Source organism: Zeugodacus cucurbitae, chromosome 2 (assembly GCF_028554725.1).
Source record: "Zeugodacus cucurbitae isolate PBARC_wt_2022May chromosome 2, idZeuCucr1.2, whole genome shotgun sequence".
NCBI lineage: Eukaryota > Metazoa > Arthropoda > Insecta > Diptera > Tephritidae > Zeugodacus > Zeugodacus cucurbitae.
The window spans coordinates 73458020-73574952 of record NC_071667.1 but is presented as its reverse complement, the minus strand read 5'-3'; the positions used below and the strand labels follow the sequence as shown (position 1 = coordinate 73574952).

General features: G+C 34.9%; 1 protein-coding gene across 1 annotated transcript; it reads left to right on the top strand.

Annotated features, from left to right (window-relative positions):
- The first annotated feature begins 4225 nt into the window (after window positions 1–4225).
- LOC105209117 (uncharacterized) lies at window positions 4226–116580 on the top strand. The gene is made up of 7 exons (XM_054232556.1): window positions 4226–4252; window positions 7924–8449; window positions 55906–56120; window positions 60369–60504; window positions 79902–80035; window positions 114116–114449; window positions 115198–116580. The coding sequence occupies exons 1-7, from the start codon at window positions 4226–4228 to the stop codon at window positions 115713–115715; spliced, it is 1890 nt and encodes a 629-aa protein (XP_054088531.1). The 3' UTR covers window positions 115716–116580.
- The last annotated feature ends 353 nt before the right edge of the window (window positions 116581–116933 follow it).

Below are 116933 nucleotides of genomic sequence, written 5' to 3'. Positions count from 1 at the left end.
TGATGAGACGCTAGCGACTCTATTGAAATGGGGGTGTTACAAGTGGAGTGTGGGCTGAAGAGAAAGGAAGCAAAAACAAAAACAACAAAGCGCACTTGAATAGCAACAAATATAATAGAAGGCAAGTAAAGGAGGCTGACATCAGCGCAACATCATTAAACTCATCCTTGCGCTGTTTTAGACTCCTGTACACATACATACATACATATATATATGTATATAATATATACGAAATAGGATTTCAATGCTTTGCTCCCGTTTCCTACTCCATTTTCAGCGCCTTTGTCTTTGCATGGCATGAAATGAGTTTATGCAAAAGTGGAATGTGGCACGGTCGAAGCGACTCGCGTCCGTTGTAGCTGTGAAAGCGCCGTTAAATTGCTAACTGCTACAAAAGCTGTGGCATGAAATGTAGTCATTAGAAAGACATAGCCCGTTGTTGATCTGTGGGTGTGAGTTGAGTAAGAAAATGCTGCCCAGTGGGTGGTGTCGGTCGCAGCAGCAATACTTTTGTGGGCATTGAAAATAACTTAACTGTACATTTGTAACTTAGTAGGCGGGGTAAATAGGCTTGAGATATGCTCATTCAACTGTGAATGTAAGTAAATTATGTCATCTGAAATACTTCGTGCCAAATGAACTGTAAAAGGATTTTCACGAAATAAATAAAAAAAAAATCTTGAGAGTGCTTTAGGTTTCAAACATTAGTAATAATCGGAAGTGTTATCAAATTTAATTTAATTTAATATTATATAATATAAAGTTTTATTTAATATTAAGCTTTCAGACAGTTCCTTTTCAAACCTAAATTTGCGATGTAATGACGTTGATTGGGGTATAAAGGAAATTGTTTAAAGATAAGATAAGATTATGTCGACAGAGATCTTTACTTGTAACAAGAAATTATTCAAAATTATTCTCGTTGCGATTTTAAATGCATTAAGTGAAGATCAGTTTGCAGATTCATTTGAAAAAATATTCGCTTTATTCTCGCTTTGGCTTCAATGTATGGCCAAGGAAAGAAAATCAGCTATTGATATATCCGATTCCAAACAAAATATGACCAAAACTTAAAGTAGAGTAATATTATAGCCTTTTCCCACCAGCTAAATTAATTTAATACATTAATTATAATTGAAAATCCAGTTTTTCCCCTGGCACTGCCGGCTACGATCACCTATTATACATTTTTATTACATTTCTTGCTATTTCATCAATAACCAGAACCTAATTTCGAGCGTGGACAACTACCGTAAAGTTGTATTACTGTTAATTTAACAATAGACACATCCAAATTTACAGCATGGACAACGACGCACAGATTTGTATTCGATTAAAAATTAATTTTGAAAAACGAGATTTCTAATTTGTATAAATCGATCTATATTATGTCTTTAATCGAGCAAAGGCCGGTTAATTAGTGAATTAACTCATGTGCGAAAGGCACATTCAATTAGTAATATTAGTCAATTAGCAGACGCAATTAAGATGTTATTTAACTTTTAGTGTTTGTTTCTAATCAATAGGGAATTTTTTAACATAGATCCGTCTTCTAGAAGAGGATTTCAATGGGTCAATTAGTAATAAATATGTGTTTTTCTTTTCTATACTTTTTGAATGATTATTTAGTAGTTAACTACTTTATTGTAAGAGAAATTTAGAACAGCTAGCAAAAAAATTGCTGAAGTTTCCTTAATTGGAGAAGAACTTCCTTGTATAGGGTATAAGCAAAGTGTTGTTAATATAGTCTAAACTTAAAAGAAATTCGATTCAATTAAGTCGGATTCTTATACGAATAATTAAACATTTACAGAAAAGAAATTAACAAAATACACTCTCCACTGTAGAAGTTTAGATACTCTGATTTGAATAAAACTGTTAAGAAAACTCTTGGAAATACCAAGATATGTATTAATAAGGTATCAGTTTTCCTTACTGAGTAACATTTAATGTAGTAAAAATAATGAATACGATGACTAGAAAATAAATACAAAATTACTTTTTAGATGAAATATAATAATTCGTATAGTAAACCAATTTTGGATTTATCAAATATTGAATATACATAGCAAAGCATAACTCATTTATGAGTGCAATTTTTCGCACAGCTGTGTAATTCTAGGCACTCCACCTGCATTTACTTCACCCTCCACATGTTTCAAACGCCGATTCACACCCTGCATTCGCGCACACGCCCTCACATCACCCTCAACCATAATTACAGTTATAGCACGTCAACACTTCAACAGCCTGTCGACCCTTACCCTCAGCAACAAACACCTTTTGGCATAGGCCAGGGACTGTAATAACACATTAGCAACTAGGCGGCTACAAAAGCAAACAATAATTATGAAAAGAAAAAAATAACAGTTATACACAACAGAGGGAGTATAATAAAAACAAAATTATAAAATAAAAATAAAATAAACGGAAAACAATCAGCAAATGTCTGACAGAGAATTTCTAAGCATGTTTATTTTGCATTTATTATTGTTGCACAGCGGCGCTCACACCCACTTTGGCGGTGCTATAAAATCCCTGTCGCCCTTCAAGCCTAAAGAGTTAATTTTTTTGCCATTCAAAATGTCAGCTGCTCGTGATTGCTTTCCATTTCGTGCGCTTTTTATTGTTTTCTTCATCCTCAGGCTCCTATTGCTACTGACACCATTCACACCGTTCGCCACACAGCGCTTGTGGCATGCTGTTTACACGCCACACGCGCACACATGTGCGTCCACACGGCGGCAAGCACAACCAAAGTAGCCTGGTTTTATTTAAAATCAACAAATCCACTTCCTTCCTGTGTGACGCAACGCGACAGCAAGGCAAGTTTAAAATTAGCCGCCTACATCGCTGCTGCTGCTGCTGCCACATCATCGACAATAATGACGCCGAGTGGCATGAAGTAGCAATAAATAAACACACTTGCAATGCGATTGTGTTCTTCTCCCTCCCTCCGCGAAACGCGCGGCATGTTTACAACTTTCTGATGGTTGACGACTGCCGGCTGCCGGCTGTGCTGTTGCCGTGGGACTTCCAGTCAACATAAGCGCTGCAACATGTGTTTAGCAACATTGAAATGTTTCGCCTCCATTGTGTTGCACCATGGACTCATATGTATATTTATATATACTATATATAAATTATTTTCACATTAGTGGAAAAGGGTGCAGAGCGATTTGTTAAGAGCGCGTGTTGGAATATTTAAAATTTTATTTGAAAATAATAACATAATCATATATACATAGGAAGGAGTTGACAAATGAAAGCGACAGTAGTTGGTTAGAATGAGTATAGTAACCACTCAGCGAACATTGGTGATAGCCATAGTAACAGTTAGGGCTTTAGGTTGATTGTAGAAGCTTGAAGATTTTAATTTGTTTCTCTCCTAAGACGGCTAAAGGTCATTAAACATGTGACTATAATTCGGTGAGACATAGATTCGAATGCCCTTCGAGGCAAAATACAAAGTCATGGTAGAGGATGGGTTATGTTCATGAATGATCTCATGAAAAAGCAAAATATTCAAATTGAACCTTGCTAACGGGGAAGGGCTAAAGTGGACCTTTTATGATTTTCCTAGGCTAGAAGGCTAGAAGGATCGACCTTTTTAAAGTTTGGAAACGAATGGAGTCGAAAGATGTGTACTGTAGCTTTGGAGATGTCTTAAGGCGTTTAGCAGCTAGTAGTTGAAGCTTCTTTCAGAATCCATCAAATTTCTTTGAATAGGAGATAATAGGACCTGTTCTAGGATATATAAGCTGGTTACCAACTTGAGGTAACTAAAGAATTTTAAAGTCGATGTTTAATGAAAAATCTAGATTAAGATATAATTTCTGGATGTATTTAAGATCCAAACGTGTACATATACGGGATCCTGTTCAATAATCGATACTTACAACAAGTATCCCATATGGTACTATATCATAATTAATATATCATAATCTTCCTTTCCTAAAAATATTCTGCATTCGTTCTCAATTACTCTTAAGTGGAATTCGCGCTCAAATCTCAAAAAATCGTGTGTGTTCGCCTAACACAATGGCTTGGGGTTGATTTGAGCTTAAATGGTTGCTTAAATTGTGTTTGTTTTGCTTGCACTTTTCTAACTCTTCTTTTCGTTCTAAAGAATCTACTATACTTGCGGCGTGTGGCATTTTTTGCAAGTGAGCTCAAGCATACAACCCGGCTCTGTCGAATTCACCGCATTCAGTTGCTTGTCAACATGTTGAGTGTGCGTTACGAGAAGCGGGTGATTTATTCGTGGTTGAGTCATAAACTCGTGTTATATGTGACTGATTTTTATAAGTGTGATATAAAGAATATTACTGATGGATTTTAATTTCGGCAGCGTGAAGACATGTGTATGAACATTTTTGGAATTTTAATTACCAATTACGGAATATTTGCGTGCTATTTATAAGCAAGAAAGCTTCATGTAAAATATCTTTTTAAGGAGCATATGTGTAGTGAAGCAAAAACAAGTGAAAAGTAAAATATTGTGATTCTATGTAGATTCAAAACCCTAGAGACACCTAAATCTATATGACTCACAATAATAAGGTTTGAAAAAAAATATTTCACGTTTTCTCACTGCATTTACATGAGATTTCACTTAGGAAATCTTGTCACTGAAAAAATAGGTTACATAAGCATTTGATACAATTAGGCGCAATGTTGAATAAATTATGTGTTTTAAGGCCTTATCTTCAAATAAAAAGTGTTGCAATTTATATATGAACTTTATATTCTTTTGGAGAAATCTGGTAACTGAAATAGGTCAGTAATCCGAGATATAATTAAGATAATTTGAATATGAGTGCTTAGATAATATTGCCGACAAATTATTTGAAAAAAATTGAATAGTCTATATAAATTTTTCCAATAAAAATGCCTCCGAATTTAAAACCCTATTTCGTCATACAATTTCTGGATCAAATTAAGTAGTCATTCATCTCAAATCGAATTCATTGTCAAAGCAAATATAAATCATTTTCGTTTACGTTCATTGCACCCACATTTTAAGCAAATATTTGCATTCCCATCGATAAAACATAATAAAAACCCAATTATTTCCAAAATATTCATATATGCTTATAATTTACCCAATCTTCTCAATTTTCTCCCTTGTTGTTGGCCAAAGCAATAAAATCTATAATAAACTATTCTCTCCCTTATTTCTAGCGCACTTGCAGTTTGTCACACATCATGAAATTGACGAATAAATGAACCATTGAACCGGCAAATAAGAACCGAAGGGAATACTTTGTTGAAATTTGAGTAGACAATTACTTGTGATGAGAAAATAAAACACCAACAACAGCAACTGGGGGAAAAAGTGCAAAAAAAATCACAGCACTGAGAAAGCATACGAATTGGCAACAAAACAAACAAAATGGCAAAAAGGACCGAAATAATCACAGTTTGCACACAGAAAGCAAATACAAAATAAACTAAAGCAAAAACAAAAAAATAGAAAAAACAAGAAAAAACACATTAAATAGTGCACACAAGCAGCGAAGAGACAACGAACATCTGCTTTCAAATATAAATGAGCAATGCTACGAAAGAGACGGAATTTTATTTTGAAATAGTGAAGGAGTGGCCAGCAATTGACAGCTGAACAGAGTGCAAAATGAGCAGAAACGATTGTTATTGTTGCATTGTGTGTGTGTGTGCATGGAATGTGATGAATCGCACAAGTGCCATTTTTCTAACAAATATTATGAGTGAAGCTTTTTGCAACAAAAACAAAAACAACTTTTTAAGAAGAACAATTGAATAAATAAATAAAAAATTAAGTAAAATAAAATAAAATAAAATAAAATAAAATAAAATAAAATAAAATAAAATAAAATAAAATAAAATAAAATAAAATAAAATAAAATAAAATAAAATAAAATAAAATAAAATAAAATAAAATAAAATAAAATAAAATAAAATAAAATAAAATAAAATAAAATAAAATAAAATAAAATAAAATAAAATAAAATAAAATAAAATAAAATAAAATAAAATAAAATAAAATAAAATAAAATAAAATAAAATAAAATAAAATAAAATAAAATAAAATAAAATAAAATAAAATAAAATAAAATAAAATAAATAAAATAAAATAAAATAAAATAAAATAAAAGATAATATTAAATATTAAAATATTAAATAAAAAATTAAGACAAATTAAAAGAAGAATGAATTGAAAAAAATATGAAAAAAATGAATTAATTAGAATTAGAATTAAACTGACTTAACTTGAATTATTAATATTTAGAAATCATTAAACTAAAATTAACTAAAAATTAAATTATCTAAAATTATCTAGAATTACTGTGAAAATAAATAAAATTTATTGAAAAATATAATAAATATGAAATTAATTGAAATAAATGTGATAACGCTTAACAACCCACAAGCCAATAATAATTCAAAATTAAATTATTGAACAAAAATAAAATAATTGCGTTTAATATTAGACCGCACGAAACGAAAATAAATCAATTTTAAATATACGCTATAAATAAAGATAACTTTCATAGAAAAAAAAATTATACAAAATTAATAAAATTTATCTTTACAGATTTAAACGACGTTCTATGAACTGGAAAATAAACTCAAAAATACCACAATTAAACAGCACATACTTTATATATGTTTACCATATATATTAAGTGAATGTATGTGTGGTGGTGTTGCAGTGAAAATTGAAAGTGTTTTGCGGCAGGAAATTATTAATAATGTGCGCGTTGTGGCCGCAGATTTAAGCTAATTAATTTGTATGCGCTTGCAATAGCTTACAATATACTGCAATTACAACAAAAACATCAACGACAACAACAAAAACAACACAAAGCCAGCATTAGCTGCAGTAACAAATTTTGTAATTACAGCAACAACCACAGCAAAAAATCAACAGCAATTATTAGCAGAAAACCCATAGTAGGGCAACGGATGCAACGCATCTGTCAGCGCACAACGAAGGCTGGGCTGCATTTATTAGTTGCTCACCGCAGAACCATAATCAGCTGCCTGCCATAACGCGAACGCGAACGCGACGACGCAAAGACCACATAATTCAAATAAAACACGCATCCGCCACACAGAATTATCAGCGGCGGAGCAGACAGTGTGCGCAGTGCAACAAATACATGCAACTACATCCGTGTCTGTGTGTGTGTGATCGGCGGAAAGTGCGCAAAGTGAAATTTGTGGCATTTGAATTTCGCAAATTGAATATAACAGCAAAATTGCAGCAGTGTGGCATGCAACAAAAAGTGTTGAACGCGCGCGTGTAAACAGTGTTGTCTTAAATTATTATTTGTGGCAATAGCAATTTAAGATTCCAACCAAAAGGGACCAATAAAGTGAATGAGATTTTTTGCTTGCAGCCGAGTGCCACGTCAAAACAAAAGTGTGTGTATCCGTTCGCGGAGTGTAGTCATCCACAAGAACACACATATACACTGAACTAGAAGTAAAGTAAACAAAAAACTATCTCAACACGTCCGTCGCGTCGCAAACGCAACTTTCGCTCGGTGTATTTGCGCGCGCCGCGTCTCGTTCGCCTGCTGGGCGTCTGTCATAAAATATCAATTTGTGATTTTTCAATTTTGCCGCCGACAGATAAACGCAAACGTGCAGCCACAGGAGGCGCGTCGCGTTGCCCGCAATATCCAGCGAGTGCACTCGATCATTTATTAGCCGCATTAGACGTGCCACACATACTAACTAAGTAAGTGGCGAGGTAAGAAAACTAATAATTCGTCTAGTGAACGCGTGTGGCAAGTGCGAAAAAATAAGCGTATAAAAACAAAAACAACAACAATATATATAAGTTATATACAAACACGTTTGTATTTGCTTTGCGGTGCGTATTTGAACCGCTGCGGTCTGTGGCAACATTGCGGTGAAACGTGCTCGCATTAGCTTAAGCCGCAATTGCCAATACACAAACAAACAACAAGAACATACGTAATAGCATACGTTTACACGCTGCTTAAGCCATTCAATTCATTCAACAACTTGACTTTGCTTGACTCTTGGCCAAGACATACTACCTGGCATCTCTACTTCCTGGTCTCCGCATCTACTTGCTTGCGTCGCTTGATTGAAACGCTTCTTGTGTATTGTGGTGCAGCGAAAACGACGTGCCACCAAGTGTTTGCTTGTAATTTGCGGTCAATGAAATTGCCTCTTAGCCGAGCCCTTGGCGGCTTCATGTCCTCGTCGTCGTCGTACGCCTCCGTTGCGGTTTCCGCGTTATCGCCGTCATCACAGACGCTACACGCCTGCCAGTGTGACGGGCGTGCGGCGAAGATGTCAACGTCGCAGCACACACACGGCAACTGCACGACGCGCAGCCAGCGGCAAGTGCGCTGTGGCAACGGGATTAGCAATTTTACGCAGTGCTTAATTACTTGCGGACTGCTTTTGCTCTTGGCTGCCGGTAATGGTAAGTCCCTTGACATTTTTCCCACTAACTACTTATGTGCGCTTGAAATTTAATGCTTATCGATTTTGTTTCGCAATTCTGCGAAAGCATACTTACTGTTAGTATCTTTCGTAATTAAATACTAGGCGGAAGCCAAGTCTCTTCGTTTTTTATAATTTTAATGTGAATAAGATATATATATAATAGATTTAATTGAAAACAAAGAAAAATTTAAACTTCAATGTGAGCGGTAACGAAGCAGCCTAATTGATTTAATTTGTATTTATTATGTAATATTATAGTGTCTAAAAGTGGTATAAAACTTTAAGACTAGCTAAGGAACTAACTAACTTTGTTGTTGTATTTTTGTGTACATTTTTTTATAAGAGAGCGGCGGTCAAAATTAGCGACCAGAGAATTGGCGAATCGAAGACGGTTATTATATACTAAAATATACTTTATAGGAACTGTTTCAGAATGAAAACGATTTGGATTTTATTATAAACTCCATTAAGTATTTCGGTATTGTTAAAATCCCCACTGTCTTTCTTCCGGATGTGATATGTAGTCTAATTGTGTTTCTCAAAATTACAATGGGTATAGGAGAACCGTGCGCCACATTAATATTAAAACTACTAAAGAACATTTTCGAAACAGTAGTTACAGTAATAGTTCATATCATGTCTTCGAACCGTATACCAAATATAAGGATATCCGTCTTCGCGCTTGACTTTGTAGCGATCGATAAACATATGAGGTATCTTTAGAAAATTTAGTGAGCATATTTTATTGAGCATCATTTGTGTTATTATTGCAGGCTCATGACATTGACCCATCCGTTTCTCTACTCATCATACAATCAAGGATTTTAATAATGTATTCTTTTTTATGATCCTTTTCGAGGTTCCCTACTTTTTTAAAGAAAAAGAAAAATTGATTGGATGATTATTGCCATTCGAAAGAACATTCTTTGATATTTATTTTTTAAATATTATCTCTTTCAAATGTTGGATGCGGCTACGTCTCAGATGAGTCCAATTTCCATTGAGTCCAATTTTCGATGAGTCGTTTCAGCATTTCGACTGGTAACTGGCGAATTGCATGCGTGTTGTTTTTCTGCAGGGCCTGAATCGAAGCAGGATTGTTCGAATAGACTTCAGACTTTACATATACAAACAGGCACAAGTCTAATGGTGTGATATCACACAACCTTGGTGGCCTAAAACGGGAAGTTATCCGCTCACCGAAGTATTCTCTCAATAAATTCATTTATTGATGCGATGTGTGGGAAGTGACGCCGTCTTGTTGAAACCACATGTCGCCAAAATCGCGAGCTTCAATTTCTGGCATCCAATAGTCGGTTATCATGGCGCGATAATGGTCTCTATTGACGATTACATTCTCATCGGCATCATTTTAGAAGACATATGGACCGATGATTCCACCGACCCACAAACCACACCAAACTGTTACTTTTTATATATGAAATGGCAGCTCTTGAATCTCTTCAGGTTGCTTGGTTTTCGTTCCGGAAATGTGACAATTTTGTTTGTTTATTACTCATTGAACCAGAAGTGGGCCTCATCGCTCATCGCGTCGACGGAATTTTTCAAGAGCTCATAGAGTGAAGGGATGTCGCTTGGTAAGGTCGAGCGGCTTCAGATCTTGCACAAGTTGAATTTGCACTATTTATTTATTTAAGATCTCGACTTTAAATTTAAGACGTCGGCGTCAAGTCGTTCAATACGTCAGCGCGAGTTTCTGCGAATCGACTCTCCACGGTCTTCGTGTATACTCTCAGTTCGGCTGCTATGTTTTCGTCACTGCTGGATGTGGTCTGTACAATCGAATATTATACAAAAATAAATGCTGGGTCTCAAGATGGGTGATGGTGTTGGGAATAGTACGCTTAGTAGGCCGATTATGTTGACCATAAGTTGAGCGAAGCGCGTGAATTTTCGTAATAAAGTTTAACTATTTGTAAACGTTGTTCAGGCGTAAGTCTTTTCATGATGAAATCCCAAACAATACTGAACAAAAAAAATAATATGACAACTTGACACAATTTTTGAAAAAGTACCTCTACTTGGATCAACCTATATTTTTTATTTTATATTATCTTGGTAGTAAAAAGATTTCGTGCCGAAAATCAGTGATGATCAATCTGGTTGATGGTGCCGCCATTTTGTAAACAGATTTTTTATTAAATATCAGGAGGAATTTAGAATATTTTCTCCTTGATATGAAAAATTACTGAGAAGCACTGTGTATGAGTAATATATATTCATGCTATTTTATCATTATTTTCTATTTTCTATTTTCTATTTAATATTAATATTACATACTATCTGAACCACAGGGTGAGCGTGCGAAAAGTACACTTAATTATTGTGGCGAACAAATTTGAAATAACACAGTGTTTATGCACAATTAAACTTTACGGTAAATAAAAATTTATTATGAAAATCCACAGAAATTTGGTTACGAATTTAAATGACGCAGCTGTTGCCTTATCATAGTCAAAAGTTCAAACCAAAAATATTTGGTGAATTGAAATTGCTGCAAATGCAACATTAAAACATTGTGGAAAATACAAAAAACAATAACAGCAACAACAACAACATTGCGGCGGTTAGCCGGCTAAATCTGCAATAGAATTTGTGTGAAATTATTTGCTTTGGCAATTGCTGCTGCTGTTGTTGTTGCGAGTATTGCAAATGTTTTATTGTTTTCGTTATTGTTTTTGTTGCTGTTATCATTGCAACAAATAAGCCTCAGTAAATTACGTCCAGTTATGCGTCTACAGCTGCGGCTACTACAACAAAGCATGGAAAGCCGGCGCTCCACAAACGGACACGGACACGAGCGGCGGCAATGGCTCGGGAGGCTCGAGCAGTAAAGCTCGTTGCTGTGGGAAATTAATCACGATTATAATTTAAGCTGAATTATGAGCTAAAGCTGCTAAACAACCAGCCAAGCAAACCGAATAACAACAACAGCAGCAATTCAGCTCAGCTAAGGCATGCCACAGTGCCGCAAGCTAGCCCAACAGCTCATACAACAAAATCAACAAGAACAACGAGCAGCCTTTATCGTTCACCACGAAGTTCTGGCACATCGAATAAACGCCGCTCGAATGCGCATTGCATTGCATTGCGATGGTAGTTTTTGTTGTTGTAGTTGTAGCATCGAAACAAAAATCTGCACAAACACAAACAAATGTTAAAGCAAACACATCAAATGCCAACAAAAACAAAAGTGAAGAACTTTGTTGAATTCACAGTGTTGAACATAGAAAAAAACCAACAGTATATACAGTTATAGTAGCAGCATTTTATAAAAACAAAAGCAATGGTAAAAAAATAAAAAAAATCTCTGCTTGCCACCCCATTCAGTTGGACAGCGGTCTCCGGAGTGTTTCAGAAGTTCCATTTTTAGTTACTTTTTATTTACTAACAGTTTTCGCCCGTTCGCTTGTTTTATCATTTCGAAGTGTGGTTGTATTTGCAAAATGTTGAAGTATTCGTACGGAAATAGAAAAAAACAGGACTACTCTTTGAGTTTTTTATTTAAGTTTTAAACGTTTTTCGAGTTGCTTAAGCTGAACTAGTATACTCGTATTTATCTAAGTGCTTGAGGAGTATCCACTTATATTATAATATTTTATTGGTGATTCTAAAATCGTTCGCTATTCAAAAATATATCCAGACCAAGCTAGAAAACTTTTAAAAAATCTTTTCTATGGAAAAATCTATCGCAAGGGATGAAGTTTCTTGGTTCCATTTCAAGTCAAAATGGTCCGAATTGAATAGTTGGTGGTATATTTGAAGATGTTATTTGAAGCACTAGAAACAAGTCTTAGGACGATTAATATGTGATCCAAGATGGCCGAAAGATATCGCTCAACTAGTCATTATCAAACTAAGAAAGAGTACATTGATCCGATCGTTAGATGAGTTGTTTTGAAAACGCGTGAGAAAGGTTTATGGTTAGACTTTTCATGAAAATTACCATTTGGAAACAAAATTTCATTTCTTCCAACATTGTTAATTAGAATAATGTTTCTTGAAGTGTTTATTGACAATAGGGCAAGATAAGTGAGCTCTTACGGCTCTTGCTTTATCCAATATATAAAATCAGTTTGAAATACTTAGTGAAACTCATTCATTCCTTCTTTCTATTCTTCTCCTGTCATTATCCGAAAGAGAAGAAACCTTACTCAGGGTTACCTCTGAATTTTAATTCTGGGGATTTATAAAGTTGAACCACAGTTTCTCAACAATTTTCGTCAAATTCTGCGATTATCTTAACCCTTAAACGCCTGGCGGTTCGTCCAGAAACCAACCACTATTTTTGTAAATTGTTCATGTACAAATATGTATTTTTAAATTAGGTCAGTCGCCACTTTTGTATGTATGAGCTTTGTAGTCATTTACATTTTGACTTGAGTAAGAGTGCAGCAAAAAAATAATTTAAAAAAAAAACTGTACTTTGAAGTGACTAACAGTCATGACAGTCCAGTGGTTTTAGAAGATCGAGCACAATGGCCACATGTCAATAAAATGTGGATCATTGTAAAAATATATATTTACCATGTATTTCTCTAATGAGCACCTAGTGGTTCTTCAAAGAATCTCCCAATAATAATTGAAAAAAAAAATCGTAGAATAAATGTTGTTTGTAACCGACAATCACAACACTTATAAAAACTTTGAGTGAATCGGAGTCATCAGGTTTTTAATTATCAAAAAATTCCTGGAATTTTATTGATGATTACAAAATGGAAACTATGAAAAAGGTTTTTAATTTAAAGATTTCAGACTAAATTTAATATAATATTTCTGCAAATCAAAATTTAATTTTAAATATTAAAATTGTAATATTATTGCCATTTTATTACTATTTTATCTAATTTATCCCGTTTAGTGTTTTTGAAAGTATTCTATGTCTATTTTGTCATGTTTTCTCTTCCATTGTCATTGTCAATGCCTCTGGCTATTGCTCAGCATTTATAGTTTACAAGCACTTAGATGTCAATGCATTTGTATGTTTTCTTCAATTTTATGGGCACATTGACAAAGTGTCAGTTGTGGTATGTTTACACCTCACTTCGTATGGGTTTCCCATCTTCTTCAGTACCACATATAGCTATAGCATGCGATATATACATACATAAATATATATATATAAGAATGGTGTGGGAGCACTCAACCCTTTCTAATGCATTATATATATTTATGTTTGTCTGTATGTATGTTTATCTGTATGGCCTACAGCTATACGAATTGCAGTTGTGTTCAACATGAAATTGTACTATAAAAATTTATTATTATGTTTTTGATATGTTAACAACTTAAGAGTTCGACCGAACTTCATTAGCGAACTCTTTGACTTTGTGTCGAAAATGTACTTTTCAACTAATAGAATTTCTTATGTCTCCAGAAATGTAATTGAATGAAATAACTGCATTGTTGTTGTCAATATAATGTCAACAAAACTATCAAAAGTACAATTTTTGGTGGGATAGGAAAGGAAAATGAGGAACCCCGTAGGAAATTTGACTTTCTCTCATTAAACTAAAAGTAGAAAATCCGACTTTCTGCTACTGAAAGAAGTAGTATTCCCACGACAGTCGAATCTTCATAATTAGAATGAAGCTAGACTTATATCACCCTAAGGACAGTCAATTTGGTAGCATTCAAAAGTAGTTGGGCCGTTAGTAAAGTAGAGAGCTCTCTCATTACAATTTATATAAAACTTTTCAGCTTTAAATTTCTTAAAATAGTATGTAAAATATTTTTCAATATTTAAGTGAGTTAATTAAAATCTTTTTCACATCCAACAAATTTTCCTACAGGGCCTCATTTGATTACTATCCACTCCATAGGATTTGAAAATTCCTTTATGCCATTTCAGAGAATATTGAAATAACTACATAAATGGATATCCATCTAACAAATAAATGTTTCACTCTTTCATTGAAGTGTCTTGCTGATTGCGACATGCAAAGTAACTTAATTTAAAAGATTTTCATTGCAGTTGAACTCAAAGTGCATTTTTCTGTGTGTTTCATTTTGAAAGCTCGAGGGTGACAATTTGTCACTGTGATGTTCTGTTTTCGACATAAATTCACTCTTTATTATTTGTTAGTTGAGTCTTAAAATAAAATGTTGGCATACAAAGAGCTTTCTCCAAATAAGCATAAATGTGAGATGGAGGAATATCATAAAAATATAATTATTCCTTCTCCTTTAGGCGGAATTTATTTATTTTTATGCGTAAAGGTAATTATGTATTATCAAAATGTTTTTTTTAGAAATCAGTAGGTGTAAGTCGCTGTTTCAGCTTTTCATTTTATTCCGATTAGCTCAGGAATATAAAAATATGTTTTTTATACCGAATCTAACATTGGAATATCTACTTTAAAATCCCAAAAGAAAAGCCGTCTCAGTTAAAAATCACGAACATTGAATAATTTCGGGTTTGCTTAAATATGATGAAACGAAGCTCAGAACGTTTGAAGTATAGGGGGCATGAAAGTTAAGATAGATGATGGAATCGAATTCTTCGGTATATTGAAGCATGTTTAGAAAGTGTTGTCTAAGCATCTATATTCTAATCAACGACAAGGTATGATGAGCTGTCTTGAAGGTCTTTCAAGACTATATGAACGAAGGTAATAATGTTCTGTTATATGTATTACACTTCCAATATGTCTTTCTAAAATAGTGTAACCAGGGACCACACTAAATGAATTGCTAAAATGGTAAACACTATGCCAGAACCTTTCAACTATAAATAACGTATGAATATCGGCGTGAAACACACACCTTTATAAACAACCACTTGAGTCCTTAAAGCATCGAGGCCACTTGAGAAACGATGTGTGAAATTGATGTTATATTTGTTGTTATTGTAGTTGATGTATAGCATTGCTATAGATGTCAACGAGCGATGCAACCTTTTAAATGCCTATTTGTCTGGCTTGCATGTCCAACTGTCTGCGGCAGCAACAGGAACAATGCATTTGCACCGCTTAACGGGTGACAGAACGAAAGGTCAATGCACATTTGACATTCAACAGTGACACTGATGGACATGCGCACACACACACACACACACACACAGATAACAACTGAGAATAAGTGGATATACAAATGATAGATCTGTGTGTTTCTAGAGTTTTGCACTCGTTTCCAGAAAGGTTCGCTAACTTCTACTATTCCTCCTTCAATCTGTTATTCACTGGGTTCTCGCTTTCAATGTCGCCGGTTGACAGGCATCCTATAACGGCGGCGTACATCAATATTGTCGGCGTCAATAGCGTTCACAAGTTGACATTCATGAGAGCGCTGCAGCGGTGTAATGTCAATGTACATTAGAAAAAAAAACAACAACAACAGCAACAACATTTGCGGCGCTAAAACAAACTAAGCGGAGAGACCGCATTGTAGGCGCTTGACATTGAAGCATTCAAGTGCCAAGGGCACTTAGTAATTTTCAATGTTAAACACACAAACATATAAATAACCGAACAACAACAACAAGCTAGCATCAAGAGGAACGAGCACTCAATGCTTTTACAAGCGATAAGATGAATTAACCCTAAAGTGGCGCAAACACACATACAAATATATGTATGTTAGTGTGTTTGTGCGCGTGCATTGCTTAGGCGCTCCTCTCGCACTACAACCCTTCTCAAGTATTAACGACCGTGTTCAACATTCTTCGGTACATTTATATTTATAATTCTCATTGTTGTTGTTGTTGTGGCACTCACTCCACACTTCCCTCCCTCCCTCATTTGCCTTCCACTTGCGCTGGCGCCCTCTCAAACAGCAAACAAACTACTCAATCTCCGTTTCTACGTTTCTTTTTTTTTCAACTCCCGACATTCACCTTTATTTCAATTTTCTTCAATTTTTCCGCTGCTGTTTCTCTCTTATGCTCTTCACTTCTTCTGCCTTCATCTAATGCTCACAGCTGAGTCTTCGCGTCGCGCATCTGTTATAGCTGAACATCCATCTAATCTGGCACTTGAATGTCGACGCCGGCATCGGTTTTCACGTTCATCTTGGCATTGATTGAGCTGTAGTTATTTATTGTTGTTGTTGTTGTTGTTTGACATTTTTATTGCCTTTATTAGGTGAATTCACGTTGTAAAAGCTGTCGTCACCGTCGCCGCCGATACATTAGTGTGTAATGCAGGCTGCCACATACATATGTGTGTGTAGTACATTAATGTTCGCATGTATTTGTAATAGATTCCTTATTCGTTCCTAATTTCTTTGTTTTCGCTGCTTGTAATTAGTATTAAATCAAGTCATGTGGTACACATGTGAATATATTATATATGTATGGTATGTAGATTAGCTCATGTGTCCTTGAATATGCTTCGAATTAAATTCCATTGTTGAATATTGTTGTATATATGTATTTCATATATTACATAATTTATGTGTGTTTATTTTCTAACGATTTTAGCAAGCGTTTAATGACTTCCAGCGACTAGATCCATCTTATGTCAAAAAAATTCGTAATTTCTGTGAACTCATCAGACATCTGCTTGAGTATGAGAGAGCTGATAAGATTTACAATTTTTTCTAATACGTTGAGATTTTAGGCATTTATGGATTTAATCGTTAATGGACGTTTTTTTTATAAAAAAATAACGACTATTTAACTTCTATAGTCTACGATTTTTGTTTGATGTTCTTCGAAGTGGTGTAAGATATGGCAATATTTATGCTTTACACTGGCAACTTATTCTAATTAGAATATACATACCCATATTATCAAAAATGAAACAGCAGCTGACGTTATAAATTGTGAGTCATATAGTTTTCGCACGCTAAGAGTATATAGTATAACGATTGTTTAGCGGAAGAAGTTTGGTTCTTTTAAAAAGTCCTGCCTAACTTTCCATCAAGTTAGATTCACTATTCTAATTATTGCTCATCATACCAGTTCCGGAGGAAACCTACAGTATATGACATATTGATCTTACTCATTGACTTTGCACAGAAAGACTATATTTTCTGAAAAAAAACTCCTCTTTTAAATATTTTTCTTGGAGTATGGTCATTAAAGAAATTTGGTGTTGAGTATTCACGTTCTTTGTTGTGTTGAACTTTCATATGTAACCAAAATGAGGGCGCATTTGGCTCCATCTGATCAGACTCTGGATGAGCTGAAACTATTAATTTAACCAAATTTATAACCAGCATTTACAAAACTAATGCTTCAGTGCGATATGTGTACAAATCCAAAGAAGTATTAATGTGATTATTGCCACATGTATTTAATTAAGCTAATTTAAATTACATTGAAAATTAAAATGAATATTGAATGATAAACTCTTATAGCCTTTTCGCACAGAAGTTAATTGATCAATTAACCGGCTCGATTAGAGCGCTGATTTCGATCGATTTACCATACAAAATATAAAACTGATTTTTCAACATTAATTTTTAATCGATTTGAAAATGCCATGCAACTCATAGATATGTTGTCAATGTTGTAAATTTGGGTGCATTTATTGATAAAATAGGAGTTATGCAACTCGATGGCAGATGTAGATGCTGAAAATAATGGTTGTGGTTATTGATAAAATAGCGATCAGCTGATGAAACTTAACAACTTCTTCTGAAAAGCAAAAACAAAAATGTATAACAGCTGCGCGTTTATTGAGTAGCCGGCAGTGCGTAGGGCAAAAATTTGGTTTCTCAATTAAAATCTTAATGTATCAATTAATTTGGCTGTGCGAAAGGCTATTAAGCTATATATAGTAAAGTTGCCACTCTTTTTGGAATTTTGAAGCAATTGAAAAAATACTTAAACTCAATATATGGTCGTCAAAAAATAGGTTACCAAATTTAAAAAAATAAAATTTATATTTAAAAATAAATTTGTTGATAGAAAATGAACGTTGTTGAGATCCCATTTTCTTTTTAAATTGAGGAGCCATTTTTTCACATTATCATAATTTTCGATAAACATGAATTAGACAATATTTCCCATCGCTGTTGCAGATACTGTTAGGCTTTATGTGTAAGCCTTTTTAAAATTCAGCCGACTTTGTGCAATTAAAATACGGACAACACCATAAATAAAATGACACACACCCACATACTCGCCTACAAGCAGTTAAGTTTGAATCAACATTTTACGCGAGTAAATATTTCCCAATTTACTATGTGTACTAGGTGGTTGCATGCAACACATACGTGCATGCATTTATTATAAGCTTGCACTAGCACGAGCGCGCTCAGTTGCCGGATGGAGTTACGAAAGCAAACAAATTACCACATTAATTATGTTAAAATTGTAAATCTCCATTTTGGCGCACACATGCAAATTAACTAAGAGCGAGAAAAGCGAACAAAACGCGCAGCGAACAACAACAGCAACAATAAAATGCTGAAAAACAACAAAATAGCCAGTGAAAACAATTACCGCAGACTTGAACACAAGCATACACTCAGGCGCATCGACAACAAGTAAACACACATAACGCTGTAAACGCCAGCATATTTAAATAAATTTGTCTTTGTATGTGTGTTGGTGCCGTTGCAACACTTTACTGCAATCGTTAACCGTCCCCGCTCCCTTCTCTAATGTAAAAATAAATTGTGGCACTCTGAAAATATTGCCTACACTCAGGCGCTGTGCCTGCTGAATTTGCAAAAGTAGCGAATTTACAAGCGCGCGCTTGAAAATAAAAATAAAAATATAGAAAATATTATGACAAAGGCTCGAAAGTCCTCCGAAAATCCATCGCACTGCGAAATTGCCGCAAAATGTGGCATGCACAAGTTCGCACATAAACAAGGATATGCGCAGAGCACTCGCAAGCAAATGTATACTATTTCATGCAGGCATATCTAGTATGCGCTATATTGAATGTACACTGGTGGGTGTGTGCTCAAAGCAAGATATAAACATGAATTTGCGCGCGAGTGTATGCATCGCATACAGGAATATGAATATGGAATATATGCTCTTCGCTAAATTCATGAACTTGCTCATCCACGTACGAATATACTCGTGCTGGTACAAAATACACTGTTTATTTAGTAAACTAGTTGAGTACAGTGTATGCGCAAAGTAGGCTGACAAATGTGTGGTTTCATTGGAAGGACTGTAATAATTAGATTGTTATGCGAAAACTCTTCGATTGGACTTCGTAATCTCTTTAGTATGAATATTCTTGAAGGAAAGAAAGATCCTGAGAAGAACCTATAGTCATTATAAAAGCTGGTAAATGCTAAGCTGAACTCATTTATCAGATTAAGATTTGTAAGTGGTCTTGAACTCAAGTTTAACTCCTCATATATTTTCCCTTAAATAGGAAAAATATATTAAAATTTTAATCCTACTCTTTACCGCTACCGAAAAACTCACAATTTTCATTTATGTCCACAAACTTCTCCCACACACTGTACTGTACAATGCATATGCGCCTCCACATCGCTTCGCCGTTGGATTTGCACGCTTTCGCAGATATGCAATTTGTTATCGTTGGCAGTTTATTTGCAGTTTCATGGTTTTCTCTTAGTTTTCTCGCTTTGCTAAGCTTTAGTGCAGTTCTAACTAACGTCGGCGTCATAACTAACTTCTGCTTTGCTCAGTTTAAACCGTTCGCCGTTCGAATGTGCGCTTTGGCAACTGTGCGAAAAACTTTGCAGGCGTCTAAACTAAACCAATTTTCATGGCAACCTGAGTTCATTATCATCATAATTATAAGTTTTTAATTGCAAATAATGAAAACGGTGGAGGAGTGAAATAAACAAATACATTAATAAATATTGTGGAAAACATCTGTTTATTAACCATTGCTATATTTTAAGGCATTCTATAATATTTTGTCGTAACAAAAAATTAAAAATGTTAAAAGCGACGAGGTTAAGACATTCCTGGCCGTTAAGATTGGTGGAGATGATGTTGAGGTATTCTCCATATTGTCAGTATCAACACAGAAATCTTTGGTACGAGGAACAATTTTTTTGAAATATTATATGTATGTATGAAATCAAGGGTTATCAATTGATGTATATTTATCTCTCGAATTTATCGATTTTCGTTCAGTCAGTGTTTTTTAATGCAATATCTTAAGAGGTTAGGAGTAGTCAGAGACACGAAAAAATTAGAATTTGCAGTAATTTTTTTTTGCATTAAATCATGTTATTTTACCAAAGTAATAATATTGCATTATTACACAATTCTTGTTTTGACTTGAAGTCACGAAAAAAAATTATAATTTCCAAAGTTATAACTCATAACTGTTTGTGTTGAACTAGTTCAAAAAAGGCACTTACGGTGACAATGTGACAGTCATAAGCTCTTGGAGATACATCTAAATCAATCGGATAAGAAAAATTAACATAATGACGGCCTAAGGCCATCTAGATTTTTGGGCTTAAAAAATCGAGATTTTTGAAAAATATCCTAAAAGCTGTATAAATTTCAATAAAATCTACTTAGCGGTTTTCGAGTTACAGTCGTCACCAGTTAAAAAAAAATAGTTTTGAGTAAAACGCATATAAAGTTTCACACTAGCGTTTTGAGTGCCTGAGCGCGTTTTGTTATTTGTCGAATAACTCTAAAAGTAATTATCGGATCAACTTAAAATTTCCAGAGAATATTTTTAAGATATTACACTTAACGAAATTGCAAAAACACAAAAATTGATGTTTTAAAAATCCTGACTACCCCTAACCTCCTAATGAATTTAGGTAAGAACCTCGTGAAATATTATGATATCTCTACGAATTAATGTTAATAATTTAATTAATTATTAATTGGGGAATGATTTGGTGTTGGCATTCCTCTGTGGAATGAAAGTTCGCTCTGGTTTTATTTATAGACCCGACTTTTCCACGAACAATGAAGATTGACTGATGGAATCTTAACTATTAAAAAATTAAATATATTAACTTTAGAGTATGTAGTTGCCTTTAGAACGCTTAACTCAGAGTTCCTTCTTGATACATATCTATTTCTTTGTTATCATATGACATTAGTGAGTTCAAAAAATTGGGTTCCTTCTGAAACGTAGTACTTCCTAACATGCTAAAAATATAATATTTTAACTAATTAAAAAAAAATATTCTTGAAAACAATTTTTTAAATACCATGAATGATCCATTCTTAGAAATTTATATTTAATGTTTTTAGTTCCAAATTCATCATATAATTTGGTTACTTAGATTCAATAGATTTTTTTAACACGACACTGCCAACTTTTTACTTTGTCGAGTTCATTTAATTTCTGGTTTGAAAATAGATGACATTATATTATGTCAATATGCTTTTTTTTTAAATAAACATATTGTCGAAATAGAGTTCCCAATACCATCGGATATGGATATAACAAGGGTAACTCCAACTTTTGCTCTAACCTTGACTGCAAAGTTTTCTGAACTTGTGATTTTTTACTATAATTCCAAAATATTTTCGATATCGATTTTATCAGGTCTGTAAAAATTTATTAAAATTCTTCTAACTTCCCAACAGTCCAATTAGTTCTAAAGTCAGTCAACTAATTCTAAATTTTTTTACTGCCGACTGTCTTTTTTGGATAAATTACATAAAAAACTGTTATTTTTTATGAACGGATGTTCTATGAAAAATCAATAGTGAAATTGCGTTAGAAATATACTAGTTCCAAGCTAGTCCTTTACATATTGTTAAATTATAATTCTCAATAATAATGTTAATTTTGATTTTGTAAAGATTCTCTGAGATTTTTTATAAAAAATAAAACAAATCTTTCTTTAACAATTTTTGAAACAATTGTTATATATGTATCTCTTCTCTCTAGTTCTATTGTAGTAAGGAAACGTCAATGGTATATTATTTGTTTTGAATGGTATTTCTTGTTTTGAAGTGAGCAAGAATATCGACATTCCTTCTTAAGAATTTAAATTTAAAAATTAATAATTTTGAAATTACATTATGTAACTCCCTAAAATCGGTAGGAAAGTATTTTGCTTTTGCTGTTCAATCCCAAAAATTCATATATTTATGCTCCCCTGAAATGCAATTTGTTGTGCGCACCAAATCCAGCCCTCTCGCCTGCGTGAGCAAATTACCATTGGTAACAACAACAACAATTAACAACAGAAGCAATAAAGTAACTGTAACTGAACGGCAATTCGGCGACACCAAATGCATGTACGAGCGCCCAATATGAACTAGCAATAAGCAAATACTAGGTGTAACTGTAATACCGATAGTATTGTTTACAGTTATTTGTATGCTTGTTTAGCTGCCACAAAACATTGCGGTTGCGGTTGCAGTTACACTTTTCAGCTAAATGTGGGTGTTAACCGCTGCAGCCAAATGCGCGCACTATTGCGGCTGTGAGCGTACAAAAGCACACATGCAAACATATATATATATATATGTATATATGTATGTATATACAAAGCTGTGCAGCGAAGGCATAAAGTTTGGCAGTTGCACACACACACACGCAAGCGTGCCACAATGCGAGCTTATTTGCTTTGAAATTCCCTGGCAACCGCATTCATATAAGCGTGTGTGTGTAGTTGTAAAGGGTGATTTTTTAAGAGCTTGATAACTTTTTTAAAAAAAAAAACGCATAAAATTTGCAAAATCTCATCGGTTCTTTATTTGAAACGTTAGATTGGTTCATGACATTTACTTTTTGAAGATAATTTCATTTAAATGTTGACCGCGGCTGCGTCTTAGGTGGTCCATTCGGAAAGTCCAATTTTGGGCAACTTTTTCGAGCATTTCGGCCGGAATAGCCCGAATTTCTTCGGAAATGTTGTCTTCCAAAGCTGGAATAGTTGCTGGCTTATTTCTGTAGACTTTAGACTTGACGTAGCCCCACAAAAAATAGTCTAAAGGCGTTAAATCGCATGATCTTGGTGGCCAACTTACGGGTCCATTTCTTGAGATGAATTGTTCTCCGAAGTTTTCCCTCAAAATGGCCATAGAATCGCGAGCTGTGTGGCATGTAGCGCCATCTTGTTGAAACCACATGTCAACCAAGTTCAGTTCTTCCATTTTTGGCAACAAAAAGTTTGTTAGCATCGAACGATAGCGATCGCCATTCACCGTAACGTTGCGTCCAACAGCATCTTTGAAAAAATACGGTCCAATGATTCCACCAGCGTACAAACCACACCAAACAGTGCATTTTTCGGGATGCATGGGCAGTTCTTGAACGGCTTCTGGTTGCTCTTCACCCCAAATGCGGCAATTTTGCTTATTTACGTAGCCATTCAACCAGAAATGAGCCTCATCGCTGAACAAAATTTGTCGATAAAAAAGCGGATTTCACATTTCGAACCGAACACTGATTTTGGTAATAAAATTCAATGATTTGCAAGCGTTGCTCGTTAGTAAGTCTATTCATGATGAAATGTCAAAGCATACTGAGCATCTTTCTCTTTGACACCATGTCTGAAATCCCACGTGATCTGTCAAATACTAATGCATGAAAATCCTAACCTCAAAAAAATCACCCGTTATTTTAGGTATGCGCGAGTTTATTAGTGTGTGTGTGTGTTCACTAGCATTGGTATTTGTTTGTGTTGCACTGTCAATTCCTAACAATCGCTGTTGTCGGTAATTAAGATACGTTTGCTATTTTAACAAAATTAGTTGCAACATTTAGTTGTGGCAAGGTAACGCTGTATTTATGCCTGTGTGTTGCACAGACAACTGTACTTTTAAGTACAGGTATGAGAGCGGTACTACCTAGTACTAATCACAGCAGATTATTTACACAAACACACCCAGCACCGCCGCAAATGCCACGCCTGCCTTTGATGTAACTCACACACAAATACTACCCTGCAGCCTGTCTAATCTCATTAGCGAATAGCGCCAACAAAATTTTTGTTTACCAACACAAAGTTAGAAATCGTTGCGTTGACACTATTTTGGCTGGATTTAGTTTGGTATTTGCAAAATGGCAACGAAATATTCAATTACCACACAACTAACAAGTATTAGTAAATATTGTAAAGGGCTTAGGTGGAGGGAAGGGTAGCTGCTGCAGTTTGTGTGCTTTAACGTGCTCATAACGGCGTAAATTGAATGCATTTCATTTGACTCTCTAGTTGTTATGCAAAGCACTCGGATTAATGCTAATTTCAGTGAGGATTTTCGGGATTTGTTTATGCCAAAAAATCTATTTGCATTGAAAATAATATTCATAAATAAGCTCATATTATGTTCCTGGCATTAAATAATTCTAAAACTGAGTTGTAATTACTTACGGTGACTTAGGCTGCATTTTATGACTCAGCAAATATGTATAATGACCAAATAGACAAATGGGAGGTATTTGTGGCACATGGAAAGTAGATTTATTGATTATAATATATCATTGAGATATTATTAAAAAGCTTTAGACCAATTAGTAAAATATATTAATGCTTTAGGTGTACCAAAAGTTCATTTCAACGTAAAGCTTTAGTCATGACAAATAGCTACGGCGTACTCAATACAATTCTGTTTATGGTAAAGCTTCAAAATGACTAAATGAGATGTAATATCTTTGAAAATGTAGATTATAATCGGTTATTTTCACTTTGTTCTTACGTTTAAGTTAAGCTTTCGCAAAAAAGTTCAGTGAAAACTAGATGAAAGCTCAACAAATGCTCTTATGGCATTATATATAGTGTAACACATCGATTGACACATGAAGTATGCCATTTTTTTTGCCTGACATAAATTGTTGATGATAATTTGAAATTTCGAAAGTCGGATAAGCTTTGACATATCCAAAGTATCCAAAACTTAAGATGACAGCGTTGTATGTCTCTACATTTGTGATTGCTAGAATTCCAAACTGTATTAATATTTACGAATTTGAGAGATCTGATAGTATCCGTATTGTTGAATCTTCAGTTAAGATTCTTACCAATAAGAGTCTCTCTTTCTGTTATCACATTTGTGTAAGTGTTTCTGTTGATTATCGTCTTCGCATTTCGCATGAAATGAAACATGAGTGTTGATGAGAAGTTCAGTGCCGTATACGTACAATATTTCCAGATCCAGGTCAGGTCCATCTTCCTCAGGATCAACACGTAAAAAGATCTCAAGGAAAACGACAACAAAGAAAAATACATAGACTACTCAGCATTATTATTTTTGGCTCATAATCCTTTTTTCTAGTGTATAATCATGTCTTTATAGCTTATAATTCAATGTATTTTGTTCATTACAAAAAAATTATATTTTTTCGTATTTTTACTCTTCTTTCTCTACATTTTTAGGGAACTTTCATACAAGTTATGACTTTTTGGATTCTATCACGTGAAAATGCATCTCATCTTCCTTCCGAATCAACTAAAAAGGGAAAATTGATTTTTTGACACCTAAGCCCCCTTTCCGTAGACCAGGTCACATATATTATCTACTCGAAATATCATTAAATAAATTGAAAACTGTATAGGAAATCTAAATGAAAAACATATTTGATAGATAAGCAATACTTTAATATTAAAAGCTTTAGAAAACAACAACATAAAGCAGAAGAATTCTAAAAAAAAATTAAAGTAATTACCAGAAAAATCCCAAATCTGTACAAAAACGAATTTTATCAGCTACAAGCTTAAATTGTAAAAGTTTTTTTTTGTATTTTACGCGCTTCGCTCTACCCTTTTTATGTTGTGCTAACATTGTTGCTTCAATCACATTTATTTATGGTACGATTCGTTATATTTGTAGATCTGCCGCTGATACATTTGGCAACCCTTTCCATTTGTGTGTAAACAAGTATTTATTTGTCTATCATTTCATTTCAGTTACTCGCTTTTTCCTATCTACAAATAGCATCGCAAGCGACGACGTACCGCAGCTCGTGGGCAAGTTTCGTCGGTGGGGGAGCGAGTAGCGGGTATGATTGGTGCGAGTGCAAAGGACAACTGGTACAAAGCACTAGCGACTGTACTAAATGTACAGCCAGAGAGAGAGCTTATCTACATCTCAAGCATCGCAACGCCAAACCCACAAGTTTTCGCTTGCTGGCTTGCCTGCTTACTGTTCGTTTGTCTGTCTGTCGCGTTAGTTTGTGAATGCGCTAGTTAGTGTGCCTCTTGCTCGCCATTTAACCAGCTGCCATAACCTCGAATGTTTTCACTAGAGCTGGGGCTTACTATTTGCTTGTTTGTTATCGCAGCTAAGCCATCTTTGCGCACGGAAATGGTATTTCATTCTTTTTGATAGAGTTTCTTACCCGAGCGTGTAGTGGATTTTACGCTTTATAAATATTTTTCACATCTTCAAAGCGAACGTACAAAAAAAAAATTGAAACAAGAAGAAGAAATTGTGGCGCTATCGTTGCTTTCGTATATTCTGTTTGTGTGCTGCGTGGGTGGTGAGGTTAGGGTTGAGCTAGTCTGTGTTTTGTTGCAAAATATTTCAGCGATGCGTTAATCTGCGAACAAATTGCTAACGGAAATTTTTGCACTACAATATATGTGGTCTCCACTCTACTAGATTTAACTTCTCGCTGTGTGCTGCAGTACTTTAAACTTTGGACTTTGTTGGAAATGAATTGTTTTTGCTGCAAACTTTAAGATATTGCCACCTAATTTCAAATACAAAAAATACTTAATTTTTCCTAATAATTATAATTATCATAATATTACTATTCAAAAAATATTTTAAATAAATTTTTATACTCTCGCAACAAAAGTTGTTAAGAGACTATTATACATAGATTTGTTCACATAACGGTTGTTTGTAAGTCATAAAACTAAACGAGTTAGATATAGGTTTATATATACCAAAGTGATCAGGGTGAAGAGTGGAGTTCAAATCCGGGCAACTTCCATAAAAATTAAGATATCTTGGCGAAACTTGGTACACATGTTCCTTGGGACCGTGAACCCCGCCACACAAATAGGTTTTTTGTGTATATCTCGCAAACCAATAAAGCTATTATATATAAACCAAACTGCAGTCGGTTCCCTTACGTACCCACCACACACCGCGCCCACCTCCCATACAAAGGCTAGGTTGAAAATTACTAAAAGTGCGTTAACTCACTAACGAAAAACGTCAGAAACGCTAAATTTTACAGATGAAATGGCAGAATGAAGCTGCAAGCTGATTTTTTTTACAATATGGAAAATGGGCGTGGTGTCGCCTACTTATGGGTCAAAAACCATATCTCAGGAACTGCATAACATCTGTGGTTTCACTTGTGAAAAAAATATCGAAATCGGACTATAATTTTTCAAGGCCCCGGATCGAATATTGAACATGATGAACTCAGCGCCCAAGGGTAATTTTTACTCGAAAATATGGGTAAAACTCTCAGATAATTTATTGTAATTTAGGGGAAATTTTGTTCGTCTAATAGTGTGTCTCTGTTCCAAAAATTATTAAAATCGGATCATCACTTCTCCTAGCTCCCATATACATAATTATAGGTTTTTAAAATATACAGTGGGCTTTATTCCGCATATATTGGTTAATGTGTGAGATATCTTAGCAAAATTATGTGAGCATGTAGTCTTGGTGGTGAAAATGAGTGAAATCGGTTCAGAATTACCTCAGCCCTCATATACTACATATGATGATTTCCGTTATTGTGTGTTATCTTAATAAAAATATAGCAATAAATTGCGAGAGTATAAAATGTTCGGTTGCATCCGAATTTGGCTTTCCCTTACTTGTTAATATTAAAAATGAACTATTTTTGATTTTTTGCTGATGAATTGGATATTCTATTTCGGCTCTTAAAAGTATGCCAAGTAAGGGCTTTACCGGAAAGAGTTGTTCAAGTTTACTGAAATTTGTTGCCTACATTTAGGATGTTTAGTTATTTGTAAAGCAGTATTTCGAAAACACTTGTAGTTACTTGATTAGAGGAAAAAGTTGAATTACAGTAAGAACATAACTTATTAAGGGAATCCAAATTATCCAAATTAAATATTTAGCGGTATTCCAACCAACGGAGCTTAATTATTACTCACATATCAATTCTAATAATCTAAATATATATATTAACACATTTCGATGCTTATGTACACTTAAATTGCTAAATGGCAAAACTGTTAGACAAATCTGATATTTCCACTGACAAATAAAGGCGATTTTCAACTGACCGCAAATAATAAGGATTACATGGAAGGATTTGGGATAATAAATATTTAACAGAAAATTAATATGAACAATTACAAGCAACTTCACAAAAGTTAAACACCTTTGCAATATATGAAACCACAATTTGCATTGAAATTCTTCGGTCATTTGTTAAGTTTAATCATATACAATTGACTAAGTTTTACTGCTATTAAGCAATAGCGCTGCCTCAAATTACAAAAACACACTTATATTTCATAATATACAACATACATATATATATACTTAACTGTTATAGAAAACGGAATTAGCTTTAGCGGTAAACCGCTGCATTTGTTGCCTGAAACCAAGCAATATTGCATTCGGTTAATTGTGATTTTCAGCTAGCCTTGCCACAAATAAAGTAAATATGCCCGTATGTAGTTGTAATAACAGACAATATTGCTTGAGGTAGTCACAGTCTCAAGCATTTCCAAATATTTCGAATTTATTATGTTTATTTTGGGATTTGAATTACAATTTTACTCATCACCTTGAATATCTTAATGAAACTGGAGAGTAAACACAACTACAATATATGAAAGTATAGTAAAGTATGTGTGTGTTTGCGACTTGAAGTCTTGTTGGCAGTGCAGACAGCAGCTGTCAGTTTGCTGCACCAGGTAAACAGTTGTTTCAAAAATGTGCGCAAATCTGTAATAATTACTTCTGGGAATTGCACTTCGTACAGGAGTTGCATTAGTAACTAGTGCAACATATGCAACACAGGTATGATAAAATCAGAAGCATTGCAATTTGGCAAATAACTGTACTTCTCCATTATCGCAATAATATCTGAGATGTTTACCCTTGCGTTGCAACCTTCTTCTTCTTCTTCTTAGTAGGAGTGCAAGTCTGTGTTATGACAGCCGCTGGCCTTGTTTGTACAGTTGAAAGCCTACTTGGGCAAGTACATGCACATTCACATAAATAAATTAATGTTTGCTTATAACGGGTGATTTTTTTGAGGTTAGGATTTTCATGCATTAGTATTTGACAGATCACGTGGGATTTCAGACATGGTGTCAAAGAGAAAGATGCTCAGTATGCTTTGACATTTCATCATGAATAGACTTACTAACGAGCAACGCTTGCAAATCATTGAATTTTATTACCAAAATCAGTGTTCGGTTCGAAATGTGAAATCCGCTTTTTTATCGACAAATTTTGTTCAGCGATGAGGCTCATTTCTGGTTGAATGGCTACGTAAATAAGCAAAATTGCCGCATTTGGGGTGAAGAGCAACCAGAAGCCGTTCAAGAACTGCCCATGCATCCCGAAAAATGCACTGTTTGGTGTGGTTTGTACGCTGGTGGAATCATTGGACCGTATTTTTTCAAAGATGCTGTTGGACGCAACGTTACGGTGAATGGCGATCGCTATCGTTCGATGCTAACAAACTTTTTGTTGCCAAAAATGGAAGAACTGAACTTGGTTGACATGTGGTTTCAACAAGATGGCGCTACATGCCACACAGCTCGCGATTCTATGGCCATTTTGAGGGAAAACTTCGGAGAACAATTCATCTCAAGAAATGGACCCGTAAGTTGGCCACCAAGATCATGCGATTTAACGCCTTTAGACTATTTTTTGTGGGGCTACGTCAAGTCTAAAGTCTACAGAAATAAGCCAGCAACTATTCCAGCTTTGGAAGACAACATTTCCGAAGAAATTCGGGCTATTCCGGCCGAAATGCTCGAAAAAGTTGCCCAAAATTGGACTTTCCGAATGGACCACCTAAGACGCAGCCGCGGTCAACATTTAAATGAAATTATCTTCAAAAAGTAAATGTCATGAACCAATCTAACGTTTCAAATAAAGAACCGATGAGATTTTGCAAATTTTATGCGTTTTTTTTTTTAAAGAAAGTTATCAAGCTCTTAAAAAATCACCCTTTATTAATGATTTGCAGGTAATGCAAATAATACTGGGTAATAATTTGGAAGCTCACATATGAATATATGTATGTATTTATTTAAATATGTTAAATATGGTACAGTAACAAATGGAGCGTTTCACTCATTTTAAGCTATCTTTCCACAGCTGATGTTATTTCATGATAAACGCACTATCGTCAGAAATACTATACTCGGAGGCTTAGTATTACTTAGGTCAAAGGTCGTTTGGTATACGAAAAACTTTTGAACTATGTCTTGGGTTATATTTTCGACGGAAATATGAGCTCACATGGAACCAGCTAACTTCAACATACGCGATTAGAAAATTTTACTTATCATATTTGTACTAATTTTTTTTAAGTATGGATAAATTCATATGCAAAAAGAAGACAATATTGAATCATTGGATGTTTCCCATATCCATTTACCATCCTATTCTAATGTCCTACTGTTGTGTAGAAGAACTGACGCTTAATCACTAAGTATTAAGAGCTCAAAATCCACTAAGCACCAAAAGCAAAGTAGGTCAAGACTATGGGACCGCAACACATTTAGTAGAAGGATATCTAATACCAAAAATGTTTAATGGAGAACCACTGAGTGTGGTGTCCAACATATAATAGTAATACTCTCTTACGGTATCAATATTTATACGAGAAGCTAAGGCTAGCTCTTCTAGCTGTATGCTATAGCGAAAGGTGACTTTGAACTAACTAACTTCTAAGTATTGCATTTCTGAACTGTATTCTGTGGACTTCGATGATTAGAGTTCTTCTTTCATTAAAGTTGAGTAAGTTGATTAGAGTTTCCATCGTTTGTCACTTAAATACTGCTGTACTTGACTTTTGGGCGGATTTAAAATATATCAAAACTTGTCAATGGGATTCTAAGACAAAACTGATATTCTTAAGTTTATATCACTGAGCTACTCTTAAGTGTAGTAGGAATTGGCTACCCTTTAGAATCTGATGTCGCTAAGGGCAACTACTGAATGACTGAGCTTAGAGTAGAAATATTAGTAAATCTGATGAACTGTTTCAACATTTAATTAAGAATGCTTTTGAAGCCTGATTCCAGCATCATTTAAATTCTATACCGGTGTTCAAAAATGACCTATTCACATTTAAAACGCTGGAAAGGTTTTTTGTTAAGAGTCGAGATTATATAACTTCAAACGATGTTACATGGTAGACGCTTTTGAGAGACTTTCAGACTAGTTTGGTGAGATCCTGAATGACCCGTTGTCAAATCTCTCTCATTGAACTGCTCTATCGGTTTGTTATCAAGTGACCTTATGGAATAGTATTTCTCTTTATTCTTTGCGATGTGATTAACTCGCTTTTAATACACCCTGTATTTGCTGGAGATCTTACTCTTCCAAATACATACGAAATGTCCTGCATATACTAATATTTGAGCATTAGGTCAACACCTTTCAGTCAACGCATATCGCACACCTGAAATATGCAGCTTATATGCTAATGCCACACCAATGGATAGAATTCGAGCGAGCGTATATGCTGTGAAGGATATTCGCATAAGCAATTTAATCGTCGTGGAAACAGCAACCACCAACTGTAGACAGAGCGAACAACATATTGCAAGTTTATTGCTTTTGTAGTTGCTTAAGTAAGGACTTTGCACTTAGGGGCCGGGTGTATGTGTGCTTTAGCGTTGTATTGGTTACTTAATGAAGCTTTCAACACGACCAATGACCTGACCGGACAACAACAAACATGTATGAGTGTGTGTTGATATGTAAAATACATGAGTGCTTACACAATGCGTAAGCTTATAAGACAAACGATGAGCTTAAGCCTTCATATTTGAATATGATAGCCGTATCTTAGCTAGTCTTACAGCAGTAATAAGCGGGAAGCTGCAACAAATTGTTTGCTTAAGAAGCAGCAATCAAGCATTTCTCGACAAGCGACAGCCGCGATTTGATGGACTATTGCTTGGCATATTTCATTTACCAGCCAGCCTGGCAGTGTAGCAAGCATTGGTAGGTGGATTGGTGTGAGTCTTGAAATTGCTTGGCCGCATAGAGAGTACATAAAGCACACATACACATATATGTATTTATATATGTATGTATCTAAGTGCCATACCTCCACCTTCCTAAGTGTCTTCGTATGTGTAATTTGACATGCGAAGGATATTTGCGTAACCTTTTGTTGACATTGGATTTGTTTGAGTTCTAAAAGCTATGTCTCACACACACACATACACACCCACACTTGTTTGTCTTTACGTAGGTGTACATAGATTTTAAGCCTGTTGCTTTAATTCGTCGCTCGTTTGGCTGCGCATAAATAATTAATTCGGCATTTTGTTTGCACACGATTGTTACATGTAGTCGTACACGTACCCACACACATATGCAAATACCGCTAACTTTGTTTGTGTGTTTTTCTTGTACTCGTTGTTGTAGAAAATGTTAAATTTTCTGGCATATGTAAAACAGAGTGTTTGTTTGCGCTGTGAAGACACTATGGCAGCGAGTGACATTTTAGGTTTGGTCTTAAATATTTTATTATTTAATTAATTTGTCGCAATTAAATGATTTTACTTTGCGCAAGATTTCTAAAAGGACAAGTTGACAGCGCAGACAGATTTCAGTATTTCACAAAGTGAAAATTATTTATGTGTCTACTTGAATATTATTCGGTTTAGTTTCGGGCATTAAGCTAATTCGAGAGAAATTGTAGTATAAAAGTAAGTTGCGGAGGAGTGGAGAGCAAAGATAGTTCACTTTAGATGATCTGAAATAAATTTAAACTAAGATTTTATCCGCAACTAAGTTATAAAAGTGAGTTAACTTGGTACAAAACCACGCCCACTTCACATAAGACGGTATAGAACGAAATAGCAAGTATTAAATCGCGACTAACTAGTACTTGTGGTAAAAAACTGGCCAGCAAAAAACATTTTTTATTTATAAAAAATATTTAATCATAAAATCGTCTGCTAGAGAACTGTAGAAGAATTAAAAAGGAATTTTTTATATTACAATTTCATCATAGTTGCAAGATCGGCAGAATAAGACCAAGCCTACAATATCGTTTTAATTCTCTTCTGCCATTTTGAACTAAGACATCAATTGAACTTGGCAACTCTTCTCTGTAAATAAGAAAACCCGCTCTGAGGAGTTTATATAGCACATATTGTATACATTCGGGATCGGTAGGCTTGGCGCTATGTCCGGACTATATGGTGGATGCGATAAAACCTCCCATCCGAGCTCCCATAACTTCTGACGTCCTGGTGGAACACTACACCCTGTTGGGTGTTGTCCTTCAAGCTGTCCAGTTGTTCCCAGTAGATGGTAGAATCGAGCGTCTGGCCATATGGGAGTAGCTTATAGTGGATGGTTCCCTTCCAATCCCACCAAACACACGGCAAAACCTTCCTGGCGTCAATCCCGGCTTGGCCACTGTTTGTAACGATTCACCGGCCTTCGACCACGACCGTTTCCGTATTGCCGTATGTGATCCATTTTTCGTCGCCAATCACCATCCGCTTCAAAAGTGCGTCGAGTTCATTCCGTTTCTGCAGCATATCACAGGCGTTGATTCGGTCCAGAAGGTTTTTTTTTTCGTCCAATCATGCGGCACCCAAACATCAAGCTTTTTGGTGTATCCAGCCTTCTGCAAATGGTTTGAATTGGTTTGTTGACTAACTCCCATCTCCTGGGTGATGTCCGGACCCTTCACAGCCGGTCTAACTCGATGCTTTCCATGACGTCGTCACAGGTCTTCCGCCGGCTGGCTTATCCATGGTGTCGCTTTCACCCGCTCTGAAACGTCAAAACCATTCCTCCGCAGTTCGAAGAATGTATAGCGTCGTTTTTTAGGTTATGTCAAGACCTTTCAAAGATGTATAGTATTACCAGATACGAGCTCTGTAGCGCTTTATACATAGCCGCGAAATTCAAAAGACAAAAAGGCGGAAGGGAGATATTTTCCAACCTAATATATGATCTCGAGCTATAATAATATCAGAATCACATTATAAAATTGCTATTTTTGCGAGACTAAAGATGAAAAAAATTTGGTTTTCATTCCAAACCTTTAGACATTTTTAAGTAACTGCATTTATTCAAGTAAAATTGTCTTTTGAAATGCCAAAACTAACCTAACCTAAATATTATTCTATATATTTTAACTTAGAAAAATATTTAAAAAAATTAATAATTGCTATGAATTAATGATCTGAGATAATTGTAGATATATTGACTATCCCCAATATTAATGACGAGTAGAAAAATTATTGTAACATTATAATGATCATATACGAAATCACAGGTGTCATGCTTATCTCTTAAGCATATCTTCACGAATATTTAAAAACAAAAAAAAATATTAGTTCTCAAAAGATTCCATCGATCTCAACCAAATAAAGTGATGCATTTTGCTTTAATTTACTTTACAAAGAACGAAGGCGAGAGTCCTTAGAATACCTTTGAATACTTTATAATGTATATTTCAAAATAGAAGAATAGTCAAGTGTTGGAAAACTTAAATTAAGTGACTCTTAAAGGGATCTAAAAGTGCTTCAATATAAATTTCTCAGAAAAGAAAATACCATAACCAAGAAATGATGAACCAAATACTCTCACTTCAATTAAGTAAGTAGTTAAGGTCAATACTTTTTTCAGATAACAAGTCAATGACCATTAGTGACGACACTTATGTACACATTTTTATATGTTTCAACTTTCACAGTGTTTCTTCCACACCCATTAAAAATTGCCGTTATTTGCATAAATCAAGTATCGACATTTCATTTTACTAATACAAGAAAGCAATTAATTAAAGGAAACTTTTAAAGCACCATTCCTTCGGCTCGCACACTTTACCTTCCATTCCAATTAATTTTTAAATTCATTCTCTCCACTAAGGTTGGTTGCGGTTTCAAATCAATTTGTCCTTTTTCAAATTCACTCGCTGTGTGTGCGTGTCAGTTGCTCTAATAACACGAAATGGTGGAATTAAAAAAGGTGAAAATGAGAAATGGCAAAAAATACCACCGCGAAACTCGGTTTTGTGGTTGCTATTAGTAAGTGTCAATTCTTTTTTCTCGTGCACAGTGGTGGCGAAAAAATAAATGCATAAATGTTATGAATAAGCGCTTTGCGGTTGAAGCAATGCCAGCAAGGGTTAGTTAAGCTAAAAAGTTTTGCTATTCAAATGAAATTATGGTTTCTCTGCAAATGTAAAAAAAATATTTGAAAATTAAATGGGAGTATTTTGATCAGTATGAAGTGTGAGTAAGGTGATTCCTGTATAATTTAGAACTTTACTGATTCAATATGAGTTGAGCAATAATTAAAAGCATTAAATTATTATTTTGAGTTGGAATCTGCATAATAGTCGAATTTCTAAATTATTCAAATAATTATTGTTGAAATAAAAAGCTTTTAGTTTTTTCAAGGCAAATACATGTCATTAAATTACGGTTATCTTTCAATTATATAGCTCAGAAAAAATCTGCTGACTATGAAATTGAATAAACCAAATCACTAAATCAACTCTTTACTGCTGAAAAACCACAATATTTTTTAATAAATTTTGTAGAAATATAAATTGCAGTAGAAAAAGCTGAAAATTGAAATCACATAAATTGCTAAGGTTAAAAAAATTGCAACTAAAAAAAAAAATATTAGTTTATGTATAGTATAGCTGATATTGAATATGCGATATGACAACAAGTTAAAAGCTTTAATTGCTGTAAGCTCTATATTACAAATAGTTAATAAATCATAAACTTAAATTCACAAAAACGAAGGTAGGATTATTAATTTTTATCGAAAATAACAAAAAATAGAAATATCGAATATATGTATAAAGGTATTAGAAGTTATTCTGATATTCAATTGAAATGTGGGTGGTTGTACAAATGTCTTTTTAAAGGTTTAAGATAGATACTCGGAATAAAAAGAATGTAAGATCATTCAAGAATGTTTGATGTGAGATGGATTTTTCTTCTGGAATATGCCAATGGGGTTAGCTTATACTTAAATGCACAGTAGATAAAGGAGCAGTGTTCTTGTATGAAAATTCTTACTTAGAAACCAATTCCAAGCTCAAAGACTCTAACAGGAAGGGTAGAGGGGAGTTCTCCTTTATTTACCATACTACTATGTGAAATGGTATTAAGAAAATATTTATTACAGACCTCATACTTTTGAGGTATAAACAGAATACCCAGAATATCATACAAGCTATAAGATATTTTAAGATGGACGGACTAGTGACTAACGTGCCCAATTTTAATACCACAATAAAGTCGAAGTTAATGAAATAAGTACTTGGAGATTAAACCTGCTACTTCTTTAACAGCGACCTCTTGCGGTTAGATGGCATATAAATCTCCAATTTCAACCAGTCGACGAAAGAAACTAGCATTTTGAATTGGAAAATATTAAGCGCAAATTCCAAATTTATTTGGGAGTTTAAGCTTCATGAAGCAGGAAAACTCTATAAAAGCTTTCAGACACTTCTTAAGCTTAAGAGAATAATGGATGATAAAATATTGACAAATTCTGGTCCTCATCTGATTTATTAGACTTCTAAAAATTGCAGAAGCATTGCCATTATACATATTGTGGTGACCTTCTCTCTCTTCTTGAACTGAAAGTTTATTCATAACTTTGATGTGGTATATTTCGTAGAAAACAATAGTACAATCGGAAGCTTGTTAAGTACGAAAGAATCTGCTAAACTCACAATGCACATGAACATATAAAGTCATACGCATTACCCTCAAAACTAAATGCATAACTTGACCAACTTTTAAAGTCCAACAAAGACAATAACAACACAGCCGCCGCTTTTACTTTAGTTTAGAATGTTGCCACACACTCACTCGCTGAGGGCAAATAACCACCGCTACGAGTGTCCACGGACGTTTAGTGCAATCACACCGTTGTGAAGAAGAGCGAAGTCGATGTGCCTGGGTAAGCACTTGACAAGCACTTAAGTGTGCAAAATGACCAACAGCGGAGCGAACGTGCAACAACAACAACAACAACTACTTTGGTCAACGTGCAACAGCGTTAATATCCAACAAAGGCAACAAGAAATGTAAAAGCATACGGCGTCAACAACAATTGCTACACTTGAATTGTTATTTGCCGTATGTGACTTTTCCAACGCGCTGCGCTTCACCTCTTCACCAACCAACCGAAGTGACCAAGCTGTGCGAAAGAGTTTCCCTTCTGGTGAATGCTTTCAAGTTAACAGCGCTTTGCTGCTGTTGTTGGCAATTTTATAACTATGACTGTAAGTTACTTGGATGTGAGTTGACTGCAATTTGTTGGTCAACTTGGCATTTGTTGCACATAAGCCAGGTAAGACAGTTTACCAAGCATACTTGCCACATACAATATGTGCGGACACCTGACCCAATATACGAGTGAGTACAGTGGCTGGAAGATGAATGCTTTCATTAAAATAAATAGATTGTGGTGTGCTCATTTATTTCCTCAGCACGAAATGTTAGATTTTTAATATTAGGGTGTTGTAAAATTTGTTTTAGATAATACTGTATTCAAATGAATTTTGTTAGGCTGCTTATCAGGAGAAATTCGGACATATTTTCGGTGTGGGACTTCGCTAAAACATTAAAAATCCTAAATGTAGGCTATCTTTCATCATTTTTGTACTCTGCGTATTACATTCTATTTCGTTGCCTACATCCAGGCTAATAATCATTAAATATACCGTAAAACTGTATTCAAGCATAAAAGTCTAATATTATTGAATATTTGGCAAGGAATACAATGGAAAATATATATTTTTCATTTTGATACTAAAATATTGAAAGTTGTAGGAAGGAATGAGTAAAGCTATACTCTCTAACTTCTCAAACGAAATTTTCTTAGTAATAGTGCACTGTTTCTATTCAATGAACATTCCATAAAAGCAGTAGTTGCACGTTTTACCCATTCACTTATTTGTATATACTAAATTTTGCCTACGGTCACTTCAGAACTTTTACCAAGAAGTCAAAAATCAGCACAAAATATATATGTACCATTGAAAAATTGTGCTCTATAGTAAAAACTAGAAACTAGTTCGAAGAAATACTGGTTTATAACAAGAATTTGTTGACAGGTAGTTCTAGCTTGACAATTTTTCGGACAGGTGTTTTAGAAAGAAAGAAAGACACAGTTGCTTGGAAGAATTATTTTTTTTAATAAAACCTCGAAGGAAATGAAAGTTTTGAATCTTAAATTGCTGCCGAGTGTATATATTAAACTAAACAATTATGTAGCTGCTTTGAACTGGTACGAAACTGGTCTATTTCGGATATATCACCTCGTTAAAGTATAGAGAAAAATATAAAAGTCTAACTAGTTGGGCTGCTGGTTCACGTTAGTCTTCAACTATACTTTATAACTAGTTGCTTTGACTGCAGGTTACATAAAATGCATAAGTATAAAACTAAACACTGAGCAAGTCTTACATTACCGACTTGTTTTCGGTCTCAAGTGTAAGCTGTTGTTGCAAAACATTTCGAAATGACTTTGCCGAGTGCTGAGCATTGAAGTTTTCCATTTTATTGTTATTTGCTATTTGTATATATTTTTTTCTCAAACACACACTCTCAATTGTTGCATTTGTTGTTTTTGTTGCTGTAGCAAATTTGCAGTTTCACAATACAAGTGCCAAAGCAGTACAATTTATCTGAGCCAACTATAAGTTTGCCATTGCCACTTGAGAAATTCAATACTGGCACAGGGAGCTGCTGGCTTTTGTGTGCGTGTACTCCATTCTACGTACGTGTAAATAGCGCCGTTATAGCATAGTCTGCATATATTGTTTACACTAGCAGACATGAGTACACACATACATAGATGTATAAGCGACCAATTTATTCAATATATGCGCGTGCGAAAAGTGAAAGAAAATTGTTTGAGTTGAAATTGGAGTTTATATTGGGTTTTGTTTCTAACTCTCACTCACTCTCTCTGTCTCTCTCTCCACTTCTACTACATTCTACTTTTTATTGTTTCTTTGTTATTTCAGACGCTTATTTTCGTTAGTTTTTTCCATTCTCTTATCATTTACACACACAGATATTTTTACAATTTCGCATTTACTTTTGCGAATTGCCACTTCTGTTTTGGCGCTTCCATTGCTGGCATACTGTTATCGACTGCGCCGCGTATTCGTGTGTGTGCTGTGCCAAAATCTTTTGCGGAATTTTTTTAAGTTTTCAATTAGTTTTAATTGCACTTGTCGAAAAATATTTAAGTGTCATTGTCAAACGTGCCTGCGTACTTTGGCTCAAGTTGCGCTACATTCCGCTGCGTTGTCCTTGAAGACTGATAACGAAAGTTGAAAGAATGAAATTTTTCGAATTGAAAACTTAATTAATTTGTGCTTTTGTTTTTAAGTTTCTTTTTTGTTTTTTCAATTTGTCAATATTTGTTTGTGAAGCGATCAGCTGAGTCAGGCTCAAGCTCTTTCAAGGTTGAAGTCTTCGTATTTGTGATAGGAGGTCTTCGTATTATATAGGTCATTATTGAATTAAGATACTTGAATTGAAGTAGTCTCCAAAAATAATAGATATGACTTTACTGCGTCGTTATATACAAATTTTCGTCATGATTATATAATCGCTAAAATCTCAGTTGAAGCAAAGAATGTATAAAACATTGGATTGAAAATATCTCCCTTCCGCTTTTTTGCTCTTTTTTTGCTTTAAAAACAGTTACTGTGATCGGATTCTAGACGGATTCATCTGGACGGCAACTTCATAATACCCCACTCCTTATTTGCGAAGCACTCGGACAGCCACTTTTCACAAGCCTCTTTTGAGTTCAACTTTACACCATCAAGGGCGTTTGACATGGACAGGAACAGGTGGTAATCACTTGCCTCTCCGGACTATATGGTGGATGCGATAAAACCTTCCATCCGAGTTCCCGTAGCTTCTGACATTAACGAAGTGTGTGGTCTGGCGTTGTCCTGGTCCAGTTATGCGCAGTAGATGTTAGAATTATGCGTCTGGCGTTGGGCGCAACTCAAACACACAGCAAAAACTTCGTGGTCGTCAATCCCGGCCTGGCTACTGCTTTTTTGTGTATCCAGCCTTCTGCAGATGGTTTGAAATGGTTTGGTGACTAATTCCCATCTCCTGGGCGATGCCACATGCCGGACTAACTCGATGTTTTCCATGATTTGATCGGTATTCATCGACACAGGTCTTTCGCCGGCTAGCTTATCCATGGTTTTCACCCACTCTGAATCGTCGAAACCATTCCTCCGCAGTTCAAAGTGATATAGTACTTCGTTAGAACATTCCACTAATTCCTTTTGTTCAAGCTATGGAAGGTATGTGTCTCTGCTAAATTTCGCCTAAATGTAGGCAGCGTTTAAAATTGCTTTTCCTATAAAATACAAATTGTTGCCTACTTTTAGAATTTGCTTCTTTTATAAAAGAGGTTACTCTCCAAAAGGAAGAAAAGATTATTTTTTTATTTTTTCTAATCTTTATGTGTGTAATCAATTGCATTGATTTTCGCTATTACTACCGTTACACACTAACAACTCAATCAGTGCAAATACATTGCATGATTCGCTGACATTTAAAGCAAAGTTGAGCAATGAAACACACAAATGAGGTCTCACCTCTCATTAGCCCACATAATTAGCTTAATTTAAAAACAAAAAAAAAAAAATATGTGAAAAAAATCAAATTTCAATTTCCCCACTTGTCAGTCAATCTACTGCTGCGGCATTTGCGAGTGCTATCTATCTGGGGCAATGCGAAAGTACTTCATCGATGCTCGTTGAGCAAACGTGTCCCAATTAGCGCAACAACGCATCGCCACCTGAGCAAAACGCTGCGTGTGTACAAAGCATAAATATAAGAAAATTGAACATTATGCTGGAACCTGCCAACAGGCCACACCCGCCCAATAGGACATACACTCTCCTAAGTGCCTAACACACGCGCGTCGCTAAATTAATTCTTTGTGCTGATAAACAAAACGGCCAAACATGGGTGGGTAAATTAGCGAACGCATAGTTGTTGTTGTTGTTGTTGTGTGGCATGCAACATGGTGCTAATGTATTAGAGTAGACACAAATTGTGGCACAATAAAAAATGCGAAGAGCTATGCGTTCACTCAATGAGGCAGCGCCAGTGAAGAGCACAATAGCTTTGGCGCTGTGATAGTCAGCTAGCTGACTGGCTGCCTAGCTGTGAGCGTTTTAGAAAATATATGAGAAAATTATACAATTATGTGGCGTAGACGGTGCACGCCCTCAGCACAAATAGGTGGCAGCTAACAGCGTAGCGCAGCTGGAAAGTATGCTACACTTATTTAACGTGCAAATTTCCACTTACACACCTTTACACGCACACACCCACCCACACACGCGTGCGAGTGATGAGTGCTTTTGTAAATTATGGCACTACTTCAGCGGCGCCACGCCTTGCCATCCATGCGGTGCGCGGCATGTTTCAGCTGCCAGCGCCGCTGAACATGGTCATTAGTCAAATTAATATGCAGAAAATGAGCGCAAGCTGTTGGGCAAAAAAAGGGAGAGCGCGAAAAATATGCTCCATTGAAAATGTGCTTGAGTGTGTGTGTAGGTGTGTGGGTGTGCGGGTATCTATGTTCGAAAAAAATTAATTCGCATTTTTCTTTCATTTCACCTTTTTTTTGTTGTAAATTATGTAATGTAACGCAAAATACGCGCTGCAACAACAATGAATGAATGAAGCCAACAATAAAACAGTTAGAATGTGCGCAGCGTGTAAAACAACAATGTTAACAAAAGCTGAAAGAACAATGCGTGTAATTTTGCACGAATTCGTGCTTAGTGTGGCTGACGGCCATTAGGTTATGGTCATTTTTGGTAAACTAACTGCGCGGAAGTTGGTTTATTCATATTTTTGGAGAGTATGTATGTACAGTAACAGGTGCTTATATATGCATGTTATTTGCAATTTACATATGTATTCGTAAATGAATGTGTGAGGAATTTTACAAATATTTTGTATTATTTTACGCTCTTACATATGTGAGTAGAATTTCTGCTGTAAAATAATTACAACTGTAATTTTGATTTTGTATTTGATCCTAATGAGGATGTGCGAGTATTTCTACTGAATCTACTCTATTATAATTTTGGTTACTATTATTCTTATGTCTGATAACCAAATATATACATATATGGAGTTTTACATATATACATTTTTTTTAATAATAAGGAATTTTAACACTCGCTGTAAATTCCTTTTGAAGATATTTGCTTCAGGCTTTCAAAATATCCACAAATTCTGCGTGTTTATATTCAATAATGGTTTGTTTGAAATATTTTTTTCTGATGAAATAATTTTTTTCTTGTCAACTTTGTTTATAAGGGAATGCCTGATATGAGGGTCGAAAACTCGGTAACTAAACGTTAAAGACCCATTGAATACCTAAAGAGAGCACTATTGGTCCATACTTTTGGAGTGATGATCTTATTCATGCAATTTGCTTAAAAATGTTAAACAAAACACAATTTTGAACAATATTTGATGCAACAAAGGTCATGGTATTCGAATATTGAAGTCATTAATTGAAATATTCTTTGATCTCATAAGAATGACGAACCATTTGGCCAAATTATTGTGAGTATATGACATAGGGTACCAAGCAGGCCCACAAATTAGACTATATGTTAATGATTGCATGTTTTTTTAAAGATCGTCGAAATAGCAGCTTTAAAGAAAAAACCCGTGTTAAATCTGGTAATGTAGGACCAGCTGTCATGAGAATCGCTGAGGGTTGCTTGGCTTGTCATATGGTACCAACAACGAAATACGATTCTTTATCTATAAATGAAACAAGCTTTGATGAGTTGACAATCCCCATGGCATAATGGCTAGAGGTAAACACCTTTGTAGGTGTTGGGATCGATTTTATCTTCGAATAACATAAAACAAGATGCTCTGATAAAGGTAATCCTCGAAAAAAACTTCAATATGTATTTTGGCTACAAAAAAAAAATACCTTTTCGAGAATTATCCATCATAGAAACAATTTAAGGGGACCCCCCATTCTCGATATTAAATTTTGACGATTTTCAATGGGCTGATAAATAACTTTGCATATATTTATTTGAAGACTTAAAAAAGAAGAAAACAATTTAACATACTTTTTTTGTTGTTGTTTTTGTGATCAAACAAAAGCCCTTCTTTTCGGCGGCGCATGTGATTTCCTATCATTGGAACATCTAAAACCAAAAATTCCACTGGGATTAGAAAGAGTACATGTTTTAAAAACACTCCTTCAAGAAAAACGCGTTAGAAGTTTTGAGAAGCAAATTCGTGGGTATAAAACCTACCTACGCTTCCATCATAAATCTATAAAGCTATATCTTCAAGGGTTTTTGAAATTTTCACTTGAAATTTTAAACGAACATTCTTGAATAGTTATAGGTTCGAATTAAATTTAAAAAAAAAATATTGATTTTTTGAAACCGAGAATGGGGGGTCCCCTTAAAATATGTAGTGCCCTAAATTTTTTTGGCAATAACAGACAACAACAAAAAATTGAAGATGAAGGTTGCCTGGTTTAGGGAACGATCATATTCTGTAAGGTGAGGTGGTCGAAATTTTAGATAAACAAACTCATAACATATGCCATACTAGGATCTGGATACAAGTTATAGAATAAATGAGTATTATTGTGTGATAAGTCACTTCATATTTGCGAATAATTCATCTAAAGTTGATTGAAGAGCTGATATGTAATTTTTCAAATTAATTGAGCTCCACAAACGAATCAAATTCTTTTGAAAGAGACAATCTCTAGATTTTATGTTTCGATTTTCTCATGTTTATGAGCTATGTTAGAACATAATTCATTTTAAGATGCAGCAGACAATAGTTTCCGGGTCAAAGTAGCAAACCAACTTCATTTAGTTCAAATTTCTATTAATGAAATTATAAAGTTTGATTTAATTCAGCTGGAATTTAAGTCAACATGGCCACCATGCGCTTTGGAATACATAGTCTACAGTTTAAAATATTTTTCAGAATCTATTTCGATTGAATATTTTTTAGAATAAAAGAGCGGTGCTATGATCATTCAACAACAGTTTCTGCAAACTCTTCACTGTTAAATGAAAGTTAGATCAGATGTCATTATTTTATGCTATATATTCGATGAAGACTTTTTGCATGGAAAATAATATATATGATACGGGGTTGCCATCTGTATGTGACATTTTACTTTAAGTTATAGTGTCGCTTTAGACAATTGAAGATACTGGCAGGGTAAAAATATGTTTGCCTTGGCTTTCATTGTTTTTGTAACCATATAAATACGAATATTATATATATAATACATTTGCAAACACGAATCTTAAATTTAACATAACAATTTCCGTTGCCGAAAATTAAAAATCAATTTTGCACAAAAGGCTCAGGACTCTAGCATGGAAAATGCTAATATTCTCCCCAAAGGCTGCGCTACGCACATAAATAAATATACATATATAATATGTTATGATGTAAATTTACTTAACTTTTGTAGGCTGTTCGATATAAATATAAGTACGAGTTTATGTTATATGCAGGCATAATTGTGTGCGTGCTTTTCCCTCAAGACCAACCGACGGCCGACCGTCCTTGGCACAAGGCACTCATGAATTAGTACACCGTTACGCAGAAAAAGTGCGTTGTCGAGCGAAATCAGCAGAAGCGACCGTAAATAAATGAATACCTATACACATACGTACAAAATAACAGCAACAACCACAAGGAAGGAGTGCAGCGGCGAAGATAAGTAAAGCAAGAAATATGTTTACAATATACATGCAGCTGTTTGTGTCTGCGTGCGTGTGTTCGGCGAAAAACAATTTAATTTTATTTGCCTCATGAGATTGCGGATGAAAAATTCAAGATGCTACAAGTTTACAAGCACACAAAGCGGGTCGTTTGCTCTGACCTGCCGATGTCGACGCGCCCGCTAACTTATTACCGACAGACAATACACAAGCAAACCGACATACACACTCACGCATATGCGCTTGCATACAGTTTTGTAACGAAATTCATTGCTTTATGCGCCTATTTTGGTTAAATGTATTACCCTGGGTCGGTTATACCTTATGAGCGTGTCTTCCACTTCCTCTACTTGTTCTTCGCTCTGTTTGTTTGCCTTAAGTGTAATTTTTCGCATTTTTTTCGTATTTTATTTTGCTGCGTGGCGCTGTCTTTACGGCCCGGTCAAAGGTTGCCCATCGTTGTGACTCAAATTAAACGCCATTACTTTTAAGCGTTGCATGTTGTTTGTTGTTGTTTGCAGACTCTCTACTGGGAATTGCCACAACACAGCAACGAACAAGTAAACAACTCTCTGTTTGTGTGTGTGTGTGTGCATGCCGGACTGCTGAAGGTAAAAGCGCCAATGATAATAATAAATAAATGAAAAAAAAAAAACAACAACAATAACAACGAAGTGCTTTCAGCAAGTGACCGCTATGCAACGCACAGCCATACATACATACACGCACACACAGTCGCCTCCGTAGCGCCGAAGGTGAAGAAATTGCTGTAGACAGCATATTTTAGCTGCTGATGTGGCTGCTCTGCGGCTCGGCCCCATATTTATTACGGTTATTAGCAGCGGCGATGGGTCGTTGAAATGAGAATTGCCGCAGCCTCCATGCCACTTGGCTTTCGACAAATTCGTGCAACACTGCGCGCATTATTTCCCCCCCGCATTTCTTGTTTTCCGTTTTTTGTTTTTGTATTTTATATTCTGCGTTCCTTAGCTTGGAGCAGCCGGAAGTTGGCCTTAAAATGTGCAAATGGATTTTATGCGACTAAATAATGTAAAATGTACGACCATTAAATAAATCGTGTTTAAAGTGGTTAAAGCGGCAAATTAATGACAGATTTGTGGAAAATTAAAAACCGGCTCTGCATAATTTTTCCACAACGTTTAATGGTCACTTTGGATTAGGTGCAAATGGGAGTTGGTAAATTATATGGCGCGGGTTGTTGGAAATTGTCGTCAGCAATTTGTTTGGGGTCAGCAGTTAATACGTATTGGATGGTATAGGGTGACGTCAGAACTTGAGATGTGCATATGTATGAAGAAGTATTGGGAATGGACATAAGCAATGGAAATAAATATGAGATAAAGATAAGATAAGAAAAAGTTACATTTATATTTAAGAATAAAGCTAAGTTTGATGTTAGGATTGAGGTTAAGTTTAAGTTGTATTAAAGATTATGGTTAAGTTTGATGTTAAAATTAAGGTTAAGTTTAAGTTATGTTAAGTTAAGGTTAATGTTTAAGGAAAAGGATAAGGATAAGGTTATGGTTAAGGTTAGGATTGAGGTAGAAGTTACGGTAATTTCTAAGAATAAGGTCAAGGTTAAAGTTAAGATCTAAGTTATTGTTAAGTGCTATTATTAAGGCTAAGGTAAAAGTTAAGGGTGAGGTTCAGATTAAGCTCCAAATTAATGTTAAGGTAACTAGGATTACTGTTAGGGCTTAAAAAGGCAAAGATAAAGATAACAAGTGAGAAAGGGCTAAGTTCGGACATTTTATACTCTCCATACATTCGGTATAAAGTCCAATAATAACGAAAATTAACATATATGAATAGTGTATGATGGCTGAGGTAATTCCAGAACGTATTTAACTTTCACTGCCAATCTACATTCCATCCAAGACTATAAGCTCACTTAATTTTGCTAAGATATCTCACACATTAACTGGTTTTAAGCCCATTGTAATTAGGTATATGAGAGCTGGGGAAGTTATGACCCGATTTTAACCATTTTTGATATAGGGACACGCTATTAGAAGGAAAAGATTATCTCTGAATTGAATTAAAATATCTGAGAGATTTGCCTATATTTTCGTTGAAAAATTACCCTTAGACACTCAGTTCTTCATGTTCGATATATGGGTTCGACAACTTTTCCTCAAGTGATGCCACACTCAAATTCAGTATTTGTATTTCTTTATTCCGAGTGGTTCCTGGTGTATATATTATAAAGTGAAGCAATCAGATGGAATTCAAAATTGAGTTATATGGGAAAAAGGCGTGGTTGTAAGCCGATTTCGCCCAATTTCCATGGATAATATCAGGATGTCAAAACAATATTACTGCTTGAAGAAAACATTGGAAAAATAAAACAAAAAGCTGGCATCCTCCCAATATGTATGTCTGCTGGCAAAATCTCGCCAAATACCAAATAATAAATTAAATCAAATCTGACAAGGATAAGGAGAATCACAAGGACGTAGTATAAGCGCATATGCATTTTCGCTACACACACCGGCGCTCAAAAGGAACACGACAAGCCAATAATTTATACGCACAAAATGCCCATTTGCAATGAAATGAGTTTACCAACATATTTCGGTATTTCAACGGTGCCGTTCATGGTCGTTTGGGCGACGAAAGTATTTCGCAAATTACCATAATCTTCAGTCGATAAACACCTGAGCCAGCATACATACATGTCTGCCTACATATAAGCGATACAAGACTAGCCTACATATGATTTTATTAAAACATATACATACATATATATCTACATATGTTAATACATATCTACACTTGTCTGCATGACACACTAGAACATTTTTCGAAATCAGAAGGTTGCCAGAGGTATCGAGAAAAAAGCGTGTTAACTAAAATCACCCACTCAATGGCCAAAATTGAGGCAGCACAAATTGGTAGCGCGACGCAGCTATTGGCAGAAATATGAAAAATGCAAAAAAAAAAACAAATATTTCTCATATATAAAATGTAAATATATATTTACACCGTTACAACGCTTTTACTCCACCCTTCACTTTTCATAGCGGCATTGCATTCCAGACGCGTCACATTACCTACCACGGCGGCAGACAGGTGGTCAGGCGGCAATTCAGGTTACTCATATAAAATGTTTGCATATGCATAGGCGCATACACACGGCTCACGGTATGTATGTGTGAGCATGTGCTTGTAGTTAAACGAAATTGCTTTTTGAAATATGCATGCGCAGCCCAAGCATTGCTGGCAGCATATGACATTGCTACACATGCCAAGCGGACATTTAATGGTAGGAGTAACTATAATCAGAAAAAGGAAAAACTGGAAAAACGAAAGTAAATAATATGAAAATAAACCGGGTGAAAGCGAAATATGCGCACACACGCGCATAATCACAAGCAAAATAAATAAATATATGGCTGCTTTGCAATTGTATTTCATGTGTTGTTGCTTTATTTGGTTTTTTTTTTTGCCAGTGAGTTTGTGCCCTTTGAGGCCTACACAAGCCAATGCCTGCACAGGTGTCCCTGTGTGCTTGCCACACACACTTTGCTCGAACGCCGAGCGGTCGTTTGTGTTTAAAAAATGAGATTAAACATATTTTCCAAAGTAAATAAGCGCGAGAGTGTGTAAGCGGTATACTTTTTAAGCTTAAATATATGAATATAAATGCTTTAAAAAAATTCACATTTGTTTGTGCGCTTAATAGCTGCATAAACACACCCCTCAAATAGCCCCAAAATATTTTCCTTCATACTCATTTACATTTTTCTCCGCACTTTATGTTATATTAATTTGAATAATTTCCACATTCGCTCGCAGTGCGTAGAAAAACAAGCGTTTACCTTTCCTATTTCATACATCCGTGCGCGCAGCTGTTGGCCAAATAGACTCACGCTGTGCTGCCGCCCTTCCGACAACCTGTTAACATTGTCGCACACACACATACATATGGACACAAGTAAAAATTTTTTTGTTTGCGCTAGTCAGTGATTGGGGTTTTTGTTTTTGACGCATGTTTTCATTTGTTGCGCGTGCAATAACAACGGAAATTCATATAATATAATTGTTACGTATACGCCGTGTCCGTTGTTTTTTTTTCTATTTTTTTAATTTAAAATGGCGTTTTCCCGGAATTACTTTTTGCATGAAAAATGTGTATTTTAGCCACATATGTAATTACGCATGTGCTCGTGGTTTCGGTATAATTTTTTTTTTATTTGAAAAATGTATTTATTATAAATTGGAAGTTGTGTGGAGTGGTTGGGATTTATATTGATGAATGGCGTAATATATTAATTACTCATTTATGGCAAGCAAGGAGATTTATAGACAGTGTCTAAAGCACTAAAGTGGGTTATATTACTAAATAAAAATTTCAAAGAGGGTGAAGACGATATCAAGTCAAGCTTCTTTTATTGGATAATTTCGGAAAAAATTAAGTTGAAATGACTCTTTCCATATTCGAACAATTTGGAGGATGCTTAGGTGGTTTGATTTGAAAATTGTTTCGTGATTAGCGCATGGAGAAATGTTTTGTATCCAGAAAAATAAAAAGATAAGAAAATACTTTCCAAAATGGCTTAAGGGGTTAGGGGTAGTCAATATTTTCCAAAAAAAAAAAAATATTTTTGCATCTTTCATATTTACATTTCCATTCTTAAAAATATTCTCTGAAAATTTTAAATTCATACGATAATTACTTTTCGAGTTATTCGACAAATAACATAACAGCGCGCTAGTGTGAAACTTTAAATGCGTTTTTCTCAAAACTATGTTTTTTTAACTGGTGACAAATGCAACTCGAAAACCGCCAAGTACATTTTAATGAAATTTATACAGTTTTTAGAATACATAATTATCCTGGGCCCGATCAACGTTTAAACTTTGTTTTTTTAATTTCTAATTTTTTAAGACCAAGTAACTGTTAATTTTTCTCGAAAATCTAGAAAAAATTTCTCGAGACCGCCATTTTGTTAATTTTGAAAAAAAAAAAACATAAAAACTTCGATCAGGATCTATTATTGGATCGAATTATCTATTTATAAAACTAATTTTTTTTATCCCATTAATTTTAGATGAATCTCCGAGAACTTATGATTGTCACCGCAAGGACCTTTTTTGGAACTGGGTCAACATAAACAGCTATAATTTTGGAAATTATAATTTTTTTCAAATTTTCCTAACTTCAAGTCAAAAAATTGCATACGAATGTCATATTATAATATTACTTTTGTAAAATAGCACGATTTAATAGCAAAAAAATTACTGAAAATTATAAATTTTTCATGTCTCTGACTACCACTAACATCTTAAGAATACTCAAACTTCCAAGTTCTCTAGCCATACACACCTAAGGCTAACTGAAAAATTCAATTCAATCACGGATTGAAGGTAAATCCTGCTGCTTATATATTTGAGGTATCCAAAGTAAAATTTACATTCCATAATTAAATTGTGGAAATGTATAGTATACGATAGATTTTCTTTTATATTATGCTCTCCTTCATGATTCCACCTGAAACAACGTGGTCTCTTCATATTGTAGTGAAAAATATTTGGTATACATTATATCGACGTATTTAAAGACCTTGAGGGTTTCACTTTCGAAAAATCATTTTTTTTTATCTTATTGCTTAACATTTCAAGAATATGTTCTCAAAATGTTAATCCGATCTAAGCAATATTCTTGAAGTTATTGTTTAATTAGTCTCGGAGCCTTTAACGCTCTAACTCTAACAGCTACGGCTTTAAACGCGTTTTTCTCAAAACTACTTTTTCGAAGTCCGTGTTCACTGCCATTTGAAAACTACTCGACGATTCATTTCAAACTTTAAACACATTTTCTGCATATTAAATTATTCCCCCCAAGTTTAGTAAATTTTTTTTTTTACATAAAGGGTGTTCCCCACCCTGAAAATGGCGGAAATTTTAGTCGAAAATAAGGGTTAACACTTTAAATGGCCGCCAAAAATTTTTAAATAAAAAAAAAAATAATCATAGAATGTTCGTTATGGTTTTTCATTTTTGGATAATTTCCGGCCGAGTTACAGTGAACACCGCAAATTGTTTTTTTTTTTCAAGACGTCCTAGAGGAAGCTCTGTATTTTTGCATGAAAAAAAAAAATTACCGAACATAGTCAAAACTATGCTCAATAATGTATAGAAGGTTTGAATAAAATTGCTTAATGGTTATTGTTTTTTTACGCCTAAAGCCTCCCCCTTAACAAACGTAGTGTGTTGCAAAATTATTCAAGAGTGTATTAAAGCAATGTTGAATGTGAAAAAATATATTTTTGAAATTTTTATACTCAGCACAAAATATAAAACTCTAAAACCAATTTGACAGAAAAATATGAAACCTTTCAAAAAGTACCACGAACACCACGCTTATGTAAGCCGATACTTAGCAAACATGTTGCTGCTGTCAATCAAACAATTTGAGACACATTTTCAATGCAAGCGATTTAAAAATTGCCAACAACAATTAGGCGAGCGTGCAGATTTTTAAGCAAAATTAAAAATTTTAAGTAAGAAATATCATGCAATGAAATTTTATATCATAAATTTTGTGTGTGTTGAAATTGCACACCAAATTACATGACACTTACGCAAATACTTATGCAAACTAACGTACCAAATATACATAGACACATGTGTGTGTATCCATGTTTACTCTAAGTGCATTTTGCATTTTTTCAATTGTTTGCGCGTATTTTTGCAAGCGCATGTCTTTGTGTTGTAATCGCTGTGCTTATTGTGCACACACACATTCAAACAAATATTGATATATTTGCATATATGCATAGAGCTAACATACTGCTATTACACATGCATGCAAGTTAAAGAAAAATATTTGCTTTTGTTGTTGTTGTTGATGCTATTGTTGTCATTGCACAACGAACTGTCAGGCTGCAACTTATACACTTGTAATATGTGCATTTATATTGTGTGGCACACACAAACAAGCAAGTAAATATGTGTATGTGAGTAGAGTGAGTGGAGCGCTGCCATGGCGTATGAGCAACGTGAAGCGCTGCACTGCATCAATGGCATTGTTTGGCTGTCAAAGCACATTTATAAGCAGCAAAATGTGTCTGTACGTATGTGACTAGATGGATGTGCGCTTTGACTGCATTCAGTTCAGTTGCATTTTTGCATTTTGCATGCACGCATACATGCATATTTTACGTATGCTTCTACTCTGCTCACTTTTGGATGAGCATGCATGTGTGTGTGTGTGTTTGTGAAATCTACGAATTCGCGTACTTACATGCAAATCAGTTACTGACATTTATATGCTTAATGCGCTCAATCCGAATGCTGCATAGCTGCCGCTCGGCTTACTCCCGCCATCCATCCATCCAAGCAGCCATTCAGGCATTCGTCGTGCCAAGCCTTGGCCTCTGCTGCTTTGAGATTCAAATCCCCAAACGTTTCGAGTTACAGCCTTGCTCACACAATATAATCATGCACTTGAGTTATTTGAGCATAAATAGATATGCATGCATCTGCACACAAACACACACACAGACACTCATGCATTCAACTGCAATATGCATACCCGCTTTGTCTGCTTGCGATACATATCTACCGTTCTAACATTTTGCATTTGTGTGCGGCATTCATTTTATTGCCAACATTTGGTTTTGGCCTTTTGCAGCGCGTGCATACGCCTTTGTTGCTGTAGAAGCGCTTTGCATTTTCATTCGCTTAAAGAATATCGGCAGCATGTTTTGCATTGTTCGGGCAGTAATTATAAAGGCACACACACTCACTTACATACATATTTAAATACACTTTTGTGCATATAAATGTTATTCTACTCCCTCGTGTGTGTGGCTGTTTGTGTGCCTTTTGCCAATGGCCATGACATTTCTGCGTATTTGCTTGCTCGTTTGTTCAGCGTCTGGCACAAATGCTGCGCAAGTAATTGAATTTTAATTTTTTTTTTTATTCTTTGGGAATAGGCTCACTGCACACAGCAGCGCGTTTAATCTGACCGAGATAAGCAAGTTTAACATGTATAAACAATTTTCCATGAATAACATAAATAAATGTTGGTGATTTCAAGGAATATTGTGATTTCTTCTTGCACTTAAAGTAGTCTTCGGCGTTGCTATGGGGTTTATGAAAAAAAATTTTATTAATATTCGAGTTGCTTGGAAGTGTAGTACGGTCTTTTGTATTAGGAAATTTAAAAATAAATATTTTTCACTTCAGTTGCTGCAAATCTATAACCAGATATTTCTTTTTTTTTAACAATTGTATTAATGAAACATTGAGAGGAGTAGAAGTTAATATAAACTGCCATACTTTTACTAGTTAGTAAAAAATAATATTTATAATAGTACATTTCAATAGTTTATAAGCTTATTAATTGAAAGAGTTCTCAGAACGTTTTCAAAAAAAAAAAAATATATATATTAAATTGACAGTACTTGGAAAATTTATTTAGCAGCAAAAGCAAATATATTTCAATCAGAATTGCCACCTTATCAAAAATCAAATATATCACTAAGCAATATGAGTAGTAAAGATAACTTGTTATAAACAAATATGGTTCGTAAAATAATATTTCGTATAGAGTTGCCACCTTTCTAATAACAAATATAAATATTTTAATGTAAATAAAATATAGCTATAAAACTAGATGTGCCTTAAATATTTATTTCTTGCTAAAAGTTTTTAACCAGAGCTGCCACGTCTTTAATACTGTAATATAAGTAATGAAGAAAGGCTATTACAGAGATATATGGATTGCAAAATATGCTATACAGAGTTACCATCCTTTTGACAAAATTTGAGAAATTTCAAAATCGTTTTTAGTTCCAATTTCCACTCAGACCTTGAGTTTTTATCTTCCCCGACATGCTTTTGTGAGTCTAGTTGAAATTCACAGTGTACGATAGAAAACCTTGGTCAACGAACCCAAGGCAAACATTGGTGTCAAAGTCATTGTTAGATAACCCAAGATTCTCATAAAATAATGGAAAACGCAGCAAAAAGAACTCATTGTGTCTGTAGCCAAAGAAGGCGACAGTCATTTTTACTATTGTGACACTTTGAAAAAAAAATGATTTTTTATTTTTTGCTTATTCGATAGTTAATACTTTCAAAAATATCCTGTGAAAGCGTTAAGGTTGTAACTTGAATAATTTTTAAATGGCAGCGTTCTACAGACCGACCGCTCGCAGCCGCCATAGTCGAAACTTTAAACGCGTTTTTCTCGAAATGACATTTCTCAAAACTGTTGTCATCATAACTTAACGAGAAATTGACCGATCAACTTCAAATTGAAACTGAGTATTCTAGAATATATTTACTATACAATGACCTACGATATTTTTGATTGGTAAAAAATTGTCAATTTGGTATCAAAAAACTACAATTTTATTACCAAAAAAACACATTTTTTCAGAACTTTGTTAATTTTTGATATTTTTCAAAAATCGTAGGTCATTGTATAGGAAATACCTTCAACTTTAATATATATATATACTCCGAAAGTTCCTATGTGGAACATAGGGCCTCAATAGTTTAATATCTTTTTTGAATATTTTTGTTTCAGCTACTCATTCGGCCGGAATCATGTCAGCAGTTGGGGAACTTTTTTTTTGGCACCTCCGAAGCAGCACTTAACTCTTTTATTTTTCAATATTTTTGTAAAAAAAATCTTTAAATATAGTTGAAAATATACCTTATCATGTACAAAAAACTTGAAAATTCACGAATATCGCCCAATTTTCCATGTGTTAAGTCAATTCAAAAAGTGTTGCCTACATTTCAGCGCAAATACTAATTTACGAGAGAATTCCTCCAATTATTTAGATATATTGGTTATACAACATAATAGTAATTAGTTTTACGAATACGTATGATTCAAATCATTAAAAATAAACAAATTCAAATTTCTTCAACTGCTTTGAAAACTACATGATTTTTCTTTATCGCGCTTACATGTTGACTGTTATAACTTTAAATCCCACAAATAAAAAAAGTGTATTGATTTAAATCTCCTTGTAAAGATTGACATATTTCGATTGAAAACATTGAAGTGCTTTCCAAATCAATGAGCAGGCACTACAACATATTCGACATGTTTATTGCAAGTGCTTAATCCTTTTACAGATTTAATGCCTGTCAGCGTATTGCCCGAAAAGCGCAATAAAATTATGTGAATGAAAAAATTAAATTTTTTGTTTATTAAATAAATTCATTTGAGTTATAATCACTCACAAATGTAAATCACGCGTCAGTTTGCAGGCGAGGAAAGAAGTGAGAATCGCACGTTTGAAGCGTTTTTAACGAAAAGTGTGAAAATTTGGTTTTATGAATATGAATATATATATTTATGATGCACCTTTATATAAACAGTTTTAAAAAATATTAAGCTTACATGTTGTGAAAGCTTTCATAGTTATTATACTTTTACATATATAAAATTCAATATTTATAGAATATGAAACACTTTTTGTTACTCTCCTTTCCATTAAATTTTTAAATTTTCCAGAACGTAAATTTTTCCAACTTTCATACAGCTATTAATCTTCATTTTCCACCACTTTTGTTTGTCTCTTTCTCGGTATTATCTACAATGAAAAAATATTCCAAAAAAATTGTGAAAAATCCCACAATGCAAACAACAAATGACAACAAACACCAGCCATCGTTGAGGGCGCACTGCGAAATGTCAATTTAATCATCGAACCACCGGCGGTGCGACGCGGCCAGCATGCCATCGTGCGCTGTCTCTACGACTTGGAAGGGACGCCACTCTATTCGGCCAAATTTTATCGCGGTCAATTGGAGTTCTATCGCTATACACCTGGTGAATTTCCGAATACGAAAGTTTTCCCATTTCCCGGCATACACGTCGATGTGAGTATACTCGTTCATATATTACTACCTATACTATTGTTTATACATATATGCATGTATATGTGTGAGTTGTATTACTTATGTATGAGCGGTTGTGGAGCTGAGTGAAATATCAATGAATTTATCTGCTTTTGATACTCGCACATAACGTGGGAAAAATACCGGCCTAACTGTGTTTGGGTATGTGTGATTCTCGATGGTAGGTTTTGTAGGTGTTATTTGAGCGCTGTGATATGTGTGTATACGTTTTGTGTATTCATCTGTGTGTGGATAGCAATTTTTTCTCATTTTTGTTTAAGCCATTTAATCTTTTTGCGATATGTTTTTTCCTCTTTTGATATATTTTTTTCGTTAGTTTCATTTGACATTGCAAATGAATTAAATCATATGATGGAAAAAATCGAATTTATTTCGTACAAAAATTGTGAAATTGGTTCTCCGTGTATATCGTAAGTTGGGTAGCATAAAAATTGCCCAAAAGGATTAAATGAAGTTATGGACCATGAAGATATAAATGTTGAATTGCTTTAGGATTTTTTTCAATATATTGTTCGCCTTCGATGGGTAATCTACCCGGTATAAATTTGTACTAAACAAGATACGAATTTTTAGTACGAGGATATTACTGTACAGAAATAATATCTGAAATTAAATAATTAAAATCATATTCAAAGTCGGAGTGCTATAAAGATCTGCGTATCTTCTTTCCCTGATGATTAAAGGGCTTTCCGGTACATAAAGTTCAAATCTACAATATTTTTACCCGAAAATACTCGCTAAGGTGCATAGAAACTATTGTTTAAGCATGTTACTGAGTTCTTATCCAGGAATAAATTGGATTATTTTTTTCTGTCTGAATGTGATATGAGAAGTTTGATAATAACTTTTCCTGGCCATTCCTTAATAATAAACTATTGTTTTATATCTGAAGAAGTCATAAAATCAGATTGAAAAGATAAACAGTCTAACTCAGTCCAAACATCGTTATATTTGCCTTATATGCCCCACATTCCAACTATTGAATTTACCTATTGGATACCAAGCTGAGTTTATCTGCTTAAAAAACTTGTTTAGTGACTTAGCTTGTAAGCGAGAGAGGTCATAGTCTAAAATTTTACGTTTCCCTAACCGATTTTTTGAATCCCTCACCTATCAAAAAATTAGAAAATTTATAAAAATTATATGCTAACAGTGAAGAATCTGAAATATTGATTTAATTAATGCTCACTCACAGTAGACGACATGACGTATGAGTAACTTTTTCACTTGGTATTCATAGTATGTGAATGAAGTCCAGCATTTGTTAGAATGTACCTAGGCATGTCAATAAAAAGGCAAAAACAGCCAAATATAGACTCCAATGTGACAGATTACTTACATATGTACATCTATGTATGTATATTAGTAAAGTAGAAGTGCCGTCAAACGATCATTTATGCAAAAAGTAAATTGGCAAAGGCGTTAAAAACACAATACAAAAGTATGAAACCAACGTTCGTTTGCACACAATATTTGTAAGAGTTTCATGGGAATACATGCAACTTATACCCCGAACATTCAAGGCTTTTGCAATATTTTCAAAAGTACGCTGCCTCAGCGTTTATAAACCATACCGAATATGGATACAAACAAACATGAATATTGCCACGCCGAAAGTGACCCAGTATTTTAACTTGACTTTATTATCAGGTGTTGAATTTGTTGCATACATACATATAGCACCCCACAGAGCTGAGGCTGTTCGTGCGCGTCGTATCGAAATTCCAACACATTGGCACAATCAGCGCTGCCTGGCACAGCATTCGTGTCTTTTTCGTCCCGCTAAAGCTGAGTGTCACACACACACAAACGAATGAATATGCTACAACAACAAAAATACGTATATATTTCCCGCTTTTTGTTATGCAAACTTTGCGCTTAAATTTAGCAGCACGCGGCAGCGTTTCCCAACCAAAGTTAGTACTCCCTGCGTTTGCTTGTTGTTGTACGGCGTACTGTGCCAGCTAGAGTATCACCTATATAAAATATATTTTTCGGTTCATCGTTCAACTGCGTGTGGCAAGTGAATGCCATCAATATGGCACCGCAGCCGTGGCAACGGAGTCCAACAGTGACCAATCGCAGGTTGGAGAGGCGGCACGCGGTTTAAAGCTGCTTTGGCGTAACTTTGCGCAGGTAGATTATTGAAAAAGTTTGTTCATTCTGCTGCCTAGTCGGTTAAGCCTTTAGCATAACCCTGCTCATTGCGCATTCCCTCTTCCATCTGGGCCGCCTGTGAATTACAAAGCGCGAAATGCAAAATGCTTCTTTCGAAAAATATGGCAACGCCGTTGCGGCGCTAGGGTACGCCGGTGACATTGCCAACTGCATTTGCATCTGTCTGCCATTATACCGTTGTTTGCTGATTTGTACCGTTCTTCAGCGTTCTCCGTGCTCAAGTTGTGCGGGTAGATTTTGCCACTATGGACGCGCCACAAATGTGGGATGGCTCACCATTGCTTGCGAACAAGTTAGCTGACTGTTTTTTTGTTTTTCTGATTAAGTATGCAATTTTAGATGAACAGCTTGGCAGCGGTAATTTTTCTGCTTTGCTAGACTAACAGACTTTTGTTACAAATTTATTTTTTGGTTTTATTTCAGAATGGTTAGTTTACTGTAGAATTTAAAATATGAAGCAAAGTTTCGTAGTAGCTGAGCGAACACTTGTTGGGATGATTAATTTGGGAGAGAGATCGTATCTTGGATCGTCATGGTTATATATTTCTTAGGTAAAATGGAATTAATATTGAAAATGCTGACAGATCATTGATCTTGAGATCATTGAACAAGTTGAGAGAGATCATTTATCTTGAGACAGATTAGAACTACATCTTAAAATATAAAAAAGAAGTCAATTAGGCACATATCAGACCCAGATCATTCTAATAACAACTATTTCTGCCCGAATTTCCCCATTAAAATTTTAACGTCTCCAAAAGTGTCAGATGAGTATACATAGGCACCTACGCCATACTAAGTCGTTCGAGACATTCCCTAATAAGTAAGATAAATAATAGTAGGGCTTGACAAGTTTTTTTTTAATAAAAGATCCACCTGAGTAGCTATGCATTTACCTATAATCATTGGATGGGCTTTCTTTGCCATTGCTTGAAAATCATATCTATGGATTATTCTTAGATATAGCTTTAAAATCATTGATATCAAAAATTAAAATCAAAAACATAAATTTGACAAAATTTTTCTGATAAGTGATTTTGTTCGAAGCTGTGAGAATAATGAACATAATATGAAGCCTATGATATTAACTCCATCCTGGCATTTCTTTAATAATTTTTTTAGTATTATAAAATTTAGAACACATCTCAAGTATATAAAGAAAAAAATCAGTTTCAATCTAATAAGGAACAACCTTCAAACTTTGCGTGATATGTCCCCAAACAATAAGCCATAGTATACTAACCTTGGACATTGTCAAATATAGTTATACTTCTCCAAAGTAACACTAACACCCTAAAGCACGCAGACACCCATACACAAACCAAAAGCTTAACTTAACCGCACAATGGAGGCGAATAACAGTTAGAAGTCCCCAACTATTGTAAACTCTGCGAACTTTTTCGCTTCTCTCCTCGGCACTGCGGTTTAGATGATTTAATAAACTTAAGTGCTTTTTGTGCATAATGCAGGTGAAATTGTGGCGCGGTGTAATTTACAGTTGCCAAAAAAAAAACACGAATGTCTGTCCTCTGCACTTCCAACCTCGCTGCTCTCCGCTTTTAACTGTAAACTTTCGCACAAATGATTTCTTTTGTATGGAAATTTGATTTGTAATTAGTCAGCAGCATTTCATTGGCTGCGCTCCCACGTTGAACTGCTTAGTTGTTGTTATTGGTTTCTACCATTTGGCGCAGCAGACGCAAAGTTTATTTGGCAAAAATTTGAATTTCCGTTTTTTGTGCGCGCCGCATCCTTCGTATAACTATTTTAATATACCGTTAGCTCAGCTGGATTTTCACTCGCTGGATTTCTGTGTTTGTATGCCTGTGTGTGTGTGTAATTTGCGCTTTAAATACCAATTTATTTGCACTAATTTCTTTTATTCTCATTTCCAATTAGTTATTCACTCAACTAAACACTCACATCTATATATACTTATATGTGTTAGTAAAGCTGCATTTAGTTGCTTTTAGTATGAACTCTTTTGTGATTATACTGAGAATGATCGCAATATTTCATTTGTCTCCACAGGTGACCAATTCAAATGCAACGCAAGTGCTCATCCGCAATGTGGGCTTCGGTTTGTCCGGCAATTTCTCCTGCGAAGTGACGGCAGATGCGCCACTCTTCTCAACGGCAACGGCTACGGGCATTATGCAAGTTGTTGGTAAGTTCTCGAAGAAAGTTTTCAAATTCTAAAATAGATTTACTTCTATGTGTACAAGTGTTTGCAGCAAAAATACTTTATTTATTTGGCTCGATTTTCTTAAAGGCTAAAGTTTGTTTGCAATAAAGCAGTCACTTTGTTTAATTAAGTATCAATTAGACATGCTGGTAACTATTTAATTGGTTTAGATTTGAGTTTATTTAAAGCGTAGTCCGAAGAATATTTTTGTTTCTGGATTTAAAAATAGTACAAAGATATTTTAAAATACTATCCGAAGAAATTTGCAAAAACAGTAAAAAATAGACAAATATATGGATAAAACAATAGACTGGAGCCCTATGACACGCGGGTTTGAGAACAAAACGAAGCGAGATTAAGCTCTCATTAATCTCTTGCACACTTTACCAAAGATTGTTAGAAACCGTCTGAGATATATTCAATATTCCGGCTTACATATTTTAAATCCTATCTAAAAATCTTAGAAGGCTGTTAAATGCCAGAGAGACAGACTTTGGTTAGATATAGTACGGTTTATGTTACAGTTATATACAACCGAATTTAATAGAAACGATTTGTAGTTCTTGATCTTGCTAAAAATGTTGTCTTAGACTCATAAAAACTTATAAAGTAGAAACACGAATAGTCAACTGGTATAAACAGGTATAAATGAAATTATTAATCGCCAATATAAATATGATAACAAACGGTTCTATCACTTTAATGATGTATCCACTTATAATCTAGATATTAATTTAATATAATTAAAATTTGATAAGCAAGTAGAGCATAGCAGAAGTGGCGAATCGAACACTGCTGATGGTATAACATCCGAAAATAAATTATTTTTATACTCTCGCAGCAAAGCTGGTAAAGAGAGTATAATAGTTTTGTTCACATAACGGTTGTTTGTAAGTCATAAAACTCAACGAGTTGGATATACGGTTATATATATCAAAGTGATCAGGGTGACGAGTAAAGTTCAAATCCGTATGTCTGTCTGTCTGTCCGTGCAAGCTGTAACTTGGGTAAAAATTGAGATATCTTAATGAAACTTGGTACACGTGTTTCTTGGCACCATAAGAAGGTTAAGTTCATATATCGTAAAATACTATAGCTTTATCGACCAAATTGTCAGGAGTCGTTTAATTTGCCACTTCCTTTTACAGTTCGAAAATTGAAGAAATCAGTATATAACCACGCCCACCTCCCATACAATAGTTATGTTGAAAACTACTAAAAATGCTATAATTCAGCAAGGAAAACCACCAGAAACCTTAAATTTCATTATAAAGATGGTACAGGAGAGCTGCACTCAAAATAGTATACAAAATTTTAAATGGGCCTGATTCCTCCCACTTATGGGTCAAAACGATATCTCAAAAACTACTCGACAAATTTTAATAAAATTCGGTTCATAATATCTTCCTGGTTTCCCAATAATATGGTATGAAACTAGGCCAAATCGGTTCACAACCACGCCTACTTCCTGTGTACCAGGCTAGTGAAGATATCGGAACAGAACTTTGTATAAATACTGCATTTATAGTGTGGCATCCTTCTAAAAATCGCCGACATCAGACCATACGTATTCAAGGCCCCATATATCGAACAAGAAGACCTCAGTGCTTCTAATTTTTTTTACCGAAAATATAAATAAGTCTCTCAGATATTTTGAAGAAATTCAGAGGGAATATTTTTTTCTAATAATATGTCTCCGTGCCATGAGTGAAATCGGGTTATAACTTCCCCTAGCTCCCACATACCTAATATTATTGTTTTCAAACTTTCAATGGACCTTACCATATATATGACGAATATGTCACTTCAGGGGTTCCACAGGGTAGTCATCTCGGTCACTTCAGGGGTTCCACAGGGTAGTCATCTCGGCCCGATTCTGTTCTTGTTGTTCATCAATGATATACCTTCAGTAATTAAGTTTTCAGAAATTTTATTATATGCGGATGATGTAAAACTTTTTAAATCATATACTTCTCATAACGAAAGGACTGAGTTGCAATCGGATTTAAATAATTTAGTTACTTGGTGTCACAAAAATGATATGCCACTGAATCTTAAAAAATGTAAAACGATGTGCTTTTCCCGTAGAACTGTTGATCTTTCCCCCTATGTAATAAATAACTTCAGTTTATAGCAAGTTTTTAGCTTTGTTGATTTAGGAGTTAATATGGACCCTAAACTAAATTTTAATTCTCATGTAAATTCAATTGTCTTAAAAGCTAAAGGTGCTCTTAGCTTTATTAAACGTTGGTCTAAAAAATTTAGTGATCCGTATATTACTAAAATTCTTTTTACAACATTGGTAAGGCCTATATTGGAGTATGGTTCTGTGGTATGGAATCCTAGCTATCAATCCCATTCTGATAAGCTTGAGTCCGTTCAAAAACAATTTTTACTTTTTGCTTTAGGCCACTTACATTGGGATTCAAGATTGAATCTTCCCCCGTATACTAGTCGTTTAAAACTTATAAGTCTTCCCACACTCACTAGTCGCAGAGAAATGCTAGGTATAATTTTTCTAGTAAAACTTCTGAATGGTTTAGTTTGTAGTTCATTCCTTTTGTCTGATATTAAGTTTAATGTCCCATTGCGTTCATCCAGGCAGTTTAGACCATTATTTCTAAAATCTTCTAGAACAAATTTTGAGTTAAATGAACCATTCTGCCGAATATGTATGTCATGATTTTAATTCGCATTCCAGCACATTTGATCCATCTGACTCAATATTTAGCATCAAAAAAACTATTTTGTCTTCTCTTAATAAATAATATTCAGAAATTTTTAACTTTTTGTTTTTATATATTTTTAAATCTCAGCTGTTGAAATGTTTCTTTCTGTAGCTGAGCAGTTTGAGAACCGGACGCTTAAAAATCTCTTGCCTTTCTAGACTCGGCAAATTCCGCTCGTATGCGGACTGCGCCCCACGCGTCGGTTGGGCGGGAGGAGGGTAATCGTTTGGGTTAATAATAAATAATAAAATGTGTATAACATAATATTATTAAAATTAAAAAAATAAATTGCGAGAGTATAAAATGTTCGGTTACACCCGAACTTAGCCCTTACTTATTCGTTTATCATGGCTTTAAAAATTTGTAGAAAAGGTAAGAATATTATACTTCAAAGCACTTTAGAATCAGACTGAAAAAAATGACTTCCGAAGTCAGTTAAATCTTGATTTCATTTTGTGACTCTTGAGACCTTTAACTCAAGACGGAAATTGTCATCCCTTTATCTCTTAAAGCATAAACTGTGCGCACTTCCCTGACCTGCGTCTAGTCTCACATTATAAACATAATCTAAATTATATGTGTGTATTTCCGGTTGCTTATGTCTGCCATTTCCGTATATTTCCTATATTTTCCAACCTTCAATTTAACGCAACGCTGAATGCGAGAGCGTCTGCGGCAAGGTGCACAGTGGCAAGGTGATGGCTGTGTGCGAATAAGCGTGATGAACGCGCCCAGCGATCCTTGTCAAAAGTGGCGTTTGGCTGGCTAGTATGAGTGAGTGACTTGTGCATACATACATATATCCAAGCAGCAAGTCTTCACCGCTGCTCTGGTAGCAAGCAACCTGCTGACTACGTCAGCTCAAGCCGCTGATTGTGCTGTTACAGCGCTGATGGCGTTGATGAGGGTGAATAGTGTTAAATGTTCAACGACGAGACAGGTGCCATACGGATAACCACATGTACATATACAAGTTGCCCGTTTATGCAGCGCGTTGAAGAATATTTAAAAAAAGAAACCGCCGTCACTCGCTTTGGCTGAATCGCTTACCTCGGTGAGCTTTGAACGTTGTTGGCTCCTGCTGCCGGTGCTTTACCACTGCGCCGTTGAAGGGCTTGTGATAAGTTGCAAAAGATTTTGTGGAAAATTGAGAAAATTCCACTATTAACAGGTCATTTCGTTCCGCGTGCGCAAAATGATAATAGCTAAGATAAAAGTGGGTGTCAAGGTGCAGAGTGGAGAAGGTCTTCTCTTTTACTTATGGCAGTGATTGGGGTAAGTTGGTGTGCTGTTGGAGTCTAAGGAATGGGGATGAGTAGGTCAGCGTGTAAGTTTTTTTATATACACTGAAGAAAATAGAAAATATTATTTTATTGTTAATTTGAGTTAATATGTCCTACGAAGAGAGCCGAAGATGAAGATGTTGTCGCATAATTTTTTAACTGATTCTCAATTAGAGTCCCTTTCATAAAATAGAGCCGACTATGAAAAGTCTCGCGGATTCGTCTAAGCAAATCTCCTTCGTAACTTCGGAAGCGTTCTTTAATTGACAGTAAATATAAAGATCTTGACTTAGGCACGGTTTATCCATCTACTAAGGATTATGAAACATTTACAAATTGGTCAAGCAGAACCTAAAAGGAAGCGGCCTTGCTTTATCTTAATAAAAGAACCAAGACATCATTTGGGTTATACCAAGATTACAAGGGTTCGGTGTCCTTGACAGATGTAGCTTAAGCTGGGCTTTGCAGAAGTCGGTATAGTCAGAGAAGAGTTTGGACTCTAGCCACAAAGACAATAGGGTCTACGTATTGGTTTGGCGATTTTGTTTCGGCTGATGATTTTAGTAACATATGTTCGGTAACACCATTTCTCAGTGTCTCGAAAGCGGCTCTACGTCCTTTTCTCAAACCTTCAACTTTCTTAAATATTTCTATCAGTGTACCGGCTCTTCACCAACCACTTTTGGTTTGGCAGAACTAATATGCTCATCTCCCAACTTTCTCTTATACTCTAAACCGAAGTGTGGAATGGAAGTTTTGCAGCCATTCATTGTCAGCGTATCAACAACTGTAGGCATGGAAGATAAGACAAGTAAGCAGCCGACATAACCAACTCACACCAAAGCAAGTGAAAACAGGATAAGAATAAGCTCAGACTTGTCTTCTCCTCACTGTTTGTGGAAGGAAGTTGCGCTGATTTAACGATTAAATAAGGTGCTCTAACCGTGAAAAGATTAGAGAAGATTACATTTGAGTAAACGAAAAATAAGTGAAAACTACCAACAACAAAAAGTGAAATTGAAACTTTGCACTTTGCCTAACTCTTTGCTTGTTCTGCTTATTATTACCATTATTGTTGTTGTTGTTGTGAGTGGTAAATTGAATTTGCCACGCATACACACCGCCAGCTGTTCGCTGTTTTATACGCGAGCGGAAGTGAAAGTCAGTATATACTATGCCGTGCTATGTGAGCTTATGCGGCATTATGAGAGTGCTCTCGGTGGTAGACAGTGACTTCGACGACGTTGCAACACTGGCTTAATGACATAAAAACACTAACTCATAACTTATAACGGTGTCTTATGCTAAGCATGAAGAAGCTTGTGTTTTTTAGTTGAAGCGTCGCGAATGGGAAGCAACTACTACAAAATATGAAATTATTAACCAGCACCCAGCGGCGGCGAGAGGAGCCCAAAGCACTCGTTGAGAGCTGGTTGATATAAGACACGAGCGAAACAGCTGAGCAATGGTTGGTGTCCTACTAGCGGCAAAATGCACAGATATGTTTTGCTGTTGTTGTTGTTGTAGTGTATAGTGTTTCCCTTATGCTCTAACGTTGGGAGAGTGTGAATTGTGGGTGATGGCGTATGTATGTATGTGTGTGCGTGTGTGCAACAGCGAGTTTGAAGCGTTGAGTGGCAAGCTGGCAGCACGTTGCTACTTTCACTTCCTCTCCACTACAGACACATACACATTCATTTAGATATATGAACCTTCCGCTCATGCAGCACACTGCTAACTATGTGTAGCAGCAACAACAATAGCAACATATGATTTTATTTCAATAATATGCAAAATAGCAACGAGACAAGCGGAAATTGCTTTGGGGATGTTATATTAGTATCTAGTATATCTACAGTGTGCCTTTTGCTGCTTTACTACAACTAGAAGTATATATATATACAGAGTTGCTCGCCGCCGCGAGCAGTGCTGCAGTAGTGAAGCACTAGAGTGTTGTAAAAAATCATAAAACTATAAAATATATATGTATATGTTGTTGTTTTTTAATAACAGTTATTCAATAGAAACACACACTCATGTACACATAGAATACAATATTTCCAACGCTTCCTCACCCGCAGCTATCGTATTTTACTATTATGTTATATTATGAAGGGAAATAGTATGCGCTGCGTATAAATCAATAAAGGACCCATGGAAAGCGAATAAGAATGCGGAAATAAAAAGCGCAACAATAACAAACATTCTAGCGTTTTTATTAAATTTATTGATTTTCAATTTTTTTGTTTTTTGGTGAATTCAATTTTGTGGATATTTTGTTATTTTTTGGCTGCAGCGTACTGCTGCTTGCTTTATTATTTTTGAAAGAGCGCAGATATGCATATATACATAAGGGAGCATCATATGTTGCTGAATGAAAGCGAAAAGATAATAGAAAGCAGAGTTTTACTGGTTGAAATTGAGTCAAGCGGCGGAAAGAAGTTTACTGAAATTACAAAGTTAGTAGTGGAGGAGTCTAAAAGAGACAAATTAAATGACTCGAAATTATTTAAAGTCAGAGCATGGAATTTTCGCGGTAATATTAATTACACTGTACAACACTCAGCGGATATTGGATTTTTCCGAGAGATTGACTTATAATTAAAAAATTGTATTCTCCGATTTTCGAAGTTGTCCTCCAAATTCGATATTTTAAAAAAAGGATTTAAAAAAAAAAAAATTACAGAATATATATATTAAAAAATCCAAAATAAGCATATAATCTACATTTTCCTCTGATTTCAATGGTGTATAAAATCTTTTGGTCAAGCTTATGTGACAAATGCTAGAAGAGGTCTAGTATTTTTCGATAAATATTTTTATTATTTTTTTCGAAGATCTAACTTTGACATTTCATAATATCCAGCAGAACATTTTGGTTTTTCGGACGCTCTTTATGTCTACATAAATGTCTACTATCTAGATCTCGTATAGGTGGACGAGTGGAAATGCCAATACTTCCGTCTAATGAGTTCCTTGACCTCAGCAAAATATATATTTCTTTCGATGTGGAGTTGTTTGAGTTCTACATAACTACTCATTGAACGATGGTATTCAGTGCGTTAACTTTATAGATTTTGGCGGATATAAATTTTAGAAGCAGTTTATAGAAATGTGAGATTGTATCATCTCGACACTTTTTCTAGCGATCTCTGATGATATCTGACTATAAGGACTATTGATTTAGCAACATTTTATAAAAGTATTCGAGAAAAGATATAAAGCGACAATAAGAACGAAAGCGCAATTTTGTATAATCTTCTGTATGTACTTGAGTTTCCAACTTTTCAAAAAATATGTTTGTAGTTGAAGGGATGTTTGAAAGCATAACTAGGAGTTCAAATGATGAAGCTAGGCGTTAGTATTATAATATTATTATTATTTTCTTCTGATTGCTATTAAATATTTCGTTTATGAAAAAGATTTAAGTGTTTTCAGGCCATTCGATCTTCAACAGTAGCATCTTCGATGATTTTCAATTGACTTTATGCCCTCTTTCGCAAGTCATTGATATAATCATCATAATTTTCCCTTGCAAGGGTAACATTTTCAAAAAGTAATTGTCCAATATTCTTAACCACTATTTACTATTTGAAAGGGTTTCTTAAGACCTTTTTAAATTAGACTTAATAATTAAATTACCTCCCAGTATGAAAAAAAGTAAAATGTTTAAGTTTTGGTTGCTGGAGAGAGAAGTCGTTCCATTGAAGCGACCAGAAAGCTGTTCAAGGCTCTGACTCTGAGTACATTTCCCTCGATTTTCGTAGCAGATACGGGTATATGAAGGTATCTTTGTTAATTCGATAGCAGTTATTAAATATATTTCAATGACTGTAACTTGTATAATAATGCATACGACGATGGAAATATATTACATATATCCCTACTACTAAATTAAATACTCAAACTGACTTTGCAATTTAGGTTGCGTCAAATCAAGTTCAGAATCTTCTTTAAAAATAAAGTAAATCTTCGAAAGCAAGTAGCGACGCATGAAGGTGATTTAAGCGCAGCTCATGCCACATAAAGCTTTAAATTGATGCGCAAGTATGCCACTGAAATGCTGATGCGTACAGAGAATTATTTACTCAAATACGTACATATGTACACACTTAGATTTTGATAGCAAAGCGCCAGCGAATGTGTGATGGAGTGTGTGCGTGAGTGCAGATTGAGTATGTCAAAGCATTCACGAATAAATCCCCAAAGCAGGATATGCACTTGAGAGATAGACAGACAGACAGTTAGATTTGCAGACAGTCAAATGGCTAGGAAACTAAGCAGACTGACAGATGTGCGATACATATGCACATATATACATATGTAAACATATATATGTATACGCACAAAAGCCAGTCAACGGAAGCCACGGTCGAGCTTGAAGTGAAAGATAAAGCGGCAAATATTTCGACAGACAAGCTTAGAGACAAATAAGATGGCGTCAAACGCAGAGACACATGCCAGCGCGCGAATACACACATGCATGTGTATATCATTAAATTGTGTGTGGGAATTTATATATAGATATATGTATATATAGGGATATAGATATATGTATGTATGTATTTATATCGAATTTAGCTGTGCCCAACCAAACGCTTAACTTGCTAAATAAACCGCTATTTACGCTTGCCACAACATAACCAAAGTAACGTTTGTTGTTGTGAGCAAAAAAGCCAAAGCAACAACAACAACAATGTTAGCTGGAATGTAGCAAAAAAAAATTGTAGCCACTAAAGTGGAATTTAGCTGTCAGAGCACATTTGTCCATATTTAATGTGAAACGGAAATAAAGATTAACTGTGACTGCCAAACGCGCTGCCAACGCAAGCGAAATACAACTACAACAACAATGGCGGCGGTAGCAACTGTTGTTTCCATGATTTGCTGTTTTATTGAGCGCAACCAACACTGAACTGTCACCAATTGTTGGGTGAATGTGTATGTGTTTGTGTTTGTATGGAAATATATTGTGATTACAGCTAAAGCCAACAACAACGGCTGTTACGGGAGCAAAAGTATCAACAAATCAACGACAAAATCAGCGGAAGTAACATCGACAGCATTTTGAATCGCAACGCTGCGCAAACAAATAATATTTCTTCTTTTTTGTGTGCGTGTGTGTGTATGTGTGTGACGACGACCTAGTAACCTGCACTCTAGTGCCAGCAATTGTTGCTGTCACTGTCAATATTGTGCTGCGTAACTCACCGTTGCTATAGACACGCATTGACAAGCGTCTTGTACAACATTCAACGTTGCTTTGGTGGATTGAATGAATGCGATAATTTGCTGCTCAAGCTTATTTATGTATGTAAAAAGCTGGTAATTCGCATTTTTCGCTACATTCGGTATTAGCCGTTGTTGCTGTGCCTGTGGTTGATAAGGCTCAATTGTAGCGATTAGGTCGCTAATGTCGACTTCCATGCGAAGAATGTTTGAATTTCTTATGCTTTGTGGCTGCCATTGTGCTAATTTTTCTTAAGTTATGTTTTGTATGCTACGTTTTCCCTTTTTTTAAATTATTTTATGTTATGATATTTTATGTCATGTTATGTTATGTTAGGTTATGTTATATGATTTAAGTTATGTTATGTAATGTTATTTTATATTATGTTATGTTATTTTATGTTATGTTATTTTATGCCATGTTATGATTTAAGTTATGTTATGTTATGTTATGTTATTTCATGTTATGTACTGTTGTGTTATGTTATGCTAAGTTATACAATTTTTATTGTGTAAAATAGTATTGTATATTCGTACGTTAAGTTTGCTTTTGATAATTCATATTATTAATTATTTTTCACTGTTTCCTTTTAAGTCGTGCCATGTTATGTTAAACCCATATGATGACCTTCGAGCCCAATAAAAGATATTCAGAAAGTCTAAGTTTCTCCCTGATTCCGCACTAATTTTCATTATTCTACCCACCATAAAATTACTCCAATATAGTATTTACAACTACCACCACAATCAACCTGCCATTACACTTACCTATTTACCTCAGCGCTGGCTTCATTTGCCTCTTGCCGCTTGATTTAATCCGCAATTGTCGTTGGCGTCATTACCGGCGTTGTTGATGTTGCTGGCGTCAGCCAAGTGGAACCCACTATATTCATGCTCCCCTTTTATTCGAGCCCAACCAATGACGTCGCTGATACTTGCTTACAGCAAACCATAAGCTGCAACCAATATTAGTAGTGTCGGCGTCAAACTCGTCTGCGGAATTGTTTACGACTAAAACGAAAAATTCACTTGTGCGAATTAAATTTTTTTCCAACACAATTTTATGCTCTTGCCCTACTTAACGGTAGTATACAAACATATTTTTTTCTACAATGGCATTCGTGCATAAATTGTTTGTACGCAAATTTAGGTATATACCCTTCCACTTGAAGGTTGCCACAGTTTTGAACTCTCCTTGCTACACTTAAAAATCTGTGCGTGTCTTTGTAATTCTTGTTTCACCTAAATTCCATCCCTTCTCATTATTACGCATTAACATTGAAAAGGAAGAAACAAAAATCACACAACAATAACAACAAATTTCTACAAGTGTTTGAAACAACTTAAATCGCTGTTCATCGCTCTGCTTTGGTTGCATTTCCTTCCTTTGTTTAATTTTTGTCTCCATTGTTTGTTTGTTTGCTCGGTTATTGTTGTTGCTGTGCAAGTGGACTCTTCAAGAATCATTCACTCGTTCGAATGGGTTCAGTGGCACTTTAACCTCATTTCATGCACTCTAGTGCCTTATAAGCAGGCAAATAGATTGGCGCACACAAACATACATAGACGTGCTGAGCTTACGTGTGCCTAGTTAGCAAGCGAGCGCTTGGCTTTAATCAGGGGTTATGCTTGATAAATCATTGGCGAGGATATAATGCGCAGTGGCAGCGGTTCGAACGGTGGTTGCCACATCAACGCATCAGCAATTTGAGGTTCAGTGCACTCAGCTGATTGACTCTTATTTGCAGTTCAATATTGTACTTGTGTTATTGTTTATTGTTATTGGTGCAAGGAAGGTTTTTAGGAAGAGATATTACTTTGATTTTTTTCGACACAAAAGTACTTGAATTATATTAAGCGCAAAGATTTAATGCGGAGTCTGAATTATAACTGATGCATGAAATGTGTCTCAATATAACTGTTACAAAATTAATGAAAAAAGGAAAAGCTAAGACTTATTACACAGGAACTAATTGATCAATTAACCGGCCTCTGTTCGATTCAAACGCTTATTAAGATCGATTTACCATACAAAAGAAAAATCTACATTAATTTTTATTTGAATTTCAATCGATTTGAAAATGAAATGCAACTCTGCGACAAAGACGTACGATATACTTCTTTTCCTGTGATTGGCTGAATTTTCTGATAAAAAAAGCTACGGTAGATGTCGCTGCTATAAATATCAATCAGCTGATGAAACATACCAATTTGTAATGAAAAGCAAAAACAAAAATGTATAACAGCTTATCGGTTATCGAGTAACCGGTAGTGTAAAAGGTAAAAAAGTGTTTCTCAATAAAAAATTTAATTGATCAATTAATTTGGCTGCCGAAAAACGCTATACGTTTGACCCATATATTAGGCATAAAGTCCAATAGAATAACGAAAATCTTCATATATAGTAAATAGGCTGAGGTAATTCCAATTGAGTCCCTGTGTTCTACCTGGGAACTTTGTATAATATATAATTCCAGAACCGATTTGACTCATTTTCACCACCAATGTACACTATATCCCAGACTATGCGCTCAATTAATTTTTCTAAGATATCTCACGTATTAACCAATAATATATAATTAGGTATATGGAAGCTAGTGGAAGTTATGACACGATTTTAACAATTTTTGGTACAGAGTAGTGATGAGCGATATTGCTATTTTTGAACCACTGTGATTTCAGTGATTGCTATTTTTAAATCACTGTTATTTTATATTGTTATTGCGATCACAAAAAAAATCACGAATTATGAGAATTTGTACTCCATAATTTTTTTTTAATTTTTTACATTTACATTTTTATTAATTTTAACAATATCCAAAATTTACCTGCTTTTGTAATCACAATTAACTAATTAATAAATTTTGGGTACATTTAACTGCTTTTGTAATCACCGTACTCAAAATTATCAAAATCACAACTAAAATTGCTACTGTGATCACTGAGCAGTGATTGCTCGAACTGATATTGTTACTGAACATTGATTGCTACTTTCGAACTAATATTGGTACAGTGATCGAATTAGAATCACTGAACTGCTATTGCTACAGTGATCGAATTAGAATCACTGAACTGCTATTGCTACAGTGATCGAATTAAAATTACTGAACTCCTATATGTACTGTGATCGAACTCAAATTACTTAACGGCAATTGCGATTGTAAATCATCATATAGCAGTTGCTATATGCGATTTTTCAATCACAGTGAAAAAATCACCGGTAGTGAAATATCGCTCATCACTTGAAGAAATTAAATTAAAATATCTGAGAGATTTACCGATATTTTAAGCAAAAAATTACCCTTAGGCATTGTGTTCTTCATATTCGATATTCGGGGCATTGAAAAGTTATAGTCCGATTTCGAGTTGTTGTGAACCAATTTCGACCAATTTTCATCCGTGTCATCAGGATAGCAACAAAATATTATGTACCCAATTTCATTGAAATCGGTCGAGTAGTTCCTGAGACACGGTTGCAAATAAAAACAAGTAAGGAAGGGCTAAGTTCGGGTGTAACCGAACATTATATACTCTCGCAATTTATTTATTTAACTTTATTTATATTATATAATATACAATTTAACCCACATATTTGTTATATATATTGTATAAAGTCCATTGAAAGTTGGAAACCATAATATTAGGTTAGAAGCACCGAGGTCTTCGTTCTCGATATATGGGGCCTTAAAAACCTATGGTCCGATTTCGTAGATTTTTAGAATGGGCTGCCACACTATTAACATAGTATTTGTGCAAAGTTCTGCACCGATATCTTCACTAGTGATTACATTATATATTGTAATGTAACCGATTCAGATTGTCTTCTGGTATATATTAAGTAGGCGTGGTTGTGAAGCGATTTGGCCTATTTTCACAACATATCATTGGGATGTAAGGAAACTATTACAAACCAAGTTTCATTGAAATCGGTCGAGTAGTTCCTGAGATATTGTTTTTGATCCATAAGTGGGCGACGCCACGCCCATTTTCCATTTTGTAAAAAAATTTGAGTGCAGCTTTCATCTGCCATTTCTTATGTGAAATTTAGTGTTTCTGACGTTTTTCGTTAGTGAGTTAACCCACTTTTAGTAATTTTCAAACTAACTTTTGTATGGGAGGTGGGCGTGGTTATGATCCGATTTCTGTCATTTTTGGACTGTATTAGGAAGTGGCTAAAAAAAAACGACTGCAGAAAGTTTGGTTTATATAGCTCTATTGGTTTGCGAGATATGTACAAAAAACTTAGTAGGGGCGGCGCCACGCCCACTTCCCCAAGAAAATTACATCCAAATATGCCCCTTCATAGTACCATCCTTCATACCAAATTTTATTTCCATAGCTTTATTTATGGCTTAGTTATGGCACTTTATGTGTTTTCGGTTTTCGCCATTTTGTGGGCGTGGCAGTGGTCCGATTTTGCTCATTTTCGAAATAAGTGTGCCAAGTTTCATCAAGATATCTTAATTTTTACTCAAGTTACAGCTTGCAGAGACGGACGGACGGACGGACGGACAGACAGACATTCGGATTTGAACTCCACTCTTCACCCTGATCACTTTGGTATATATAACCCTATATCTACTCGTTTAGTTTTGGGTGTTACAAACAACCGTTATGTGAACAAAACTATGTGAACTATAAAACTATACTCTCTTTAGCAACATTTGTTGCGAGAGTATAAAAAATATGTAAACAAAAAAAAATAAAATTTTAGAAAAGTTTAATTAAATGGACCTCCGTTATTAAGACAGCCATATTTATCTTAACAAATCTATTTATGTACACGTATGTAGATAAACCATTTTCGCTTGACTTTTATTTTTATTATGCGAAATAAGAATATGTGTCCAGAAATACTTCTCCGCTTCATTATGTTATATCCTTTCCACAGAATAATGTAATGCTTTCTTCTGCCTATTGTAGGTTAATGTACTTTTGATTGTGTTCTTATGCACACATTCATACATATCTATATATGTGTGTAAATGTTTGTCGGTTTAAGTGTCAACTGAAGCATATCTAAGCCAAATCCCTGCAACATGTCGCTCAAGTGTCGTTATTTACTCGTCGCATGTCAGATTTGCCTCAGATACACTCGCACAAGCGTTGCCAATTTGGTTGTTTGCAGAGAAGACCTTGTACATTCATTTCACTTTGTTTGCCTATAGTTCGTTTGATTACATTTTTATTTGTTGACTATTGTCTTATCCAATTGACCATTTGCTTTATTTACTTGTCTTTGGTTTGATACACTCAAATTAGGCAAGAACATTAGTGGAATGAATGTGGTGATTTTTTTTGTTTTTATAGAAAAGCAGATTATTAAGGTAGCATATATCATGAAATGGTTAGGCAAATATAGTGTAAGAATAAGCTTTTTGAAAGATTTTTTTCAAAGTTTTACTGTTAATTAATTATCTACGCTTAGTAGGTCAAATAGTAAAAATAATGCGGAAAATGAAGGAAGGAAAATGCATCTCTCCCACAAGAAGAATTTTGATCCCATTGGATCTTAGTCTTATTAAATTTTGGATTATCTCTTAATATGTATCAGAATATATAGAATCTTTAAAGAAAAAAATTATTATAAATAATAGTATGCAGTGTATATTTACCGTTTTGAGAAGATAAGAAAAAGTGAAGATTCCAAATTAAGACTTGATTTGATAAGAAAAGGTGAGTTAGTTCAACAAAAAACTAAGGTCATCAGAAAAAATAATTAAATTATTTTTTTAATAAGTTTTCAAATTATGTCACTCGCTTCTCTCAAATGAGATTTAAAAATTCAGCACAATTTCTTTAGGACTCCAATTTAGTATTAGACATTACGCATAATTTGGCATATGCCAGCGCACCGCACCGCATCTTTTAATCACTTTATGTCATTAGGTGATTTGCATGGTAAGAAAAGATGAATAAGGAAACGCGCTTAAAAAAGTAAATGCTTAGTAAAAAAAATAATACAACAACTAAAACTTGACTTCCCGCCTTCACGAACTTTGATCAGGCAGGCCGCAAGCCAACAGCAACGAAAGTGCCAAGAAAAGCTGCATGAAATTAAACTTGAAAGGTTGTCAGTGACCCTCATTAAAAAGGGCCAACACAAAAACAACAACACGAAAAGAATATGCCAACAACAGAGAGCGCCAAAAAAATAACGAGAAATTATTTTCGTCCTCACTAAGCCGACAGAGCAACGCCTGCAGAAAAGGTCAAAACTGGCTCTTTCACTTTGATGCGCTGCTAAACGCCAAACACGCCCATAAAGCCCAGTCGACACACACTGCCGACCTTTTGGCGAAACAATGAATTTGATTTTAATTTGCCTGGCCGGGGCGCAGCAGCAAAGTTGTGGCAAATGATTTTTGACCTCGGGTCAGCTATGGAAATCCGCATGCCTCACTGTGGACTTGGTGACTGTCCACAAGTGCAACGGCATACGCATAGGTGTGTGTGTCTGTCAAAGCATAGTTGTAGTTGTAGTTTTCATTGTCAAAGTATTTGCCAACATTATGTCTATATACATAACTGTACATGCTACACAGCTCCACATAAACACTTAGCTATATATATGTACGTATGTATGTATGTTAGTGGCTCTCTTCTGCCATCGCCTGCCGCCTTTGGCATGGAAATTATATTCTTCATTAGTTACTTTGTTTGGTGACTTAATTAAAAAGTTTGCCGTAGATGCCTTATAAAAATATCACAGCTCAAAGTTGAAGATGTCGACTTGTGCAGCTCTCTCTACGATGAGCGTCCACAGTTAACCCGGAAGTTGTGCTAAGGGGAACTGTTGGGTTTTATTGGTTGGTTGGTTGGTGCATTTATGCTCCGAAAGTTCGTCAAAGTTATGCGAAGTTTTTCTTTACTTCTCCAGACGTCAACTCATAAATCGAAATGAAATGGTTACTCTTATAAATTTAAGGGGATCTGGGGGTTGCAAGGAGTCTATTTGCAAGTGCAGACTAAGTCTTAAGTCTTATTTCGTATAGTTAGCATCGGAAAGTTTTGCGGAAGTTGATGTTGCTTTTATGTTGTTGTACTAGTATGTGCGCTAAGTATGCCAAATTGAATAAAGATCCAGCGATTTTGGCTGATGCATGTGCTCATATGTTTGTTTTTAAGGGGAGTTTGGGGTACTTCTTGCCAGCTACTACTACTGCCCGAATAACCCTGTAGGTGAATTTTTGAGCTTCAAAGAAAATTTATATATTATTGACCTCATTGTGGTAACTTTTTCAGAGACTAAAATGCAATAGTTGTAGTAGGACTGGAGAATTTTAAGAAATTATTTAACTGCTACCAAAAATATATTTGTGTTCATCTGAAGTGATCAGTCTAGTCTCAAAGTATTCAGAGCAGATTTTATTAAGGGGCCATACCGGTGTGACATTTTCAAAAAATTGATTTTTCATTTGTTGCTTATACTTTCAAACATTTCCTGTGAAAGCGGTAAGGTTGTATCTTGAATAGTTTTTGAATGACTGCGTTCTAAAGAGCGACCGCTCACAGGTATAAGCTGCTGTAATTGAAACTTAAATCGTGTTTTTCTCGAAACGAGATTTCTCAAAATTGCTGACATCATAACTCGATGAGAAATTGATCGATCGAGTTCAAATTTTGTTTTTGATTTGTTGAAAATTGTCAATTTAGCATTAAGGAAGCGACCTAAAAAACGAAATTTTTTTCAGAATTACGCTATTGTATAAGAAATACCTTCAACTTTAAAAACCTCTTAGATTTTGTTGTTTCAGCTACTCATTCGGCCGGAATCATGTCAGCAGTTGGGGAACTTCTTTTTTGGAACCTTACAAGACAGACCATAACTCCGTTATTTTTCAATATTTTTGTAAAAAAAAAAGTTTAATAAAAGTGAAAATATACCTTATTATATCCAGAAAACTTCGAAACATTCAATCGAATATTAAAAAAAATCACGAAAGTCGCCTAACTTTTCATGGGTTTCACCGGTATAGCCCCTTAACTCAGTTATTTGAAGATTTATTCACAAATATAAATCCAATGTATAAGGGTGTATTTTTATACCTCATCGATTTGCTATCACCACTTAATATTCCGTATCTTTTTAATTATGCCAGTTTAGATAATTTATTCCAGTTGTCGGTTCGATTCACCACTTTTGATAGTCGGAAGATTCTAAGGTAGCTAAAATAATAATCTCTCAACTAAAATATTTTTGTTTTTGTTGAAGGAAATATTTGCAAATAAGGCTTTTTACAAAAATATATAACATTTGTAATGACGATGAAAATACTTGGAATTGAGATTAAATTCAGTCGGGGAAAATATTCAGTATACGTTTTAAATTTGGCAGTAGTTGAGTGGAAGTTTATTGCCGAGGTTTTGGTGCCCTAGATATAGGAAATTAGTCATTGTAAAAATTTTACTAGAATTAGCATTATCATAACTAAATCTTTTCGGTGAAGTATTCTCAGTGACTATTTATTTGAATCTCGAATAAAAGATGGCAGTATTATAGTTAAGGGATTTCCAAAGAGAACCATTTTCTATTTTTTTATTTTTCCATTATACCTTTTGGCTTAAAGAATTTAACTCAATTAATATAACTGAGAGTGAAAAGTATAAACAAGAATAAAGCTGCTGACAAGCTTAGACTTCCTCCGCTCCCAAAAAAGAAACTTTCTTAAAGTATTTATGGACGCAAAAGTAAGGTTGCAACTTCTTATTAAATTAGAGCAAAAACTTCGAAACAATTTTCACTCATGTGCGAGCAGAACCTGAACTGTCTGAATCTATAAACTTACATACATAAATGTATAAAAAGGAAATAGATATGTCTACATATAACGGGTGATTTTTTTGAGGTTAGGATTTTCATGCATTAGTATTTGACAGATCACGTGGGATTTCAGACATGGTGTCAAAGAGAAAGATGCTCAGTATGCTTTGACATTTCATCATGAATAGACTTACTAACGAGCAACGCTTGCAAATCATTGAATTTTATTACCAAAATCAGTGTTCGGTTCGAAATGTGAAAATCCGCTTTTTTATCGACAAATTTTGTTCAGCGATGAGGCTCATTTCTGGTTGAATGGCTACGTAAATAAGCAAAATTGCCGCATTTGGGGTGAAGAGCAACCAGAAGCCGTTCAAGAACTGCCCATGCATCCCGAAAAATGCACTGTTTGGTGTGGTTTGTACGCTGGTGGAATCATTGGACCGTATTTTTTCAAAGATGCTGTTGGACGCAACGTTACGGTGAATGGCGATCGCTATCGTTCGATGCTAACAAACTTTTTGTTGCCAAAAATGGAAGAACTGAACTTGGTTGACATGTGGTTTCAACAAGATGGCGCTACATGCCACACAGCTCGCGATTCTATGGCCATTTTGAGGGAAAACTTCGGAGAACAATTCATCTCAAGAAATGGACCCGTAAGTTGGCCACCAAGATCATGCGATTTAACGCCTTTAGACTATTTTTTGTGGGGCTACGTCAAGTCTAAAGTCTACAGAAATAAGCCAGCAACTATTCCAGCTTTGGAAGACAACATTTCCGAAGAAATTCGGGCTATTCCGGCCGAAATGCTCGAAAAAGTTGCCCAAAATTGGACTTTCCGAATGGACCACCTAAGACGCAGCCGCGGTCAACATTTAAATGAAATTATCTTCAAAAAGTAAATGTCATGAACCAATCTAACGTTTCAAATAAAGAACCGATGAGATTTTGCAAATTTTATGCGTTTTTTTTTTTAAAAAAGTTATCAAGCTCTTAAAAAATCACCCTTTATCAATATATAGTACTCTTATGTATGTATCTCCAGCGCTCTTAACATAGCCCCATACAACTGCCGTTTGTTTTGCCATTTTGCCTACGCTAAACGGATAATTTATGAGGGTTAAGTTTGTAAATTCTTTCGTCTGACTTTTTGGGTAACTTATGTGACAATTAAAACATAAATTGAATTGTTTCCGAGAAAGGGTATCGAAATTTAATTAGCAACTAGTTAATATGCGTAATATGGCGCAGCCTTTCGTTTATCGGCATTTGCTTTATCTTTGTGTAATCGTGCTTAATGCGCGCTTTTACTTACTAATTTACTAATTTATATTTTCAAATGTATCGCACTCACCACATTTTCTTTTGCAGAATTACCCGAAAAGCGGCCAACACTCTTCACCGAGCACACACGCTACGAACCGGGCGATGTGCTGCGCGCCAATTGCAGTACGCCGCCGTCAAGGCCACGCGCCGAGCTAAAATTCACAATAAATAATATGGTGGTAAGTTAAGAATGGATAAAGATTAACAATTTACAAATAAGAAATAAAAAATTTAAATATTTTCAAAAGAAAATAACTCTACAAAATATTCAACATTTTTCCCCCATTAAGTGTTTCCAAACTCCAGAAACTCATGAAATTGTTCAATGAAAATTTTCACCTCCTAAAACCAAGAAAGCACTTTCTACCTTCTTTGAGTATTCAAAAAGACTTTACGCAATTATCTAATTTTCAGAACAATGTTTGCCACTCAAAGCTCATCCATACCGAGAGAATGAGAGGTAGTGACTCGAGAATATGCCAAAACATCATTTCGCCAGCAAACGCTGTTGTTTCATGTCCTAAAGGCGAATGGTCAGCTCAAAGAAGCGCATGAAAAGTTGCTTGCTTAGAAGCGTCTGACTCTTGGCCATTCATATTGGTAGCATTGTTTCCCGTTATGCATTGTTTTGGTGGCAACAAAAAAGTCTTTAGCCCGAGCTCCGCTGTGTTGGAAGATACCCGAAATGTTTGGGTCACCTTTGCACCTCTGTGTGTGATTATCCAATTTGTGGTAATGAAGTAACGGTAACAGCATCAATTTGGAGATTGAAAGGTCAATTTTGCCAAAGTAAGGTAGAGGTGTGTTTTAATGAAACAATACTTGAAGAGATTTCTGGATACGAGCGGATTAAAGCAATACGAAATCTTTAAAGGCTAAACATTGAGCAGTCTAACAGCTCCCTCTGTTTACCTCTCAATATAATCGGGTTCTCAAATGTGATTTAGCAGTTGTTAGCTGCAATTTAAGGAGCTTTTGGGCCGCTTTTATAGTGATGAAATGAGAACTTATTTTAGGGACATGAGATTTAAAATTTAAAAATGTATTTTTCATCTTCTTCTGACTTTCAAGCATCCCTACTCATTCAAACTAGACTATATGGAGCACTGGGTGGGCTTGGTAGTGACAGTAGAGAGATTTTTTAAAAAGAGTCTTAACAGTAGGTTAAAAACTTAAACTCCTCAATTACAAAAGTGACCCTAATTAAATTTCATACATTGATTAAGCCAAAGGCTCTCCCAATATTGAAGACTTATTTATTGTCAATACTCATATGTACCTTCATTATATCTTCATTATTCACCTAAAGCTTCGACATATTTCCAACATTCACTTCACATGTTTATATCTATAAACATATATCAGTTTGTATATGGTCAGCCAGACATTCCCACAACAGAAGGACATTCCTTTCCATTATCATTTCTACACTTCCTGTTGCCCAACCGTCAACATACACTCGTGTGTACCTCAAATCAAAAAGAATTGTGTAGAAATCTCAACAAATTAGAAAATTCCACAGCAGCTTCAATAAGCCAAATAGAAATCGGCAGCTCCATTTGCACACAACATTACGACACGTATTCCTTTTTTCTATGCAGCGCCTACAAGTATGCCTCGACACATGCATGCCATGTCATTGTAGTTATTGTTGGCGCCATTTGGCTTTGCTTGTCTTACTACATTGAGCAGCCTGCCACTTGGCTTTGTGTCGCTTCATATGTCCTTTGGCGCTGCTTTCTTGAAGCCCCGTTGGACACCTTTGTGTAATGAGTATCTTACACTTACAAGCGCCTGAGACACACACATGCACGCAGGAGTGTGTGACAGAGGTTAGCTTGAAGATGGTGCTCATAGCTGCGAACTAGATTTGTAATCCTAGCCATGGTCAGCCGTAACGAAGTATCAAAGGACACGCCGCTAACAGCAATACGTCCCAAACGATTGTGCTGACAAGCAAACCAGAGAGCGTTATACATACCAGTCAGACAAGAGCTTGCTGAATGGTTGGCTGGTGTGCAGCGAGTTTTTGGGGCGTAAAATGCAGAAATGCATTTTCAGACAATGGTTTAAAGGCCGTCGTATGATCAGTATTGTTAGCTGTGGAAGTTTAAAGTGCTGAGTAACAGTGGGAAATTTCGGTTTTTATGTAGGAAAATTGAAAATATTATAATTCCTGAAGTGAAAAATCTTAATTATATATAGATAAAGGGTACAGAGTCTGTTCAGTTGACCCTTTCTAATAACAGATAACTCAACCTAATGGTTCATATCCTGGAGTCTTCAACAGTTCATCTCCATATAGTAGCTCAGTCATCACTTAGGTGTGAAGTTTGTGGAGACTGTATTCTATATAGATCGGAATTTTTAATCAAACGGAAATTAGGACCAGTTAGAATCTCTATCTTAAGAGAAATTAAGCGGAAGAAGTTACACAAGTTTACTAAAATTTACCCTGGAAGAGAAATTTTGAGAAAAATTTGAGATTTCTGTGATATTTTTGGACAAAAAAGAAGTTGAAGTAAACGCTCTGATTTTTGATTCACTAAAGCTAGCTTTGTCTAAAAGCTTTTAGTGAAAATTTATTTACACAAAATATTTTTTTCCAAATTTCAAACAAAATTCATCACTGTGAGTAGTTAAAAATTTTACGCCTAACCATGCTTGGCTAAGTGCAACAACAGTGGCTACTGCTATATGCATCAAATCCTTGACTTGACTATCTCAGCAAAGCATCGGTGTATCTAACTGTGTTGAAGCTACTGGGTAGATGCATGAGTTTGAGTGTGTGCGTGCTGTGTCACCTTTAAATAATGTCGCTTGTCGCTTTTCAACACAAATTGCATGTGAAAAGTGCGCGTCCAACACAGAGCTTTACAAGCTCACACAAACTCTCACATATAAAGCATCGCATTTCTGCATCCCCTTTAGATAGTGAAAGCTTAACAAATGCTCTGCTATCAAGATACCACAAAAGTCTCAGCACAATTGTCGCCCGTTTAGTGGACATGCAGCACAAGCAGGCATGCAACGCATATGTGGCATGTGGCAGGCAGGCGACCGACAACAACCAGAAGGCAGTCACCGGAGTGTTGGAAGTGCACCACGTGTGGTGTGTGTGGGGTCTCTCACTCGTGTGTACTCATATGGCCGAAAATGTTAAATGTCGCCGAGACTCAAGGTTATGTACGGAACATAGCCGGAAATCGTTGACTTCATGGCCAGCACGGTTTCCTTTTTGCGACGACAAGGATGTGTGCGGTGCAACATTTTTCAAAGCTGCCAAATTTCATTTTTTTCCCCAAAAATATACTTTTATTACATGCGGTTTGTCACACGTTAACTTACAGTGTCTGCCACATACATATTTCATTGTTGCCAGCGTGTGTAGGTGTGGGTATCTGTGTGTGACAGGGAAGGACACAACGCCACTCGTGCGAACTTTACAGGCATTCGTGCCGAGCTGTGACTGAAGTGGAGCACACAATATGTTTGCAAACAACAACAGAAATCAGACCAACAATTGTGTACCCACCAAGCGTATCCACTCTCCTCAATTAAAAAATATATATAAAAACAAAAATATGCTAGGGAAAGTGCTGCGCACCAATATGCGTATGAATTTTAATATTTTCTACTTTAATACACTCACAAAAATACCCATACTCATACAACCATACATTGGCGACACTTTCTTCGTCCGCTGCATATGTTCAGCTGTGGCGTACAGGGCGTATGAGTGCTCTACTTTCACAATCAACTTGGGCTAGAAAGGGTTTATGTTACTCATACAAGGATTTTCGCATGCAGGTGCAGGTATTTGTATATGTGTGTGTATGTTGTTGTTGTATGTGTGTCATTGCACTATTTCATGTGCATATCTGTTTGGTCAAGTTTCATTTTGTTATGACAAGCACCTGCGGGCAGCTGCGCTCAACAGTGAAAGTATATTTAAAATGAAATATAATATTATATGCCATCAACCTAACAACAAACCTTGAAGGAAGTTTCGTGTGGATAAATTGGTATGAAAAACTGTGAGGGCTTGATGAAAGTTGAAATAATAAGTGAATACTGGAGAATACATATTCTATAGTAGAAAGAAATTTATTAGTGAAATGATATACTTTAAATTACTTTTTGATTAAAAATTATATATTGATGGCATTTTGAGAATAATATAACGTGTTTTAATAAAAAAAAACTTTGTTTGGAATTTTTAATAAAAATGGCTTGAAAATATTTTATTTAATTTAATTAATTATTTTGTTATAATTATAAGCGAATAACTTTTTTTAAAATGTCTGTTTATAGTAAAATATTTCGCAATATCTAACAAAAAAATGAAATTGTAAATACATAAAATTACAGAAAAGTGCCAAAATTGAGCACTGTCTATTATAAATCTCAAATAAATAATTTTATTTTAAATTTTTTTAACTTTTCTCTCATATGACATCCATTTCACATCATTTTATTTTTACATTTATTCACTCAAATGTCACTCTTTAAGCCTGATGCTACTATTTTTTTATATTTATAAAGCAAAGTCCAAATTATTTAATATTTTGTATGCATTGTAGCATGTTGAAGGCATATGCTGTTACCTCTCATGCAGATCTATGTGAATATGTGTGCTTTCATATTACATAGTTTGCCATTTGTTCCTTATTTTTTCAACTACTGTGCCACATTTTAAATATTCAAAACAATGCAACTTCAGTTTGCTCTAGTGGTCTCCCTCAGTATTTTGAAGTTTCTAATCTGGTCGCAGTGCCGATGGTGGAGCAGTGGTTTAGTAGACAGTTGTATAGTTTTATTTGTTATTGTTGTGCTTTAGTTGTTTTATTTTTCCTTTTTTTCTGAAACTATGGTTTAATACAATATTTAGGTAGTTACTTGCACCCCATAGCAGTTGAAACTGGTCTGGAAGTGTGTAGTCTACTCATTTATGTCATAGTATTTCGAAAACCTAAATCTATGTTACAAAGATTTCGAGAAAATATAAGAGAATACGTTTTATGATTGTAGAAATACTTCGCTTGAAGTAGGTTATACATAATGCATTTACCTGAAAAAAAAAACGAAAAAAGTGTTTTTCTCGGTTGTCTTCTTAAATAAATTGATTAGTTCGTAGATGACCAAGTATCTAATATATTCAATTTTGTTTTGAAATCTTGGAAAAATTTGTTTCTTTCAACAGGAAATCATTTAAAGGCTTAATTAAGAATTGGTTTAAGATTATCGATCTTATTCTATTTACCTTGTTCTAGCTGAAGTCCTGAACTATCATGGTAATTATAAATCAGAAAGAAGACGGGAAAAACACTTTTTTATTTATAAGGTAACGATCTAATTGTGATCTTAAAGGTTATATTACCTGTTCGATTCTATAAAGCTGCAATCAACATCGGAAACACTATTTTAACAGAGAATAGATCACATAAAGTTAGGTTCTATGGTTAATGAGATAGGGGGATGAGATAGTGTTTTGTGAAACCAGAATAACCACTTTGGTTGGAAATTAAGTTTCTGTACACTCACATTTTTAGAGTTTTAAATATTATCATGTTCTTTCAAACGCTTTATAGCGTTTTATACAGCCAAATTAATTGACCAATTACAATTGTTATTGTGAAATCGTTTTTTTCCTTTTATACTGCCGACTACTCGATAACCGATCAGCTGTTATACATTTTAGTTTTTGCATTTCATAAGAAGTTTGTAAGTTTTATCAGCTCATTGATATTTTTAGCAGCGACATCTGCCGCAATTTTTTTATCACAAAATACAGCAAATCGCAGACAAAGAACGTATATCGTGCGTCTTTGTAGCAGAGTTGCATTTCATTTTCAAGTCGATTAAAATTCAATTAAAAATAAATGTGGATTTTGGTTTTGTATGGTAAATCGATCTTAATAAGCGTTTTAATTGGGCAGATGACGGTTAATTGAGCAATTAGTCCTGTCTAAAAACGCTATTAGCTATAGATATTCTGTAGTCCATCTACGTCTGTTTTGTTAAGGGAACCAAAGTTGTATTTCGAAAATCGAGGCTTGATAATGAATATAAATATTTAAAATGGCTGTAAAAGGTGATATATATATATTTAAAGAAATAAGTATATATTCGAAAAGATTGAAAGAAAAATTATATTTAAAGAATTAGTGTAGCAAAGACAAAAAGTTATAAAAAGATGAAGAAAGTCCTACTTTAAACCTTATTAGTCAACTTCACAAAAAAAAATTAAATAAATAAAGTGAGATTTGATTCAGCAACCAAATATCTTCCATTCGTATCTAGTAAGCAAATGTGCTGAATTAAATAGTTTACTACAGCATGAAGGCCTCGAAATTTATACAAATATACCCACGTTCATATGTAAATGGCATCCTTTTTTCCTGGTGTTGCGCGCCTCCAGCCGGCGGCGAATAACATCAAAGTTTGCGCCTCAAAAACCAACTTGCAACAAAACAAAATGTTAGTGAGAGTAACACCAACCAAAAACTGCCGAGTGTGCAGAGCAAAGCTTTGTCGAAAAAAGCGAAGAAAAAAAGAGCTAATAAAGCGCAGCACTAAAAATTAAAGCAGAGTAACCAAATAAACAAACGAACAAACACAAGAGATTAAAGTAATGAAAACTAAAACACTCGCGGCGAGAAAAATAAAACAAACACACAGAGAACAGACTAGAAATAGCTCAGCAATATGTAATAGCTGCACACAAATGAACTTAAAGCTTAAAGTTTCAACAGTTGCCTGCAAAGCTATGCAGCCTTTGAGCTTAATGGGGTGGGTTACGGTAGGGCATAATAGTATAGGAAACATAAAAAGAATAAAGAAAATAATTAACTTTGAGATTGTTAGAACCTTCAGATTATTTTAACAAAAATCAAAAAAATATAGAAAATTTTAGAACTGATCATACATTTTTTTTTGAAATTTAAAAAATTTCAAAGAATTTTGATAATTAAAATTTTTTATATTTTTTTTTATTCCAAAAATTTTGAAAATTTAAATTTTTTATATTTTTTAATCCAAAAATTTTGAAAATTCAAATTTTTTTTATCAAATTCTTTAAATAATAAATTTATATCCGCTTTAATTAACAAACGTCATCATTTGATAAGTAAAATTTTTAATCACAAATTTCTGTAAACAGGCCCACTGTTCGCTCCGAATTAGTTTCACATTTTTTTCTTCCAACAATTTCAACCGTTATTTCACTTTTGGCCATATGCACATGTTACAATTTTAGTTTTAGTTTGAGTTGTTTAATCTTTTCGCCTTCGTTTTTCTTGCATTTTGTTTTTGTTGTAGCATTTCGTGTTTGTTCCATTGTTGCTGCCCGCTGCCGCTGTTGGTGTTTACAAGTTTACATTGCTCTTTGTTGTTGCTGTTGTGTTATTTAAGTTAAGTTAAATTCTCAGCTGTGCTGCTTTTTCGCCCAAAGCGCGGTGCTGATTTCCAGTTTGTTTTGTGGGTTTATTTTCGGTGCGATTTTGTGTCGCCACTTGCAAAGCGGAGCGTCGCTTGAACGCCCTTTCTAATACCGGCAGCGCACCATGTGGCACATACACTGCACCACTACCACCACTGTATAACTGTTTGTTTTGCGTATCAACTCATTTGTGTGCTCATATGTATACAGATATGTGACTAAATATGTTTGAGTATTAGTGTTAGTGGCGCTGTTTGTTGCATGCAACAGTTTTGTGGGTTTAGCTATTTTTGTGGCAATGAAGTTTCTGCACTGAACCGTTATCGCATAAGGCAATTAAAAAAAGCAACAAACAGCTTAGTAACTTTTAGGATTTTTTGTTCGTTAGCTTAAATAGGAGGAGGTTAGTAATTACGTGAATGAGATAATTTGGCTTCGAAGTATGTATACCATATACATATATGAAAGTTATACCATTGCTCTTAAATGTGATCTATTTGTGAGACAAGGAAGAAGGTTTACAACAATTCAGTTTTTTGGTGGGTCTTCTATCCTCTTTACTTAAAACAATGTCTTCTAGTACTTGTTCGACAATATCTTTTTGTTTATGTTAAGCGATCCCAGATTCTATGGATCTGTCCATACTTTTCTTTTAGAGGAAATACAGAAATTCCGTTTTACCCAGAACAACAAGATATTGCCTTTTGTATCATAAAAATATCACTTAATTAAGCTCCTAAGTGCATATTACTATTTTCGAATCACGGGATTATGAATTTTAACACATGAATAGATTTATTAGACTTCGGCAGTCTAGTATGCATATTGAAAAATCGAGACCTTTTTTGATGTTTTGTCTTTGAGAGCCATATTATCCTTTTATATAGACAATAACAACAATTAGCATCAGTCCCATCTCAACTATCCAACAATTATAAATACGGGAACTGTCCCAGAAACATTCCACTGAGCAAAAACTAATGAAAGTTCTTGTGTTAAGTAAGTTTTTTAAGAACAACCAGAGAGACCGGAATAAAAGTTGACCGTATCTTTGGTGACACCCAAGTAAATGTAGGATATACAATTCAATATGAGAAATCTATGAGTTTCAGAAACGAAACGAAAGGAAATAAGTCATAATTCTCTTTCTGCCTTTTCCTTAGCATACAGTATGTAATCAAGTCTATTCACGATGGATGGATACCTACTAACTTTACTATATTGTTCAGGCTATAACGGAATGCTCATACCCACGCTATTTATTAGATCATATTTTAAGAAAATTTTAAATAGAGTTAACGATTTTTCGCAAAAAGGGTTTTCTCTCTCTCTCTCTCTCACTTTGTGAGTACATTTGCAAATTTACTCAAATTCTAAGCGTGTCCTTTAAATGCGATTACAGCGGTTAAAAGGTGTTCTCATAAATTAATGCACAGATTAAAGAATTCAAGAGAAAAAGTGTACCGTTAAGCTTATTCAGCAGCCAGTGTTGTTTATTTGAGTGTCGAACAAAGAGATAGAGCTGAAGCAATAACTTTGTATGACAAAGTGTGTGTGCATTTAATTATTAAAGGATAGTGGTGCATAATCGCTGGGTTTATATAAGTGTGAGAGCTACAAAAAAATTAAAAAAACAAAAAATTATAATTTTAAATTTTGTTGTTACTACAATGAAACGATATCTTAATGTCTCTTTAGTGAAATTTTTTCTGTTGGAAAATCATAAAAATAAATATTAAATAGTACAAATTCGTTTTCTTGTAACAATCAGAAAGCTCAAATTCTCAACTATTCTAAAGATTCTACATTAAACAAAGACAATTACACCAAATCTCAACGTCAAAAAATCATTTCCGAAATGGTACACGATTCCATTATTTCCGAATCAGCAGTGGAGCTTGGATGCAACGTTGATAGTATACACATACTCACGCATCTGCATATGTATGCCTCGATTTGCAGCTATTGAAAAGCTTTTTATTTTTCAATTTTCCATTAAATTTGGCAGGCAAGAAACTTCAGCTACAATACTATTTATCTTCGTTAGACACGAATACATAGTCGCGCACACACTCATATAAATTTATCGAGCTATTTGCCAGTGCCGAGGCAAAGTTATGTTGCCGCAAAACGCAAAATGCTAAACCGCTGCCACATCACAACCAATAGCATTGGCAGCCATTACAACAACAGCAGTCAATACAAATGATAAGCGTCGCAGCAACAAGGCGCTGAAAATTCACTTAATTTATTAGCCATCTTCAAGCGATCTAGAGGGAGTGCTGAAAAATATGCGAGCGTCCACAACAGCTGTCGATATAGACAATCTACCCGGTAGTGAATGTATAGTTGAACAGGAAAAAATATTCTTGATTTCCTAGGAATGAGACAGTTGAAACATCTTCTCTCGATAGGTGGCACTGGTGTCAAATTATTGAGAAAATTTATTTATGGACTGAATAGGGTTAAATTTCCTTTTATGTCCTCATATGAAAATATGAGTTGGAACACTGATTGCAATTTAGCAAAGACACATACCATATTTATTCTACACCTATTTAGATAATTTTATTCTATTTAATATATGAATTAATTTTTTTCTAAATTCATTAAAAAATATGAAAATTTCCCACTGGTATGCGATTTTTTTACCCTTACAAAATTAGTCATGTTGAACCCTTACGATATTAGTTTCCATGGTGAATGACTCCGCATATGCGCTGCTATTAAAAACACATTGAACTATTTTGACTGTAAGTCACTCTGATTGCGGCTTTTGTGGATTTTAGTTGAGAAAAAAATTGTTTTCCAACTTTTCACACCACAAACTGTCGAAAGGTTTTGCCAAAAAGTGCATTGGAACGTCTAAGTGAAACCAACACCAGAAAATTTACGTAATTTGGCCTTTGGTTCTCACAGCACATTTGGCTTTGAATGCGCTGAGTCAGTTGGTATTATTAATTGCTAATTTATATTGGCCGATGATTAATGTCTGCCACCAATGGCGACAACTTGGCCCGAAGGCTAATACATTTTCACAGCTTCGCAAGAACACAAAAAGGCGTTTTTGAGGAAGTTGAAGAGGGAATCGCCACGCAAGAAAGCTTCGAGGCAAAAAATCCAAATTTGCCTAGCTTTAAATATAGAATCATGTGTGTACAACAACAATATGTGAACCCAAAATAACAACAAAGTGAGTAAGGTGTGTTGCTTCGACACACCCACTTCTATACTGAGTTGCGTACTCACTCTACAGTAAACGATTCAGCTCGGCTGTGAATGACAGCTGGTGGGGCCCAAACTACCAAAAATACTCGATTCGAATTGAAAATTTTCACTTGCTTTTGCTATGAGTGCCTTCTAGTCGAAGCTATCCACATTGCTGTCAAATGCGGTTAGTTCCCACAGGCAAGTGTTCACCCACCTTTTGGTTTGTTTTGTTTTTTCTTCGCACCCACAGCAGCACTACCGGTTTGCTTTGAGATCTTTGCTTTTTGGCAGCCAATAACAAACAATTGTCTATGTATATATTTGTGTGTGGACATAGCTTTATAATATGGTTTTGTTGTTTTTTCATACGCAAACAATAAAAAACATTTTTCGATTTTCCCATTTATGTCCTGCTGCCTGCCACAACACTCTGCGGGATATGGATAGTACATATATGTGTATAACAGCTTTGCATATGAGGGTCATATGTAAGCTACATCAATTTGAGTTGCGGCTTCTGTTTGATTTAGGATCATTTATCAAAGCCAAACGCACAGACACACCTTCTTTCATGTATTTTTTTTATAAGCGTGTTAGGGTTGTAAATTCGGTTGCTTTTAAGTAACGGGATTAATTGGTTTATGTAACGGGATTTGGGATTTATTTTGGTTTTATAAGTTAGAAGCTTTTGGGGTATCGGTTAACCATTTTACATCGGAGAGAGTGTGAGTGACGACTGTCCAAACTTTAGCGATCAACCTTGTGAGTATTGATTGGATAGGCTTTCATAACATGTCGAAAACTAATGATAGATCACGAAAAAAATATTCGGAATTGCTGTAACAGACCTCAATGAAGTAATTAAAAAAAGGACCATAGAAAATAGATTTTGCTTCAGAGGTCTGGAAAGGTACTCAGGTTCTTGCTTAAACTAAGACGTTAAGGACAATTCTTAATTTCATAAGTCTTGGACGAATTTCTACACAAAGCATAATCAGGAATCAATAACTCTTAGATAGATTATAGTTTGGTCCATCAATGGATTTCTTTAGACAAAAGTCCACTATATATATTTAGTAAATACCACGAAAGTGAGATCTATTGAAATGATCAGACTACTTTCTTGTAGGGTGTCCTATGGACATAAGTCCCTGAATTATGTGGCCCTTTGTGTCAAATGTGATTTTGGTAGCTGTGTACTACGTTTAACGTTTTCGAATTTTTTTATAAATCTCGCTAGGTGGTGCTGTGGTAGATTTCCATGAGTATCATCCCAAAACACAATATTTTATTGCTTTTAACGCTCAGTAACTCAATGAAATCATCGATGAAGGGAATAGTATTCAACATTTTTATTATTAAATTATTTCCGCAAGTGTTATTCGGAAAAGAAAAAAAAGTAATTTAAATTCTCTTTAAAACTTGGGAGGTCGACTGAAGTTATTTTTTGAAAACCTTACAGATGAAGTTTAACTTTCATATTTCTGCAGCATTACCTTTTAATTTGAAACCAAAAATTAATAAGAGAAGAACATATAAAATCTTATATATCTTCCATACTCTATATCTCATGTCTCTTAGCTTGAAGAGAGTAAAAACCGCAATCAACAGGATAAGTTTGTGAACTTAAAAAAATGAATTTAAAAATAATAATTTATCAAATACACACCCACACACACACTCCCTTCCATGCAATAATAATTCCTCAATCCGAAGGTGTAAAGACACTTGTGTGAAGAATGTGTGCCGGCAACTCTTCGAAGGTGTGATAATCACTCACTCACCTTCACAGCACAAGAAAGTGTTAAGTCGTACTGATTGTTCCTTAAACGAACTCGGAAAGTTTTGCCTTCACTGTCTTGTGCGAATTCGCCTTAAGCGATTTTTCGAATTATGCGAAGAAATTCCTCGCACGTGAGCCGGCACACCCACATACACACACACACCCTCGCACACGCACTGGTTGTCAGAAGTTTATTTGACATTTTATGCAACAACAAGAGCAATATTAAGGATTTGAGTGAATGTGAGTTTGTGCGTGGGTGTGGCCATTAGTGTTGCGGTATGCACATTAGAGCATCGCTCTCCTCGGTAACTCTAAGTGTATGTGTTTTCCCATGTACTTACATTTCCTCCACTGGAGCTTCGTGCATTTATTGCAACCCGTTAGCTGGTGTAATCGCCGTTTGGTGCGTCGCTTGGTGTGGCGAGCGGCGTGTGCCGAAAGTTTGCGCCGAAACTTTATCGGAAACTTTTAAGTTTTTGTGTCCACTCGGCGTTTTTGCCCTCTCGCCTCGCCATTAATGAGATTTGCATGCTGGTGCGAAGATGCTGTTTGGCAAGTTTCGTAGTTAAATTGAATATTTTCGGCAAAACTTAGAAAAACTGCTCCTCGATTAAATTGTTGTGTGATGTGTGTGTTGGGGGTGAGTGTAGTCTATGTTGTTTTTGTTTTCTAATAGTTGAAGGGTCTTCAATTCAATCGTATGTATTGTTAAAAGTTCAATTCTATTATGTTTGGTTTTTTTTTGTACTGCGTATACATATCTGCTAACTAGAGTAAGAATTTAGAGGTCGTTTGTAGATCAGAGTTGTTCAAGTTCGCAGCACCTGGTCGCAATGTAAAAAGTTTTCGTTTAAATAAAGATTTAGTAACAATGATAATACTATGTGAGCCTGATAGTAGATTGAAGGAATAAATAAACAGAGTAAAATAAAAAGTGAGTTGAAAGTGTACTTAGAATTAAAACTAAGTTGAAGGGCATTGAAGGAGGCTCAAGTATGAATGGAATAACAACATAATTATATCACAAATATCAGAATTATCATAATAGTAAGAGCAACAATAAAATGACTAACTATATAATAATAATAGAATATGTTATTTATAAATATAATATATATCAAATATAAAATATTAAGAACACAGCGTTAGAAAGTGAAATCTCACTTTTGTTTAAATATTTTTTTTAAAATTTATCATGTGATTTTTCTTAAAATGATTTAGTAGTGAAGATATTTGATTTGAAAACATATAAACCATGAATTATTTGAATTTAATTCTCAACTTTTCCTAATATTTATTGAGAATGTATTCGGGTGAGTGGCCTAGAGTACATATTAGAACTCTTAAGCCACTCTTTTCATCAGAAGTTATATTATTCTTTATTCAGCACTTGTAAACACAATATTCAAAACACATACATGTGGACGGTCCAAAAACCTTACCGGACGCCAATTGTCAAAGTTACCTGAAGAAATGTTGGAATCGTCTAGATCTCTTCCTCGACTATGCATCATCTGATGTTGGACTGAGGTGAAACCTTTAGTGCGTTGACCCGAATCAATATTAGAAGCTTGAAACAATTTATTTCAATATCCCAAGTGGGTTTATTGGCCCTCTGTAGCGGATATTATTCACATAATATAACCTGATCTAACCTTCTAGACCGAATCAACACCTACGATATGCTGCTGAAACGGAACGAAATCGACCCATTTTTGAAGCGGATGGTGGCTGGCGACGAGAAATGGATCATATACGACAATATCAAGCGAAAACGGTCTTGGTCGAAAGTCGGTGAATCGTCCCAAACGGTGGCCAAGCCGGGATTGACGGTCAGGAAAGTTTGGTGTGCTTGGTGGGATTTGAAGGAAGTCATCTAATATGAGCTGCTCCCTTATGGGCAGACGCTTAATTCTACCATCTACTGCGAACAACTGGACCGCTTGAAGCAAGCGAATCAACGCCTACGATAGACAAGAAGCAAATAAGGAGGGGGACTTCTACGAGGGGGGACTATCGAACGAAACGGCGCATATTTGAACTAAATCCGATTACTGATCCGAACACTTTTTATAAAGCATTGAATAAAGAGCAAAAAAAAACGGAAGGCACTTGAATAACGGCTGAGATACTATCTATGTGACATCTGATATTGAATAGAACCTCGATTTCGTACTACAAATAATAAAGGGATAAACAGCAAGTGTAAGGTAGGATGGGAACAGGGATTATGCTATATGATAGATTCAGTTCAGTTGGAGACGAAAAATTTTCTTAAATTAATCCATTATGCATCCCAACAACATAACAATAATTTCTGAGTGGCTTTGCGTTTTCCCAATTCTTTTTTTTTTTGTATGATGTTCAAAATGTTCAAGATATCTCAAAGGGTATAATTTATGTAATTTTTCCAAAAAAAAAAAACATATACTATGCTATCTTAATTAGAAGCCTCAGAAGCCACTTAGTGCATTTCGAATCTATTTACCACCATTTAAGTCCCCCAATAATGCTGAACTGGTAGCTAATTTATTTGATTTTAGCAATGAAAGGCCTATTTACTCTATTTACTTTATTATTCTCATTTGTGCCACATTCCAATACAATGGACTATTGTTGACAACTTGGCATTGTTTTAACAAAACAGAAATAAATGCGCTAGCTATTGAAATCGAAAATGAACTCGAACGACATTTGTGTTATCAAACCGAAAGCCTTTGCTTGTACTAGTACGAGTGCTCGTCGCACAGTCAATGATCAATTAAAGCACAATGAAGACATTAGGCATAATGAATTCACGCTCGAAAAGTGCTGGAACAAGTTGAAAAGCAAAATGAATGACAAAATAAATGTCACGCTTAATTTCACACAATTATAGGGAATGTGATGTGATGCGCGAGTCACGAATTTGATAATTTTTGGAAATTCTGTAATCTCGCGCCAATTACAAGGCCAACAAGCGTAGCAAAAAAGCAGCGTCACACCAACTGACATACATTTATGCAGTTGAGAATAAATCGAGTGGTAAAGAGTTTCTGCTTTGCAAAGTTGAATATTTCAATTACAATTTAATGACCTTCATCAAGGCTGCTGTGGTGAAGCGGGAGGCTCGGAGCTGACTGTCTGCGGTAGTCTGGCAGCTGGACGCTGTAACGAAATTGCTGCTACTTTGATATTCACCGCTTTGCTTGCATCATTAACGAATGGTTGAAGCGAAATTTTACAAAAATATAAAAATGTGTGCGTCCAAAGGGGTCTAAAGGGGTGGATATATGCAGGGAAGAGCAGCCAAAAGTTTCATTAAGTTGTAATTAACAATCAACGTCAACAGCAGCGAACGAACACGAGTAACAGCGAGCAGTGAGCCAAAAAAATGATGTGCAATGCGAAAGTATGCAAGTTGAAAATCAAAAAGAGATAAGTAAAATAATTACGCACGACACCAAAAACAAATCGGGAGGCTGGACTTGGTTGCTGCTTTTGCGAAAAAATCTCATTTGAGCCACTCACACTTGCACTGTTGGTCCACAGAGGGCGTTGTAACCCTCCTCTAACTAGTTGAACCCTATCTACCTCAATCACTTATGAAACAGACAGTAGACAGGCAGACTGCAGCTGTATGGCAAGCAATTGCTTTCAGTTTCATGCAAATGTACTTTGCGTCTGTTAATGTGATACTGACGGTGGCAACCCTGCATGAGTTGGTGGCCTTGCTTGCAGCACATTCAGCATTATTCTGTGTGACATTTTTTGGACAGTTGCTCTTCGAGCTCCGCCAACATAATTATCTGCAGCAAATATTTTTTTCTGGAAATAATTTCCGTGTTCTACCAACTTTTTATCATAAGTTCATTTAAGAGCTTTCAAGGGCAGCTTATGTGCTTTAGACATTTGCCGTTAAGTTTTAATGAATTCAAAATAATAAAGAAAAGGATAAAATTGAGAAGGGTGAAAAATTATAGAGAATTGATTAAAAATTCCGTCAAAAAGAAATATATTTCCTTAAGAAGTTCTATATTCTATCGCTGGTTAAATCCCGCGGTACTTTGAGTTTAAGTTTTGAAGGAGCTGAGATTCAGAAATATAATACTTTCTAACGAAATTTAATTCAATTCATAAAACAACATTCTAAATCTACAAGAGTAGATCTCATACGCGAGATGCGCGAAGCTCCTGTTTGCCAATCGCTGATATACCATTCTCTGAAATACTACCCATAGTGTGCTCATTTGAACGAATGTCATGTTAAACGAGATTATAAGAACATGCTGAGTAAATCTAGTGCAATTACAAAATTTCCTAGTGTAAAAAGCGTAACGGATGGATAACTAATAGATCAGTTTAAGACTGAAGCTACATGAAGCACTAGACGTCCGCTCACATAAGGTTGGATCTTTAATCCTACGAGATCTTCAGATTAGACGATTGTAATATCTGTTGTTTTGAGTACCTGAGAACCATGGGGTAAGCGTTAGGAAGTATATCGCCAGATGAGGAAGTGAAGGTAGTATTATTGTTTTGCCCGCATCCAGGTAATGTTATGATAGATTCGGTTGGGTACAGTATTAGATTTCTTCTGGTCCGTGTCTCCTTAAACTATTAAGTGTCCCAAATCCTAAGTGATCTAATATTCGAAACCGGTACTGCAATTGTAAATAATCTAAAAGATTCTTAAATGCCTTTTAATGAAAATATGAATTTATTTTATCCAAAAGATGCAACGGAGAACAGGAGCTTCCTACGGACACCATAACCTAAAATTGTTTAATAACAAATATTTTATAAAAATCTTTATAAGAATTACATATAGTTTTAGAGTGTCGCTTCGATAAAGTGACCCCCCAAACAAATATCTACAATACACTTGAACACAATGGAAATCCTTTTGCGCAAACACACATACATACATATCTAATAGAAACATAAGTCCATGTGAAGGCTTAAGCTTTGGCATTTCTGCATTTCCTGGCACAAATATTCCGCAAGCACGGCACGAGCTCTAGCGTATGAGTACGTACATACTACTCATATGTGTGGCATGCAACATGCCATGCCACATGCCGTTGCTGGCGTCACAGGCATGCCATTCATGTGACCATGCAATTACAATTGCCAACATTCAGCAGCAAACAGCAAGCCTTTTGGCTTTTCGCATTCTTCGGCCGTTCGTTCGTTCACTTGGGCATTTCATTTCGTTTGCTGAGATTTTTGCTGATTTCCCACCAAAGCCAGCTTATTGAGGCAGTCAAATCGTTGCAGCGCACATATACATATACATACATACACTTTATTTGCATAATTCATAAAATTGTCCCAACTTACTTCAATTGGTGTGATATTCACATGAAACTGTTGAGCTTATTTGCTCTTTAAATGCACACATTTGTATGGTTGTGGCATGGAAGTGTTTGTGCTTCTCAGCATGTCGCATATGCAAGTGTAACGGTATGTCTGCTCTGACAATTGTTACTGACTCAAGTGTAATTTATTTGACTGCTATTTTACCAACATTTGTGACAGGTATCGGAGCTGGGGTCTCTTGTGTCATTATATCTGCGGTGCATTTAAGGGTTTCCCTCAAATGAAGGAAATTTTTAATAGCTAATAACAGGAAAGGTATAAGACTTTCTTAATTTTTATTAAATTGGAGTCTTCAATAAAGGTCTTATGTAATAAATTTGAAAGCACTACTGAGACCAGGAATTAATAAAAATTGGTTATTTGTAGACTTTCATTGGGTACAACCGCTGACATAACTACGATGCCCAATAAATCTTAAAAAACGCCAATCTTCAAATTATCAAAAACATCAAATAATTCGCTATTTCTTATAACTATTTTCTTCACTAGTTATTAATCTTGATGTCCAGCGCAAGATTTGCCATTTACATCTTCGTCAACTACGTGGAAGAGGTATATCAACTACTGACTAAGTAACGCAACCTTAATCGTTTATTCAAAGAGAAAAAAGAAAATGCTAAATTAAGTCAGACATTTGTTAGACTCTGAGCATATTGCTAATATGACGTCACAAACAATTCTCTCTGAGAGAAAAATCAAAAATAATATATACAATATCTTAATATTGGTCTATTATTCCACTTGATGGTAATGGACGAAACCAAATCGTAATTATTCTTCAAATATGGATTCTATATTTGCACAAAAATTAATATTCATTTAAAAATCTTGAGCAAATATTGCTAATTTAAAGAGAGCACTTCAATGTCAATAAAATTTAAAATCCCGCACCTCTTTCGTCACTTAATTATGTAGCTACAACTTCACTCACATAATTTTTTCGTAATTTTCCCCCGAACACTGCTTCGTACATTGCATTTGCACAACCCTAAAGTAATTAAAGTCAGTATTTGCATTTCTTTAAGTGAGCACTTGTAGTCATTATCGCAGCCATTCATTCGGGGTCTGTGTGTTTTTTCCTCCTATCAACTCTTTAAGCACTTTTTGGTAATTGAAATTTCTACCACTTGTGCAGCAAGTAGAGTAGTCGGTGCTGACTGAAATCGACTGCTTTTTATCAGTGATTGAATTTTTACCACTTTTCACGATTTTCCTTCTATGCGGTGGAAGTTGTTTTTGTGTGGCGCATTGCTGCAGTGGCCAACGCTCTACTTGTCCTTCGTGAATGATTTGTGCAAATGTGATTAAATCTGTGTGAACGCTGAGTGGAAGACTGAAAGACTCTGCTGCCAGTGCTAGCTTTGAATGCTGGAGTCTACTGCATTGCATTTGTGTAGAAAAATTTTTTTTTGCTTTCTAAGTATTTCAAGTAGTGAGTAATCGAATATTGTTTTAGGTTAAATAAGCATTTGTAAATATTGGTAATGTGCTTAAATTCTATATTTTTCATTACGCGTATTTAACTTCAAGAAGAAGTTTCGACTGTATTTCACAAATTTAAAAATAAAATTGGTCGAATTCTGAATATAAGAAAAAGTTGTGAGAGAAAGAAAGCAATGATTGGAGGTCACAACTCATGCTTTCTGTGAAGCAATGAAGCTGCCATTGTATATTGACAGTTGTCATCAGTAAGTAGTGACATAACGTTGACGTCACCAGCAACGCACTTTGAGAGCAACACATCTGTCATAACACACGCTCTCTGAGATAAATGTTTGCTGGCGCCAGTGTTACAATTTACTTCTGAAGTTTTCAGCAGATTTTTACGCTGCTATGTAAAATTATTTATTAAAAAGATTTGCATGAAACTAAACCGAAAGAAAATAGCGAAGGCTTAATTTTTACTCAGTATTATGAAGCCAAACAACTTCCCGACCTAAGCCTAGTGGCTTTTAACTCTTCTGACACTAGAAACACTATAACAACGAGCTATTAACAACCCCATCCGACAAATATTTTCTCAAGTTATTAAGGAAGCTTAGTGTTGCTTCAAAACATGTTTATTTCCGCTGCATCCTTTTCTGTTTAAATGCCATGACAACAAGAAAACAGTTACGCAAATATAAAGAAATAAATCAGTGGGACTAACGAAATAGCAAAGGAGAACCCAAATCAAATCAATTCAAGGCAAAGTCAATGAAGCGATGACAGATAATGTTGAAGAAAGGTGAATATTGTGTGAAAGTGTGAAATTGTTTATTTCCTAAAGAGCTTACCAGTTGTGGGTGAAAACTAAAGATTTATTTTTATATAAAATGGCAAGAGTTGACAAGCTTGTTTTGAAATCTGATTAAGTTGTTGACTATTTTTATTATAACTGTTTATTTTTTCGCCCGGCAACCATTCTTATTTCGAAGTGTTTTCTTCTTTTTAGCAGCTTTGATACATAAATTGTTGTTTTTACTTTGCTTTTGATCTGATTTTATGTAAATGCGATTAGAAAGGGAAAGGAAAGGAATTCCCCTTGAGTGGAAAATCAAAACAAAGCTATTTTTAGACACAACAGATCGTAGATTGAGGTTAGGCTAAATCAAACCAACTGTCTTCCAAAAAGGGCGCAGGAGGGACAGTGGAAAGTATAAAACATTTAGTTAGTCTCGTTGATATGGGGTGGCCATTCTTTAAGAACGGAAAGAAGCTTTCATGAACCACTTCGGTTGGTCGAAAATAATTCAAAAATGTATCAATTTTATTTGAAAATATAGTACTTTTCCTTAGCTTTGAGAGGAATTTTAGTCTCACAAGTTCGTTATTCATTATATACAAGACCAAAAATATATAGTAAGCTTTAAGCTACTATCTTCCGTACTACTTGTGCACCTGCGCAATTTTCCCACAGCTAAAAAAAGCTTGCAGTGCTAACTAAAAGTCAAAAGTTCTATCATAAAATCACATCCAATCATATATAAGTTTGTATCTACTATGTAAGCAGAAGTGTGAGAACAGCCAGCTGTTGAGTGGGAAAACTATAGATTCACAAGACGCGACGCGGCAGAGTTCCCTTGACTACTATTTTTCGCAGCTTTTTATGATTTTCCTTTAACATTATTAGTTGTTTACAACACGCCTGCGGCTATGGGAAAAAGCTAACCAAAGTAGACGGGCGAACGTTGTTCATGCGCTTCGCCCAAGCGGCAGCAGTAGTGGAGGCAAGTGCTGCTGCGCGCCGGTTGCACTTTCTTTAAATCCCTCGTTTACTTGGCTCCTCTATCGTTTATGCACTGCAATTTCTTATAACTTGACTTCTGCTCAGGCTGGTTATTTTTTTTCTTCTTTGCTTTTTTCACTAATCTTCGCTCATTTTCACTGCTTTCCAGCATTTTTCGTATTTGTTTTGTAATGAAAGTTTTGAGCAGCACTTTGTTTGAATTATCACAACACCTTTCGCCTTCTCAAGTGCATTCCTTTTTCTTTTCCTTTTTATTTCCTTCTCTTTTTAGTTTGAACACTTATTGTTTAATTGTTAGTTTAATAAATTTTAGTTCTAGAGCATTTTTTTGAAGTTGTTGTATGAACTTTCATGAATGAATAATAATTATTTTGTTATTGGTAAATTATAAAATTTTTTCAGGTACTAAATTATTTTTTTAGAAAAGTGTGAGAAGACTGGAAACATGTCTAATTTTAAAGTCTTTAACATTGTTTTAAATTAGAAAGATACAAATGAGTATTATCTCAAAAAGTCCTTCATTACTTAAGGAAGGTTTTACCAATCAAAGACAACCGCCGTAAAAGTCGATAAAAGACATTTATCTGGAAGAAGCTCTTTTGGGAATTCTAGTGTTAGTGCTTAATCCATTTTCAATGAATCAGGTTCATCAGCTGATTGCAATTTTTAGCAGCGACATCTACCGTAGTTATTAAATTACTTTTATATTCTTTAACGAATTTCGTGCTATTCTCATTCTCCGCAAACTGTACTTTTAGTATACGTTTTGATATCTTCTTGATAAACTCGCTCAAGATGAGATCAGTTTTCTCGATCCTACGATCATAACTGCAGACACAAAAATTCTTCTTGTTCATTCTTAAGGATTGTAGTGGTATATTTTATCTTCCTTGATCAGTATTAACATCAGACTCAATGTGGCCAGAATATTGTTTTAATGGAACTGGAGCTCTTGTTGACTATTTAAAATATTCTAAATTGCGTCGTCAGTTTGAGGAACTTAACAAAAAATGTTATAAAAACTACATAATCAAAGTAAAAAATAATATTATTCGTAATCCGAAATTGTTTTATGGTTTCGTTAACTCCAAACGCAGGATTTCAAATTTTCCGTCCGTGATGAAATATAAATCAACAATGTCATGTGACAATTATATTATTTCTAATATGTTTGCAGAATTCTTCAAATCCAATTATTGTTCAAAGTACCATATGAATGTGCCATATCATCAAGTGTTATGTCCGAGTACTGTAATTAATACACCAATTATTTCTGAAACAGATGTCTTAAATTATTTAGTTACGTTAAAAAATTCGTTTAAATATGGCCCTGATATGATTCCCTCAAGCTTTCTTAAAAATTTCGCAAAATATATTTTTTTCCCCTAACTAAGCTTTTTAACCTATCTCTTAAACAAGGTATTTTTCCGTCAATGTGGAGAAACTCTTTTATATTACCTTTGCATAAAAGTGGAGTTAGATCATCTGTTGAGAACTATAGGGGGATAGCTAAAATGTCAGCTATACCCAAACTTTTTGAAGCTATTGTCACTGACCAAATAACTTTCTTAATCTCTCCTTTAATTTCATTCTCTAAGCATGGATTTTGTAAAGGGAAATCTACAGTAACTAACTTGCTTGAATTTGTAAACCATGTGTCAATGGGTTTTAGGGATAATAAGAATACTGATGTTATATATACAGACTTTAGTAAAGCATTCGATAGAGTAAACCACTCAATTCTTTTGCAAAAACTGAATCTTCTTGGTTTTCAACCAAGACTTCTTGAATGGGTATCCTCCTATCTTACTAACAGAAAACAACAAGTTTTATTTAATAATACATTATCCGATTCAATTAGTGTAACTTCAGGGGTTCCACAGGGTAGTCATCTCGGCCCGATTCTGTTCTTGTTGTTCATCAATGATATACCTTCAGTAATTAAGTTTTCAGAAATTTTATTATATGCGGATGATGTAAAACTTTTTAAATCATATACTTCTCTTAACGAAAGGACCGAGTTGCAATCGGATTTAAATAATTTAGTTACTTGGTGTCACAAATGATATGCCACTGAATCTTAAAAAATGTAAAACGATGTGCTTTTCCCGTAGAACTGTTGATCTTTCCCCCTATGTAATAAATAACTTCAGTTTATAGCAAGTTTTTAGCTTTGTTGATTTAAGAGTTAATATGGACCCTAAACTAAATTTTAATTCTCATGTAAATTCAATTGTCTTAAAAGCTAAAGGTGCTCTTAGCTTTGTTAAACGTTGGTCTAAAGAATTTAGTGATCCGTATATTACTAAAATTCTTTTTACAACATTGGTAAGGCCTATATTGGAGTATGGTTCTGTGGTATGGAATCCTAGCTATCAATCTCATTCTGATAAGCTTGAGTCCGTTCAAATACAATTTTTACTTTTTTCTTTAGGCCACTTACATTGGGATTCAAGATTGAATCTTCCCCCGTATACTAGTCGTTTAAAACTTATAAATCTTCCCACACTCACTAGTCGCAGAGAAATGCTAGGTATAATTTTTCTAGTAAAACTTCTGAATGGTTTAGTTTGTAGTTCATTCCTTTTGTCTGATATTAAGTTTAATGTCCCATTGCGTTCATCCAGGTAGTTTAGACCATTATTTCTAAAATCTTCTAGAACAAATTTTGATTTAAATGAACCATTCTGCCGAATATGTCATGATTTTAATTCGCATTCCAGCACATTTGATCCATCTGACTCAATATTTAGCATCAAAAAAACTATTTTGTCTTCTCTTAATAAATAATATTCAGAAATTTTTAACTTTTTGTTTTTATAAATTTTTAAATCTCAGCTGTTGAAATGTTTCTTTCTGTAGCTGAGCAGTTTGAGAACAGGACGCTTAAAAATCTCTTGCCTTTCTAGACTCGGCAAATTCCGCTCGTATGCGGACTGCGCCCCACGCGTCGGTTGGGCGGGAGGAGGGTAATCGTTTGGGTTAATAATACCTTGTAGAAAATTGTCGAAGGTGTGAAGAAAACTGGTTTTAGCTTCCTATATTGTTTCTGATGCTTAATTTCTACTAATATAATTCAAGCGATCCAATATAAGAAAAATAAATATGTATTTAATTCATAGTCCAAGAGGCTTGGCATGTCATGAAAGATGCTTTTGGGGTTCGATATGGATCATTTGCACCACTGACCTTATAGGCATTGAGGAGTTATACTACTCAAAGAATCCCATAATTTCAAGACCTCTTCCGGAAAAACTCCATACCTTGTTTGTTGTTCTGAGATTTACAACCAAATGGTGGTTACGCCGTTGGTTAACAGTAGGACTACTCTTTCCACTGACTCTGAAACATACAGACAGTAGTCCAAAGTAAGAAGCTACGGACTTTTCACCTTTAGCTATTTTTCATGAGGTTAAGGAGAATTTACTATAGAGTTGGAGAGAAAGGGGTAACTAAGATATTTGGTATTTACTTAGATTTGATAGAGCTATAGTTTCTTAGACTGAGCTTAAGAGGTATGACGGAATTTTTATTTTGGATAATGCTCAATGATTTTTAGTTATAAATGAAAGCGATTTTTTATAGTTAAGTGTGTCTGAGCATTAAACTAAATTAAATTTTACACAATTTTTTTTTTAAATGAACTAATTTTTCTGCCATTTCTATTTTTTACATGTCACTTTCACTCACACATGTGTAGAGTGTTCCAGCATGAGTTGACGTGCGTGTGCAATTTATATGCAACGATTTGATTTGTAAGCGCCTTATTGCATTTGCCACATTATAAATAAGTTAAATATATTTTATTTGCCAGCCATTTAGATAATGTATGTAATTTCAATGTGATTCGCAATAACAACAAGAACATAATACCAGCGCAGCAATTTTTATGCCACTCGAGGGGCACACGCAGCATTGCAAGGGGAACGGAAAGTTGTTTACAATTTATTGTCTTGCAAACAAGTTTTCTGCTATTTTTAATAGTTGCTTGTTATTGCTGTCGACACAACAACCACATGCGCACATACACATACATATACTTGAGTACCCTTGGGAGTGTGTGTGTGTGAGTGTATTGGTATAATTATATTTGTTGCACAATATATCTTGGCATTCAGTGTTGCAATTTTTTGTTGTTGTTATTATTATTGTCGTTGTTGCTGTTCATTGTTCATTGTTGATATCGACAATGCGCTGCTGTGCTTATTGATGCTTTCGCTGCAAGTTTCTTTTGCATTGCTACCACGCTCGTACGCAGTTGTTGTTGCTGTTTTTGCTTGTGGTTGCCTGCAAACGAGGTTAGTTGGCGCTACCGCCTTGGCTGCGTTACCAAATAAAATTATATATTTTTATTTATCTCATTGTAGTGTAGCATTTCGCGTTCGTGGCACTAGTCACATGGTACAACAAGTGCAATCACAACAACAAGAACAGTAAGAACAAGTGCGCGGTGTCATTTTGAAAAAGCTTGCAAAAGCAAGCAGCCAAAGTAGTTCACAAGCAGTAGTGTATATATGTATGTGTGTGTGTCTCTGTGTGATTGAGCTGCTCGCGGGTGGCAGGACGTCGCCAGGATGTTGCAAGACACACCGTTTTTTTTTGTTTATGTTCCACTATTTATTTTATATTTCTTATTGTTACCGCGCTACTCCACTATTATAGTATGTTGCCCATGTGTGTGTAGTTTGAAGGCGGCAAATCGTCTAAAGGCTTCCGCTCATGCCACCTTCCGCAATTGTAATGGCTGCTGCTCTGTCAAATGCAAGTACATGTACACATATCGACATTGTTGCAACTCGTACTCGTACTTGTACATAATGTTGCTCTCGTCAACATTACGTTGTTTTGTGTTGCTGACGTTTTCGATTTGCGGTTGTCATCTCATTAGGATGCTTTTCAAGCTTTTTACTTTCACATCCTGTTTTACGGTTTTGTTTTGTGCAACATTTATCGTTTCTTTTTTGTTCATCTTTGTTAATTTTTTTTGTTTAATTTTTTTTTATTTTTTTTCTTTTTAATTTTTTGTTGCTATATCTGTTTTCACTGCAGTCACCATCGTTATTTCACGTCGTTACTGAGACTGTTGTTAGTTAGTTGCAGGTTGCAAGTTATCATCATCATTGTTGTTGTTGTTGTTGTTGTTTTGTCAGTGTCATTGTTACTAGAAATGATTGCTGCCCTTGTTAAATATGACCGTTTTGTTTCCCCCTTTCGATATATAATATCGTGTGTTCAAATTTTTGTGATTTTTATAGCTTTTGTGTCATTTCATGGTTTTTAGTTAGTTTATAATGGCACTGGCATACCCGTAGAGTTCCCTTGTATAATATCGCTGGTTCCGAAACTAAACTGCAATAGAAGCATATTGGTTTTTTGCAAATATTACGCTTGTTGAATCTATTGCGATTTAGTTAGTCCGATTTGAAGTCCCATTTTAGATTTGAAATCGGGTTTTATTACTCAACACCGTAGTACTTTCGTCTATTGCTTCAAACTGGGTGTCATACTCAACGGAGTAATCGTCATAAATTATTTATATATATTTATAAAATTATTTTCAGTGGATATTCTCGTGAGAACTTATAATAGGAAAAACTCGCTGGAGGTTAGATCTGTAGAATACTAAGTATAAGCAATTCGAAGTCTCACTGATGCAGATTGCCCAACTTTTCCATTGATATACACAGGGTAATAGTGTAAGAGGATCCCAGTCTCGGTGGTGTCACAATGGCCTAGGTGCTTCGATTGACATCCTCTTAACCTAACCTAACCTTCCATTGATATCAGACACGGTGATCGGTCGATGGGGACACCGCGCATTACCATGGCAGTTTTCACTCTTTCCAGCTCTTTAGCAAAACCACTTTCGTTATAAATTAAAAGAGAGTAGCTTCAAACTTTCAGAAATGCTTTCAATAAATTATACTCACTATCTAAATAATTCAATTTCGATAATCGATATAATCGCAAGGGTACAGATTAAGATTTTTTAAGAAGCCAGTGTAACCCATGGAAAATTAGGCGATTTTCGTGATTCACAGAAAGTACTCTATAGAATGTTTCGAAGTTTTTTGTAGATAGTAAGGTATATTTTCAACTATATTTACATTTTTTTTCCAAAAATATTGAAAAATAATGATCTTCGGAGGTGTCAAAAAAAAGTTCTTCAACTGCTGACATGATTCCGGCCTAATGAGTGTCTGAAACAAAAAAATTCTAAAAGGGTATAAAAGTTGAAGATATTTCTTTAATGCCAAATTGACAATTTTCAACAAATCAAAAAGATCATTGCACTCAAGAATACTCAGTTTAAGTTTGAAGTCAATCGGTCTTACGACTTTACCGCTTTCACACGATATTTTTGAAAGCATAAACGCAAGCGAATAAGCAATAAAAAATCGATTTTTTGTATATGTCGCACTGGTATAGCCCCTTAATAGGTTAAATGAGCTCGCTTAGGTCCTCGCTAAATTCTGAAATGCTACTTACATATTAAGTTAACCTGTGGAACATACAGGTAGGTCAAAATGGACCGAAGGAAATCTAAAAAATTACTTATTTGTTATTTTGCTGATGTTGAGTGGTACCCCTGGTCTCTTTATAAAATGCAGAACAAAGTTTAATTTATATAAGCAAATACTCGTATATCTCAATGTGTTTCTAGAGATTATAAAACCAACAACTTTCATGAAAAATATTTTATAAAAGTAATTACTTTTTGAGTCTCCTTAAAATATTGCACTTTATTTGAAAAATTAAAATTTTTGTAGCAACAATTATGAAAGTACTATTCTTTATAAGCCAAACACTTCACAAAAATAGCCTCTGAATTACAAGCATTTTACAAACAGAAATCTTGTATTTAAATATTTACAAAAAGATTTTATTTAAATACTCAGCAACCTCTATTTATTACAAACCCGTATACCTACAAACCAGTAATCTTGCAATTGTCTTTCCGCCTGCCTGCATTTAGTTGCAAACAGCTATTATTGTTGTTGTTGCTGCTTTACGCTTTCTTTGGTTTTATTTCTATTTGTTATTCTTTTGCTCTCTATGCACTACGCTTATGCGCTCTGCCGTCAACTATTTTATTTTCCAAATGACTGCACCGAAATTATGCTTTCTCTCTAAATAAACTTTTAAGTTGTGTGAAGTCAAGCGTTGATGCCACTTGCAATATGTTAAAAGTTTCCAACCGTAATGTTCATAATCACAAACCAACCAAACAACATAGACACACACACGCATACACATGCAGACATATGTCCATTAGAGTAAGTTGAAAAGCAAAAATGCATGCTGGTAACGCAAGCAGACAGCGATGAGCGATGATCGCAAAATATTTGTTGGTGTGTGCATATGTGTGCATGAGCAACTGGTGCCAACATTTAACCGTTGCCACAACTCCCACCTATAGTAACAACGACAACAACACATGTCATATATCATCGCTTGCATTATATTAACTATGCTTACATGTATGTGTGTGCGTCCCATATAATCAGAGTACAAACTGACTGACCACCATTGCGTATACGTAACCATTTTATTGGCATAGGTACTCCACTGCACAGCATATCATATATGTGAGTATATATGTGTGTGTTTTGCATATGTATATGTATAACTCCTACAAATAGCATATGTTTATTGGAACGCTGCCAGCTGCAGTAATTGACTTAGCTGCTAGCATATTTAGTTGCGCTTGCGTATGTGTGTGTGTGTGTGTTTGTGTTTTCGAGAGTGCATTTAAGCATACTGACCTGCAAATTGTGCATCTAACTATATATGTATGTGTATGTGTATACGTTGGATCTCATTAGTTCATTGACGTAGTGAAATTTGCTTTACTTAAGCTCTTCCTGCTTTCATAATTTCCATAAAATATTCCTCACATTCTTGTACATTTTTGTATTAGTTTTATTTTGAGTAGTGAGTTAAGTGTTGTTAAGCTGAAAAGTTTAGGCACTTGTTGAACATAATTAGAGATATCGAAGGTGTGGTAAGTTCAGAGGTTAAAAAATGGTCAACTTGTATTTTTTTAATTTTTGAAGAAGTGGAAGAAAAGTGAACTGTTTATGTACTTTATTAGTCGTATTGAACTCACACTCATATTATAATCTTGCTTGAGATGTAATGTCCGTGTACGCTAATAGCGTTTTTAGACAGCAGCTAATTGATCAATTAACCGGCCTCTGCTCGATTAAAACGCTAATTAAGATCGATTTACCATACAAAATAAAATTCTACATTAATTGTTAATTGATTTTAATCGAGTTGAAAATCAAATGCATATCTGCGACTGAGACGTACGATACGTTCTTTGGCTGCGATTGGCTGAATTTTTTGATAAAAAAATCTACGGTAGATGTCGCTGCTAAAATATCAATCAGCTGATGAAACTTACCAACTCCTTATTAAAAGCAAAAACAAAAATGTATAACTGCTGATCGGTTATCGAGTAGCTGACAGTATAAAAGGAAAAAAAGGGTTTCTCAATAAAAATTTTAATTGATCAATTAATTTGGATGTCTAAAAACGCTACAAGATCTTTACTGCATTAGTTCCATATGATTTTCCTTCGATATTTGTTTAAAATATCGAGAATTGAAAGCGATATTCTGGAAGGAGGTGTTGGCCAAACTCTCACTTTAGGTTACTAAAACACGGTAGTTCAAATTATATGTTCCAAACTCAATTAGTTCAAACTGGAAGACTTGAGCTCTAAATGTTTACTATGTTGAGTAATTTCGTTAGAAATTATTTACAAAGTACATAGGCAGATCTCTGCAAATACAGAGAATCTCACTTAGACAGATCTGAGCGTTGTCCATTGTGCTACCAATAAACTCCCGTTGGATCAAAAACCCCTAAGGTTCATTAAAACACTTGAATTCAGTTACGAATTTCTCTAGCCGATAATGGGCCTTCCGAGGTGTTTCAACCTCAGTCTGGCAAAAGTTGGACAGTGGAGAAGGAAATATTTAGATGATCCCAACTCGTCTTCTTCCATGCAGCTTTGGCAACTTGCATCTGCCACGATCCCAAGTCACAACGCATGGGTACCCATTGATCAATTTCCAGTAAGGGCACCAATGATCGCGCTGGTATGGATCTTGACAAGAGAAAGCAGTTCAAAGGACATTTTACGCTCCACAGCGGGCCAAAAGGATCTCGCCACTGCACAGCTGCTGGTTGTTGACCAGCGCTTGGCGACCTCATGCGTAGTCTGCATGTCCAGCAGTCTTGCGCAGGTGGACCATGCACTACCGAACCGCTCCCATTCCGACGTCAATGTTGCTAGTTCAATGTAAAACTTGAATAAAATTTGCATAAAAAGTGCCATATTCTGTTTTATTTGCATAATAATTGTTATAAGAGTTCCCACTTATTTATTATCTAATGGAATAAAATTTCAAAATTAAAAATAGGTAGAAAATTGGCAAAATAAAATATTTGTAAAAAGCTCTTAATTTTTGAAAAGTTTGAGTTAAATATAAACTGTCGCAGGGTTGCCACATTTAAGGAATTTATTTTTATACGAATTAATATAAAAATAAAATATATATTTCTTCGCAATAAACAAAGTAGAAGTAACTGAAGCTCTGAGCAAGTTTCTTTGCTTTCAAAAGTATACCATGGCGTATGAGTAACTTTTGAGTAATATTTTTCGAAAAACAATGTTTTTTCTTTAAACTTCTATGCCGAAAATTTCTTTCTTCTTCAGGTTGAATACATAAAATTTTTCTAATTTCACAACCTATACCACCTATACCTATTCACAACCTATATCACTTTCACCTTAAAAGCAGCGACTCTCATACCAAGCACCAACTCAGTTGCCCTCATTTCTCGCCACTTTTTGTATGTAAACTGTTCAAAACTGTACTGAAATGAGATTTTCATGCTCCAATAAGCTCAATCAAACTTTCATCCAACGCAGTTCAACAATGTTTTCGCAGTATTGCACATTTATTGTTGTTGTTGCTATTGCTGTAAAAGTGAAAACTGTAGCACCTTTGCATTTGATACCATTGTTGTGCGCTGTTACATCTAGTTATGGATTATTGTACGGCATACAATTGTGATAAATGCAACAATCGCGGATGAATGAAGGTGTGTGTGAGCCTGTATTTGTGTCTACAAATGGCGGTGGTAAAACCAGCAATCATTCAGCGATTCGGTTAGTCGGCGTGGAATTTAGAGGCAGCCATGAAATGTACTAGTCGGTGAAATGACTCAAGGTAACAAAACCAGCAAAGCAGGCATCTTATTGTATGGAGCTATTGGAGAGTAGTACTGTTGAATTTACTTGTATTTGAGACTCGAGTACTTTCTTCAGATTTTAAAACTGAAAAAATTATAACTTTTGATGGAAGTTTCGTCTAATTGACATCTTCTTGAGTGGTACCAACATAAACATATAGGCTTCGGAGGTCGTTAATATTATTCTCAGACAAATTCTAGTTCTCACATAATTTTTAAAATGAGTAAATGCTCTCGAAGGATATCCCAAGGAGTCAATTTACCAATACTTGAATCAAATATCATTGACCCAAGGAAAAACATCCACCATCAAACTAAAAAAACCACTTCAAAAACTATACCAAATCGTCTTCTGTATAAGTACTTCTTGAGTGCTGTGATTTCCATGTTCTTTCAACATGTTGCATAAGTGTTATTCGTGCAATGCTCATTCAACGCTGCTTTCTTGCAATTCATCACTTTCTTCCGCGAAAGAGATTTTCCTCTGATTTTTCTCGATTTCTGCCTTTTTACAATCCCCGCCTGCAGTATTGTTGCCCATTTCACTTGCCGCTCTGATTTCTGCTGCCACGTTGCATTTTCATTTGTATTGTTGCTTACGCGCTGGCAACATTTTATTTTTCCATTCTTCGCTCTCGCTCTATTTTTTACATTATTTGTTAAATTGCTTGCGATTTTTCTAGTTCTAGCTCGCTGCTTTAACCTTTTCGTATTTATTTACATACATATTCATTCATCTCTCTGTGCGTGTGACTGTGTGTGTGTCTGTGTATACACAAGACTTTATAAACAAACACAAGCGACGCTTAACTGCTTTACGCAACAATAAATTTCTGCATTTCATTATTGCTGCGCTTTGAATTCTTTTCTGCTTTGCTGCAAGAAAAATACTTGCATTTCTAAAGATTTCTGCTGCACCAACAATTCCAGCAATCTTCGAGTGAGCAGTTGGGATTGTTGCTAGGAAAGTATGTAAATATATATGAATATATATATTATCTACGAAGAGTGTATGGATTTAAGAAAGCTAAAAATATTTAGATTCACTTAAATTAATTAATTTTTTTTAGTGTAAAATATTAACAAAAGATATTGTAATTTTCGAATATTTAATTATCTGTCTATCTTTAATGGGTAATAATTTAGAATTATTAACAAATTGGCTGCTATACCTTAAAAATCTATTTTTTCTTCCTTTAATCATAAATTGCACTGTCTTTGGCTTGTGTAAAAAACCCTTTTCAGTGTGGCATCCTACGTCTCCGACAGCGCCAATTTGGCTCATTACGCATGCAGCCGCAGTATTTGGCCAACATTTCAAAAGCGTGAATTCAACTGAAAAAACTGCTGGTTGCGGTCTGGTGTGAGGTGCGAAATTTTGCACTTGCTCAACTGCCAAAACGTGTAACTATTTATAAGCAAATTTACATACATATAAAAGTAAAAAAAGTCAGTAGAAAATCTACTTAAGCTGAACTGGTGTTAAAATTAAATTCAAGAATTTTTGAACTTCTAAAAAAAATGTGTAATTTTTTTTATTATTTATTGTAAAATAGTTTCTACTTTAATATATTTTACTTAATAACACTGTAAGGCACTCGGCTGGATAGTGGACAACAACAATGTTTTATGGGAGAATTTCTCCATTTTTCGAAATATTTGTCTTCGAATTTTGAAATTTGGCTTACTGAAAACATCATTATTAAGACTTCATTTAGTAAGTCTTTCTATTATTTCAAAGATGTACAGCATTTATCGGTCAATTTACACATAGCTCATATGACAGATGATATAAGGGATCACAATCTGATTTTCGAAAAAAATATATATACATATTCATATACTCCAGAAAATATTGTGGAAATATCTGTAAACAGTTTGGACAAAGAAACCTTTTTACGAAAGGTCTTGCCTTTTGGTTTTGCCATCTGACCAAAAAAATGAATAAAATTGATATAATTTACCATACATTCGAAAGCTGTAATAAATTCCATATTCTCTGTATAATATGTATTGATATTTTTTTAGGCTTATAAGTAGTAGAGGAGTTGCCACCTTTTCCGGATTATCGGATATCTACATTAATTTTCATCTAAAAGTGAAATAAAGTTGAATCATTCGAATGAAATATTAAGTGATCAAATTTTATTGTGATATTTCGATTTCTGGCCTTGCCACTATTTTTCAAAACTTATTGTATTTGTAATAAGTTATTGTAACCAAAATGAAACTGAATTGAAATGATAGAAATATAAATATTTTTCTGAAGTTTAATAGAAATAGTCTTTACGTTGAATTATTTTATAGTTAAACTAGGTGGCAACTTCGTTATGGTCAAATATATTTTTTTGAGATTAATGAAATTTTCAGAAATGGTCACTTTTGTATCTCAACTCGTTGGAGATTGGATAATAAAAAACATTTTTTGAATCTTGAGTCAATCAGTTCAGTGTTAGAGGTGGTACTTTCTGGAGCGATGTATAATAGTAGGGATGATGTGAGGAATGTGTATTGTTTGTTTTCCAATAAACAACTGATTACGAAAAATGAGCTCATGTATTCTTAAGCTGCCATCACTTACTAATCTATCTTTTGCTCTTTGATTTAATTATTTAGCTTGAGAATAATACACAACTCTTAAAATAATCAAATAATCGCTAATGGCATACCCTTATCCAAACCAATTCTCTTGCTCTAAATATATTCCTTCAAAACACATAAATTTCCAGAAAACTCTCAGCGTTTTACCTATACTATGTCCACAAAAATTAAATAGTTCTTGTGCAATACATAAGTTAGAAAATCTCAAGTATTTATTAGTAATCTCAATTCCTCTTATAAATGCGATTTTCACAACATTACACCAATTAAAGACATATTTCCCACCACATTCTAACTCTTGATCAACACACACTACATCTCTATCTCTCAATTTCTCACTCTCTATGCGCTTATCATTGCAGGTGGGCACCTCGGATACCCAGTACATACGCACCATTGACAACTTGATGGCATCACGCATCAGCCTGAAGCTGCAGCTGCAGGGCATACACTTCACCAGCGCAAATCCGTCGCTGCTCCACAGTGGTGGCGGTCACGGTTATGGCGGTTACAACGGCGGCATGAACTCGGTGCACAGCTTTGGCAGTGGCGGTGGCGTCGGCAGCAGTGCTGGCAGCGGTGGCTACAGTGTTGGCAGTCTGGTTTTGCGTTGCACAGCACAAATTGGTGATTTGTATCAGGAGTACAAGGAAATTGAATTGGGCACACCGCAAAAGGATCCGGTGCCGGCGAGAGGTGAGTAGACGGCGGGAGATTGTGGATTAAATGCAAATAACGTTAATTTTGGTATCAGTTGTAGGTGCTCAGTTAGGGTATAATAGAATATGACTTAATTAGCAGCTTCCAAGAAGCGGAGGCTCTGAAATGTTTTCTTTAAAGAGTAATGACTTGGTACACAACAGAAGCCAAATATTAGGTATTTAATGGAATGTAAGCTGAAGGATAAGGAGCAGTCTTCAGAAAAACAGGCAAGATTACCTGGGGTCTTGAATTAACAGTGTTCATATGATATAACTGATTCCAAAAAATATATCTCTGAGTTTCCAAATTCATAGAAATAATCTGGTCCCTTAAACATTTCTCGAATTCTTTAAAGATAGAACGGGGTGATGTTATGAGTATCCGTGAACTTTTTACAAAATTGACAGAAAAGTCTACTATTTCTTCTTGGGTTTGAAAACAACTAATCCCAGGAACATTTTCCAGAGAGCGTTTAGAAATCCAGAGAACTGAAGCAATCTAGATGTATTTTTTACATTTTGGAAACTCTAGAAGTAATAATGAAAAGTATTCTTGAAGCTCTCTCGTTCCATATAATAAATACATTTTGGTCCAAGATTACTATATTGTTTAAAAGAATCAGAGCATTTACGATATATCTAAATACCCAGATTTTGATATATGTCACTCAGTATTAACCAATTTAATCTAACAAGAAATAAAATCTAATAGTTTCTCTCTCTATCTCTGCTCTCCCTTATAGTTACGCTCTCTTCTGGCTCCAGCATGACGAACTTTTTTAGCTCCTACTTTTCCTCCTCGAGTCGACGTTTGCCACCACCGACCGTTGTCGTTATGCTGCTAATGGCAATTGCAAGCGTTACAGCTACAGCAACTATAACAACAACAACATTAACAGCAACAACAATGTGTGTATTGAGTGGAGTTGTTGAATTATGCATTGCAACATTTGCATTCTTTAATCAAATGTTGCAGACAGCGCACAAATTGAGCAGCAAATGTATAGAACAGCAACAAAATCAAAAGCAAAAGCAGCAACAACTACAAATAGAAGCAACACGACAGCAAGCAAGTGCAAAATTATGTCATGCTATGCGCATCGAACGCCAACAACAACAACAACTGTTGCTGCCCAGTCAATTGCAGTGGTGGCAAAATTATGCACAGCAACAACAACAACAGCAAGGACGATGCATGCAGCATGCCACTACAACCAACAGCTCGGCGTTGACTGCCAACTCGAGGTTCACTCACAGATAACTTAAATCAAATTAAATGTGTTAATTGAATTAAAATTAAATTTAATAAGAAAAAGTAAACTAAAAGCGATGCGCCGTTGACGAATGAAAGGTGAAAGAAGAGGAAGAAGAAGAAGCTTAAAGTAAAGTAAAATAAATGATAAAAAATTAGGCTAATTAATATTATGTATTTTTATAGTAGTTTTAAGTGAATATTATGTTTTACGTGTAATTACGAGTAGCGGACGACAACAACAGCAAAACTTAAAAAGAAAACAACAAAAACAAATAAGAAATACAACAACTACAAGCAGACACTGATAATTACATTTAATGCGATTATAAATGTGCGCAACAGCTGTGAGCTGACGAAACTCGAAGTGTGAGAAGGAGACGGTGCTGTGCGAGAAGAACGAGATGGGCGAGTGAAGGAAGGAAGTGAGGTAGACAGCGCAACATTAAAGCAACAAATATTAACTAAACAAAGATTGACATGTAAGCCGATGGCAAAATACTGCACTAAAGAATCAAAAATTGTAATAAAATAAAAAAATAAAAAACAAAAAATAAAATAAATTATTTTAGTTTCTAAAATTAGTGATTTTTCTTTACATTTCACGAAACAACTATTTTTAAGGCTATTAATTTTACAAAACTCTGTAAGCATTGAGCATGAATTAGGTGAATAAAAATTACACAAAAAGCGGAAAAAGGGTGTGACACTTTGTCTACAACAATACACAGTATATGTATACCCTTTGGTAGCCTTAAGAAGAGGTCAAAATATTTAAGCTGATAAATAGGCAAAAAATTAAACCAAAAATACCAACAAAATATGCAAAATCTGCAATTTAAAAGAAAATAAAATGAAAAAAAAAAAACAACAACTACATAAAGTTGTAATAAGCAGCAGTAACAGAAAGAATGAAAAACAAAAATCAAAATAATTATGCAAAACCAAAAATTACAACAACAAATTGCACAACAGCAAATGAAAAAAATTATCTCAACGCAAATTATGCTAAGCAACCTGTAACGGTTTTGTTTTAGGCTACCAAATATCTACCGAACTAGCAAATAATGTAATAAATAAAGGATTAAAATAAAATTAAAATAAATAAAAAAATGAAATAAAAAAAAAACAAAATTAATAAATATATGAAAATATAAATAAAATATTATTAGATAAATTAAAGCAAAAACAAATGGCGATAACTGTAATTTACTTAATGGTATGAAA

What these genes read in the sequence shown, in the direction of transcription:
- LOC105209117 (XM_054232556.1), top strand. Translation starts at nt 4,226, where the DNA reads ATGTTGAGTGTGCGTTACGAGAAGCGG. An exon ending in GCTCTTGGCTGCCGGTAATG is followed by an intron (nt 8,450 to 55,905) that starts GTAAGTCCCTTG and finishes AACAAACACCAG; the next exon opens with CCATCGTTGAGGGCGCACTG. An exon ending in TTCCCGGCATACACGTCGAT is followed by an intron (nt 56,121 to 60,368) that starts GTGAGTATACTC and finishes TTGTCTCCACAG; the next exon opens with GTGACCAATTCAAATGCAAC.